Genomic DNA, 119,954 nt, shown 5'->3' on the forward strand with positions numbered 1-119,954 from the left:
TTTATTTGACAAAAATTACCTTGCAAAATTTCAACTTTAGCAGATACCCTCTCCATGTTTTTAGCATGAGTGCTGATATCATCTTTAAGTGATCGAAGCATGGCTCAGTTTTCAGAAATTCTGACTGATCATGGAACTAACTTTCTGTCTAACACGTTACAGAAACTTTATAAAATACAAAAAATATGTCCCATCAGGACATCTGTTTATCATCCACAGACTGATGGTTTGGTGGAATGTTTCAATCAGACCCTGAAGCATATGCTGAGATGATTTGTGAACCAAGAGCAAAAACATTGGGCATCGCTTCTCCCCTACCTCCTTTTTGCAGTGAAAGAGGTGCCGCAGAGTTCGACAGGGGTCTTTCTCCCCCTTTGAGCTCTTGTACGGCCAACAGCCTCGCGGCATCCTCGATCTGTTGAGAGAGGGGTGGGAAGAGCACAAAAGCTTGTCCAAAAATGTAGTGCAGCATGTGCTCCTACTAAGAGACCGCCTGGATTTGGTCAGTCGTTTGGCCCAGGACAATCTCAAATCGGCTCAGCACTGGCAACAGCAGCATTACAACAAAAATGCAAGAATTTGAACCTTTCGACCAGGAGACAAAGTAATGCTGCTTCTTCCCTCTAAATTGGCAGGGGCCATGAGGTGATTTGGGCTATAGGAAATGTGAATTATGAAATTAGTCAGCCTGATCACCGCAATGAACGCGAAATGTATCATGTAAATTTATTAAAGCCCTGGCAGGCAAGGGAGGCCTTATTTATAGCCCCAGGCGAAGTAGAGAATGATTTAAGCCCCGGTCTAGAGACCTCTAGCACTAAAGACATTTCGATGGGGAAACAGTTACTTCCTGATCAGCAACGAGAGCTGCGTAAGTTAATTGAGGAGTTCAATGATGTTTTTTCTGACTTGCCCGGTAGAACTAACCTTGTTGAATATGCCTTATCTCTCCCTCAGGTGTCACAGTACAAGAGAGACCATACCAGATCCCAGAAAGTTGACGAAGTGGTGTTAGCAAAGAGGTATGGGCGATGCTCGAACTTGAAAAGAACGGCACCAACCACTTCTGCGTTTTTTTCCATAAGGTAAACGCTATTGCCAAGTTCGATATCTACCCCATGCCTCAAGTCGACAAGCTTCTTGATAGACTTGGAACGGCTAGATTTATCTCCACTCTGGACCTGACAAAGGGATACTGGATACTGGATTTTTTTATTCTTACATGCAGCTTTTTGTTTTGCAAATTGTGTAGTGTTTTAAGGTGATAGTGGGACTGTCAGAAGTACGGCCGCTGCTATACTAGTTACACAGACTTTGGTCAAAGTATCGAAGAGAAAAAATATTTAGTTAAGTCTAGAAAAGACCGCTGAACTAAAATATTTAGTTAAGTCTAGAATAGACCGCTGAACTAAAATATTTAGTTAAGTCTAACGTAGACCGCTGAACTAAATATTTAGTTAAGTCTAGAGAGGACAGTTTAACTCACGGGATAAGTTGTCCAGAAAAGACCACTGAACTCACAGAGTGAGTTAAGTCTATGAGATAGGAATAATTAACTAACAAGAGGACAGTACACCCTCTTGGAAGTGAAAGTGATTGTGTAGGATAATTTGATAGACCTGTTTTGCCTGTGTTTTTACTGCATGGTTTATAATTCACAATAAATGGGCATTAGGATAAGCCTCTAAGTTAACTGTCCACATTAAGTGGTACAAATAAGGAACAATCAGACAATAAGTTCCAGTTAAACCCAATAGCACATACAAAAGTGTAAATTAAATGTATAAAGAATAAACCAAAGTGTTCTTAGAATAACTCTGAATACAATACGTTGGTAACAAGGCAAAACTAAAAGGTTTGTTTATTTGTTTGTATTGTTTTGTTGGGAATCTGATCAATTCCAAATATGTTAGAAGATAATGTTGATGGTCATCGAATGGATGACTGGAGAATATGGAGTACCGCACAGACCTACCATCCAGCAGGAGGTCTATTCTATTTAGGAGGAAGTGTAACCAAAACACAGAATATATTTTATTTATTTATTTATTTCTTAGCAGACGCCCTTATCCAGGGCGACTTACAATCGTAAGCAAATACATTTCAAGTGTTACAATACAAGTAATACAATAAGAGCAAGAAATACAATAACTATTGCAGGTATAATGTTCGGTTTATAAAAGTGCAGAGTTAAAACAATGTTTTATTTTTAAGGGGTCTGTTTATTAATGATTGTTTAGTTCATGTTGAATTAAACAGGGAGATTGCATTCTCTTTGAATTGAAAACACGTAGTTTAATAAAGCACTGATGTTATCAGTATTAACTGGGTTTATTCTGATGTTGCTAAAGTACACTACCATACACGAGTAGAGGAAAAAAAAAGTTGATGTTAGAGAGCATAAAATACAATTCAAATGAGGAAAAAGAGGTCACAATCGATATCAGAGTGATCTACAGGGATTTCAACTTCTGCTAAGGCATCAGAATGCAGTGATGCAGGAGACAAAAGCAGTGTCACTCAGAGCTACGCGAGTGATGTGAAATGGGATGTTTGCACACATGTGTACGATGTGTTTTGTTTATGGTGGTTACAATTAGTTTTTTACAGAGCTTCTTGCAGGAGAGGTGATGATAATTAGATTAATGTGATAACTGATACTCTCGTGTGGAAGTTCAGCACAGGACGCTGAGCTAATAATGGCAATATTGTGATGCAAAATAAAGTCAACTTCTCACTGTCTAATACAGAACAGACAGTCGCAGTAGCAAAAGTAATTATGCACTCACAGTAATACAAATGCATTGAGTACGATTGACCATGGGGAAACGCCCATGTAAATTAATTAAATAAAGAATATATTCGCTGGCTTAAGCATGAAGCAACCTGTGCCCTGGTTGGCGAAGTACAGTGATTCCACGTCCTCTGCCACCCAAAGAGCTCTGGGTTGGTAGAGCTTGTGGACCACATTCTAAAAAGGAAGCATCATAAACAGGTGCTCATGAAGGTCAGGTTTATGTGCACACACATTTTCATTTACTCACTGGACTATTTTTATAATAGATCCTGATTTATTTTGATCTGCTAAAAAGGATGCTGTTATTACTTGCAGCAAGAATAGGCAGTACTTTTATTTCTGTATGCGTTATTGAGAAACATTAACGTTTGAATACATTTCTTTGTAAACTTTCTTTTCAACTGTTACTGTGATATGTGCTCTGGATGTCTTGCCAAGAAGGGAGAGATCAATGTATGACTAACATCTTACAGGACTGTTCTCAACCAGGTAATATCGTACAGTATGTGGACGACATACTGTTGCAATGGGAACTGCGGAGAAGCACTATCTGTTGCTGGAGGAGGTCTTGGATCTCATGGAGCACGCTGCCCTCAAATTAAATCTAAAGAAAGCTGCATTAATGAAATCATCTGTTTGTTTCTTAGGAGTACAGGTGGGAGCTGGAGGACACACACCTGACCCAGAAAATAAAAAGTTGATTAAAAATCTGCCCCTTACATCCTTTTTGGGCATATTTGGATTCTGTCAGGACTTCATGGAAGGATACAGCGAACTAGCTGTCACCCTCTATGAACACCTGCATGGTAACCCAGGCAAGCAAGACACATTGCAATAGGATCAAAGGTCACATGCCTTGTTTGAGGCATTAAAACAGGCACTGATTCCAACCCCACACAGGGTCTCCATACAAATTAAAAAAAAAAAAAAAAGTGGGGGGTTGTGAAATAAAAAAAATGTTCTAGAAAGTTATAGAAATGCGTTCGAGTCCATCTGTGCCCTTGCCCTGTAATAACCTGTACTGCTTGTATAATTTGTTTCTGTACTGTTTATCTAACTTGTTTTCGTACTGCTCAACTAACTTGTTTTTGTACCGCTTATCTATCTTGTTTGTCTCAGAATGTTATGGGAAAAGGGATAGCTTACAGAAATGATTCACAGGGCGAGCCTCGAGAAAGTGATCTGGCCAATTACTCTCTCGCACGCGGAAGCCTAACTTGGTAAGCTATAAAGGACGGGTTCCCCCCCTGCTCTGGTGAGAGTCAGCCGTGGGGATATGCGCAGTCCTGCTCGGTATTTTTGGAGACAGCTGCTTTCTCTTACTAGGGTCGAGGGGCTCTCCCGATCTGCTTGCAAGGGTAAGAATTAGTTCAGTTGCGTCTCATGGGTTGTATTGATCTGTGATTAATATAACCTTTGTTGAGGAGAGTCGGCCGTGAGGATTTGCGCAGTCCTGCTCGGTAGTTTTGGAGACAGCTGCTTTCTCTTACCAGGGTCGAGGGGCTCTCCCGATCTGCTTGGAAGGGTAAGGATTAGTTCAGTTGCGTCTCATGGGTTGTATTGATCTGTGATTAATATAATCTTTGTTGAGGAGAGTCGGCCGTGAGGATTTGCGCAGTCCTGCTCGGTAGTTTTGGAGACAGCTGCTTTCTCTTACTAGGGTCGAGGGGCTCTCCCGATCTGCTTGCAAGGGTAAGAATTAGTTCAGTTGCGTCTCATGGGTTGTATTGATCTGTGATTAATATAACCTTTGTTGAGGAGAGTCGGCCGTGAGGATTTGCGCAGTCCTGCTCGGTAGTTTTGGAGACAGCTGCTTTCTCTTACCAGGGTCGAGGGGCTCTCCCGATCTGCTTGGAAGGGTAAGGATTAGTTCAGTTGCGTCTCTATGAGTATATTATATCTCTGATTAATATATTCTTGTATGTGTGTTTGTCTATTATTGTATCAAGGGTGTGAAATAAAGCGGACCTTATTTGGAATTACTCTGTGTAGTAATTGTCTTATTTGCCTCCACATCAACTTCCTTTTAAATTTAAAGTAATTAAAATTTCACACAACAGGTTGGAAGTCCGATTGGGGAGGTCCATATGAGATAATGGACAAACTGGGAGAAACCAATTTGAAATTGGCAATACAAAAATGAGGGAGTGAAAACCGGCTTGAAAACTAGTTTCACTGATAAGCAAGCCTGCTGGAGAACGGAAATTCCTAAGTGCACTGATGCAGTTAGGTTAGAGTAGTAGTTGTGAGCAATGAAGTAGATAGAGATTTGTAGTTACTTTCAGAGTAGAGACACAGGTCTAAGGCTTTTCTCTTCTCCTACAGGTTCATGCTGGAACTGATATGTTATATTATGTTCACAATATGGGGTGGACATAGGCTCTGAGAAAAATACAAGATAGAATTAACAGACATTGGCGATTCTTAGAATTGCAATAACATTATCAATGCAGATGAAAAAGAGACTATTCAAGAATTAACCCTTTTGAATTTTGAAATTAAATCAGATATTAATCAAAAGAATAAATACTGCACTTGTTCTCCACAGGTCCCGAGATAATACTGATGGCGTTTATGTGGAATGGAAGCACAGTGCTGTTCATCGGAACTGAGAGGACCATTTCAGAAGAGTTTGTTCAGAAAGTTCCAGTACACTTGTGGGACAATTTGGATATGCAAACAGTAACTGTACATATTAACCTGCATAACTTTACAATGCTTGTCCATGATATGTAGTAATTAAGCTCTACCATATATCTGGAACAAGAGTGTAAGTTGCTGAGAGACGGTCATGAGGAAGTATCTGAAACCACAGAGACATTCTTACATATGGGGAACCATTCCGGTCTGCATATCAAAAGAAGAAATATTTATGATGACGTTAAAGTGACATTTTTGGGGATGTAATGGGGACTGTTAATTTCAGTTAACATACCTGATAATGAAACTACGTATTATAAACTTGGGGTATAGATGTATGATTGGTGAAAAGATTTGTCTTAGTTTAAAGATACTAAAGGTAATATGTCAGCAATCCTGGAGTGCAGAGATGGGAAGGTCTCATGTAATTTATTACTAATCACATTCAGTAAAATAACAAAAGCTGCAAAGGTTGTACCATTGCCCTCTAGAGGCACTGGGAGTATGGAGTTTGTGTTGTTCATGACACTTAAGAGTGACATTGTTAAGACATTGTATCTGCCATCCATGTTAGGGAGGTAAAATGGTTGGTGTCTTGCAATGGATTATTTGGAGTGTTGTTAGGAACATAATACTATATTAATATGTACTTGTAAGGTAATGGGACATCCTATGTTGAATGGAAATACCAATTGAAAATAGCTGTTCTACTGAAAAATATGGTTACCTATATTAGACATTAATTTTGGAAATCATGTGAACTTTGAATGATATGCTGTAGTGTTGAATATGTTTAAAATGAGGCACTATTTTAGTATTTGTTCAATGCATAGTGATCATTTTTGAAGTTATAGTTTTAGGTTTTAATCAGTCTTAAGTGCATCATAAGATTGAGATGGTCTAGAATATTGGATTCTAGAAAGATGTAATTTAACATACGGGTTAAAAATAATGATGCACCTAAATGTGTTAGAGCAACATGAATAATTGTTAATTATAAATTCATTACAACAAGGTATGAGTATAATTAAAGCATTTTTAGGTAATAAAAAATAATTGAGAAAGTGTGACCAACTGGCACAGACCATGATGGATGCACTGCAGAATATGTTCAGAGATGTATATAGGGGGAAAGTAACCGATGTGATGACAGTAGGAACTTGGATAGAAATCGTCAGCACAGATTGTGAGAAACAGTTACCATGGTGGAAAGATGGCTTAGGCTGTCAGAGATGCAATGATTAAAGTTAGTAGTGTGGTTCTGATCGAGAGGATGGGGATCCACAGCTGGAACATAGAGTTTATTCTGAGAGTACTGCAGTTTCGAATAGAAGATGTGATTATGAGCTTACAGAGTTAAACCAACACTGCACCGCGTAGCTAAAGAGCAGGACGGGTGGGTGAAATTGGGAGGCATAGATTGCTGTAAGGAATTGAGTACGTCAGTAATTTGCACTTGTTCCATGCAGGGTGATCCAATTTCTTAAAACAGGGCAGTAAACCGTACTATCGAGGTAAAATCACTACGAAAGTATGTCCCCCTTTGCACCCCCTACCTCGGGAAGGTATCATTCTCGGACCAGAACGAAAAACTGTTTTGGATAATGTGAATATAGTATTATCGTATGTAATGTATAATTTCATAAATCTAACTGTTATGTTTGAACAGCATTGCAAGCAACACACCAATATCCAGAATTGGCTTCAAAGGGAAATAGGTAGTACAATAAAAGATTACAAAGAACGAATAGCCAAACGAATGTATGAAGGTAATGAGAAACGTAGGAAGAGGAGGCTTTTTGATGAAATAACAGGCTGGTTTGGTGCAGGAAATTCTGTTGCAAACAGCTGGGATATTTATCAAATGTCAAAAGGGCAAACTTGGATAGCAAGTACTGTGGGAGAAGGAATAGAAAGATTGGGGAATGGACAGATGTATGTAAATCAAGGGATTAGACTCCAGGGTACAGCTATATATGAGCTAATGGATGGAACAGAGGGAGCCCTGCGCAATTTGACCAAAGCAATAGATTGTAGAATATTTGCGGGTGACCTTTTAAAAAAAATGAAGGAAGAAATAATGGACATTAGGCTAAGAGTGGTACCTAGACATGCAGAGGAGGAACTTAGGTTGAGGTTGGCAATGATCCACCCTGATCAGACTGACCTCCTGGGAGCTAGTTTAGTGTGGCCAAAGGAGAATGGCAAGGAGCCACCTGGTCACATAGGGTTCTATCTCTCAGTACCATACATGGATCCTAATAACCAGTATAAAGACAGTTTGAAGATTAGACCGATAGGAGTACTACACAATGAGACAGTGATAGTTTGGGAAAAGGCTACATGGAAAGTTCAACAAGGGAACTGGAGTGGTGTGGTGCATGAAGCATGCTGTTATGAAACAAATAGTCATGTAGTTTGCCGGTGTCCTGCAATCAGCGGAATTAATAGAAATATAAGCACTGAATTAGAGGTACATCCACTAGAGGGGTGGAAAAAAGCAGTGCAGGTTGGGAAATATCAAGGGTGTGTGTTGAGTAACCATACCAATTTTAAGTATGGAGATTTAACTTGTCAGACTTCTCCAGGATTTTGTTTTGCTCCAACACATGCAGTTCAGATTGGAGATACATATATACCTGAACCTGAAGTAGAGGAGTTCCAAATTACTGCTTGGTGGGATGACACATATCTAGATTCATATTCGGTCATTTTTTCTCAAGTGCACAAATTGGTTAAAATAGCCCTACAAAGAGCGGAACAGAAGCTGCTCAAAGCTAAGGTCGAAGTTGATTTGGCACAATTAAAAGCCACCATATTGAAACGATATGGATGGTCAGGGCAGGCCTTAGGGCACACTTTTGGGGATTATGTTGTTTTAATAATACTGTTAATAATAATAGTATTGATCTTGTGGAATAGCATTCAGTGTTTTTGGTGGAAAAAACAACACCGACAGTTAGAAAGGACCATTGGCAGATGGGAAACTGTAAACTTACTGGGAGCCACCATGAATAAGAAATAACACCAGTGTGCAATGATATTAACTGTATTTACTGTATTGTTGTGTTATTTCTATGTTTATTTTTCATTTTTTGTTTTGTTGTGTTTTTGCTTATAGCACCACACTTACATATAGAAACAGCGAAGGCAAGGTAGATACCTACACATAATGTAGAGATTTAGAATGAGAGGAACATACTTCACTATAATATATTATACGAACATGTTACTTGATGTGACTACTCAGAACCAGCAAAGAGGACATCTGAGGGCTCGGGATCACGTCAGCAACTTGGTTGTAGCGGGTCACCCCCCTCCATCTTATATTCTAAAAGTAGGGTATGTTGGAAAACATGGATCGAGAATTAATTAGCAGTTTGCTACGCATGTGGACTGGCAGAGCTATACTGGTGTTCTTTTCTGAAAAGGGACTAATATTGCAGATAGCAGACTGTTTGGTTCAAATTGCATGTACTGCTAACAATTGATAAGAGACCTTGCGTCTACAAGCTTCTTGTCCAACATTGACTGCAAGCTAACAAGATAACAATGCTGTGGACCAGAAGGGGCCAGGCTCTAAGACTTTTGGGAATACAAAGCATAAAGGAGCTAAAAGGCTCCCAGGGACTGCCGTTGGACCCAAAGGTTCACAGGGAGAATAAGAGATAATGCCACTGGACTCAAAGGGTCTCAGGCAAAACGGAGAGATAGGAACAAGGAAGATGACAAAAACCAGATGTATGGACCTTTTTGGGGCACCACCAGGGGTCTGAAGAATGCACTGAGTTCAGAGGTCGTCACACTAGATTACACACACAGACACACACACACACACACACACACACAAAATTAAATATATGGTAACAGAATAATGTGTTGTACCTTTTCTATTGGTTAAGTGTCAGAGAAAGAGGAGGAGAGAGACACCTATGCAGAAGGGTATTTAATGTCATGTAAAAGATGTAACAACTGGTAATCGGTTCTATACTTGGACTGGTTTCCCTGCATGTATGAAATAAACTGAACACTGATTAAGAAATGGCGTCTGTGCAGTTTCTTAAGAAACATCGATACTCACGTTTTAAGTTACATCAGTAACCAGTGGTGTACCACAGGGATCAGTATTAGGTCCTCTGATATTCCTAATCTACATTAATGATTTAGATTCTGGTATAGTAAGCAAACTCGTTAAATTTGGAGACAACACAAAAATAGGAAGAGTGGCAAACACTGTCGCAGCAGTAAAGGTCATTCAAAATGATCTAGACAGCATTCAGAACTGGGCAGACACATGGCAAATGAAATTTAATAGAGAAAAATGTAAAGTATTGCATGCAGGCAATAAAAATGTGCATTATAAATATCTGAAATTGAAAAAGGAATCTATGAAAAATAATTAGGAGTTTATGTTGGCTCAGAAATGTCTTCATCTAGACAGTGTGGGGAAGCTATAGAAAAGGCCAACAAGATGCTCGGATATATTGTGAGAAGTGTTGAATTTAAATCAAGGGAAGTAATGTTAAAACTTTACAATGCATTAGTAAGACCTCACCTAGAATACTGTGTTCAGTTCTGGTCACCTCGTTACAAAAAGGATACTGCTGCTCTAAAAAGAGTGCAAAGAAGAGCAACCAGAATTATCCTGGGTTTGAAAGGCACGTCGTATGCAGACAGGCTAAAAGAATTGAATCTATTCAGTCTTGAACAAAGAAGACTATGCGGCGATCTGATTCAAACATTCAAACTCCTAAAATGTATAGACAATGTCGACCCAGGGGACGACTTTGACCTGAAAAAAGAAACAAGGACCAGGGGTCACAAATGGAGATTAGATAAAGGGGCATTCAGAACAGAAAATAGGAGGCATTTTTATACACAGAGAATTGTGAGGGTCTGGAACCAACTCCCCAGTAATGTTGTTGAAGCTGACACCCTGGGATCATTCAAGAAGCTGCTTGATGAGAATCTGGGATCAATAAGCTACTAACAACCAAACGAGCAAGATGGGCTGAATGGCCTCCTCTCGTTTGTAAACTTTCTTATGTTCTTATGTTCTTTATAAATTGTTGACTGTGTCCAATAACAGTCATTAAATATCCATTTAAGGGGAAAACCTAAAGGGGTTGCTATGAATATATATTTAATGCAATTGATATTTGTTCTGTAAATATATTAACTGTAGATATATTAAGAATATAGCAAGAATATTTACCTTTTAAAATGTTGACTGTATCTAATTCCAGTCTATTCTTTAAATATCCATGAAGATCATTGTGACAGAAATATAATGAATCTTGGTGGTAAATCTCCCTCCCCACCTGTGAGGGTGCTAAGCAGCGAGGACAGACTTCTTTTGACAGGCTGGCCTGACAGTTCTTTTGCGGGTCGGGAAGTTGGCCAGTCTGGAAAAAGGCGAGACTCTGTTGCAAGAACGTATTGACCCGGAAGGTAAACAATGTAGCAGCCGCTGATTGTAAAGGCAGCTGCATACGTTTACCAACGGGTCATGTGTGACAGCATAAAAAGGGGACGGAGACTCATAATCATTTCCTTCATTTTTGGTTATTAAGAAGTGACCTGGAAGCCCGGGTGTTAAATCAGGACAAAGAAAACAATGCAGAATCAATATGGGTCAGAATAATGGACACAAATTCAAAGGGCATAATAATAGGAGCATGCTATAGACCGCCAAATTCAGACGCTGAGCAAAATAATCTGTTATACAATGACATTTGAAATGCGTGTAGAAAAGGAGAAGCCATACTAATGGGGGATTTCAACTTCCCCTGTATAAAATGGGAAAACCCTATGGGGGGCACGACGGACGAAATTGAAATGGTGGAAATGACAAATGACTGCTTCCTAACGCAATTTGTCAAGGCACCGACTAGAGGGGAGGCATGCCTTGACTTAGTCTTTTCAAATAATGAAGACAGAATAACTAAAACAGAGGTCAGAGAGCCATTGGCAAACTCAGACCACAACATGGTCTCATTTGAAATATTTTTTAAAACCCCAAAAGTAATGACTAAAGCTAAGGTTTACAATTTTAGAAAAGCAAACTACGAAGGTATGAAACAGAGACTAACAGAAGTAGATTGGAGTAAAATAGAGAAAACATCCACAGAAAAAGGGTGGCTGTTTTTTAAAAATGTAGTACTAGAGGCACAAAACAATTACATCCCAAAAGTAGACAAATCTAAATCTAAAACAAAATGGCCGAAATGGTTTAATAGATCAATTAAAAAAAATATTCCGCGAAAAAAGGCACTTTACAGAGCGTTTAATAGGGACCAAAAACAAAGCACACAGAAAGAGTACTTGGAACTGCAAACACAAGTCAAAAAGGAAGTTAGAAAGGCCAAGAGAGAGATAGAAATCAATATTGCTAAGGGGGCTAAAACCAATTCCAAAATGTTTTTCCAATATTATAACAGCAAGAGAACATTCAAAGAGGAGGTTAAATGTCTAAGAGACACAAATGGCAAAATCATAGATGAAGAAAAAAAAAATAGCAAATATATTAAATGATTACTTTTCACAGGTTTTTACAAAGGAGGACACGGACAACATGCCCCACATGTCGACCTGTTCCTATCCAGTTTTAAATAACTTTAGCATAACAGAGGCAGAAGTGTTAAAGGGACTAGGAGCTCTTAAAATTAACAAATCCCCTGGGCCGGATGAGATCCTCTCAATAGTACTCAAAGAAATGAAAGAAGTTATTTACAAACCGCTAACCAAGATCATGCAACAGTCTCTTGACACAGGGGTTGTACCAACAGACTGGAAAATAGCAAATGTAATACCAATCCACAAAAAGGGAGACAAAACCGAACCAGGTAACTACAGACCAATAAGCCTGACTTCTACTATATGTAAACTTATGGAAACTATAATAAGATCCAAAATGGAAAATTACCTATATGGTAACAATATCCTGGGAGACAGCCAGCATGGTTTTAGGAAAGGAAGATCGTGTCTAACTAACCTACTTGACTTTTTTGAGGATGCAACATTGAAAATGGATAACTGCAAAGCATACAACATGGTTTATTTAGATTTCCAGAAAGCTTTTGACAAAGTCCCGCATAAAAGATTAATTCTCAAACTGAACGCAGTAGGGATTCAAGGAAATGCATGCACATGGATTAGGGAGTGGTTAACAGGTAGAAAACAGAAAGTACTGATTAGAGGAGAAACCTCAAAATGGAGTGAGGTAACCAGTGGTGTACCACAGGGATCAGTATTAGGTCCTCTGCTATTCCTAATCTACATTAATGATTTAGACTCTGATATAGTAAGCAAACTCATTAAATTTGCAGACGACACAAAAATAGGAGGAGTGGCAGACACTGTTGAAGCAGCAAAGGTCATTCAAAATGATCTAGACAGCATTCAAATTTGGGCAGACACATGGCAAATGGATTTAATAGAGAAAAGTGTAAAGTATTGCATGCGGGCAATAAAAATGTGCATTATAAATATCATATGGGAGATAGTGAAATTGAAGAAGGGAACTATGAAAAAGACCTAGGAGTTTATGTTGACTCAGAAATGTCTTCATCTAGACAATGTGGGGAAGCTATAAAAAAGGCTAACAAGATGCTTGGATATATTGTGAGAAGTGTTGAATTTAAATCAAGGGAAGTAATGTTAAAACTCTACAATGCATTAGTAAGACCTCACCTAGAATATTGTGTTCAGTTCTGGTCACCTCGTTACAAAAAGATATTGCTGCTCTAGAAAGAGTGCAAAGAAGAGCAACCAGAATTATCCCAGGTTTAAAAGGCATGCCGTATGCAGACAGGCTAAAAGAATTGAATCTATTCAGTCTTGAACAAAGAAGACTACGCTGTGATCTGATTCAAACATTCAAAATCCTAAAAGGTATAGACAATGTCAACCCGGGGGACTTCTTTGACCTGAAAAAAGAAACAAGGACCAGGGGTCATAAATGGAGATTAGATAAAGGGGCATTCAGAACAGAAAATAGGAGGCACTTTTTTACACAGAGAATTGTGAGGGTCTGGAACCAACTCTCCAGTAATGTTGTTGAAGCTGACACCCTGGGATCCTTCAAGAAGCTGCTTGATGAGATTCTGGAATCAATAAGCTACTAACAACCAAACGAGCAAGATGGGCTGAATGGCCTCCTCTCGTTTGTAAACTTTCTTATGTTCTTATGTTCTTAACAGGTGTTTTTCTGGTGAAAATTGTGCGTTTTTGTCTTGTTCTATTTGTTTGTTTGCATTCACTAGACAGCTAACACGTTCCAGAAGCTGTCGCCAGAGGCCAGCACAAACCTGGAACAGCACTGCACTCGTATCACTATAGACTGTATTTTACACCACTAGCACTAATTCACGCACTAACGGACTGTGTATGTGTTCTGTGTTTTGTGTGGGTGTATAATAAAAACAGGACTATATTTGCGGGGCAAACCCGGGGATTATAAATTAAGTAATACATGCTGCTGTATTACTTACCTACATTATTGTTTACTGTTTGTTTCGCCATCAGGCACTGGAGAAAAATAAATAAAACAAACCTTTGCACATGGATTACAATTGTCTGTCTGTTCTTTTATCACCTGCACCTGCACACTATTAACCACTTTGCCACAATCATCCACAGAAAATTGTGAAAGAGACATTTTTCCAGTCAGACGTGAAAACAAATTAGGTCATCGTATATTTAACAGATTTCTACAATTAAAATACACACACTAATAAATAATGTAGTATATGTAAGGTATATATACCATGCCTGGTGTGGTGATAAAAATAAATTCCACATGTCTGGAAGTGGCATCTCACTAGAAACTACAGGACTGAACACATGCTGATGATGGGCAGTTTCAAATGACACAGAGGAAGTAAGGGGAAAAGCTGCCATGGATGCTGAAGCTGTACCTGCAGGTGAGTTTGTGCACTTGTTATATGTGAGGCACACATATTCAAGTCATTTTCATCCTTTCAGATCTCAAAAGATGTTTTTGTTAGTTGTTGGACACCCTTGCGTCCAAACTGTGCCAGATTAAGATGAAGATCAAACCAGACTTTACCCACCAATCCGACCGGTGTCAGGGGACAATGCCTCAGTTTCCCGCAGACGCTTCAAATCCAGGCCGGTAATTCGGGGGGTGGTGTCTGGCCTTCTCTTTACCTGCTTTTCTAAAAGTTTTCATGACTGACAGGAATACATTGTTGTTGGTTTTAAATTCGCTGTCAGTAAAACTTCTACCGTTAAAATATGTATTTAGTCCAGCTCAGCGTTATAAAACTGGAGACTGAATACTGGTCCCCTGTTGAACTTCTTGTACTGGCATAAAATTTCCTTAATGTTGTTGAGATTTTTTTTGACTTTCCTAAAAGTCTTTAACTACATTAACAGCCCATGTTGTAGTTTTTTTAAGTGTTTTTTCCTACCGTTTGTTTTCTTCTGTTTCATTTAGCTGTTGCTCATCTACTGTTATGTGTTACTCTTGACAGTTGCTGGGGCACTTATTTTATTTGTATTTTTTTTTTCAGGTGGACTGCTGTCTTCACTCAGAAAGTTGGTGTTGCACCAGTTATCTGGAGTTTCATCCCCAAATATATTAAAGGAAATAGGTGGAATGTCACTCTTAATTGTCTTAAGTGGTGTGGGCTAAAGTATATTTGTCCAATAACACATTGCACGACTGAAGTATCCCTTTGTGGCAAAGTGGTTAACAGTGTGCAGGTGCAGGTGATCAATAATCAGACAAACAACGATAATCCAGATGCAATGAAGGTTTAATTGTATAATCTAATGCCTGATGGCTAACAGCTGTAAACAATAACAATGTTAATTAAGCAATAGAGCGGCGTGTATTGCTTATTTATAATCCGTGAGTTTGCGTTTCAGTTCACCCACACACAACATATACACAAACACCAGTTCACAATGCATGCTTATGGTGAATACAGTTCTTTAGTAACAACAAAAGTGCAGTGTTGTTGATCCGGGTTTAATGCTGGCCTTTGCCGACAGCTCCAGATCGTGTTAGCCATCCAAATAATTACAAACAGTATGTAACAGGGGGAGATCACATCACTACGCCCCCTTTTTATAACGTCACCCATGACCCCTTTGTCAACAAGTGCATCCACTCCTCCAATCCACGGATGCCACGCCGTTTCCTGTTCAGGTCATTGAGTTTGTATACTGTAGCTTTGCCCCCTTTCTAGATGGCCGACTTCCACCTAACCCTGGGAATAAACTGTTGTACCATTTAGTGCAGGGTATTCTGTTCCATTTATGCAGCTGCCTCACAGGTCGGGAGGGAGATCAAACACCAAGAATCATTCGATCTCTGTCACATATCCCACCGCTCAGAGTGGAGCTGAAGGAACACGCAGCTAAATCTGCTTTTCCCATTATTCCCCCCTCCCGGGAAAAATAATCAGCATTTTGGTGGTCTTTCCCCGCACAGAGTACCATGTGGTACATGAAGAGCTGTAATGCCAGATACCACCGAGTTATCCAGGCATTGTTGTCCTTCATTGTGCTTAACCATTTGAGTGGGGCGTGGTTAGTGATGAGATCAAATGAATGTCTCAACTGGTAGTATCGTAAAGAGTGAGTAGCCCATTTAATGGCCAAACACTCCTTTTCGACCACGGAGTAGTTGCACTCCCAAGGGATCATCTTTTTACTGAGGTACAGCATGGGGTGTTCTACTCCGTCTACCGTTTGGGACAAGACTACACCAAACTGACATCCGATGCATCGGTGTGGAGGATGAATCTTAGTGAAGTCTGGAGTGATGAGAGCAGTTGCCTGGCAGAGTCTCTGTTTAACAGTATCAAATGCCCCCTGACATTCTACTGACCACTTGACACTAGAACCGCCACGGTAGTCATTTTGACGGTTTTCACTTTTAAAATTTAAATTACTCGTGTGTGTGTTAAAGATCTGTGGATGTCTGTTCTTGACTTTTCCTAAATATATGTATTAAATATACTGATGGCGTTTGAGAGTCAGAATTGCAAAAATAAAGAGTTATGAGCACTTCTACCTAGAACTGCCAAAAGTAGTCATTTTGACGGCTTGTTACAATACATGATTTATTGTTAGTATAACCTACAATACGCTATTTTTTATATGTATACAAGCCAGTTTGTTATCTGTACCTCCGCTGAGTTTACAGCAGTATGTATTTGAATAGAATATTGCTCTTGACGTCCAGATATGTGTTATCCAAATATCTATTGTACTCCTATCAATTCCTTGGAGAACTGCTGTCTGGCTGTCTACGTGAGCATATAGTCTGCTGTCTTATAATATTACTATTAAAATAATTTTTTGAGAAATCTTGATAGTTTTGCGTTTTGATTTGAGAGCAACTACAGATATATTTGCCTTGTCATCAGAAATTTGGAACGACTTCATTGAAAACAGCATTGCTTGTTTCAAGCTATAAAACATTACATGGTCAAGCAGCTGTTTCTGACAAAAGCACGGTGTCGCTGGACAAACCTGCCAAATTTGGGATCAAGTTTTGGCTGGCAGCGGACCGTACCCCTACTTGTGCAAAGATGAAACTCACCCAGCTGGTCAGAGACTGGGTGACAATGTGTTAGGCTGCTGTAACCGTGCTTAGGAAAAGAGATGAATGTTACCTATATATATATATATATATATATATATATATATTGTGACAAAGTATTGATGTGTAAAGTCTAACTTAAGCACACTTCGGTCAGAGAACAGAAGCAACACACAATGGTATCACAGTTAATCAGGACAGTGCCTGTTGGTTTATTATCTCCCTGGTCCCAGGCAGATGGGTTGTTGAGTTGGGTCGCAAAGTTCAGTACACAAAGCAGGTTACATACAAACAGAGTTCACCGCCGGCAGAGTAGTCCAAACAGTCCAAGTCATGCACAGGTATTCAATAGTTTCTTTGTTCAATAATCTCTCCTTCTCTTAACCTGATCCAGCAAAAGCTGTCTCACCTCCAAACACACACACCCTTAATGAGGTTTTAGTTGTCTTTTAAATACAGGTGCTGGGGGTTGATTTCCCTATCAATGACCCGTTAACAATCCATTAGCACCTCATCACATTCCTCCCAAGACACCTGTCTCCGGGTAGTTTTCCCCGTCAGCCATTTTATGTTCAGTGTTTGGCCATTTTGTGTGAGGACACAACTCCAACAAAATGTCTGCCCGCACATACCTCCCATTGATTACCTTACCCCTGGGATTGCCACAATATATATATATATATATATATATATATATATATATATATATATATATATATATATATATATATATATTGTAACAAATCAGGAGAGTACTCCCGTAAATGACTCTCCTTTTCTTCCACCGACTGGCACAGACACAACGAAGGTTCAGGTAAGTAAATCTTTATTTACAATATTTACACCAATTATCACTTTTTCTGGGTTGAGTAAAGCCCTGTACGGGTCAGTAACTAGCTCACTTCTTCGTCCCTCACTAACTGATTCAGAAGTACCGAGTCCAGCTGGCCGAGGCCTTTGCAAGTCCTTTCCCTGTGGAACGTTCCGGCTACACAGGTAAGTGTGGACCCGGTGCCTTCTGCTGGAGTCTCGGCCCCACAGTAACGATCACGCAGCCTCCCTCGGCTGGAGTCTGGCCGCAACACCGGTAAGAAGAAGGAACGCCCACTGCCGGAATGTCTCTGTAGCCCAGGTCAGGACAACGCAGACTCCCTCTGCTGGAACTGGCTAAAACACAGACAAGAACAGAGAGATCCTCCTCCCCCTGTTGGAGTATCCTTAAACACAGGTGACTGGAAAGAACAACGTGGACACCCACAGCTGGGTATCGCTGTAAGACTGGTAATAATCCACAAGAATGCAAATGGAAATTGTATCCTGGTTGTGGGGGTGAACCCCTGCAACCAATGTCTCAGTGCTTCACAGAAACACGGGGTGTCCCAGAGTTCAAACACAATATCCTGGTTTGTGTATCCCACCTGTGCAAACTGCAGTTCCTGTCTGTACCATACAAGCCACGTCCCAAAACTCCAGGCTGTTGCCTCCGTTGTTATTATTACAGTTCGCTAATTGTGCTGCGTCTTCTTGCGCGCTTCCCTCTGTGTCCCGAGACAAACAAACACCCATATACAAACGGCAGCTGTGACGGTTCCCAACCGTCACGGAAACTGCGGAATTGTTTTAAATTCGTCGCCGGTAAACAGCGTCTCTTGAGCGGTATTTCATAAGAATAAATTAGACTTTAACAAAACAAAAGACTACCTCACAAAGAGGATAAACGCCACAGTAAAACAAAATACCGCTTTACTCAAAACGAAACGTTCACTTTACCTTCCAGTAACTCGTAATACAGTTTCAATTCTCTGAGCCCTGTTCAGCAGTACGCACGGCGGTGCTTCCCCTGGTCACCCCCGTCTGTACCACTCCACTTCCCTTTATACCCAGAAACCCCGCCTTCCTTATTAAAGGTAAGGTTCCTGGGTTGTATAGTTTTTCAAATGGCGTCGCCATTTCTTAAAGGCGACGCCGCTCTTTCTACAATATATATATACAGACGTGCTCAAATTTGTTGGTACCCCTCTACAAAAAACAAAGAATGCACAATTTTCTCTGAAATAACTTGAAACTGACAAAAGTAATTGGCATCCTCCATTGTTTATGCCATATTTAATAGAAATCAGACTTTGCTTTTGATTTTTTATTCAACAAAATATTGTAAATAATAAAACAAATGAAAATGGCATGGACAAAAATGATGGGACCGCTAACCTAATATTTTGTTGCACAACCTTTAGAGGCAATCACTGCAATCAAACGTTTTCTGTAGCTCTCAATGAGACTTCTGCACCTGTTAACAGGTAGTTTGGCCCACTCTTCCTGAGCAAACTGCTCCAACTGTCTCTGGTTTGATGGGTGCCTTCTCCAGACTGCAAGTTTCAGCTCTTTCCATAGATGTTCGATAGGATTCAGATCAGGACTCATAGAAGGCCACTTCTGAATAGTCTAATGTTTTGTTCTTATCCATTCTTGGGTGCTTTTAGCTGTGTTTTTTGGGTCATTATCCTGTTGGAGGACCCATGACCTGCGACTGAGACAGAGCTTTCTGACACTGGGCAGTATGTTTCGCACCAGAATGCCTTGATAGTCTTGAGATTTCATTGTGCCCTGCACAGATTCAAGGCACCCTGTGCCAGGCGCAGCAAAGCAGCCCCAAAACACAACCGAGCCTCCTCCATGTTTCACTGTAGGTATGGTGTTCTTTTCTTTGAAAGCTTCATTTTTTCGTCTGTGAACATAGAGCTGATGTGACTTGCCAAAAAGCTCCAGTTTTGACTCATCTGTCCAAAGGACATTCTCCCAGAAGGATTGTGGCTTGTCAATATGCATTTTAGCAAATTCCAGTCTGGCTTTTTTATGTTTTTCTGTCAAAAGTGGAGTCCTCCTGGGTCTTCTTCCATGGAGGCCACTTTCGCTCAAAAAGTGACGGATGGTGCGATCAGAAACTGACGCACCTTCACCTTGGAGTTCAGCTTGTATCTCTTTGGCAGTTATCCTTGGTTCGTTTTCTACCATTCGCACTATCCTTCTGTTCAATCTGGGATCGATTTTCCTCTTGCGGCCGCGCCCAGGGAGGTTGGCTACAGTTCCATGGACCTTAAACTTCTTAATAATATTTGCAACTGTTGTCACAGGAACATCAAGCTGCTTGGAGATGGTCTTGTAGCCTTTACCTTTACCATGCTTGTCTATTATTTTCTTTCTGATCTCCTCAGACAACTCTCTCCTTTGCTTTCTCTGGTCCATGTTCAGTGTGGTGCACACAATGGTACCAAACAGCACAGTGACTACTTTTCTCCATTTAAATAGGTTGAATGACTGATTACAAGATTGGAGACATGTGTGATACTAATTAAAGAAACTAATTAGTTTGAAATATCACTATAATCCAATTATTTATTATCTTTTCTAAGGGGTACCAACAAATGTGTCCAGGCCATTTTAGAATATCTTTGTAGAATAAGCAATAATTCATCTCTTTTCACAGCTTCTTTGCTTTATTCTATGACATACCAAAGGCATGCAAGTATACATGATAAAATAGCTTTTAATTTCATCACTTTTCAGGAGGAATGAAGCATTATTTCAATGAGCTGTAAGGGTACCAACAAATCTGAGCACGTCTGTCTATATATATATATATATATATATATATATATATATATATATATATATATATATATATATATATATATATATATAAGTGAAGAACTTATCTGAAGCAGCAGAGAGGAGCAGCAACTGGCTGTGGTTGAGACGGAAAGATTCTGGCTGGGGATCTCAAGCACAATAGAAAGAAAGAAACGCTGATGTACAGGTAAGTAAGCTAGGCTGAGTTGAGTGGGGGACAGAGGGGGGTGATGCTGGGACGCCAGAATCACCGTTGAGCCCTCTTGAGGTGTCGTGGGCTAGTCGACGAAACACTGAGGATGGAAGGTGCCCACTTGAAGACCCCAGAGATGTACCCTACTTAGCTCAATCCAGACGGTTGTCATGCTGATGCGCTGGGGAGGCCGCACTGTGGTTGATCCCCGGAGCCAGCATCGCAGCCGTTGTGATGCGCTAGGGAGGCAAAATAAGCTGATCCCTGGAGCCAGCATTACACTTCAGCCATTAACACCAGACAGAAGAATATCTACATCATCATATGGAAGGAAACGTAAATGGATGGAGACACATATGGATCACATTAGTTTACTGTAAAGCTATGTCTTAGTTGGTGCTTATCTTGGCGAGAGCCGAGTTCAAATCAGCATGAAGTTTTAACATCTACTCTCGTGTAATGGAAATCATTATATATATATATATATACAGTGCCTTGCGAAAGTATTCGGCCCCCTTGAACTTTGCGACCTTTTGCCACATTTCAGGCTTCAAACATAAAGATATGAAACTGTAATTTTTTGTGAAGAATCAACAACAAGTGGGACACAATCATGAAGTGGAACGAAATTTATTGGATATTTCAAACTTTTTTAACAAATAAAAAACTGAAAAATTGGGCGTGCAAAATTATTCAGCCCCCTTAAGTTAATACTTTGTAGCGCCACCTTTTGCTGCGATTACAGCTGTAAGTCGCTTGGGGTATGTCTCTATCAGTTTTGCACATCGAGAGACTGAAATTTTTGCCCATTCCTCCTTGCAAAACAGCTCGAGCTCAGTGAGGTTGGATGGAGAGCATTTGTGAACAGCAGTTTTCAGTTCTTTCCACAGATTCTCGATTGGATTCAGGTCTGGACTTTGACTTGGCCATTCTAACACCTGGATATGTTTATTTGTGAACCATTCCATTGTAGATTTTGCTTTATGTTTTGGATCATTGTCTTGTTGGAAGACAAATCTCCGTCCCAGTCTCAGGTCTTTTGCAGACTCCATCAGGTTTTCTTCCAGAATGGTCCTGTATTTGGCTCCATCCATCTTCCCATCAATTTTAACCATCTTCCCTGTCCCTGCTGAAGAAAAGCAGGCCCAAACCATGATGCTGCCACCACCATGTTTGACAGTGGGGATGGTGTGTTCAGGGTGATGAGCTGTGTTGCTTTTACGCCAAACATAACGTTTTGCATTGTTGCCAAAAAGTTCGATTTTGGTTTCATCTGACCAGAGCACCTTCTTCCACATGTTTGGTGTGTCTCCCAGGTGGCTTGTGGCAAACTGTAAACGACACTTTTTATGGATATCTTTAAGAAATGGCTTTCTTCTTGCCACTCTTCCATAAAGGCCAGATTTGTGCAGTATACGACTGATTGTTGTCCTATGGACAGAGTCTCCCACCTCAGCTGTAGATCTCTGCAGTTCATCCAGAGTGATCATGGGCCTCTTGGCTGCATCTCTGATCAGTCTTCTCCTTGTATGAGCTGAAAGTTTAGAGGGACGGCCAGGTCTTGGTAGATTTGCAGTGGTCTGATACTCCTTCCATTTCAATATTATCGCTTGCACAGTGCTCCTTGGGATGTTTAAAGCTTGGGAAATCTTTTTGTATCCAAATCCGGCTTTAAACTTCTCCACAACAGTATCTCGGACCTGCCTGGTGTGTTCCTTGTTCTTCATGATGCTCTCTGCGCTTTAAACGGACCTCTGAGACTATCACAGTGCAGGTGCATTTATACGGAGACTTGATTACACACAGGTGGATTCTATTTATCATCATTAGTCATTTAGGTCAACATTGGATCATTCAGAGATCCTCACTGAACTTCTGGAGAGAGTTTGCTGCACTGAAAGTAAAGGGGCTGAATAATTTTGCACGCCCAATTTTTCAGTTTTTTATTTGTTAAAAAAGTTTGAAATATCCAATAAATTTCGTTCCACTTCATGATTGTGTCCCACTTGTTGTTGATTCTTCACAAAAAATTACAGTTTCATATCTTATGTTTGTAGCCTGAAATGTGGCAAAAGGTCGCAAAGTTCAAGGGGGCCGAATACTTTCGCAAGGCACTGTATATATATATATATATATATATATATATATATATATATATATATATATATTTTAGCTCAAAGAGCCAGCTGCCCAACGTTTCGATATGTTGTACATATCTTTCTCATGGGAGCCTGTGTTTGAATCCAAACATTGGAGGTATTTATAGGTTTTTGACGGCATGACAACTACTTGTTATTGTTTACATTCAAATTCATGATTTATTCTTACATGATGTAATGGTGTTCTATATATTGTGACATCATTTTTACTTCTATCTTTGAATCTGTATTAATTCCAATTAACACTTCTTTACATAAACTTATATTTTTATTATATCATGCAATGCTGGCTCTGAGGATCAGTCTAGATTTGGCCTCCCCAGCGCATCAGCATGCACAACTTTTGAATGAATTTTGTTTATTTATTTAAATGTTATATATTTATTGAAGTTAATTAGTTCATTCTTTTCTGTTGAGTCCCGCTGGCATAATCGTGTTCAGTCTATTTATCCATTTACTTTCTTTTATTCTTCTATATGTCGCATTGTCTAATTTGAGCTGTTCTAATACTACAAACTTTACATCATTTATGTCATGTCCCTGACTGGTGAAGTGCTGTACTATTGGTTCATTCATTTTTTTATTTCTAATTAACGAAAGGTGGTTCTGAATTCTTTTATATAAAGTAGTTCCAGTCTCTCCAACATATTTGATTTCATCACATTTTTCACAGGCTATTCCATAAACAACATTGCTATTTTTACAGTAGGTATTAGTTTTTAGTGGATATGTGGTGTTCTTATGTTTAATTATATTTTTACGTTTGTCTATGTGTTTACACACTTTACATCTACTAGTGCATATGTTAGTAGAACCTATTTTGTCAATTATTCTTTTATGTTTACTGTGAACTAAAATATCACCTAAATTAGCTTCTCTTTTGAATGCTACAACTGGGGCCTTAAGAAATACTTTTTTTAATTTTTCTGAATTATGTAGAATCCGCAAGTGTTTCCAAACTATCTTAGAAATATTGGGCAAAAGTTTAGAGTAAGTCATTATTAATGGGACTCTTTTGACCTTTTTATCTCTATTTTTATAATCTAGTAGATCATCTCTTTTTAGTTTATCCACTTTTCTTAACTCCGTCTCTATAATTCTTTCTTTGTATCCTCTTTTTTTAAGATTTGTTTTTAATACATTTCTTTGTTTTACATAGTCACTTTCTTTTGAGCATATTCTTTGTATTCTTATTCCTAGACCCTTTGGGATTGCCCTTTTAGTGTGTATCGGATGTGCAGAGGACATGTGTAAATACTGGTGCATGTCAGTAGGTTTACAGAAGAGGTCAGTCTCAATTGAACCTTCTTCAAGTTTTACTATGGTATCTAAAAATTCTATTTCTTTCCTTGTCCATCGAAGGTCCACCTTAATATTACTGTGTATTTCATTTGCCATTTTATGAAACTGGAAAAGAGATTCTTCTCCATGTGTCCAAACCCCAAAAATATCATCTACAAACCGAATGTATTCTAAAGGTTCTCTTTCTGATTTTCTAAGTAATTGTTCTTCCCATTTCCCCATGTATGTACTGGCAAAATGCATTCCTAATTTAGATCCTATTGCGGTACCATCGTTTTGTTTGTAATTCTTATCAACAAATGTAAAATAACTGTTTTCTAAAACTATGTATATATATATATATACACACACAGTAAATTTATTCTTTTTTATTTCACTGTAATTAGCAAAACAGTTGAAGAAAAAATAAACAGCCTGGTTGCAACAGTATCTGTGCAAAACATAGTACTCAGTGAAAGCAATCACCAGTGTTCAGTTGCTGTATTTTACAATGTACATGACATGGCAGGCATCAATTCCTTCGTTTTGTACAATGAATGCAAATCAGTAGGCCTAGGAGAGATCTCTTGATGCTAGCCACGGAGCTTTGGCAGAAACATTTCGATCAGAAAACTGCAAAGCGGCAGGGAAATGCAGCTCAACCTGGATACAGTGCGCATCAAGTGACACACCCAACAGAAAACAATGCCAGGTAACTAAATGCAATAAAAATAAAATGTGTGATATCTGTGCCCAGCGTGAAAGAGCAGTATGTGGTAAATGCACACGACAAGTTGATAAACGTTACATGTGTGTGGATTGGGCTAATATGGGGGATGCTTTGAAGTATGTTTCCCTGAATGCGCATTCCCGTTACACAATGGGAACTGAGTTATTTTCTTTTTTATGTTATTTTTTATAAATAATTATTTTGATTTTACAATTGTGTATGTAGGCCTACATATAACCAGTTTACAGCTGGTTACACAATATTTTCTTTTGAAATGTTTATTTTATTATAGTTTTTCATTCTTTGAAGTCATGCTATGTAGTAGGCTAATGTGAAGAAAAAGCCTTTTATGTTATTTTTGTAAATAATGACTTCGTTTTCACAATTTTGTATGTACATATAGCAGTTTACACCTGTTTACACAATATCTTCTTTTGAAATGTTTATTTTATTATAGTTTTTCATTTTTTGCAAATGTTAGATATGATGTTCGTAAATAAAACTTTTCAGTGGTATCTGATAGTTTGTGTTTCATTTTTTATTGTGTCCCTGCTATGGCAAATGCACATTTTCTCAAGTTAGCTGTCAGCCGGGCTACCTTTAGAGACTGAAGGACGGCTGTTATACTAGCCAAATGCTCTCGCCAGGTGGAGCTGTAAATACGCTGCTGCATATTCAAGATGTGGGCGTAAAACCTGGCCCATCAGTCTCTGGAAGGCAGCAGGGCGCACCATGAAGGCCAAACGGCATGGTTGTGAAATGGAACAGCCCTTCTGGTGCTGAAAATGCGGTTTTCTCTAGAACTGCGGTTTAAGGGGATCTACCATTCCCATTCTATCTAGAAGCTCGTCGACCCGAGGCATGGGGTACGCATCAAACTTGGCAATAGCGTTTGCCTTACGGAAATCAACACAGAAGTGGTTGGTGCTGCCCTTTTTTGGCCAGTATCAAAAATGGACTGCACAACTCGCTCCTGGAAGGCTCGAGCATCGCCCATACCTCTTTGCTAATGCCACTTCGTCAATAACCTACTAACAAACAAACGAGCAAGATGGGCTGAAAGGCCTCCTCTTGTTTGTAAACGTTCTTATTTTCTTACTGAAGCACAGCTTCTGGACATAGAAAAAGAAAAGGAGAGCAAAAATACACAGAAGTCCGCTGCCTGGGCATCAGGTGTCCTTTTTATGCCACTGTCCGAGTATTTCAAAATGCAAACAATATCTTTGTTACCACTGGAAACGGTACCGCATGGATAGCTCCTGTCACTACTCCCGGATCACAAAGGACGATAAAAATAAATAAAAATAAATCTTCCAACACTGTCACCTGACACTGCCGCAGGTCTTGTGAGAAAGATTTGTTTTGATGTGCAACTAAATATGACCAGACATGGCAAAGAAGGTTCCCATGATGTTGCTCAAAATCGCTTGCTGCAGCGCCACCTACTGTACCTAATAAAAGGTCCTATAAATCTTCCAAGCTGCAATTTCAATGGCAGTGTTCAATTTAACATCTATAAATAGTGCTTCTTGTTTTTAATTAGTTTGATGTTTATTAAAATAATAATAATAACAATAATAATAATAATAATAATAATAATAATAATAATAATAACAACTTTTCATTAATGCATTTTTGGTTTTATTTTTTTTTAAGTATTAAGGGACTATTTTTTAGGTCAGAGGTGGAAGGATATTTAATACAAATTATTTTTTGTTAATTAAAACATGTTTTTAAGTTTTTAGTTAGTTGACCCATTTTAAAAGTGCAATAAGGCACTTCAGGGTATGGAAAATTAGAGTATATCCCACACCCTGTTGTGCCTTATTACTTATAAAATGGGTATTTTAAATACCCTATCCTGATTGGTCAAAACAGGTCACATGGGGGTGTTAATATTACAACATATCACCATGGGTCGGCACTTTTTTTCAAAAATGGACAAATCATTGGAAGATATCCATACGCCGCTAGAATTTAAAAACAAAAACGGCAGACATATTGGAATTTATCGCAATAAACATGACCGACAAGATTTATGTAAACGTTGAACTTTTGGGAAACCGAAGTGTACATGAGATATTAAATGAGTCTGACTCGGACACCAATGATTAATTAAAGTAGTGAAAAAAAAGCAAAAGTAAGTATTCAAATAAATTCAAAACTCGCCATTGTGATCGCTCTGTTCCTTCTCCCTGAACTACGGAGTTTCCCTATCAGCTTTTCACAAAAGATTTGGGTCCCTCTTAAAAGAGACTTTGGGGTTAAAATATGTTTTGTTGCCGTTGCTCCTGGTCTGTCTGTTCTTCAGTCTGCCTGCCTGCTGCCACTGGATCCACCGCCTGCGCATCTGTGTGTTCTGATGCTGAACATTTATAAATTAACCTCGACAATTCCTGCCATACCTTTTAAATGTGTCCAGGTACGATGGTATCATGTCTTCTGCTGTGCCCTGCATTGTTTTAAATTGTTTCTTAACACTGGCCCGGTAGTTCTCCATGTTGCCAAGCTGTAAATTGCAAAGTCAGTTTGATAAGTAACCGGGTATTCCATGCAAATAACGTCTTTCTCGCCACTGTGGCGCTGTAGCACAAATCTGGTATGGATGCCTCCTGTTACTACCCCAGATAACAAAGGATGATTAAAAAAAAACGCACTCTCACCTGATACTATTGCAGGTCTTGTGAGGAAGGGTCTGTGTGATTTAAAGGTAGACTCATTTGTGCCCTGTCATGAAAATGGACAGTGATATTTTACTTTAAAATGTAATGAATAAACCAAGAATTACAAAAAGTGTAACGAATCAAAACTGCACTTTCAATGGCAATGTTCAATTCAACATCTGAAATTATTTTTTAATTAATGCTTTTTTTTTTTTTTTTTTTTTTTTAATAAATTTAGTCGTTGCCAATTATTTTTCTCCCAATTTAGAATGGCCAATTATTTTTTAAGCTCAGCTCACCGCTACCACCCCTGCGCTGACTCGGGAGGGCGAAGACGAACACACACTGTCCTCCGAAGCATGTGCCGTCAGCCGACCGCTTTTTTTCAAACTGCAGACTCACCATGCAGCCACCCAAGAGCTACAGCGTCAGAAGACAACGCAGCTCTCGGGCAGCTTACAGGCAAGCCCGCAGGCGCCCGGCCAGATTACAGGGGTCACTGGTGCTCGGTGAGCCGAGGACACCCTGGCCGAACTAGCCCTCCCTCCCCCCGGGTGACGCTCGGCCAATTGAGCGCCGCCCCCTGGGAGCTCCCGGCCTCGGTCGGCAAAGGAATAGCCTGGACTCGAACTCGCGATGTCCAGACTATAGGGCACATCCTGTACACAAGTGCTTTTACTGGATGCGCCACTCGGGAGCCCCTAATTAATGCATTTTTGGTTTGATTTTTCTATGTTTTAAGGGACTATTTTTTCTAAGGTCAGGCAGAGGTGAAAGGATATTTAATAAAAATATATATATATTTGTAATGTTGGTTGATTCATTTTATAAGAGCAAAAGGCACTTCAGGGTGTGGGATATCACCACGCCCCGGGCGGTTAAAGCCACTCGGCTTCGCCTTGTGACTTATAACACACCCAGGGCGTGTGGATATTAGAGTATATCCCACACCCTGTCGTGCCTTATTGCTTACTTATTACACGCTGTGTCATTATCTATAGATATACTTGTCCTTGATATTTATGTAGAGTAAATCTAACAACATTGTAACATTCTAAAAGTTACTCACAGAAGCAGTTGACTTGGAGAAGGGTGCTGCTCTTTTTCTTGGAAACATAAAGGAAAAACATCACTTGACATAAGTATGCAATTGCTCTAATATACTTAACGCTTAGTTTACAGAATATTTAGCATTATTGTTTATTTTCTTGCCTTTATTAAATACATTAATTGTTCCCTTTGCATATACTTTACAGTAGATTATTTGCTTTTACTAACATTAGTACAAATTGTGAAGCATATATTTATAATATCTGTAGTTATTATCAATTACTGATTACTGTGAAATAAAATATGGATTAGCTATTTATTATGAGTATTAACGCATTTAGTAATTTGTTAGTCATAGGCAAGTGTGGACTATGTCATAGATGGACCTCGTACCCGAATAAAAACATCTCTCAACCTCTAGAAGAAAAAACATTTTCCTGAAATACATGATGAAACTTGACCCTTTTGATAAATTGGATAGTGCTTTCTCAGGTTCAGTAAAAGTCCACTGGTCAGTTAATTCTTGAAAATACACTGTTTCTTCTTGGTCCCTTTTCAGTCCCAGCTACACATTATATAGCCAGAATGCTCAGCGAGGTTTGTTATCCGCTAGTTATACACTAGTCTACTGAGCGAATAGGAAAAAATAGATGGAAATGCATCAAACCTTTTCTTTTTTTTTTTTGTTCGGCCCATCTTGCTTGTTTGGTTGTTGGTAGCTTATTGATCCCAGAATCTCATCAAGCAGCTTCTTGAATGATCCCAGGGTGTCAGCTTCAACAACATTACTGGGGAGTTGGTTCCATACCCTCACAATTCTCTGTGTAAAAAAGTACCTCCTATTTTCTGTTCTGAATGCCCCTTTATCTAATCTGTATTTGTGACCCCTGGTACTTGTTTCTTTTTTCAAGTCGAAAAAGTACCCTGGGTCGACATTGTCAATACCTTTTAGAATTTTGAATGCTTGAATCAGATCTTCTTTGTTCAAGACTGAATAGATTCAATTCTTTTAGCCTGTCTGCATACGACATGCCTTTTAAACCCGGGATAATTCTGGTTGCTATTCTTTGCACTCTTTCTAGAGCAGCAATATCCTTTTTGTAACGAGGTGACCAGAACTGAACACAATATTCTAGATGAGGTCTTATTAATGCATTGCAAAGTTTTAACAGTACTTCCCTTGATTTAAATTCAGCACTTTTCACTATATATCCAAGCATTTTGTTGGCCTAAACTCCTAGATCTTTATACAGTACGTTTACATGACAAAGCGTTCATGTTGACTTTTTTTCTTTGCTGATCATAGCTGGGCATGGGACTTGTTAAACTGTGTACGCCTTTATTGCCTGTACCATACGACAGAAATCACATGCGAGTGATAATAATTAAATCCCACTGTTGTTAATGATCATTTTAATTAACATTCAAACATCCGTGGTAACATAGAACACAAAATGATGCATTATGGATCACAGACATAAAAAAGCTTCAGTCCCAGGCAGTAAAGTACAAAAGTATTATCAAGTGCATACTATAACTTCCACTGAGGTTAATGGGTCAGTGGTTTTGTTAGTTTACCAGGAAATCCAGTAGCTAATATATACAATAGCAGCAAAATGATATATATCTATATAGCAAAACAAAAACAATGTTGTTGTTTTTTTTTTTTTTCTCCTAACCTGTTCGTAGACTCCTTCTACTGACCAATAGTAGCATTGCATTCAATAGCACAAAACAACGTAGTTTAACAAAAAAGGGAATAACTTTTCTGTCCTTTACTTCTTTTTTTTTTGTAGCGAGAGAAACAAACACTATGGACTTCAACCGTTCATGCTGGCTGCAGACGTCCACATTTAAATTTCCTTCAGCCTCCCGCATTGTACACATTTACCTTTACACGCCTTTGTTTTCTAAAATTCCAACCCCCAAATAAAAAGAGACATACTGTGCATTTGCGACAGGACAGGTTTTTAAACTGGCCCTAAAACTGAAATAAATGAAAATGTAAATTGAGCCTGATTCACACATTTCATCCTGCAGACTGATGCCTCTGACATAGTAGGACTAGGGACGGATCTTTCCCAGGAGGTAGAGGGCGTGGAGCATTTGGTATTGAACATTAGCAGGAAGCTGCTTGCGTGAGACACTCAGAGAAAGAAATGCCTAGCCTTCTTAAAAGACCAAAATTAATAAACAAATACAAAATAATTTAAATTGAAACTACAACTGAAAATAATGTGCATGATGATTGTTATGATCCGAAAGTAAACTTCCCAGGACAGTCAGGATACTGCAACAACCACTCAGCACATCTCAGTGCTGCAAGCCTCCCAGTGCCAGCATACAAGCACAAGCCATTCGGCACAGGACTCTCAGTGCTGCAGCCATTAAGCATTGCTGGTGTCATGTCAAATTTCGTCATCCCTACAAAACAATGGCACTGCCTGTTTGTGTATGTAACAATCTGTTCAAATTTCAGGGTTTTCAATAACATTACAAAAAATAACAGAGCTAGGGGTAATGTGTATTGATTGATACATACACACACACATATACACAGTGGTGAAGTGCTATTTAGAAGTGAGGGGTCGCTGTTATCTACCCCCCCATCACCGCTCTGAACCCTACCACGCAGCCTGCAATCCCCGTTTTCACATACACTCAACAGAACCGCAGTTTATCACTAGTAGTTAGGGTATTTGAAAGGGCTAAGTGTACCAATTGATTATAAATTCAGACAATCGGTTATTGAGGTATTATTGTAAAGCAACTAGACATACAGCTATTTATATTAAAGATAAATAAATAAACAAAAAATGTACATATTTTCACAACCAGTTTCATACACTAATACACCCATGATTAAAACGCTGTCATTATTATTATTATTAATCCTATGCGTAACACTCCCCCACTCCTTCTCCTATATTGAGTGGTTTGGTCTCAGAATCAGCTCGTCTGACTGTCCTATTGCAATCGCTTAACAGCGAATGAGACTGGGGTTTTGAAACAGAAGTGCATCCGCTTGCAAAAAAAGATGTGTAAGGCCACAGGTACCCTTTATTTGTTTGTTGCGATTGAGTTGTACCTTTTAAATAAATGTTTAGCTTATATTATCTACGTAATGTCTTATATATGGGTCTAAAAATAAGAACTGTTCCAATTATTACATCTAATTGTAAAACGCTGACACTTAGCACAGCGTTAATACAGGTTCCCTTCACCTCTACGTTATTCACAAAACAGTTCAATATTCTACACATGAAGTACAGAAGCGGTGCTCTCCCTGCCCAAGAGAAGTGCGAGAGCGGTACTCCCCCGTGACCCACCAGCACTACACCCCTGCATATACATATTTACACTGAGTGTACAAAACATTAGGAACACCTGCTCTTTCCATGAAATAGACTAACAAGGTGAATCCAGGTGAAAGCTATGATCCCTTATTGATGTAACCTGTTAAATCCACTTCAATCAGTGTAGATGAAGGGGAAACAGGTTAAAGAAGGATTTTTAAGCCTTGACACAATTGAGACATGGATTGTGTATGTGTGCCATTCAGAGGGTAAATGGACAAGACAAAAGATTTACAATAAGTGCCTTTGAACGGGGTATGGTAGTAGGTGCCAGGCCACATGAGTACATGCATCCATCATTGCAGGCTGATGGTGGTGGTGGGATGGTGTGGGGTGTGTTTTCATGGCACACATTGGGCCCCTTGATAAAAGTGGAGCAACGTTTGAATGCCACAGGATATCTGAACATCACTGCCAATCAGGTGCATCCCTTCATGGTAGCAGTGTATCCATCTGCTAATGGATTTTTTCAGCATGATAATGCCCCATGCCACAAGGCTAGGATTGTCCAGGAATGGTTCCATGAACATGACAGTGAATTCAGCTTACTGCAGTGGCCTGCCCAGTCACCAGATCTCAATCCAATTGAGCATCTGTGGGATGAGATGGAAATGAGCTATTCGCAGTAGAGAATCACTTCCAGCCAACTTGACACAACTGTGGGAAGCACTGGAATCAACATGGGCCAGCATCCCTGTGGAACCTTGTAGAGTCCATGCCCCGACGAATTGAGGCTGTTCTGATGGCAAAAGGGGGTGCAACTCAATATTAGGAAGGTGTTCCTAATGTTTTGTACACTCAGTGTACATGTGGATTAATTATGACTTCCTGTAGCAGAGTGCTGGCACTCAGCACTTCCTGTAGCAGTGCTGGCACTCTCAGCACATCCTGTAACAGAGGGCTGGCACTCTCAGCACTTCCTGTAGCAGTGCTGGCACTCTCAGCACATCCTGTAACAGAGTGCTGGCACTCTCAGCACTTCCTGTAGCAGAGTGCTGGCACTCTCAGCACATCCTGTAACAGAGGGCTGGCACTCTCAGCACTTCCTGTAGCAGTGCTGGCACTCTCAGCATTTCCTGTAGCAGAGTGCTGGCACTCTCAGCACTTCCTATAGCAGAGTGCTGGAACTCTCAGCACTTCCTGTAACAAAGTGCTGGCACTCAGCACTCAAAATGTTGAAACTCCTTCTCAACCAGCCGGAAGAGGGTTGTATCGTTGGAAAGTTTAGAATCTCAGCTTTCGAACAATACCAAATACGTAGTTCAAAGAGAAAACTACAGCCTCCAGAATGCAATGTGTCAACAATGTCCTGTGAGACGCGTCAGATCGGTGGGTGTATTTCAGTGCTGTAACTCAAAAAACACAAAGCCCAGCCAATCGGATTAGATATCTTCTTAAAGGGCAGGCTTAGGCATTGGTTGCCTAGCTAGGTTGCTACAGACTAGAGAGAGAGAGAGAGACAGAGTGAGAGATAGAGTTGTGAGTTGTTTTTCAGTTTGCTTAATTTCATGTTCATTTCATATTGAAGTTTAATGGTGCAGTGTTTTTTTGAGCCATCTATGATTACAAAATATGATTTCAAAACATGATTTTTTTGGAATTTTTTTAAAAATATATTCTCATCTCTACCACACATAGTATGACTGATCCTGTTGCAACTTATATACTATGAAAGGAAATTGTGTGGCCTTTTATTTGATATAGGTGACATCATGCAACACAAACTATCCAGTAGTTAAACATACGTAAATGAAAACAGTGAAAAACAGGTGGAAATAGGGCTGAGTTTAAAGTTAACTGAAAGCAAGCTTCTGTGCGCCTCTCTTCCTGTGTGTGTGGGCCCGTCCGTCCGCATGCAGTTTTTGTAAAATGTCCCAAACAAACGACGACCTCGCGGGGGCCCCAGTTCTGCTGGGAGCCCTGCACTATAGCCCTGCACTATTTGTGTATAGGTTAATCCGGCCCTGCTTCCTTCGGTAATGTGTTCCGAACCTTTGAAAGTCAAAATTTACCATTACAACCCTATCATTCATACTAATGTATTATAAAATTAGACATAATTTAGAAAGAATACAATTGTATTAACAGACAGTAAACTTTTTTTCTGTTTAACTGGTACCACCCCAAAAACAAACTAATTCGTGTTTAATATTATGGTTTATTATAGCCTTTTACTATAGTACGTATAACTCTACGGAAAAGCCCTTTACACTTAAATTCAATCAATGTATCAATAGAATGCAGCAATAAAGTAATCAGACAAATTAAACAAGTTTCAATACATGGAGAGTAAATTAAAATACAGTAATCCGTCGCATATCCAACTGCAGTGGGACCAAAGTAAGGGCGGATATGTAAAAAGTCAGATGAATGAATCTTGTTTTAAATACCATTAGACACAGCTGTAACAATTACTAAATTCACACAATTATTGTTTTGATATTCAGCTTTTATTAGGGAGCTCCCCTAAATCCCTTGTTTAGAAAGATATAGGGTATTAATGTTTGTAGCTGTCAGCTGTGTGGGTGCGTGTATTCACTGTTGAGTGACAGGCAGGAGATCGAGAAGGAGGTTGAAGTTTATACGCAGGCGTACATGATTTATTACATATCAAGTCAACACAATGAACAGCTCACGTGACACTACCAGCAATGGCAGTGCACAGAGCATATACATCACAGTGTATGAAAACTTTGGTAGGATCTACAATATCTGAACTAATCTTCTCTGGCTGTGTGGTCCAGTGGTTAAAGAAAAGTTCTTGTAACCTGGAGGTCCCCCGGTTCAAATTCCAGCTTACTCACTCACTGTGGTGACTCTGAGCAAGTCACTTCACCTCCTTGTGCTCCATCTTTCGGGTCAGACGTTGTTGTAAGTGACTCTGCAGCTGATGCATAGCTCACACACCCTAGTCTCTGTAAGTCGACTGGATAAAGGCGTCTGCTAAATAAACAAATAATAATAATAAAACAACAAATTATAATAAACTAATGTTGATGAAGAGGTTGATCGTGGCAGATAAACGGTTAGGGTGAATATGTGACAGGCAGATACACGACGGATTACTGTACTTTATAAAAAATATATAGACCTCCTCACAGAAACATGTAATTTAAAGCAGCATCCAGATATTTGCACTAAGACTCCAGGCAGCTACAGCACCCTTTCAATTCAGACAATTTTGTAATGACAGTCTTCCTCAAATTACAACCAAGTTGGTTTCGGATGAAGATGCCCATGTCCGCAGCATCCCTTTTGCTCGTTGGCAGCTTCGCCCAGGACCTCAACTAACATTTTATTTTTATTGAATGCTTTTTTCATTTGTAAAATTTCTGTTGTAAATTAGGTCTACAAACGGAAACTAACAGGCATGAGAGAGTCAACAACTTCCCGCTTCAGCTTTTATTTCATATGATGCATTTTTAACAAAGGTTAGTACTAACACTCATCAACTAACCACTTTAGCGACCCTGAAAGAAAGCAGCCCTGGACATCTGAACACCCAGACTATGTATGAAGCCACGATTATCCCTACTGTGGGCTGTCAGAATCAAATCAGGTAAGTCTAGTCATAACTTTTGATTTAAGTTACCATATTAAAAGTATTAAGGGATGTTGATATAAACCTTCTACATGCAGCAAATTGCACAATGAGTTCCCAAAAATGGCGCCAACTGTATGCTACGAATGGCAGCACTTTTTCATTGTATGAATGTCGGTATCAGGTTCAGTGGGTTTTCTCTTTTATCTGTATCGTTCATTTTGAAAGTTTATGAAAATGTCGGTTTCATTTCGGATTGTGAAAATCCTAACTGTTGCAACCGTAGCTGTTACAGAACTAGTTTAATTTTGTTTTATAAGGGTATTGATTTGTTTATGTTGCTCTTCCTCAAGGATATTGCTATCATCTTCTCTTTTACCAGACAGAACTGCATTTTGAGATTTTAAGTTGATGGCCTGGTTAGTTTTGGTGTATGTTTCTCTCACTAGGGTGAACGCCTGCTTTTGTTGTTCAATATTGGAGTGCAGCAGACATAACAGTGTCAAGATAAGTCTCCTGAAGAGTGGTACCTGCTCCTCTGATCCACAGCAGTCCTTTAAAACACCACTCCAATATCGCAATACAGATGCACCAGTTTTATCAGACTGCTGTATTGAACATGCATCAGAAAGTTGGTACAAGGAGAATTCATCCTTCAGCTGGTAACCATCACTGGCATTGCAAACTCCAAGTTGGGAGGCTATATCCATCACCGTTCCCTTGGACACCTTTAGCTTGTAGGCAGGATTCAGCAAGGTGGCTATGTCTTTGAGGAATTTATCATTTAGCTCTAGTTTCTTAAGCATCTTTTCTAGCACAGCAGCATAGAATAAACTGACTTTTTCAAAGAATCTGCTTTTGTATGCAGAAACACTAACGTCATCTCCCTGATCTTTCAGATAGCGTTCCACTTCTGGCCCAACACGCACCTCATTTGGTGGTAAGAAATTTCCTGTGTTATTCAGAAGTTGGACATCACCACTCTTTAATATGTTAATGGCAGCACCAGGAAGTAGCAGTCTGCCAGCATAGATCCTGACGATTCCACTCAGGTCCCTCTGTAGGGTCATAAGCTGACTCTCCCCATTACCTAACCTCTGCCTAAACTGATTCAGCGGCTCCACAGCTTGTTTGAGAAACATAAATAGCAACCTGAGCTCCACGCACTGCAGCCGTTCACAGATTAGTTGGACCTTGGAAGTCTGGGGTGAGTATGAAAGAAAGAATGAAAGTAGATCAGGCCAAAGCTCCAACATTTTCTTGATTGCTTTACAGAAACCCAGCAAATCATCAGTGACGATGCAAGGCTCTTCATCAAACAGAGCAAAACCCAATGGCTCCTGCTGTGAAATATGGAAAAAATGATAGTAAATATCAGAAATCAGTTCCTCGATTGGTGCTGATAATGCTTGAATCCCAGATTTACAGGCAAGGTCTGGAAGATTGAACAGGTAGCCAATATTTATGATGTTTGGGTTTATTTGCTTTAACCTGGAAATTACTGAATCGTTCACGTCTATCATTGGTGGCACGTTATCTGAAGAGAAAGCCACTATGTTGTCTGACGGTATATCAAACTTCTTGAATGTCTCCATCAGAAAGTCAAACATCGCCTGCCCAGTAACAGACACATGGTCAGACACATTTAGATACTGAACAACATTTCTCCCCAAGTTTTCATCAAAAAATCCCACTAATATAAATAGTTTATCCTCTCCTAGTCCCTTGGTACTCCGGCTTAAAGAAACATAAAAGGGAACCCGACGACAGACAGCAGCTACGTCATTTTGAGGTTCTGGTTCCACCACAACATCTCTAACACCTGTAGTTACTTTGTCATCTCCAGTGTAGGACTGCATTAAAGAACAGTTCAGATCCTTAATAACTTTCAGGTCTGTGCAGTACTGTTTGATGAATTTCAGGATGTTGTTGCCAGCTGAAAATGATATGTTATGTTCTGCCAGCATATTGACGAAAGCAGCCTCTGCTTGGAGGACGGCAGAGGCAGTCTGGGTAAGTTGGTCTGCCGCCCGCTTCTTCCTGGTAAATCGCTGATGCTTCATTGTAATGCTGTGGCGGTGGATATCGCTCTGACCACCGTGCTTGATCAACAAGTCACAACTGCAGATGTTACAAAAAATTCTGGACTTTCCTTTTTCGCTTTCTCTAACCCAGTCATAATTAGCTTTCCACTGCCTTCGATAAGATACTCCTCTTTTCTTTTGAGAATTTTTTTTTGGGCTCTCTGGAGAATAACTTGAATATTCTGTCCTGTTCTTTGCATCTGTAAGAAAAAACAAATTGAGTTAGAAAAAAGTAATTGGGAGAGGAAACTATGAACTTATATTGTATTAAAAAAGTATGTTTATCTCTTAGGTGTGTATAAGTCTGTTTTAAATTGTAGATGCAGATAGCCAAAATACAATACAATTTGTAATTTGTAATACTAAAAGAAAACTGCAAAATTCAATGACAGACATGTCTACTGTTTCTACAGTCTTTCTTAATACTGGTTAAATCTTTTTTTTTTTTTTTTAAATGCCAGTGTGGCAGGGTGAAGGCCCTACCGGTGCACAGGTGTGTGTGTGTGTGTGTGTGGGGAATATTAGGTTGGCAGGGAGGGGGTTAAATTTCCCCCTGTCAAAATACATGGGAATGTGGCTAGAGCCGACAAGAGAAAAAATGATTAAATGATTAATTAGCCATAGGTGTATAAACTAGGTGTTCACAGTGTTAGAGAGCATTAGTAGGATTAATGTTGGTGAAAGAGGTGGAGGTGCGTGTTTGTGTTCTGTGACGTGCCCTCCCATCTTGTTTACTTTCGTGACTTTTTGTAAACCCTTTTGTTTTGGCCCTTGTGCCGTTTATTTTGTTAAGTGTGTTTTGTCTGTGTTATTTTTCTTTATTTGTGAATTAAAGAGTGCATTAGCGCAATTCACTTGCAGCTTGCTGTGTCGGACTCTCTCTCTCCATGCAAATAACATCTGGGCTGTGCTGCTACTGTGCCACACATTCTAACAATACATTGTACATTAATATTTAGATTTCTCTATTAATTACCAATTTCTTATGTTACTGGAAACCAGACCTGGGACAAATACATTCATATTTGAGATTACATTTATAAATATCAAATATGTATTTGAAAATATATATTTTGTCTGCAAACAAACAATGATTTGAAATTATTTAAATATTGAACAAACTTTTCAAATAATTTTCCAATTTTATACAAAAGTTAAGTAATTCTCTTTGGAAACATATACTCAAACAAGTAGTGTATCTTTGATCTATAACCTGGTTTAACAGAGTAATGGTTTAACCTCACTTTATAGCTCTTGTCTTCACCTGAGTAACTGGTTTACTTTGAAGTTGTATAAACTAATAGTCTCCTCATTTGAAAACCTTCTCAAACATCTCTATTATGAGTCAATCAAGGGGACTTGGTATATATAAGCTGCCTGTCTTCAGTTCAAGTTCAAGTCACTCACACAGTACTTGCTTTTGTTATCAACATGCTATTTCCTAGATCTAATGCTGCTTTGCATTTCATTATACCAGACAATGCCTCGGATACACTTGAAACCACTTGTAAATATCGTAAACAACAAACTGGCACCTCAGTGAACTCTACCTCAAACCTCCTTGTGCATCTCAGGTAAGTGCTTGTTACACAATTACATAAACATTCTTGAGGGTCTTTAAAACACGCAGTGGAAAACAATAGGCCATACTGAACATAGCAGTTTACATTTTAATGAGTGTAGTTAAATCGTGTTTTTAAACTGTAAATATGCATGCTACAAATGGATACTATTTAATGTAAATATGAATTTGATAGCACTAAATAAATGTTCATATAAAACTTAATTTGTTATGTTTCACTTTATTGTAAAATATGTATAAATATACTTGAAACAAAAATTGAAATATTTAAATATTTCCAACAACATTATTTGAAATATTTATATTTAGAATCGTATCAAACAAATAATATGAAATATTTAAATATTCAAAATCAATATTTATCCCAGGTCGGCTGGAGACATTTCATTTGCACAATGGTAGGAGGCTCTTATTTACAAGAAAGTCACTGGTTGAAAAAGTTGACAGTTTTATTACAGCTCACTGATGCCACCTGGTGGTAAGACCTTCTAGTTCCTTTTAACCCTTTGCGGTCCATTTATTCAGCACGTTAGGTCCAATTTATTTTCACACACACAGTTTATTTTAGACGCACTGTTTAAAAGTATTTTTTTTCACAGTAAAACTGGTTTAAAAGGCACTGCATATCAACAGTACTGCATCTCCAGCCCCGCCCCACCCCTTGTTCACTGTATTAATCTCATACCTCTTCATAGCATACCGATAAATCATCTCCTGATCACTTGTTTTATCACCAAACTCAATAATGCGATCCAAGTCATTATTTTATTACTATAACATCTAAAAAAAGCTCTACAAATGTCTGTGATGTTCTTTGAGCGCTGGATGCAGAAGCAGCTATCTTGTTTGTTTATGTCCGTATTATCTCTGTGGTGCCGGGGCTATGTGTATTCCTCAGATACGCCCCCCTTTTTTCCGTCTTTTCTCGGCTCCTATCGGTCTCACTCGGCCATTGAATGGTTTTCTCTGCTTTTTCAAGAGAAAAAACAACTAAAGACCTGTTTTCTACATCTTTTTGATGATGTTGGATAGGGTCCGACATTGGACTGGAAAGGGAAAATTGCAATGTCGGACCAGGTCCGACATAGGACTGCAAAGGGTTAAACTGCTAATTCCATTAAAATAAAATTGAGCGGGTCGACCTGCTTCCGACCCGGACCCGCTACTGCAGGACTGTGAACAGGATGCCTCACTGATGACGTCAGACCAGAAACACAGACTCAGGAAGTACGGGTGAGAGCTGAAACGCTATGGCGTTCAGCTGCTTTTATTAAATAATAAAACAAAAACAAAAGATTTAAACAAACAACAAAACACTACAAAAGGGCACGTTGGCCAAACAAATATAAATAAACAAATAAGCGTGCTGGTTTTACCCTAGCACGATACTTAGCAGTTGTTTTCGCTTGCTCGCTCAAAAGCCGTCTCGCCTCTGACACACTCCTCCGAGCACGGACAGCTGCAGGTTCTTACATTCTGGCCGAGGGGTTAACTAACTGTTAATTATCTTATTACCCCTTGGCCACAGTCTGCACGAGTTTAATAAGGATGTGTGACTGTCAGCTAGCTAAATAAATCACTAGCTGATCAGTCACACATCCTCACGGGGTTTTTTAAAAATACAAAAACAATAACAAATACGTGGCACTTTCATCCGCGCCGCAAACACTAATACAAAAACAATGCACAAATAAATAGGGGCGGGACACTACGCCCCACATGCCCCCCCTTGTGTGCAGCACACATGGCCTTTTCGGCCACCTCCCCCCTTAGTCCCCAAAGTCCCGGTTCACAGTCCTGGCCCAGGAACAGGGGCAGCAAAGGTGGAGGCCACAGCGGGATGTCCTCCTCCCACCCAAACAGCTGTAGCGTCCAGGTGGACCGCGCACAGGCTGGCTCCTCCGGCCAAGGAAATTTTGGGGGTGGTCTCCAGACCTCCTACCCCTTCTTCATGGCTGGTAGCTCCCCTCTGTGGAGCTCCAGCCACCCATTTTCCTGCAGAGAAACTGTTGCGGGTGGAGCTGGTCTCCTGACCTCCCCCCCCCCCCCCCCTTCTTCATGGCCGGCAGCTCCCCTCCGTGGGGCTCCGACCACAGTTTCTCCTGCAACGAAAGTGCGGCTTTGGGAGCTGGTCTCCTGACCTCCCCCCCTTCTTCGTGGCCGGCAGCTCCCCTTCATGGGGCTCCAGCCACATTATTTCCTGCCGCATGGCAGGACTGGTAGTGACCCCAGGTGAAGCAGGACCCTCGGGAGGCGACGGCAGCAGCAGTGGACCCTCGGGAGGCGACGGCAGCAGCAGCAGTGGACCCTCGGGAGGCGACGGCAGCAGCAGCAGCGGACCCTCGGGAGGCGACGACAGCAGCAGCAGCGGACCCTCCGGAGGCGAACTCGGGAGAGGAGCCCCTGGTCATGGAGGCAGCAGCGGGAGCTCCACTTCTCCCTCATACCCTGTAACTGGTGGCTCTCCAGGCGATGCGGAGCCACAGGCAGCCCCAGGCGATGCGGAGCCACAGGCAGCCCCAGGCGATACATGGCAGGCATCCTTGGGCGGTGCAAGGCAGGCATTCTTGGGCGGTGCGAGGCAGGCATCCTTGGGCGGTGCGAGGTAGGCATCCTTGGGCGGTGCGAGGCAGGCCAGGAGCAGTCCTTCCCATGACGGTGGAGGTGGAACCAGCAGGTAGTCACCCTCTGCTGGTGGAGGTGGGAGGCAGGGCAGTCCTCCCACAGAGGTGGAGATGGAACCAGCAGGTATTCACCCTCTGCTGGTGGAGCTGGGAGTGGTAAGCAGTCCTCCCACGGCGGTTGAGGCAGAACCAGCAGGTATTCACCCTCTGCTCCTGGCGGTGGTGGAGACAGAGGCAGCTCCTGCTGCTCTGCTCCTGGCGGTGGAGACAGTGTTCCTCACCCTCTGGCGTTGGAGATGGAAGCGATGGCTCCTCTCCCTCTGGCGCTGGAGATGGCAGCGATGGCTCCTCTCCCTCTGGCGCTGGAGACGGCAGCGATGGCTCCTCTCCCTCTGGCGCTGGAGACGGCAGCGATGGCTCCTCTCCCTCTGGCGCTGGAGACGGCAGCGATGGCTCCTCTCCCTCTGGCGCTGGAGACGGCAGCGATGGCTCCTCTCCCTCTGGCACTGGAAACAGTGCCGAGGGCTCCTCTCCCTCTGGCGCTGGAGACGGCAGCGGGGCCCCTCCCATATCTGCAGCCAGGTAGTTGAACACCATGGCTGCGATGTCTGGGAGGGATGCTGGGTGGTGTTGCTGTTCCCAGGCCTCCCAGCGCTCCCCATCTCTCGCCCACAGGAGGTTGATCACAGCAGGGAGGGCCTCCACGATATCCCTCTCAGGCTCCGCCAGCCAGTCCCAGATCCCCTCTGAGGAGAATGGACCAGTCCGCCTCGGAGGATGCAGAGGCAGCTTCTGCTCCTTTCCCTCTGATGGTGGTGGTGGAGGTGAAACCAGCAGGTATTCTTCCCCTGCTAGTGGAGACTTGGGCTGTGGACGCTTGGCCTTCCCCCTCTTGGGCTGTGGACGGACCAACCCCTCATCCTCCGGTTCCTGCTCTGGGCAATCCGCCTCCCACATGGGCGCAGGATGTTCAGGCTCCTCCCTCACCTGCCTTGGAGGGGGTTGGTCGGGTGCTACATGCCCAACCTCACCAACGGTGAAGCACCATTCCTCACCTTTCAGGCAGGTGAGGCAGACATCCAGCCTGGCAGAGACACGGCAGGACTTGCGACCAGCCCTGCTCTGCTGTGGTGGGGCCTGCTGCTGCTGCTTCCTCTGGCCGGTTCGTCCCATTTTTTATTTTTATTTTTATTTATTTTTTATCTCAAACCAAAAAAACCCTCCTTTTTACAAAAAAACCCTGCAGTATTTCTGGTCTGACGCTTGGCGGTGCTGTCCTCCCGCTTCTGGACACCAACTGTGAACAGGATGCCTTCACTGATGACGTCAGACCAGAAAAAGACTCAGGAAGTACGGGTGAGAGCTGAAACGCTACGGCGTTCAGCTGCTTTTATTAAATAATAAAACAAAAACAAAAGATTTAAACAAACAACAAAACACTACAAAACAATTATATTTGTACATGGTGTTCATCGCAGCCATGTTTAGCAGACGCCTTTATCCAAGGCGACTTACAGAGACTAGGGTTTGTGAACTATGCATCAGCTGCAGAGTCACTTACAATTACGTCTCACCCGAAAGACGGAGCACAAGGAGGTTAAGTGACTTGCTCAGGGTCACACAGTGAGTCAGTGGCTTAGGTTGGATTTGAACCGGGGACCTCTTGGTTACAAACCCTGTTCTTTAACCACTGGATCGTTGGCCAAACAACTATAAATAAACAAATAAGTGCGCTGGTTTTACCCCAGCATGATACTTAGCAGTTGTTTTCGCTCGCTCGCTCAAAAGCCATCTCGCCTCTGACACTCTCCTCCCAGCACGGACAGCTGCAGGTTCTTATATTCTGGCCGAGGGGTTAACTAGCTGTTAATTATCTTAATATATAGGGGCGGGACACTCCGCCACAAGGACCAAACCCGAATCCACAACCGCTGCAACACCGTCTTCTTACCCATGACCCGACCAGACCCACTAACACTAGAACGACTAAGGCAGTCATTTTGACTGTTTTTGGTATTTAAATTTAAATTGTGGTGCGTGTGTTTAAGGGCTGTGCTTTCCTGACTTTTCATAAATATATGTACTAACTACCCTGACAAAGAAAGAACCACGTTAGGTGCAATAATTAGGGAGATAAAATACTGTCATACCTATTCTAACCAGGAACGGTCAAATTGACTGTTCCATATAAAACATATTATAACAATTAAATGTTGTGGTGTTATTTGTATTTATCACTCTGGACTTGCCGCCATGTACTGAAGTTTGATTATATCAGTCTGCATTCCTCAAGTGAGCGGTCTTCTGACATTTTTATTGTTTCAATGTGCTTCCTGATAGCCTGTCAATCAGCCTTGACAGCTCACGGCACCAGGCTGTCTGTCTGCACGCTGATTACTATACAAGTCTCTTGTTTTTCTAAGAAATTGATTGCTATCCCAATACACATTGAAAATGGATCAAGGAAGATGCAAGACAACAAAGCAGTGTTTGGAATTACTGCTAAGTTTACCAAACAACGATTCTAATGCAGCGGAGACGGACAATGATGAATCTGGCTCTGAAGCAGACTGGGTTTGCAAAGATTAATCTTCCAGCAACAGTGAGGAGGATGCCAGCAAAGTGCCAGGACCGAGTGTGCGAAGAGTGCGCAGGTGGTCCCGTGGGAGAAGAAGCAATCCTGTGAGCCACTTCACCTGCATTAGCCCCTACACCTGATCTAGCCGCTACTTCACCTGAGGCAGCTGCTTTTCCAGCGGTAGCGCCCGCACCACGTGACACTCAAGAGGCTGGTAATGATGGCTGTTTGGAACACTATAAATCCTGGTGTTGAAGCTGCAGGTAGAAGGGCTGAACATAATATTTTGAGGGAAGTTCCAGGGTCCATAACATATGCCAAACGCAACACTGATGAGAGCGCATCGAGTGCTTTTCGCCTATTGAGTGATATCCATACGCTTCACCACATACAACGTTGCACTGAAGCAGAAGCCCACCTGGTCAATGCCCTTGGAGGAATTAGAAGCTTTCATTGCACTAGTAGAGTGGTTTTCAAACTTCTTTCCAAATAATCTAGTCTACCATGTACCCTCATCTGATTTAGGGTTAATTAGGGGTCTACCTAATTGCGGATTTCGCAGAAATCGGGAAATTGAGGGGTCACCGCGAAATTCACATCTTTTAGGGGCCAATGCATACTGGACTAGTATGGAGAGAAAAAGAAAAGAAACCTAATTTAAATGAAATACTGCACACCGCAAGCGACGCAAACTACGTTTCTTAATTCTGTAGATAGGGTTTTATATTTTTCGCCGTCCTGTGTGCACTAAACTTTTGGGGAGGGGGGGGGACGACCCAAAAAACTGTCCTTACACAAATAACATTTAAAAAAAATAGCGGTTAACTTTCTTGTTTACTGACGACAACGTTTTAATCAGCCTATCTATCAGCCCATCTGTACTGGCTTTTCTGTGATCTGTACTGTACAGTAGGAGGTGGACAAAGTCAGTGTTGCACTGTTATTTTGATTTAGGTTGTTAAAATCTAGTTTTCAGCATTGGAGGTAAAATACCAAAAATGGCTGACAAAGCAAAAAAAAAAGGAAAGTATATTTCTGCTAAGGCTCATGTCAAGACATTTCCCAAAGACACTTTACATGCAGATGTTGGTAAATTGTTTTGCATCTCGTAATGTAACACATCAAGCAAAAGGCTACTACAGAGGCTGCAAAACAGAACGTAACACAAACAACAGCTTTCAGAAAACAAACTTGAAAGTCAGAGCAGACAAAAAGTACTCCTTTTGGTTGTAGCCAAGTTAAATCAGTTCTGCAGGCACGATCCAGCAGAGCCTCCTCGCTTACTTTTTCAATGCAGTTAGAATTGCAGACCCGAATACGCACGTTTTCTTTCTTTTGACCCGGTTAAATGTATGGGCAAGTCTTCACACCACAGAGACAGAGAATGTTGGCAGCAACAGCTGGGGGATGTTGCATGCTTGTCTTTAACTCTTTGCGGTCCATTGTCGGACCTTGTCCGACATTGCAATTATTCCTATCCGGTCCAGGGTCCGACATCATCAAAAAAACGCAAAAAACGGGTTTCTAGTCGTTTTTTCTCCGGAAAAAGCTGAGAAAACCATTCAATGGCCGAGTGGGAGCGACAGGAGCCGAGACAAGCCGATAAAAAAAAAAAAAAAGGCGTATCTCATGAATAGTCATACTTGCCATTGGCATCCCATATGGGCGGTCATAAGGAAACAAGCTGGATGTTACTGTATCAGCGCACAGAGACTATCACGGACATTTGCAGAGCTTTTTTGAGATGTTATAGTAATAAAATAATGACTTGGATTGCATTATTGAGGAGTTTGGTGATAAAACGAGTGATCAGGAGATGATTGATCAGTATGTATGACTATTATTATTATTTATTTCTTAGCATATGTGAAAGCAATAGCGAACGGAAGGGTGGGGCGGGGCTGGAGATGCCTAGTGCTTTGTTGATATGCAGGGCCTTTTAAACCCGTTTGACTGTGAAAAAAAATACTTTTAAACAGTGCGTCTAAAATTAACTGCGCGTGTGAAAATAAATTGGACCTGACGCGCACTTAATAAATGGACTGCAAAGGGTTAACAAATGACAGCACTCCATTTTAGTAAGGAAGCAAGTATCACTATTTTTTGGCTTTTGTAGTGCTCTGAAATATTAATTTTATTCCATAACCTACCTGGGAAAAAAATGTAAATTCTCAGCGATTTAAATAGACCTGTAGTCATAATATACCTAAAAATAATGGTATTTTCTCATTTCTGGATTAAGTACTGTAAATGGAAAACTGCTGTTACAAACTAACGAAATAAAATGCTATTAGTTAACAAATCCAAAAACAGGTTATGCTTCTGAAAAATAAAACTAAGGTTCCAAACAAAATAAAAAAGCAATTGTCGACAAAAGTCATGCATTTCTCAAAGAAATGCAGACGTGTAGAGAGTAAACAGATACTGTATATATATATTTTTTTTTATTGAACTCAAATTTTATCTTTGAACACGAGTGGGGACAATCTAAAATGCTATGTGTGTCTTGTGCGGTATCGAATCTAGACAGAATAACCACATTGTTTTGAAGTGAGTATTTCCAAAAGCTAATTTGTTGAAAGTAGAAAGGGGATATTCATATCAGGCAGTCGAAAATGACTTTTAGCAATAAAAAAGTGCAGTAGTCTGTTCGTTAATCAGCTGTAAGACCATTAAAGCTTGTTGATGGGCACTCGCTGTATGATATGAACACACTCAATAGGTCTGAGGTAGGGAATCCAATTCCAGACACTTCCCAATCCCAGGAGTTAGGGATTGATTTTTTTGTTTTGTTTTTTAATCCCGGCATTCCATTTTTGTAATAATAATAATAATAATAATAATAATAATAATAATAATATCGGGCTTTTGCTTTTAGTAATAATTACTAGTGTGGAGGCGTGGGGTAATGCACTCACACGACAAAGGAGTTCTTCAACAAATTCATTAATAATGAAAAAACACATAAAAGCATTGCAAGTAAAGTTAACAGTCGTGTCGCTCCAGCTCCAGCGCGGAACAAGTGAGTGATTTCACTGTCTGAGTAGGGAGGCCCAGCTAGCTGCCTGCTCAACTCAAATATGGTTATTTATATTTATAGAGAAAACACTGAACTGATTAAACTACTAATACTGGACATTTAAACTTGACAGAGTAAACATACCTAGTAAATACTACACATTTTTAAAAGAAGCAACATCATACAATGACAATCTTTGAGTTTTTTTTTTTTTTTAGCCCACAGACTGCAGTCACCACCACCATGCTCTTTAAATATGTAAGTTAGCCATGTGTGCGCTCAACGCTCACTCACTGTATTCATAGAGTTAACCCCCGCCAACGGAAAGGAAACATACACCAGTATGGCTATGGTTTTATTTTAAAGGAGATTCAACATTGTTGATTTGATTTCTAACTCACAAAGTACTACAATGTGGTAAAAATGCATTGTCCGCCATTACACAAATTTCCTTGCGTACCCCTTGACGAGAGCTTGTGTACCCCAGTTTGAAAACCTCTGCACTAGTATATAGGTCATTCTAGTATTAGTAAGACCTGCAACCTGACACGAACCCGCAAGTGTTTGTTCTTTATCTACTGCCTGTGTCGACTGACTCTCTCACGCTCTCACATTCACACACAGATATCTCTACCATTCTCCACAGAGTTTATACAATAGGCAATACAGCGTGGTAGCTTTCTCTAGTGGTCTGGATATATTTTAACATTGTAACATTAACTATCTCTACTTACTTTGCTATAACATACCTGTCCATTCCTTTCGTGCCACCAGTTGAAAGGGAGCTACACCTGTGCTTTCACAGAGATATATGTGTTTTGTGGCTGTCGTTGACAATCCAGTCACATGTTCATTATTTTTTATTCACTATAATTCCAAAAGAATTCCACACTTCTGATTTACCCCTCAAACTATTATCCACCACATGATATAAACCCTGCGCTATCTTTTGTTTCACCTCGTCCACAGACATTTTTAATATCACCAAGCACACGTGATAAAAGGATCACTACTTAGTCAGCTGACTCCTCCCTAATCGCCTCCTGTTTTAGTGCAGGAAATACCAGTACATATACCTTCTAATATGTTATTTGGGAAAGGGTTACAGATGAGTACACTAAAAGGACAGAAAAAGTTTTTGGTGATTTCAAATTCAAACCTGAAAATTACATTTTTTTGACCCGCACCCGAACCGCAAAAAAGTTCACATTTTGACCTGAACCCGACCCGGTCACCCAACCTGACGCAGGACTCTAACGGCTGGGCCTTGTTGTTTTCATTTAGACCAGCGGTGGCCAATACGTGGATTTTCGGTGGATCTCGGGACAAATCAGAACAAGCACTAGCATATAAGCATGCAACAGTTTTTGTTTCGGCTGATGGGCAGAGCAGTAGCACAGATGAAAATATCCCAACAGTTTCTGCATATGAGACTAACAAAATGTTTGTGTGAACGTACATTTTAATTTAGATGCAAGCATGCAAATAGAAATTCCTGAAGGTTGACTATAAACAATAAACGTGATTTATTTTTTAAGCTGAAAAGTATAAAACAAAAGAAAAAAAAAATCTCACAGTCGGATCTAAACTCATAGCTCAATCGTAATGTACTCTGGGAATGTAGTTTATTGTGTCCAGTGCCCATTGTTAATCACACAATAAAAACTACAAATCCCATACCCCGCCAATTTCACTGATTTATCAGTGCGATGGCTACAAGTTTGCAGACAGAAAGCGAACAGGGAACTTCCGAGTTAGTTACAGCGTGTTCACAGTTGTAAAATACAAGTTCAACCAGCTGTGGCTAAAAGATTTCCCCTGGCTTAAGTTTGACCGTGTTAAAAAAATCCATGAGAAGCAGACTATCCCGCTACCATAAACAGGCAAGCAGTACATTCTGAGGAACATGCTACCAGGCAGTTTAAATAAAAAAAAAAAAAAAGTTGTCCATTTTAATTTTGTTGATGCAAAAGTATTGAACTGCACAAGTGTTATGTAAGAAAGGAAGGAGAAAAAAAGATCTGTAGATATTCAACAATTATTATTTATTATTATTATTATTATTAGTGTGTATGTGTGGGCCCCTAAATATATATATATATATATATATATATTTTTTTTTTAAACTTAGGCGCGCATGTGCCTAAAAAAGTTAGCGTAGAGCATTTGTTACGTTTTTGTTGTTGTGGTTGTTTTGTTTTATTATTGCTATTACGTATTGGACACTGTTATATTAAATCTTGCTAATAATTGTTGGTCACAGCTTACTGGTGGATCGCGGAGGCCGTTGAGATCGCAGTGTTTGGTGTATTGGCCACCACTGATTTAGACCAATGTTGAAGGAAGATAGCATGCCCCCCTGACACAGAGAGCCCTCAAACAATCCTGGATCAATTTAGTATAAATCAAACTGAAGTACAAAAAGAGGGGGATTTCATAGTCATGTTGTTGATGCAGAATCACTTGGATCCTTAAAGACCCAACTTGACAAAGTTTTGAGGTCAATCAGCTACTAGGAACCAAATTAATTTAGATGGGTTGAATGGCCACCTCTCGTTTTGTAATTAGTTTTTATGTGGTTTATATGTGCAAGTATCTACAGTAACATATCCCCTGCCAAGGCTATAACATTATGTCAGTACTATGAACATGTAGATCAGCATGATCTAATTCTACAGCACATAAAATAGAATATTCAGGGTACATTTTGGACAATTATTTATTTGACCAAAATTATTTAAATTTAATTTTGAATCAATAAAAAAAAAACAATAACATTGGTTAACTTAAAATTATATAATTTAATTAATTTAATTAATAACCCATCAATGAATGGAGTGTAGAAACAATCAAATGTTGATAATGACCCAAACAGTGATCTTACCTATAGAGCAAGTTTTATTTTCCGAGCTGAACAATGACAGTCGTGGGTCTGCAGATTTTAATGTCAATTTGTGGGTCTGACCTGCGAAATGCTGGTCTGATCTACAGCATGTAGAATAACATCTCCTAACAAATTGATGTCAACATTGGCTAAATGGTTCCCAAGATACTAAATTGTAGTTCTCAACATGTAGTTAAAAATGTAACTATGTTACTGACTTTCTTTTGTAGACTGTGTATCTTCATTTGAAGACTGTACACCATCTGGAGGCTGGGCATTTGGTGTCTGGGTGTCCTCAGCTGAAGGTGAGATTTCCTCAGGTGGCTGAATATCTTCATTTGGAAGCTGTGGATCCTGGACTGTAGCTTGACTGTCCTCAGTTAGAAGTGGGTTATCCTCTGGAGACTGCATATGTTGATTGGGCAGCTGTGTGTCGATGTTTGCAGTCTCTTCTTCCTTGACTAAATGCTGTTTCCTCTGAAGGACCTCAGCTGAGTTGTCCATTTCATTTAAACCAGTTTGATGGATCTGATAAAAAAAAAAATAATAATAATAATTAAAAATAATAATCTCAAACAGAAAAATATAAGTAAATAAACAATGCACACATAAATTTGAAAAATAACCCAGAAGGCAGTTTTATCCAAAAAGCATTTTAAATATACCGGTATTGGTAAGACCAGGAGAGATATACACTGCGTTTCACAGACCCTGAATATGTATTATTAACTTCAAAACACTGTAGGTGTTGTCAGATCAGAGGTTTTCATTTCAGATCTAGAGGTTTTAGGTTTCTGCTCAAAGCAATCTGAAGAAATGGGCTGAGGTTTTTTTTTTTTTTTAAGGTACATTTTTTTCCAGTCTGAAATCAGTTTTTTCCAAAATATTTATTTTTAATGTACAAGTCCTTCCTTTTCGAAGATGGCAGGTGCGCTGTGATGATACCATGCCTGTTGGCAGCCGCAAACACCGACTGGACTGCTAGACTTTGGACATTAATGCTCAATTATTGGACATTACTCACGTCTGCAATGTATGAGCTGCAAACAGTAAACGTGAATGTGAATGTGGCGCACACCGAATAGAAACATGGTTACATGATCAGAAGTAATTTCTTCAGCTTCAGTATTCAGGAATCAGAAGAATGCAGACACGACATTGCGTTTTAAGATGTTTCATCATAGACTCGAAATGTTCATAATATTGCATACATATATTATTTAGTCGCGTATTTTTACCCTCTGTGATACTGTTGTTGTAAATAATCGACAGTGAGGATGTTCAGTTGTACCATACCATCACTTCAGTCAACCAGGAGAATATCTACAGCATGTGTAAATCAAGTGTACAATGCAAACTCAACGTTATTACAACAAAATACAACTGCATTTAACGTTACCGTCACAAGTTCATATTAGCTGTATAGGTTATTTATTTAAAACGTTGTATTTACCCGCTTTGATAACCCAGCGTTAAAACCTGCCTATGCAGGACGATAGAAGCTGCTGTCTCCGGTTTTTTGTTTTGTTTTGTTTTTGTTTCTTTTACTTGGTACACCACCGTGTGGAGGGAGGCATGCACTGCAATGGACAATTGCAAAGCATACGACATGGTTTATTTAGATTTCCAGAAAGCTTTTGACAAAGTCCCACATAAAAGATTAATTCTCAAACTGAACGCAGTAGGGTTTCAAGGAAATGCATTCACATGGATTAGGGAGTGGTTAACATGTAGAAAACAGAAAGTACTGATTAGAGGAGAAACCTCAAAATGGAGCGAGGTAACCAGTGGTGTACCACAGGGATCAGTATTAGGTCCTCTGCTATTCCTAATCTACATTAATGATTTAGATTCTGGTATAGTAAGCAAACTCATTAAATATGGAGATGACACAAAAATAGGAGGAGTGGCAAACATTGTTGCAGCAGCAAAGGTCATTCAAAATGTGGCATGTTTGCCCTCTGTTCTGCCCCAGTAAACCACGTTGGGCTGGGCTAAATACAGGTGTAGCTTGCAGAGGGGGTGCCCCTCGCCAGGTACCTGCAGAGAAATCTGCGGCCCAATGTGATTTAACCCATTAAATGCAAGGCTACTTATTCAAGGTAGATACATAAAGAGCGAATAAGATGCTGAGCGATTGGCATATGTGGCATATTTAGGCGCTGTTCTTCCCCAGTAAATCATGTTGGGACGGGCTAAATACAAGTGGGGTTTGCAGAGGGGTTGCTCCTTGTCAGGTACCGGCAGAGAAATCGGTGGCCCAAAGTGATTTAACCTTTTAAATGCAAGGTTATTTCTTCAACGTAGACAAATACATTTATGCACTAAAAGCCAGCGAATAAGAAGTTGGCGAATATGAAGCTAGCAAATAAGAAGCCAACTTCAGCCTCGTCTGTAAAACCACAGACGTGTGAAATGTGTGTATGTAAATGGCATGTGTGTATAGTTAAAAACAAAGTGCTCTATTCCTAAACAGCAGTGTTTATACCTCAATATACCTGGATTCTTGACCGGAGGGTTGTGGGTTCAATCCCGGGTGAGGGACACTGCTGTTGTACCTTTGAGCAAGCTATTTTACCTAGATTCTGTATAAGCAACTGGATAAATTGGTAATTGTATGTAAACATAATGTGATATAATTGTGACAATTGTAAGTTGCCCTGGATAAGGGTGTCTGCTAAAAAAATAAATAATAATAATTTAAATGCAATCTGCTGAACTATTTGCATTTGACTTGGTATTTGTATATTCTGAAATATAAGAATTTGCATTTGAATTTCAAATCATGGGAAAGCTTCAAAATTATTTCAATTTTTTTCAATAACAATGCTCATAATAAATTGAAGAGACTTTTCAGTATTGCTGGTAAAGATGATTAACCTGAAAGATGCAAACTAAAGGGCACTTTTGAGAACCATGTTTATTAAACATAACAAACAAAACAAGTAAAAATAATAATTGTGCAATGCACACATATATAAATATATACATATATCTCATCATTGATGTCAGTTTTTCACAAACCTGGTCCTGCAGGCCCACTGTGTCTGCTGTTTGTGTTCCAATGAATAAATTGATCCCCCAATTGAACTAACAATTAGTGACTTAATGCAATGTTAGAAATAACTTGAAATATCCAACTCTTTTGGCTGCTTTCACAAACCCTGATCAGCACTAATCTTGGACTACCTTACCTGAGTTAACATTACGTAGTCCTAGATTAGTGTTAATTGAGGCCTGTGCAGCCAGCCATTTCTACAAATAATTCAAATGCTCTGATTTTATTCATTCAGTTGAGGGTTCAATTCGTAATTTAGAGCTCAGTTGGAACACAAATCAGCAAACACTGGGTCCTCAGGACCAAGATTGGGAAACACTGTTTTATGTAACTTGCTTCCTATATTGGTACATACCTGTTAATTATTATGAACTACGTGTCACCTTGGATAAAGGCCTCTGTCAAATTCATGTTAATAAATTAACATGTGTTGTATGGGAAAGTATTTGAAGTCCATTTAGCATTTGTCACATATTTGCATTTGTATTTAGTTTGGTAGTAAATGTATCACATTTGCATTTGTATTAAGCAAATTTGCAAGAACATTGACATTGCCACTGGTCTCATCAATTTCCTACTATCTGGAAAACACAAGTATGCTCAAAACCATAACCATCACATTTAACAATGGAGTCACCCATCATGGATAGAGTCTACATAGTTCGAGAGCAGTTCCCAGTCATTGGTGCTCATGCAATCACCATTCACAAATGTCAGGGGATGACTCTAAAAGCAGTTATGATGGATCGTGGTAACTCCATTTTCTCCTATGGACAAAGTTTCGTTGTACTTTCCAGAGTTACTTCCTTAAGCGGTATCCAACTTATCAACTTTGACCCCACCTGCAATTACGCATGTCAAACTGCAGTTGAAGAGTACCATCAGCTCAGAGGGCTTTATTGTCCGAAGTTGAAAAGCTTGAAGGAGACTAACACGCACAAGTGACACAAGGCAAAAGATCATGCGCATTTCATTCACCGAGCCATCATTAATGTTCAGGAACAGCAAAAGCCTCAGTCTTCTAAGAGAACATTGCACTTACACATCCATTCAGAGTATTGAGCAACCCCAATTTCACCTCATGCTATGCAAATGCAACATTGCAGTGCCTTCTTCACTTACAACCTCTGAAGGATTCATTAAAACACAGTCAACAAGAGGCGTTCAGGAGCTTTGTTCACAAATAGGATCACTTGCCAATCCACTGCGTCTCTAACTACTGTGGATATTTGTCACTTCTTAGGAGAACCTTTCAATAGAGGTGAGCAGCAACATGTTGCAGAGTTTCTCACCAAATTGTCTGAAATTTGTCCTGAAGTATCTCGCATGGTTTCAGTCACAATAAGTCATGACATTCTATGTACTACATGTAACTACTGCTCATCAAACCGAGAGGTGTTGCATATTTATCCTCTACATGTACCTGCTGGTACAGATTCCATGTGTTTGGAAGAACTCATTTATAGAAATGACAAATGGGCAATGATTCCTGGTAGCATATGTAGGCAATGCAAAACTTCTCCAATCGTGAAATGTGGACTTATTCAATGAGCAGGGAGACTGATTGCAGTCCAACTTATGCTTTGGGAAACCAAACCAGACGGGACCCGTTACAAAGTGACACAATGCTAAGTTTACTGCTGTGCAGAAGAGCACAATTACTGTGGACAACAGGAATTACCAATTAGATTCCATTATCATACACCAAGGACAGGATGTTACTTCAAGACACTATGTGTCTGTTCTTGCTGTGGGTGCTACTGGAAAATGGGTGAATGCAAATGATGCACTTATTGAAGTCAAACCATGGTCAAGAAATGCAAACGAAATGTATATGGCCTTTTATGAAGAGATCTAATGCTTTATAAATGCCTTAGCCTAAGTTCATAACACCACTATATCAAGGAGAATAATGTTTTTTTTCCAGCATTAAAATGTGTTAGTATACTACCCTTTAGCACGGACATGCATATTTTTAACCATTTATAACATTGTAGTTTTGTACCGACATAAATATCAATATATCAATACCTACCAAAATAGACATATTGTTTTCGCCACTCATGCAATGTTTACACTTTCAATACTGTCCAAAAGTCCCTTCTACCATTATTTTACTTTCAAATCTTTTCTCATTTCTCTTATATTACTCTACTTAATACTCTCTTGTAATTTCTGTCTGTCTATTTACCATACACATTCTCGAATATCTTTCCCTCGCTTTATTCAGTATTTGATGAAGTAAAAAAAGAAGTGATATCTATAACAAAAAATAATAATAAAAAACAAGTTAGAAAAACGCATCAGCCGTTTAAAGGGGTGATATCAAACACAAAAGTCCAAGTTAGGAGAAGCAATTAGGCCAATTTTGTCAAGCATCAAGCAAATAGGCGCAATTGTAAAGGTGCTGGGGCCCAAGATTCACACAATTCTTGCTTCTAACTTGGCGCCTTTTTTTGATCGCTTCGCTCCACTTTATCACTCCACTTGAAATGCTCAGTGGCGCAGCGGGCTAAGGTCGTGTGCTCTTCAAGAACATCATGTTTCAAGTTCAAACCACTTGAAATGCTCTTTGTATGACTTGAAGTGACTGAGACACACACTCACACACTGAGACACACTCACACACACTGGGACTGTGTGTGTTGTAGTGTGTGAGTTTCTCAGTGTATGTGTGTCTCGGTGTGTGTGTGTTTGTGTATGTCTCAGTGTGTGTGTTTCAATGTGTCTGTGTGTGTCTCAGAGTGTTTGTGTCTCAATCTGTGTGTGTTTCTCAGTGTGTGTGTGTATGTGTCATTGTGTGTGTGTGTCTCAGTGTATGTGTGTGTGTCTCAGTGTGTGTGTATGTCAGTTTATGTGTGTGTGCCTCAGTGTGTGTGTGTGTGTGTCTCAGTCACTTCAAGTCATACAAAGAACATTTCAAGTGGAGCAATAAAGTGGAGCGATAAAGTGGAGTGAAGCCATCAAAAAAAGGCGCCAAGTTAGAAGCAAGAATTGTGTGAATCTTGGGCCCCAGCACCTTTCCAATTGTGCCTATTTGCTTGATGTTTGACAAAATTGGCCTAATTGCTTCTCCTAACTTGGACTTTTGTGTTTGACATCATCCCTTTAAACGGCTGTTGCGTTTTTCTAACTTGTTTTTTTTTACATTGACAATGATTTTGTTATAGATATTGTATATTATAAAATATGGTGGGCTTTGGTCACATGGTATGTCAGCCATACTGGATTTTGCATGGTTTTATTGGAAGATTTTCAAAAATCTTCTTCTCATGAATGGTAAATAGCACAGCTGTGAAAAATGTTGTAGTTTGTACTGTCCTGTCAATGTTATTAAAGAAAATGTCCTACATGAACAAACATAGACGCCATGAGCCAATCAAATTGCAGCTTTTTTTTGCTCTATTTTTCTGTGTTAGAGTGTTATAGTCACATATTTCAGGATGTTAGAAACTTTTAGAATATTGTGTCTGTGAAAATGAGGGTGATAGGTTACATGATTTGGTGGCTATAGTGTGTTTTTTTTTTTTTTAAAGTACCAATGTCTCGTTCTCAGACACAGTTTGACCGCTTGTTGTGAAACTTTGGAATCATAAAATTAGTAACAGCCTTTATCATTGTTGCTTTTGACATATTGTTGCATAAAACAACATGGCAGCCACAAGCCAATCAAATTTCAGCTGTATTCAATAGGCATGTTTTCAACTATATAATGATGCGAAACTTTTGCCATGACTATAGAATATTTATGTTTGTAATTTATGTTAAATTTTTGTAAATCCAAGATGGCTGACATGGATCAACCAAAATCAAGTGTTGAAAATGTTGCGTCCAATTAACAAAATGTTCGTATGATTTCAATTTTCACAAGTCTGAAACCATACCTTGTTGCGCTGTAAATGCCTGGAAGCCTTAAAGTTGCCTACAACTTCTAGGCCAGGAAGCCTATTGTTGTTGTAAGGATTATTATTATTATTATTATTATTATTATTATTATTATTATTATTATTAGGCTTCCAGTCCAGAATGGCCGGGAAGCCTATTGTTGTAAGGATTTATATTGATATTATTATTATTATTATTATTTTTTCTTCCACCAAAATTACAAATGCCTATAACTTTTAAACGGCTGCACCAAAACGAACGAAATTTGGCACACATGTAGAGGACTATGGGATGTTGTGCCGTGGCCTTTGGTCACATGGTGTGGCAGCCATCTTGGATTTAATGAAAAATTTGGACAATATTCAAAAGTCTTCTTCTCATGAACAGTAAATAGTACAGCTGTGAAAAATGTTGTGCATAGTGCGCTCATGTCCACGATTGTTTCTACTTAAGGAAAAATGGATCGGTCACATGGTGTGGCAGCGATGTTGGATGTTGTGTAAAACGCATAAAATCCTCATGAACCCTTTGGCCGATTGACGTGAATCTAGGTATACGTTATCTTTGGACTGTCCTCTAAAAAAGTTATTCAAGAAAAGTTCCTACATGAACAAACATGGCCGCCATGAGCCAATCAATATGGGTGACATGCCAGTTTTGCCCATTCTCTAAAAGTACAGACACAACTCTTCAGAATCGCTTGCTCTATGAAATACAATTGTAACAGTGAAGATTGCACGGTTATTCACAGAGAATCTCCCAAAAAAGCGGATATTTCAGTATAATTGGAGCTGAGCAGCTTTTCTGCCGTAATGTTTGTTTACTTAAAATAACCTTGTGTACATGCAGGCATAAACAAAACTGTACACATACTGACACACACACTGTGAGTAGGGTTGCCACCTTTTCCACAGACCAAACCCGGACATGCTTTGGAAACAAATTCTGCAAGTGATTGCGTGATACCTACAGAGCTAAGTAAGACCGTCTCTCAAATCTCACATTTTCTCTCTCCCTCCTCTGTTTTTTTATGCCTGGTGACTGACTTGTGAATACTTTCTAGTTAAAGCATTTAACTGTAGTAATTTCTTAAAACCCACGACTAATTTGTTATTATATACTGTCCCTGGTAAACGTTACATAAAAGCAGTTCAGTAATACTACTTTTATATTGGAATATTAGCTTCAGTTCTTTCTTAAACCTGCTTTAACCCTGTATTAAATACTGTCCCTGGTAAACGTTATACTGAAGTAGCTCAGTGTGCTTTGCATGTATGATTTTTACACATAGTAGTTTTGAAATACTCACTATTTATATAAAGTGTTTATGTTTTATTATTTAATGTAGGATGTGTGTTGATATGAATTGGTTTTGATTTGTTGTGGATTGAATATAATTGCAAATTGTGTATGTTTGTAGTTTATTAGATGTGACTTTTGTTGTTTTACAAAAACTGGTGTGTTTATATGAGTTCTATAGGTAATGCAAATAGTGTAATGTGTAATTGTGATGGAAATATAATGTGCTGCAGGCAATAGAGTCAGCTGCAATCGTTTACCAAGGGGTCATGCATAATCACATTAAAGGGGCCGGAGAATTGTAAATCTTTTCCTTCGCTTGGGTTTCAGAGATACGAGGAGGCTGGAAGGACCGGGAGATATCCCCAAAATAAAATAGTTTGTGAGTGTTTTGTTGGTATTTTCTGTTTAGTAACTGTCTGTGTTTTTTTTTGTTAAATAGCACTAGACGGCTAAACAAATCCGGAGCTGTCGCCTGGGGGCCAGCATAAAGCCGGATCACCACAGCACTTTTTTTCACCAATAGCACGTAATATATTGTACTTCACCACAAGCACTGAGAGCACTCACTTTGGACCTGTGATCGTGTGTGTTTAATTGTGTGTGTTTTGTACCATGTTTATTGTTTGCGGGACTGCAACCTTTTTCATTACTGTGCAGTACACATTGCTGTGTATTGCCAGCTCATTATTGTTTTCTGGCTGGTCATCAGACAATTGGATTTCTAATCATTAAAACCCTCATTTCACCCGTACTTTGTTGTCTGTTTGTTATTGGAATTACTGCATCCGCACTGCACCTGATATACACCTGCTACCAATCTACCACTTTGCCACAGTAATGCATAAATAGGTTTATATAGTATGGTTAGGGTCTAAGTAATTCAAGAATACAGAGACTGATAGTTAAGTGCTTTATTTATAGTAGTTAAATGTCTCTTTTATTGTAGATGTGATTTTTAATAACGTAAATGAAAACTTTGAACTTTTTAATGTCTTGTCCCTCCCTTTTTCTTTGAAGTGTTGAGTAGCTCACTGTTTCAGCCATAATCTTATAGCATTGCACCCTATCTTTTTACCTGTAGTATCCCGGGGTTCTGGGTGGTGGCAGCGGTACACTACTGGTTAGTGATCCAGTACATGTCCTCGCAGTAGTCTGGTAGGATAAAGACATATCCCTCCTTGACAGGTATAGAGAGGTTAACCAGGGGAGGGAGTGTTACAGCTGTATGAGCAGCTTTTCTGCCATAATGTTTGTCTACTTAAAATAACCTGCAGGCATATACAGAACTGTACACATACTGACACACACTGTACGTATTGGAACAAGAAATGAAATATCACTGTACTTTGCAATAATCAGCAGGAAGAAAATATGTTTGGTCTTTAACTAGGGGGTGATGCAAGTTTGCCCTCTTGTGGTGAAATTTAGAATGTAGACTGGTGAAATAAGACTCTCACCACCATAAAAATCTCACCACGAGGCCACTTATGACCATGAAAACTCGTAATTCCATATAAAAATGATATTGCATTACCCTGCAACATATATTGCCTTACCCTGCAACATATACTGCTTACTACTATCATCACATCTAACAGTAAATCATATAATGGTAAAAAATAAAATAAATACTGTGCCCACTTAATTTTTTTAAGAGTGTAAAATTGACATTTTTTAAATATTATTTGCCATTTTTTCATTACATTACTGTTGATCTCGGGCTGTAGTTATCACAATTAATACTAAATCAACATTTATAAAATACTAACCGTTATCTTACAAAAAACACACACGATAAAATGATGCTTTGCAATTAAAAAAATGTTTGTATGATTTCCATTTTCTCAAGTCTCAAACCGTATCTTGTTCTGCTGTAAACGCCTGGAAGCCTTAAAGTTGCCTGCAACTTCTAGTCATTATTATTATTATTATTATTATTATTATTATTATTATTATTATTATTATTATTATTATTCCTTCCACCGAGAAAACTTAAAAGTTGCATAAAATCAATACCGTTGTACGAAAAGTCACGCAACTTGGTACGGTGGTAGAGGCCTATGGAAAAGTCATAGGTCATATTTTTTGGTAGCCATATTGGATTTTTTCAAGAATTTTGTCCAATTAAAAAAAAATTATTCTTCTCTGAAACAGTTTACAGCAGAGATCTGACACTTGGTGCACATACTCCCCTCATGGCCTAGATTTCCGGATGTTCAATAGAAGTCAATCGGTCACATCATTTGGCAGCCATATTGGATTTGTCAAAAATATTCAAACAACTTCTTCTCTGAAAGCGTTATGCCAATTGAATCAAAACTTTGCATACATAGCCTTGGCAAGGTTGTCTATTAAGTTTGTTCAAAACAAGTCGCTACATAAAAAAAAAAAACATGGCCACCGCGAGCCACTCAGTGGTCAGTCTACAGGAACCAGGGACTGAGGCAGATAGGCAAGCTCCTGCTTCAAGTAATCTTTAATTAACTACATTTGGTAACTCTGTAAGGTGGTGTTTGAATTAGCTGAGTTGGTGTGTGATTAGTACCAGGTGAGTGGTTTAATTGAATAGTTGTTTTGCTATCTGATTGGTTTCCACGCAGTTGTTTTTTATATATTAAGCAGCCTATTTTAGCGCCAGCCAGAAGCGCCAGCCAACAGAAGAGCCTCAACAAAAGAGCCGGGAGTCTAGCTGTGGGAGTCCAGCGAGGGGAGGCCTGCACTGAGACGCTGTTCCAATAGATCCAAACCTACCGGGGCTCTAGAAGAAGCTATCTACTAGTCAGGTCTGTACCCTCCACCCTACTGCTCCGACTGTGCCTTTTGTCCTGCTATGACTGTCTCTCACATCCCTGTTCTGTCCTCCTGTCCTCGTCCTCTGCCCTCCCTCCGCTGCTGCTCCTCCAACCCCTCTAACCTCATTTCTCTGCCTCTCCCCCCCTCCCGCACACTCTCTGGTGCACTCTGGAACTGTCACTCTTCTGCTAACAAAGCTGATTTCATCTCTGCCTTTGCCTCCCACCTCTCGCTGGATTTCCTTGCTCTCACTGAAACCTGGCTGTCCCCTGATAACACTGTTACTCCTGCTGCCCTGTCCTCTCTCTACGTCCTGTCCCATACCCCGCGCCTCACTGGACGGGGAGGTGGGACGGGTCTTCTCCTCTCTCCCTCCTTACTCTTTTTTGTCCCCTCCGATCTCATCTCACTCTCTGTCAGTACCTTTGATTTTCATGCAGTCCAACTATCCTTTCCCTGTCAACTCCTGCTCATTGTTCTTTACCGCCCCCCTGGGCCTCTCACTCACTTTCTGGATGAACTCGACTATCTACTCTCCTCCCTCCCCTCCCTGTCTACCCCGACTGTCCTGTTGGGTGACTTCAACATCCATCTCTCCAACCCCAGCCACTCTGCTGGATTCCTCCCTCTCCTGCACTCCTTCGACTTCTGTCTCTCTCCGTCCCCTCCTACCCACAAAGCTGGCCGTCAACTGGACCTCACCTTCTCCAGGGCCTGCTGCCCCTCCACCCTCTCTGTCACCCCCCTGGACCTCTCTGATCACTATTTCATCTCTTTTTCTCTGTCTCTCCCCCCTCTCCCTGCTCCTCCTACCCCCACTGTCACCTCTCGCCGTAACCTCCGCTCTCTCTCCCCCTCTGTCCTTGCCTCCACTGCTCTCTCTCACCTCCCTCCTATCGACTCCTTCTCACAACTCTCCGTAGACTCTGCTACCTCCACCCTCTTCTCCTCACTCACCTCCTCCCTCGACTCCCTCTGTCCCCTCACCTCCCGTCCTGCTCGCCCCTCCCCTCCCCATCCCTGGCTCTCCTCTGCGCTCCGCTCGGCAAGAATCACACTGCGATCTGCTGAAAAGAAATGGAAGAGAACCAAACTCCCTGCTGCCCTAGACCTTTACCGCACTCTCCTCTCCTCCTTCTCCTCTACTCTCTCCTCTGCTAAATGTGCTTATTTCCAATCTGTAATCCAAGCCTCCACTAACAACCCACGTAAACTATTCTCTACCTTCTCCTCCCTCCTAAACCCTCCCCCCCTCCTCCTCCCTCCTCTATCTCCCCTGATGACTTTGCCTCCTTCTTCTCTTCTAAAATTTCAGATATCCGCAAACTCTTTAACACCTCTCCCTCCCCCGCACCCCCTCCCGCTCCAACTCCTACACCCACTGCAACCCCTACTAACTCACCCTCCTTTTCCACCTTCTTGCCCCTCTCAGACTCTGACCTCTCCTCCCTGCTCCAGGGTCACAAACCCACCACGTGTGCCTTGGACCCCCTCCCCACTCACCTCTTTCAAGCTGCTGCTCCTGCTCTACTCCCCTTCATCTCCTCCCTCCTCAACACCTCTCTACTTTCTGGTATCTTCCCCTCTGCCTTCAAAAAAGCCTCGATCACTCCCCTCCTCAAAAAACCTACCCTCGACCCCACCTCCCTCCAGAGCTACCGTCCTGTCTCCCTCCTACCCTTCCTCTCCAAAACCCTCGAGCGGACTGTACACCGCCAGCTCTCTTCTTTCCTGTCCAAACACTCTCTGCTTGACCCTCTCCAATCCGGCTTCCGCTCTGCTCACTCCACTGAAACCGCCCTCCTGTCTGTCACCAACTAACTTAAATGTGCCCGAGCTGCCTCTCTCTCCTCTGTCCTAATTCTCCTCGACCTCTCTGCTGCCTTTGACACTGTTGATCACTCTATCATCTCTTACTATCATCTCTTGCTGACCTGGGGATCTCTGGCACTGCTCTGGCCTGGTTCTCCTCCTACCTCTCCAACCGCACTTACCAGGTAACCTGGCGTGGAGCAACCTCCACACCTCACCCTCTCTTAACTGGAGTCCCCCAAGGGTCAGTCTTGGGTCCTCTCCTGTTCTCTCTCTACACCCGCTCCCTGGGCCCCCTCATCGCATCCTATGGTTTCTCATACCATTTCTATGCTGATGATGCTCAGATTTTCCTCTCCTTCCCCACCTCTGACTCCACCATCTCCTCCCGTATCTCTACCTGTCTGTCTGCTATTTCCTCCTGGATGCACTCGCATCACCTCAAACTCAACCTCTCTAAATATGACCTCCTTTTCTTTCCCTCCTCCTCCCCCTCCTCTGATCTCTCTATCTCTGTTCCTCTGGAATCTACCACACTCTCTCCCTCTTCCTCCGCTAAGAACCTTGGAGTCACCCTGGACCCCTGCCTCTCTTATTCCCAGCACATCTCCACTCTGGCACGCACTTGCCGATTCTTCCTGAGCAACATCCGAAGAATCCGACCCTTCCTCACCAACTATGCTACCCAGCTCCTGGTCCAGGCCCTGGTACTCTCCCGCCTAGACTACTGCAACTCCCTCCTGGCTGGCCTCCCTGCGTCCGCCACCCGTCCGCTCCAGCTCATCCAGAACTCTGCTGCCCGCCTGGTGTTCTCTCTGCCTCGCTTCGCCCACGCTACTCCACTACTCCGCTCGCTCCACTGGCTCCCGATCACCGCTCGCATCCAGTTCAAGACTCTTGTACTAGCCTACAGATGCCTTGACCAGTCTGCACCCAGCTACCTCCAGACCCTCATCTCTCCCTACACCCCCACTCGACCTCTCCGCTCCGCCTGCACTAGAAGACTAGCTCTACCACCGCTACGCTCCCCTGCCTCCAAAGCCCGCTCCTTCTCCACCCTTGCTCCGCAGTGGTGGAATGACCTTCCTACAGATGTCAGGACTGCCCAGTCCCTGACCACATTCCGGCGCCTCCTTAAGACCCACCTCTTCAAAGAGCACCTGTAGAACTCCTCTGTTTGTATCCTGGGACACTATCACTATCACAATGTGCTTTATTTTGCTCTTATCAGCCCCCTATTTTACTGCATTTAATCCTGTACTTCAGAATACTGTAATCTGCCAAGTGTTTAACCTGTAGTACTTTGTATTTAATCACATCCTGATGTAACTATCACTATTTAATCATATCCTGATGTAACTATCACTATTACCTGCTGTATTATTGAATTGTGGTTTGTCAAACTTGTACTTTGCTTGAACAAAAGTTATTGTATTTCTTGCTCTTATTGTATTACTTGTATTGTAACACTTGAAATGTTTTTGCTTACGATTGTAAGTCGCCCTGGATAAGGGCGTCTGCTAAGAAATAAATAATAATAATAATAATAATAATAATTTCAGCTATGGTCAATTTGCATATATTGCAGTGTTACTCTATGGTACAATGTGGTAGAGTGATGAAACTTCATACAGTAGTAGAGGTCTATGGGAAATTAATGTCAACGAAAGAAGTCAGTTGATTGGTCACATGATTTGGCAGCCATATTGGATTTGTCAAACCAAATTTTTGTATGTCCGTAAAATCAACACCATTGCACGAAAACTCCCGAAACTTGGTAGGGTGGCAGAGACCTTTGGAAAGTTGTGTCAGAGTGAAAATGAAGGTCATAGGTTACATGGTTTGGTGGCCATATTAGATTTTTCGAGAATTTTGGACAATTTTAAAAAATCTTCTCTGAAACCGCTTATCGCAGAGATGTGAAACTTAATGCAATAGACTACCCTCATGACCTACATTTACAGTTGTTCAAGAGAAGTTGATTGGTCACATGGTTGGGTGGCAATATTGGATTTGTCAAAAATATTCAAACGTCTTTTCCTCTGAAACCGTTATGCCGATTGAAGTGAAACTTTGTATACATAGCCTTGGCAAGGTTGTTTATGAAGTTTGTTCAAAGCAAGTCGCTACATAAAAAACATGTGAGCCAATCAAATTTCAGCTATGGTCAAATTGCACATAATTGCACATATTACCTTGCTAAAGCTCAAATGCAAAACTTGTTTAGAACTCCTTTGAGAGTTTAGACAGCGTCTAATGCCCTATTCACACTAGCATTTTTATACTGGTAACGTTGCGGAACTGTACCAAAACAGTACGACTCGGAATGGCTTAAGTGTGGACAGGTAACCAACAGAGTATCAATACAGTTAAGTCAATATTCTGAAGCACACACACGTCTTGCTTTACAGTTTAAATACTTTAAACAGCTTTACATTTTACGGTATTATTATTATTATTAGGCTTCCAAGCCATTCTGGCTGAAAGCCTATTGTTCGTGTAAAGATTATTATTATTATCTTTGTTGTAAAACACAGACATTGTTTTCTCTCGGTTTCTTTATTACCGAGAGAAAAATATTATTTTTAAAATATTATTATTATTATTATTCCCAAAAATTTAAACTGCTCCTGTTCGCAAGCTGTGTAACCAATCAAAATGAAACTTGACAGGTATCATCCCATGTAGATTACAGTTCAAATGCAAAAAAAAAAAAAAATTGCTATTCGTCCTTATGGGGAACCTTTGAAAGACACATATCCATGTAATAGACCACGATGTAATACCTGTAAATACATTCATTCTGAAACAGAGATTAGAGGCATTAAATCTTCATTCAACATTCATGAACATTTTACATGTATTATTATTATTTGTTTATTTAGCAGACGCCTTTATCCAAGGTGACTTACAGAGACTAGGGTGTGTGAACTATGCATCAGCTGCAGAGTCACTTACAATTACGTCTCACCCAAAAGACAGAGCACAAGGAGGTTAAGTGACTTGCTCAGGGTCACACAGTGAGTCAGTGGCTAAGGTTGGATTTGAACCGGGGACCTCCTGGTTACAAGCCCTTTTCTTTAACCACACAACCACACAGCCTCCTAAAGGAATAGTATACACCACTGCATTTCCAGTAGCCCATCACTTCAACAGTGATGATCACACTGCTGAAGACATCACAGTCTGTGTGATCAATCAGTGCTATGGGACAAATGTTGCTCGGAAAACAAAAGGAACGAGAGTTTATCTTCAAACTGGGAACTTTGGAATGAACATTCTTTTCTAATCATCATGACACCATCCACAGAATTTTTGTATAATTACAATTCTTGAATAACAACAAGTTTACTGCACTGTGGTTACTTTTCTTTTTAAACAGCTGAAGAAGGGCTTTTGCACGAAATGTCCTGAATATATATATATATATATATATATATATATATATATATATATATATATATATATATTAATCTTTTAAACCTTTTGTGTACATTTTTTAAAACCTTTTTTATTTCACACACACACACACACACACACACACACACACACACACACACACACACAAAGCTTGTCGCAACTCCATTCCATACTCCCAATTACTAAGACTGAGACGCATTTGCAGTGATGATAGTGATTTTTTGAATAAAACAAATGACATGTGTGCATTTTTCAGAAACTGTGGTTTTCCAGACACTATACTTAGAGAAGCTCAGTTAAGTGTATCGACAATAAACAGAAAGGATGCTTTGTACAAAACCAAAACACAGAATACCAACAATCGTATTCCCCTTGTTCTTACATATCATCCTATGACCAAAAAAGTACAACACATCATAAAAAGAAATTTTAACATTCTTCAAGATGATCCTTCTACAGCTCCTATTTTCAATAACCCTCCTCTAATGTCATACAGAAGAGACAAAAATCTAAGAGAGCATCTGGTCCACAGTAACATTCGACCCAATCTGGACAGTCTTAAGGGTATGTTTCCATGCAATAGGTCACGCTGTGCAACTTGTAAATACATTCACAGCAACACAGTAGTTAAAAATCCTCATTTACTATCCATGATACTTTTACTTGCATTAGTAAAGGAATAGTATATTGCATTGGCTGCATCAAATGTAACAAGCTATATATTGGTGAAACAAAACGACGCTTGGCTGATCGCTTCGTGTAACATCTGAGAAGTATACGAATGAACACCTCTGCCTTTCCTGTCGCCAGACATTTTAACAGAAATAACCACACTATAGAAGACATCACAATTTGTGGGATGGTTCAATGCTATGGAACTAATGCTGTCAGGAAACTAAAGGAAAGTGAACTTATTTTCAAACTAGGCACTTTGGAGCCATTTGGAAAGAACATTCTATTCTGAGGTCATCATCATCATCATCAACATTCTGGAATTTTGTTTAAAAGACTACTTGTTTGTTTTTTATGAACTTCTTAAAGCACTGTTTTTTTGTATTCAGCCGATGAAGGACTTGTAGTCCGAAACGTCCTGATAATTGATTTATAATCAATTATTCTACCTTTTTAAGTGACAGAAATATCCTTTTTTCTTTTTTTCTTTTTGATCATTTTGGTAAACAGCAGTTTTCCTTTTTCTCAAACTATATATATATATATATATATATATATATATAAATATATATATATATATATATATATATATATATATATATATATATATATATATATAAACGTGTAGTTCTACAATAACATCTATGTAATATTGGTAAAAATGAGTTAAAATGCAAAATTGTACTAAGTACATGTATAAAGTATGATAACAATCTTGCAATAACCTATTGTTTTGTGTGTAGGACATGGGACTCGTATTTTGATACATTGCTCAAGTCTGCGTTTTGGCTTATTATTGCTTATTGGTGCTAGCTTCACTGAACTGTATGCTTATGTGCACTATGCCGCACTCTTCTGGGATCGTTTTGAAATGAAGTCGGCACTGGCTCTTTAAATACAAAAGATGACGCCATGCTGTACGCACAGACGTCACTTGCGATCACGCCTCTATGTAGGCATGATAGGAGGAAAGGGAGTGTCTGGAACTGCTGCGTAAATGACAGACAGACATTTGCCTACTGAAGCTGTAGAGGAGACTACATTGGTAAAATCTGTACCTTGGGTATGTAAAATGAATACCTTTTTTTGTTTTTTGTTTTTCAGAGTAGTGATGTAAGAGGCGAACCACCGAAAACTGACAAGACAGGCATACTTGTTGTGCTGTTATTGCCTAGTCACCTCCGGCAGTGTACGTTGGTATGTTTGGTGTGTGTGACTGCACAGGCTAAGTATATACAATTGGCTTCCTTTGGTTCCTGAAACAGGCCCCAGTCGGTCACACTTCTTCACCATGACCTCCAGAGCTATTTCAGCCGCCACTTTGGACGGTATTAAAAATTATTTATCCGAGTTAACCAGGCGTGAGCAACTAGTAGTAACTGAAAAGCAGTATATCCCCGGCCTATCTTCTATTATCTGAGACAGAAAATCGATGTTGAAATAAAAGCATTGACGTGTTTTTACTGCGCTTAAGCATAATATTTAGTCAAAGTGGTAAGGATAATCTGGTAATTATATATAAATGGTTTAAAAAGTAACCTGAACTGGTGGTTGTTAAAACCCATACGCGTGGCACCTTGACGGTCTTGGAATTAAACAAAAATACTTGTGCGTAAAACAAAGTTGTACCTGCAAAATAATTTTGTAGACTCGTATTTCCTAAAATGATGTGTAGCTGAAAAAACATTCCGTGTAGTCTTAAAATAAATGTGTATCCAAATGTATAAGTACAACTCATTTTGACAGTTATTTCACCCTCACACACACACACACACAAACTTGTAGGCGAAGCTCATGCAGGCGATGCGATCGAGGAGTATTTAAGCGCATGCGCAGGCACATAATTCAAACTGACCTCACGATACATACTTAAATCTCATACACTACATAGTGAAACCTAATACAGTATATATTGAAACACCTACATAGTGAAATTGCATACACGACATAATAAAAAAAGATTATTTAGGCATAAAAAAATTAAACCGCAAGCGCGGAGGCGTTGTAGCTAGGTGCTTTCCTCAGTGTGTATTCCATACAAAATGTATTACATTTGTATCTAGTTAATTGGTGGTTATTACAATTAGTTCATTCTTAAAGGGACATATTAAATATTACAATAAATAGTATGCAACAGTTGTTTCTCTGTGACTTCTGTTACAATTCATCATTTTGCAACAATACGATTTCAGAAATGGAACTAATGAAAGTTCCTCATTTAACCCTCCTGGAGATTAAGTTCAAATCACATGTATCCATTTTGCAACTGTATTTTATCACAACCACCACCCCTCCTTGGGTTCTTAATCCATTCAATACCCAATAATTTAAAGGAGCAGATGTCATGATTTTAGGCTCTCAATGCCTTATAGTACGTTATATACATTGGAATCTTAAATCAGGAATTTAAATTTTAGTCACAACTTTTATCTATAAATAAAACACAATTCATGAAACAATTCTAGGATCAAATGTTAAAAATGTGAAGTCCTGTTTTGAAACTGCTTGTAGATTCCCTTTACACTTCTAAACTATTAAATGCATCCTTCCGCAGCTAAACAAGCGGGACCACAATAAACACAGATGAGTCAAATTACGCAAAAGCAGTATCTTCTTCTTCGTTGTTGTGTTTGTTGATTAGTTATTTTAAAAATCAAAACAGACTCTGGTTGGGCATCAACATACTATGTCAGTGATGGTGAACCTTTTTTAGCTGGAGTGCCCAAAGTCTAATTTATATATAATATATATATCTTGTTTACGACTGTAAGTCGCCCTGGGTAAGGGCGTCTGCTAAAAAATAAATAAATAAAATAAATATATATATAAATTTATTTATTTATTTCTTAGCAGACGCCCTTACCCAGGGCGACTTACAGTCGTAAACAAATACATTTCAAGAATCACAGTGCAAGTATTAATACAATTAAGAGCAAGATAAAATACAATAACTTCAGTTCTAGTTAGTACAAGTATATGACAAAATATGATTCAATATCAGAGCAGATAACAGTGATAGTTACATCAGGATACGATTAAATGCAAAATACTACAGATTGAATAACACTTGTGGCAGTACAGTACTCTGTAAAGTAAAGGATTAAATGCAGTAAAATAGGGAGCAGATAAGTGCAAGTTAAAGTGCATTAAAGGCAGAGTGATAGTGTCCAGAGGGGAAAGAGGAGTTCTACAGGTGCTGTCTGAAGAGGTGAGTCTTGAGGAAGCACCGGAAGGTGGTCAGGGACTGGGCAGTCCTGATATCTGTAGGAAGGTCATTCCACCACTGCGGGGTGAGGGTGGAGAAAGAGCGGGCTCTGGAGGCAGGAGAGCGTAGAGGAGGTACAGCCAGTCTTCTAGTGCAGGAGGAGATACACACACACACACACACACACACACACACACACACACACACACACACACACAGCCTATATAATATATATATTACATATCAGTGTTCGCGCTAGGCCGCCCCCTGAAATAAAAAAATGTCCCGCTGAAATTCTCTTAACGCGCCCGTGTGTCCCCCTTCCCAGGCCAGACGCAATACCAATACGCAGTAAATGAATGCATTTTGTATCACCATGACATGTCTGACGACAGGCTGATCTTTTTTTACTTGCTTGTTTACACGTTTTAAATAAGCCCTGTTGTTTAAAAGTCATATAAACAGTTGGTCTGTCTGGGATAAAAAAAAAAATACATATTTTAAAAAACTAATAGCCTAGTTTTTAACTCATTTTATTTTCTGTGTACGTTCGTGCCTGCAAATCGATATTTATTTTTTTCAATGACCCGATTAAAGTTTATTGTAACTTAAGTACTACATTTCAAAATACAGAATGTATGGCCAATCAGAAACCAAAGTATTGCCATGTGGTCTAGTATTGCCACGCATTACGTCTGGTGTGAGAGATAAGAGTTTTTAGCTTTCAATCCAGTGAAAAAATATGGATTGTTGGCTCAATACTAGAACATTACTAGCAAAGGGCGATCAAGACGAAATACCGTTAGAGATTAAAAACTCCAAAAATGTCTTGAGACTGAAGCTCTCTCCAATTTCCCTGCCATCATCAGTGAGTTGTGTGATAACAAGCAGGGACATCCATCACATACTAGGTAAGCGTTTTATTATTGTTTTTTAATTAGCATCAGTACTGTACGGTTTAGTCACCAAGAATTAAAAAATGCCAATAATATGTTTTCGTAATGAGGTCAGCTGTAGAGATGTGTGAACAGTGAACTTTTCTGTAATTTTATTATCAATAAAAATACATGATTGTCATTTGCTATCATGGAATAGTCCTATGTTATTTCTGAGTGATTTGAGGCTAGCACGGAGGCTTTGTTGATTTTAATTAATTAATATTTACAATAAAATGATGATTTTTCGAACTAGAAACCTGTCTGAGGGACTATTTTTAGCCAAAAGTAAATATAATATATATTTTTTTCTTTTATAATACTGTAACTTTTATAATTGTATCCATCACACACACCAAGGCTTGTGTGTTTTGTTGTATCATGCTACTATCTCAGTGGACAACATTTTTTGGAAAGGGGTATGCATCTTAAAAAGATTGAAAACCCCTGTTCTAATGTGAATTGGTACAATTAATATCCTCTACTCGGTGATACACCAGCATCACTGTGACACATTACCCAATATTTTCCCCAAAAGTGACAGTGAGTATTGTAATTTTTATTCAGAAACAAAAGGTCAGTAAACTCTGATGGATGGCATATTTAAAAACAAACAAAAATAAAAAATGGTGGTTGGTTCTGAATCAAACATATTGACCCCCTCACTGAAGAAAGTGTCCCCCTAAAATTGAGGGGGCCACATTGACCCTCAGTCTGTAAGCCCTGGAACAAACACTGCATATACACAGTGCCTATAGAAAGTCTACACCCCTGTGAACTTTTTTCACATTTTGTTGTCAGTGCCTCAGAGTTTCATGCATTTAAATGAGGATTTTTTTCCACTTATCTAAACACCATACTCCACACTGTTAAGGGGAAAAAAGTTTTTATTGAGAAAAAATATATATATTACAAATACAAAACTGAAAGATTATAATTGGATAAGTCTCCACCCCCCTGAGTTAATACTTGGTGGAAGCACCTTTTGCAGCAGTTACAGCTGTGAGTCTGCTGGGATAGATCTCTACCAACTTTGCACACCTAGAGTTGGCAATATTTGACCATTCTTCTTCACAAAATTGTTCAAGCTCTGTCAAGTTCCTTGGGGAGCATTGATGGACAGCAATCTTAGTCATGCCACAAATTTTCATTTGGATTTAGGTCGGGGCTCTGACTGGGCCACTAAAGGACATTTACCTTTTTGTTCCTTAGCCACTCCAGTGTAGCTTTGGTTGTGTGCTTTGGGTCATTGTCATGCTGAAAGGTGAACTTCTGTCCCAGTTTCAGCTTTCTTGCAGAGGGCAGCAGGTTTTCCTCAAGGACTTCTCTGTACTTTGCTCCATTTATTTTCCCTTCTATCCTGACAAGTGCCCCAGTCCCTGCCAATGAGAAACGTCCCCATAACATGATGCTGCCACCAGCATGCTTCACAGTAGGGATGGTGTTCTTTGGGTGATGCGCTGTGTTGGGTTTGCGCCAAACATAACACTTTGCATTTAGGCCAAAAAGTTCAATTGTAGTTTCGTCAGACCACAAAACTTTTTGCCACATGGCTACAGAATCTCCTCAGTGTTTTTTTGCATACTTCAAACGGGATTCAAGGTTGGCTTTCTTGAGAAATGGCTTCCTTCTTGCCACCCTACCATACAGGCCAGATTTGTGGAGTGCTTGGGATATTGTTGTCACATGCACACTTTGACCAGACTTGGCCATAAAAGCCTGTAGCTCTTGCAAAGTTGCCATTGGCCTCTTGGTAGCCTCTCTGATCAGTCTTCTTGCTCATTCATCCAGTTTGGACAGCCATCATGGGTAAGGATTGGTATGTCCCTCTGCCCTCATTAAGTATTCAAAGGTGCCAGTGATTAAGGGGATGTAAAACATTATACGTTAACTTTAACAACTTTTTGTAATTAAGTTTTTATTGAGCACATACCAACAAAACTTTTAATATTGCAGTATTGCTACACTACTGTGAAATGCATGACTCACATTTCATCATGTTTGAGAATTTTAATGCTAAACTACATTAACAAAAACAATCACAATGCAGTACATATAATAAGTTTGCTCATCTGGCACGCTGCATCGGTAACCCTGGCCATATTATTAGTTTTTTTGTTTGCAGTTGCACACAACCATTACCGGTGTACCTTAATTTTTTTTCAACTGATATATTTACTTCCTTAAATATATCTACTGCTTTTACATTTTTTAAAATAACTAGTAGTAGATATAATTTGTGGCATTGTGTTTTTTTTGGAAAAAGATAGCTGTGGTTGTCTTCATACAGTGGGGGAAAAGCAGGTTGTCTCAGAATAAATTTGTGGGTAGGCTATTCGTTTTTTTCAACATACTTTGACACCTGCATTTCCCCCATAGTGTCAAGATTACATTAAACAAAAACAAAGCATCAAACATCGTCTGTGATACAAGTTCTGTATGTGACAGCGAATATATTTTCGCTAGGATTATGTCATTCAGGGTTTTTTAGGTTCCCCGACTCCGACAATTTTAAATTGTGTCAGAGTGTGAAGTACGAGTACAGGAGATAACGGTAAGCAAAATTCTTCGGACCCCACGAGTCCCACTGACACATCCATAGCTGACCACGATTACATATGGACAGACGTTTTTGTCTGCTTTCTCCTAGCTCCAGAGTGCAGCACAACAGCATAAAACAGCCATAAACAGTCGAACAGAAACATTCAGATAACAGCCACAGTTAGCACTGCTCAATTACTCGGGGGCGGGCAGTCCTTGCAAATCAAACTGACTGGCTTTCTAAAGTGCCACTCAGCTCTGATTGCGGGCGGGGGAAAAAAAAAATCCCAACAACCAGCAAACAGCTGCTGACTGGGCGTGCCAACAAATACGACTGCATGCCACGTGTGCGCCATCCCAGTACTATGTCATCAAAGCGAGCAGACACTTTGCTTATGCAGCTCTGCTTTACCCAGTCAGAATCCTGGCCAGCGCAAGAGTCAGTGTGCTGAAAGAACGAGTAACGAGATGCTTCTCGGAAATGTAGTGGAGTAAAAAGTACAATATTTTCTAAACAAACGTACTTGAGTAAAAGTATCCCAAAAATAAAGTATTGAAGTAAAGTACAGATCCCGAAAACAAATACTTAAGTAGTGTAACGAAGTGTTTCCACCCTTGCCAGGGAGTATCTTGAAAGACATTGCACAGTCTTAAATCGCTGAACAAAATGTGCCAATAAGAATTAATAATCTATTTCATCCTCTTGCTGGCAAACAATGGAAAGTTATAGGCAGAATAACATGTCAGACGAGTGTTGCTGTTTCTTGGACATCTCACAGTATATAGTATATAGGGGCAGCAGTGTGGAGTAGTGGTTAGGGCTCTGGACTCTTGACCAGAGAGTCAAGGTACTTTACCTAGATTGCTCCAGTAAAAACCGACCTGTATAATGGGTAATTGTATGTGAAAATAATGTGATATCTTGTAACAATTGTAAGTTGCCCTGGATAAGGGCGTCAGCTAAGAAATGAATAATAATGTAGTGGAAATAATAATTAGCGTTTTACAAAAAACATGTCAGCCTTCTCAATGCACCAATTATATTTGTTTTCCTTCATAACACATATTCAAGTAAAACGTGTTGCATGCACAGAGGCAATTGAAAACAATGTTTAATGTACATTATAATAATAAAACGGTGCAACAGTACATGTCCAGATAAGAATGCACAGTGCAACTGAAATACAGCTCTCCAGTCCCTACACTTACACTGGACTGCAAGCGGCAACCTGCGCATGCATTTAAATACTCCTTGATCACATTGGTATTCGGCTGTGGCTGCCTGAGAGCTTTGCTTCCAAGTTTTTTTTGTTTTTGTTTTTTTTTGTGAGCATGAATACTGTCAGATGAGGTGTACACGGAATGCTTTTTACAGGTACAAATATTTTTTACGAGTATACAAATGTATTTTACAGGTACACATTTTTTTATGCACACAAGTATTTTTGCAAGTTATTTCACTCCATAGTCCTTGTCATAAGCGCCTAACCCATGGGGCAGAAGGGGCCCACCCCCTTTTTCTATATATTTTGCCCCTCCACATTTTTTTGTTCATTATGTTTAGAGGATGGGCCTAATTTATAAACACCTACAATCAATGCCACTGTGACAGGGATGACGAGTGGTGATGTCAGACCAGAAGGCGGCACAACAAAAACAAAAGGTACGGTGCAGTGGCGCGGGCGCCGTTTTATTTAAAGAGAACCAAAAATAAATAAATATTTTAAACACAAACACTGTGCTCACAGAGCAAAATAAAAAGGTTAAACAAAAACAAATCTCGAACACAAAATAAACAATAAATAATACGATCCCAGGTCAGGCTGGGCAGTTGCTGTCACTGTTCCTGGAATCTTTCTTTACGTTTTCTTTTTACGTTTCGTTTCTCTCCTCGCTCTCTCCACTCTCCTAACACCCACACCGAGCTGGAGAGCTGCAGGCTTTTTATATTCAGGTGAACAAAACAAAACAAAATTAATCACTTAATTAATTCGGGAGATGGCCACCTTCTGCACAAGTTTTTTTCATTACTCCTGGCAGAGGACGAGCACCGATCTCGCCTCTGCAAGGACATGTTTTAAAAATAATCGTCATCTTTACATAAATAATAAATCCTGCGGCGCTCGCCGTCATACATTTAAATATAATAAAACAAATCATAAAACAAAACAAATACAAAATACACTGCACATGGGCGGAGGGGACTCCGTTCTAAACTAAAATAAACAAAACAATGTACAGGGCTGCTCGCCCTGTTACAGCCCCCTACACATAACATATTGGTTTGACCCAAGATCTGTGCACCGTCAGCTAACAATTACAAATTTAAAAACCAACAAAACCAAAAAAAGCGTTGTTTATTAAGGGAATGGCGGGAACGGCGGTCAAGAGAGATGAAGGTTTTTTTATTACTACCAAAAATGATTTGAAAAAAGTTAAGTAAGAGAGAGTATCAGACTTATTAAAAATGAAATAATAAGTGAGCAGGTTAATCTTTCCGCGGGGCCATGAACAAGTTCAGTTCCCACCAAAATCTTTTATTAATTTTTTTAACTTAGATTAAGTAGTAGTAAATATAGCAAGTGGCATTTCAAAATCACATAAGCCTGATTTTAATTCAGTGAAAAAGTTCAGCTTTCATATCGAAACTTGTGTACTTGCTAATAATTTAAACTCCAATTCATTTAATAATAAACATTTATGGTACATTATGTCCATAAATTATTCTAAAAATGTTGAAATAAAAAACAAGCTAATTGTTTACAATTATTTATCCACTGGTTGTCCATTTTAGTATCATAAACTAGTTATTGTGCAAAAGATTGAATGAATATTGTTTGCATTTTTATAATGTGTCGTTTTAAATGTGTTTTTAGATTTATGTAGCCTCGTTTAAAACGCTGCTCGGCGTTTGTACAGTACACGTCCCTGTCAGCCTTCTGAATTATGGTGTCATTATTTCGTTTGGGAAAACACTTGTTTGTTTGTTTGTTTGTTAATATTAATCATGTACTTAGTGTGCAAAATGCACAGAATTGCTTCATAAATATATCAAATGTATATTTTTGTTCAGGTGTATCTATTGTTGACAGTCGCTGTCATAAAAGTACTGTACTGCTGCAGCAACATGGAGTGAGCTATCGTGAATCATGCTACTTTCACGTTGTGTACTGTATATGTTTAATAAGCTATTTGCTTGCTGCTATTTACGTAGGCTGAAAAACAAAAGGCTTAGCATCAGTGGAGGTCTGCCGCTTAAAGACAACAATAACACATTTCGGATAGTTCTAATGCTTGCAGACCATCTTACTACTAGGTAATCCAATGTTATTCATTTCTGTCTAAATGAGTCTGCTGAAGTACTTAAGCAGCCCAAGTCAGTAGCAGGGAGAGAAGAGCAGGTGCCTCAGCATGAGGCAGAAGAATCTATAGTAGGGATGGTGGTTTAGGTAGTTAAGTAAAAGTAGGTATTGTCAAATGGTTTTGGACACAAAATGATCAGATCTTACAATCTCTCTTTAAAATCAGACCAGGGATTCAATTAACCCGACTTGGTTATATTAAAAAGGGATTAATTTTCAGGTTTTATATAATAATTTAAGCTCACAGTTGTTTAATAATAATAATAAACATTTAGGTATATTATGTACCTGAATGACTGTAAAAAAAAATTGAAATAAATGCTGTTTGATAAGTACGACTCGCTTACGTCTGGGACAGGTACATTTTACATACTTTTTATGCTGAAACGTGTTCAATTTTGTGGGTTTACTATTACAAAAAAAAGTAACTTGAAAAAGATTTAACAGTAAAAATGTGTTTTTACCAGAGCTTCTTGGCAAAAAATAAAATTTCGTCTCACGTCGCTCGGCTGTTATTCTTTACCTTTGCCCCCCACCACTTTTAAACAAAGTTAGGCGCCCCTGGTCCCTGTTTCTAATCAACGTTCTGTGTTTGGCTACAAATTAGGTGACATTGCCTATATAATAATTTAGGTTTTTCAGTGTGTCTGAAGTGAAAACCACACCTGGAAACACAAGTTTAATGATCTTTGTGCTTTAGTTTCTATGTGGCATAAAGTAAACAAAGGATACCTCCCAGACACAAAATCCCAGGGCGCGAAATAACGGACGGCACTAGCGGAAAATGCCGAAGTGCCCAAGCTGCTTGCCTCAGTGCCTCCCAAATTTTAAAAAACTTTTGACTACCAGTCAAAAGTTTTAGAACACCCCCATTTTTCCAGTTTTTATCGAAATTTAAGCAATTCAAGTCCAGTGAATAACCTGAAATGGTACAAAGGTAAGCGGTAAACTGCCAGAGGTTAAAAAAAAGTTTAGGTTACCAAAAACTGAAAAATAATGTACATTTCAGAGTTATACAAAAAGGCCTTTTTCAGGGAACAAGTAATGGGTTAACAACTTACAGCTGTTCTGTAGCAGTGGAAGTAAATTAAGCCTTGAAAGTTGATGCTAACAATTCCTACAGGTGTCCCAACTTTTGTTGATTACTTACAAACCCTCTGTCTGTATAAAAGCAGTCCATTTACTAATCGCGCGTCAGGCACACCAGGTCTAATTAATTTTCACACGCGCAGTTAATTTTAGACGCGCTGTTTAAAAGTATTTTTTTTCACAGTCAAACGGGTTTAAATTTACACATCATATATATATGATGTGTAAATAATGTCTATTAGGAAATATCTGTTTTGCACTGTATTTGTGTTTTTGTTTCTTAATGTTAAATAATTGGAAGAAGATGCACTGTGATTTATTAAAGTGTCTGTTTGAATTCTTTTCATCAACGTAATACGCTTTCGGTATTTATTTTTTGTTGTTTTATGAATGGATATGAAATCACCTTGGTGCCTTTGGGTTGGATTTATGTTTTGCCTTTTTGCCCCCTAGAACTGCCTTGTTGCTCCTGAATTTTCATGCCCAACGAGGCAACATTGCCTTGCCCTTCATGACCTTAACTTCATGCCCTGAAATCCAACTAAATTAGAAATTCAATAATTGCAGTATTTTGTCCAAAAAAAAACAACTAACTTGATCATTTTCATTTAATATTGATCGACACTGAATGGTTAATATACCTAAATGGAAATAGTGTGCATTTGTCTTGTTGCTGTTTTAAAGACATACTTCATATACTCCAGAGCTTTTTGCTGTTGTGCACCTCGGTTGTGGAACTCTATTCTGATTACCATTAGGCAGGTTGAAACATTGGATTCTTTTAAATCAAAATTTGCAGACATTTTTTTTTTGTGCTTTTAAATATTTGGTTGTAACTGGAGTGTACTGTACATATGAGATGTTTTGTTTTTAACTTTGTACAGCGCTCTGAGATGCCATGGCATATGAAAATAAATGTGTATTGTATTGTAAAAGGGCTAGATATAAACGACACTGAAGTATTCGGCCAGCTTTTTATTCACATTCCAGCATCTTATTCGCATCCCTCAAATGTAACACAAATTTAATAAATAACTGGGGTATTTTAAGGGTAAAATCACTTTGAGCCACTTATTTCAAAGTTGATTATCACAGAGGGGGAACCCCTCTATGTCATCAATATGTATTCATCCTGGCCCAAAGTGTATTTTAATACAAAAACAGTGGGCAAACATGGCACAGATTGCAAGTTGGCTAATGATGCAAATTGAATAAGTAATGATTATTTAAGGGGTTAAATAGCTTTGGGCCACTTATTTCAAAGTTGATTCTCACAGAGTGGTAACCACTCTACATCACCCATATGTATTTATCCCGGCCCAAAAGAGAGTTTCCGCTCTCATTCAGTCTTCAGTAACGAGGTGTGAAGATACATATAGTAAAATATATATATATATATATATATCAAATAACCTTAAGAACGTTTATTAAATATATAAGTAGGCTTGCTACTTTTCGATTTTAATCGGTAAAGCTTGTTAAACGTTGAATTCCCAAAAAATGAGTTAGACTGTGTGACCGGCTAGCTGCAGGGATGACGTCAGGCCAGAAAGAATCACACACAGACAGGCAGTACTTGCAGTGAATCTGAGACGCGGCAGCGCTCAGTGTTTTAATAAACAAATAAGTAAAAGGTTGAACAAAACAGAAGACGGCACTTTAAGCCAAAATAAATAGACAAACAAAACAGACTAACACTTAATCAAACGGTGGACTAATAGACAAACAAACATGGTGAGTACAAATAACTTATTTACTTTATTTTACTTTTATTTACTCCTTCTCCACACCCGTTCTCCACTCACCGAACACACAACCCCGAATAAGTGCTTTGTGCATCTAAATATACTGTTGTGCCGGGATTCAATTTCTAATTAGTTATTCACTTGAATCCCAGCATGTGAACTAATTCTGTGCAACCCCGTGCTCACATATTAAATACTTTAAATGCACGTGAAGTGAAGTGCAATCCCCGTGCCTAAATACAATTATACATTTTAAACACTCGTGCTCATTACCCACATTATATCCCGTGTACCAACTACAATACACCAACATTAACACACGCAACATACAACATAAAACACAAATGCACACGGGCGGGGCACATTGCCACAGACTGAAATTAATTTATATAGGATAAACATTGTTAAAACCACTCGCTATTTTTTTTCTTAACAAAAATAATAATTTAAGAAATCCTCTTTAGTCTGTGTAGTTTTAATACTTGTCTGCCCTGTCTTCGTTCCGCTCTGAATGGCTAGGGGTTGCTGTCAGTCAATTCTGGTTCCTTAATAGGCTAGTGTAGTTTCACCGTCAGTCATTTCCTCTTGTCCTGGCAGATCTCGTTGGCTGAAGCAGCAATAGAAGCTCTCATTCGTTTAAGTGACTGTTAATCATCAAGACCGACTGTGCACTTTCATTTGCCAGCTGTAGTCTGTCATTCAAAGTGCCTACTTTGAAATGAGCGGGTTAAGGTGTAGGTAAGCGTTTGCTATTATAGGTATATACGGTGACAGTTACTAGGTTGATTTGAAAATGGGGCGCAAGAGGAAAACACTTAATGAGTATTATGCACAATACCCTGATCGACGGCAGAAGTCTCCGCGGCAGTACGAAGCGGGCCCGTCTGCTTTGCCTCCAGTGAATACTAAGTGCAAGTTAGTTCTGTTCAACTATCTAATGTTTTGTTTTGTGCATATTATTTTTAGTTGTAAATGTATGCTATACAAGTCTGTGTAATACACTATGTGCTGCGTTTTCTACGGTTTATTTGAGACCATTTTTTAATTTGTGTAGGAATTTTAGCTTTACAAGGTACATGCATGTCTAATATGATAAAGGGGTTTCTCTAAATTAGACATTCATTTCATGGCATAAAAAGTATGGGTTTTTTTAAGCATAAAGGTTGATTTCACCCATGCTGTGCTTGAATTGAAAAATAAAGATAAAAAAACAGAAAATCCTTTCAAAAATAAACATCTATTAATCGTTGATTTGGCAAAACAAATAAAAATAGAATAGTAGCAAGCCCAGAGGTCGCGCTAGTTTTTCTGTTCATGCGTTCCTGAAATGCACAAGCCCAAAATTTTGCTTCCCATCCATCACATATACATTTTAACACAAAGGCTAAGAAACTCTAGGAATGTACATTTTGGTACATTTTTATGAATGTTTAAACTCTGTGGAATGTAGTAGTTTCAGTAGTAGTAGTAACAGTAGACCTTTCGCATAACAGCGAGACAGGATTCTAAGCACTGTTTGTTGCCTTCATCTAGATGTTTTAATATTTTTTCTGCATTCAGCAACAGCATCGGCATGTCTAAGCGAAGATTCTTGAAAAACTGTACATCCGTGTGTTTTTTTTGTTTTGTTTTTTTGGCCAGCAGCTCTTTCACACACAGTACATCTTGCCGTCTCGATTAAACAAGCCACGGATACTTCATCTCCCATTCATAATTATAAGAACGTATTTTTTGTTTGTGTTTTTGTGCATTACTACTGCTTGCAATTGCTTCAGTCACTGTAGTACTTTTAGTCAGAAGTAAATGCAGGTGAGCTATCTTCATGAGACTCTCCTGAAGATGCTGACTGCTTAGCAAAAAAACTTCAGATTGACAAATGACTTGCTGTTAGTGTACACTCTGCACTAGGTTGATTTTTGTGCTTAAAGAAATCTGTAAGGGCATCCCTGTTAATCTAGTGCAGAAACTAACAAAAGCACAACTTTAAATTAGACAACTGCTAAAATGAAATGCGAGTTAAAAGTAGGATCGGGGATGAACAATTCACGTAATTTGTCAGCTCTGTTTGAAATAAAATTAAAAGGACCACAATTAGACTCAGGCAAGATATGAAAGTAAAAGCAAAGATTGTTTTGCAATTAACAGCTTTTTCTGAGTTTTAATTCTGAAACAATCAGCTGAATTTGTCACCTGTTTAAAAATAAAACCTGAAAACTTCAAGCCCTTCTTGTGTATGTGTGTGTGTGTGTGTGTGTGTGTGTTCGCATTTACTTTTTCCAAAATACTTGTTTTATTTCTTAGCAATATGGACCTCTGTTAATATGGGGCACAGCACATTATTTTAAAATAAAATACAGTGCATGGTGGGATACTTTCGTATTCATTTCCAATGTTCATTGTGCTGCTAGGAACTTTAACCAAACTGTTCTAATAGCAGTGTGTGTACGCTACACCCGACTAAACATTAAACGGTACTTCAGTGTGGACGCTAAAGTCTGAGCTGGATTAATTAAAATGTTTTTCAGTACGGTTCTGAAGATCAGTTATATAGGGTAGACGGGGCCTAAAAGTAAATACCATTAATATTGCTGGCAAAGCTAAATATGAAGCTTATTGCTGCCACCTACAGGACTGGAGTGTACCTTAATAAATGCTGTTATATCGCAGAACAGTTTTTTTTTTTTAAACAAGCAAGTATTTTACAGTCATTGCTGCAGTGTAATAGATTACCACGAATATGCATGTCTGCATCTCTTTCTATTCTGTGCGTCCCGTGAATGCAAGACAAAATATTTTTCCCGTCCAATGGATTTATGTTGTGTCTAGGACGCAAAATTTTGCATAACGCGACCTCTGCAAGCCTATATATAAGGCATTCTAAAAACAATGACGTTTCAACCACAAATTCATCAGATTAAGCTGAGTAAGAGTTTTGAGTTTTCTTTCAATAAAAACTTTTTTCTTCACCTTGGTTTAAAAATATTTTATGCATGGAGTGTGTCTACAAGAGCCACTGCGAGCTGACTGCCAGGACACAGATTTTGTTTTTAAAGCTGCAGTAAGTGCAGTCAAGCTGCTCTGTGTGCTGAAGTCAGATAATATTTAGTCATTCTAGTTGTTCTGCATTTTATTCTATATATTTGAGCTCCCATATAAAATGCCTAATGTAAATAAAACAAATTCAGTGTGCATTTTACTATTGTATTGTCATGCTGCCTTGCGGTAATTAATTACATACCAATTTAGCAAAGGTTTAACACTTAATTTACAGATTGATTTTTCAGTTGAGTCAATTTTACAAACTTGTCCTGTATCCAAGTGTCTCGGGGATTAATGGTCCAGTTGGCTTTAGGTTTCCCTCCGTCCATCAGGGCATTGGTGCCCGCAGCCATAGGCACGTTACGCACTGTGCCTACCTTTTGGTTTGCAAAATATTGTCTTCATAAGTATGGCCTCTCATGTATCTTGTGCAATCGGTTGAAGTGAAACAGACATTTTAGTGGTAGTTAATGAGCAAACGGAAGCAGATACATTTCAGAGCAGAAATCTGTCTTCTGATGATCCAGAATGTCAGAGGGGGAAAAATAATCCGTAAAAGCTCTGAAACGTCTGTTTCTGGCAAATACGTTGTCGGCATTGAATGTTAGTACAGTACCACTGTATGATCTGAGTTATGCTGCTCTTCCAGGATTGGGCATGGTAAGTGCATGTTTAAAGTTTCATTGGTATTTCAATTTTATCAGCGTTATATTAAAATTAATAATACATTTTCCTAATCATTAACACACAATTGCCAGGTTGTATTATATCATCAAAGGTCGCACTAGCTTTTCTGAACGTTTAAACTCTATGCTACATCATAGTTTAAGCAATCTCTGTATGTGTATAGATATACATGTGAATACAGACACACTTTTCTTTATGCTCGTATATACTAACAGTAGACCGTTCCCATGACAACGAGACCAGATTCTAAGCAGTGTTTGTTGCCTTCATCTACATGTCTCTTTCTGTATTCCAGTAACATCAACAGCATCGCTGTGTCTGTGTCTTAAGCGAAGATTCTTTAAATTTTGTACATCAAAGTGGTTGATTGTGAACAGGTGCAGAGGTGATGCAGTGCAGGAATAACACAGACAGAGATTGTAATCCGGTATGGAAAAGGGTATTTTTATTTTTGTAATCCAGGTCTGGTGACCAAAACAATGATCCCCAGCAATACATAGCAATGTGTAATGCACATGGTTAAATAACGGGTTGCAGTCCCAAACAATACACAGGGATCTCGCAATATACATACACGGTCACCAGTCCTGGGTGCGTGCTGTAGTGCTCGTGGTGGGTGATACAGTTTAATGAGTGACAATAGTGCATTGTTCCTAGTTTTATGCTGGTCCTTAGCAACAGCTCCGGAACGTGTTAGCCGTCTATAAAACACAAGTAACAATTACAGACAAGACAAACACTCACGATATTTTACAAATGCTGCATGGGTCCTTCCGAGTTATGTTTCATAACCAAAGCGAAGGAACCGATTTATGATTCTCCATCCCCCTTATATGCTGTCACACAAGAACCCTTGGTAAACAAATGCAGCTGCCTTACAATCTGCGGCTGCTACATTGTTTCCCTTCCGGGTCAATACGTTCTTGCAACAGAGTCTCTCCTTCTTCCAGACTGACCGACTTCCCGACCCGGGGAAAGAACTGTCAGGCCAGCCCGTCCAAAGAACTCAGACCTCGCTGCTTTGCGCCCTGACAGGTCGGGAGGGAGATTTACAACCAAGATTCATTACATTTCTGTCACAAGACGCGATGCTTAGTTTTTTCATAACGCAAAAGAATCGTGTAAATAATAAGTACGTATATTTTCATCAGATCTAATCACGAAAAGTAAACGTTTCTCCAGTTGAAATTAAAACTACACATTTCTAATTATTTGCTTAGTCACACTGTCTGCGAGGTTCCCCACAAAAAGTTAATAAAACATTAAAAATATTACTTTCTTACCTTAAGATGTCTTGACAGCAACCGGATTAGAGGGGGAAAAAAATCTGACTGGAAACACAAGAATTTAACTATTTACAAATCCAACGTAACAAAGTCTGTGCTCTCTCCAGCTTATTTTCTGTTTTTATTCAGAAATATTATGGCATCCACATTCTTCGGTTTCAAAGAAGAACAGAGTTTGTTTACAAGCATCCCTGCTTTGCTGAACACACGCTCGCTCTGGACTGATGTTGCAGGGATACTTAACATGCTCTTTGCCAAGGCTGCTAGGTTGGGAAAGCGTGTCTGGTTGTTTTTCCACCAAATCAGGGGATCTTTGCTGATGTTTAACCCTTTGCGGTCCTATGTCGGACCTGGTCCGACATTGCAATTATTCCTATCCAGTCCAATGTTGGACCCTGTCCGACATCATCAAAAAGACGCAAAAAACGGGTTTCTAGGTGTTTTTTCTTCGGAAAAAGCCGAGAAAACCATTCAATGGCCGAGTGGGAGCGACAGGAGCCGAGACAAGCCGAAAAAAAAGGGCGTATCTCATGAATAGTCATACTTCCCCCTGGCATCAGATAACGGCGGCCATAACTGGCTTTTACTGCATCAGCGCTCAGAGAATATCACGGACATTTGCAGAGCTTTTTAGAGATGTTATAGTAATAAAATAACAACTTGGATCGCATTATTGAGTTTGGTGATAAAGCGAGTGATAAGGAGATGATTGATCGGTATGTACGACTATTATTATTATTTATTTCTTAGCATATGTGAAAGCTATAGTGAACGAAAGGGTGGGGCGGGGCTGGAGATGCCTAGTAAGTGCTTTGTTGATATGCAGGGCCTTTTAATCCTGTTTGACTGTGGGGAAAAAAATACTTTTAAACAGCGCGTCTAAAATTAACTCTGCGTGTGAAAATAAATTGGACCTGACGCGCCTGCCACGCACTTAATAAATGGACTGCAAAGGGTTAATGGATTAAGGTTTCCTTGGAAGTAGTGTGTGCTTGTTGCCTTCCACGAAGTAACAATTCCATTGCTTGTTCATTCTTCGTTTTCTTTTTAACAGGGAAGTCCTCTGTGCTGCACTCACTTGTACAGGCACAATTTCCGACATTTTCAAGGTTGTCCTCCACCAGCCTCACAAGTTTGGAAGACAGTGCTTCTGACACACGGGCTTTGGCCTGTTCGGATAACTCACAGGTGCTCAAAAGAATAAACAAAAGGCGAGAGTGGGAGGTGCCTGCCGCCGTACCCACAGTTGTGGTCCTGGAGCCAAGCACTCCAGAAACCGCTCGATCACAATAATCTCCACCAGCCTGGCTTTGGTGATCGCGTCCGGATTCAGCCACCCCAGGGCGTACTCGTTCAGATGGTGGGCGATGGTTCTGGGGTGCTCCTCTGGTGAGAAGCGCTCATCCCGAAACTTCCGGCGGTATCCCTCTGGTGTGGCCCCTATGCTATTCAGGATGGTTGCTTTTAGCGTGGGGCAGTTCATCATCCAGTCGGGAGACAGCATCCTCGCCACGGCTTGCGCCTCCCCCGTTAGCTGCGGTAAGAGATAACTAGCCCATTGGGCCGGAGCCCAACCGGCAGAGGTCACCAGGGACTCGGACACCTCCAGGTAGGCTTTGGGTCGATCCTCTGCCGTCATTTTGGTGGGTCTTAACAACCGGGGATCTGGTCCCACCGGTCTGGCAGCCTCTTGCACCGCAGCAGTCAGGGTCTGGCGCAGGAGATCCATCATCTCCGCAAACTGGATGGCATCCATTTTTTTGTGCACTGCTTAAAGTGGGCAGAGCCAGTGAATCCCACTACTGACATCGCATGTGGAAGGGTGGTGGTTAATTCACTGACACAGGGGGAACAGAAAGGTGAACTTGAAACACTGCACAGGTTTATTTATGGTGGGTGCTTCCACGTTTTAGCCCGCAGAGTGCGCTGTTGACCGTGGTCTGCCTACCAACAATGGTAGATAGGACCACAGCAATACCAGAGGCGGTACAAAGTTCAAGTGCAGGCGCACTCACAGGTGCTCGAAAGAATAAACAAAAGGCGAAAGGAAAAAGGAAAATAAAACACAGTAATCAAACTACAAATAAAAGGTGCTGCACTCGGCAGCGTCACCCTGACCGTCGCTACCCGCACGGCCCGGGTCTCCGTACTATACTCGCTGCTCCCTCAGCCTGCTGTAAAAATACTTATGGGGTCTGCCCAAGGTTTTCCCCACTACCACTTCTTTTGTTTTCTTTTGGATTTCTTTCCAGACCGTTCTCGGTCCAGAACCGTTCTTGGACCAGAGCTTCCGCACGCTCAGCACGTCTTAGAAGGGCAGACCTGAGGGAACAGCAGAATTGTTATTTTATAGGGCCAGCAATCACCCCAAGACCCGCCTCTCAGCCATGACCGACAGGCTGATATTGAACAGCTGCTGCCCTCTTCCTGCAGCACTATGAATACACCAGAAGAGTCAGCACAGATCTCCCCCTGTTACACCTTGTTATAGTATTAACACAGCTGTTTGAGAATACCCTTGCACGATAATTTGATTTGAAATACAGTATTGATAGCTACCAGTATTGAGTACTGTAGTAGTAAAAACGAGACAAAAGCTAAAATCACACAAAACAGGAAGCAAAACACTGATGATGCCAGGAAAAAATATGTTTAAACCAAAATTAGCGCACAGGATCATGCTCAACAATTTCCAGGCGATTTCTATGAAGATTGGGTTTGCTTTTTTGTACTTTTCTGTTAGCACTCGATCGATTACATTCAGAAGCAGACGTTGAACACGTGAAATCTCAGAGGCACATCAACAGAAAAGCAAAAAAAATCAAGCAGGAATATAATATTATTATTATTACTAATATAATATCACTTATTATTATTATTATTATTATTACATTTGTTCCCGTTTTGCACTGTAGACATGGATAGCAAATCTTGTCTTCAAGGTTTGTGAACTACCCAACAGCATATTAGTATTAACCCGTTGCGGTCCATTTATTCAGAGCGTCTCATGCGCATCAGGTCCAATTTACTTTCACACACGCAGTTTATTTTAGACGCGCTGTTTTAAAACATTTTTTCACAGTAAAACAGGTTTAAAAGGCACTGCATATCAACAGGACACTCAGTACTGCATCTCCAGCCCCGCCCTAAACCTCGTTCGCAGTTTTTTTCACATAGCTCTTGATAGTAGTGCATACCGATAAATCATCTCCTTATCACTCGTTTTATCACCAAACTCCTCAATAATGCGATCCAAGTCATTATTTTATTACTCTAACATCTAAAAAAGCTCTGCAAATGTCTGTGATATTCTTTGAATTTCTCCCTACACCCCCTCTCATCCCCTCTGCTTCTCTGCCACCGGCAGATTAGCTTTACCTCCCCTCCACTTCCCTGCCTCCAGAGCTCGCTCCTTCTCCACCCTTGCCCCTCAGTTGTGGAACGACCTACTCACGGATATCGGGACTGCTCAGTCCATGACCACCTTTCGGCACCTCAAGACATACCTGTTAAGACAGCATCTATAAACCTCACAACTTGACTATGGTGGACTATGTGGCACCCAACTGTATCCGTACTTGCATCATCTTGTACTTAACTGCTCCACACTTTGCTGTATTCTACTACTGCTCTCAATCATTATATTTTCTGTATCTTGTACTTGATTTTACTCTTAAAGGTAACCGTATTCACATTTTTTGTAATTGCTCTTATTTGAAAAATGTTCGTAATCCATTTATTGTACTTACTACTTGCTCTTAATGGAATTTACTCTTATAACCAAATATTTTAGTTTAATTGCTTTAGTTGTGATCGCTCTCAAATGTATTTATTTTCTCATTTGAATTTGCTTTTACTACTGATTTTATTGTATTTTATAACTACTATTATGTGTAATGTGATATTTTGTATTGTGATACTTTTTAACAACTGTAAGTCGTCCTGGATAAGGGTGTCAGCTAAGAAATAATAATAATAATATTTATTAATTTAGCTGACACTTTATCCAAGACGACTTACAAGTATTACAATCAAATACAATATTAAATATTCAAAAGTTGCTGATTATTATTAAGAATAACAACATAATAATAATAATAATAATAATAATAATAATAATAATAATAATATTTAGTAGTGGTAGTATTAGTAGTAATAGTACTGGTAAGTAGCTACCAACAGCCCCAGGACAGCCTTCTTTTTAGGCAGCAAATTTAGTAAAATCTTTTTTTTGTCCTGCTTTTGGCTAGTTGTCCCTTTTTTCATGAACGTCCGTGTTTGGCCATATGCTCAACTGTGATTAAGCAGTGCCCTGATGGACGGAGGTAAATCTAAAGCCAACTGGCCCCATAATCCCTGAGACACTTGGATACAGGACAAATTTGTAAAATTGACCCTAAACTGAAATAAATTAATCTGTAAATTAAGTGTTAAATCTTTGCTAAATTGATACTTTTGCTTAATTACCATGAGGCAGTGTGACAATACAATAGTAAAATGCACATTGAATATTTATTTACATTTTGGTATTTTATATGGGAGCTCAGATATATAGAATAAAATGCAGAACAACTAAATTACTAATATTAGTTGACTTCAGTACACAAGGCAGATCGCCTGCACTTATTGCAACTTAAAAATAAATCTATTTTCTGGCAGTCAGCTCGCAGTGGCTTTTGTAGACACTGTCCACACATAAAATATTTTTAAACCGAGGTGAGGAAAAGTTTTCATTGAAAGAACTCAAAACTCTTACTTCAATTTAATCTCATGAAGAACTTGTGGTTGAAACGTCACTGTTTTTTGAATGCCTCCTGTATTTAATAAAAGTACACTTTAGGTTATTTTTTTCTTACTATACGACATGTTCTGAGTTCACACCTTGTTACTGAAGACTGTATGAGCGAGGAAACTCTTACTGAGTTACAATCTTTGCAAATGATGACGTCCCGGATTTAGGCTTCAGAAAGTTGTGAACTTTAAGTAGTGGTAGTGCAGCAGAATCAGTTTTGGGCCAGGATAAATTACATATGGGTGACGTAGAGGGGTCCCCCTTTGTGAGAATCAAATTTGAAATAGGTGGCCAAAACCGATTTTTACCCTTGAAATACCAGAGTTACTTGTTCAATTTCTGCTACATTTGCGGGATATGAATAAGAAGCTGGAAAGGGAATAAGAAACCAACTTCAGGATCATTTGATACAAGGAGGTCCCCGCTTCAAATCCCAGCTCAGCCACTGGCTCGCTGTGTGTGATTCTCAGCAAGTCACTTAACCTCCTTGTGCTCCGTCCTTCAGAGGTCCTATTCTAAGTGACTCTTCAGCAACAGTTGTTGGTGCACAGTTCACCCCTAGTCTCTTAAATAGCTTTAGATAAAAGTCTACTAAATGACTAAATAATAATGAGCTTTAACTTATCTGCTAATTTTGATTTGGCACCTGCTGCTGAGGCTATAGTCGGGTTCAGCAGATGAAGACATGGAAAGCATCATGGGATCTCCAAACTTAAGAACATAAGAAAGTTTACAAACGAGAGGAGGCCATTCAGCCCATCTTGCTCATTTGGTTGTTAGTAGCTTATTGATCCCAGAATCTCATCAAGCAGCTTCTTGAAGGATCCCAGGGTGTCGGCTTCAACAACATTACTGGGGAGTTGGTTCCAGACCCTCACAATTCTCTGTGTAAAAAAGTGCCTCCTATTTTCTGTTCTGAATGCCCCTTTATCTAATCTCCATTTGTGACCCCTGGTCCTTGTTTCTTTTTTCAGGTCAAAAAAGTCGCCTGGGTCGACATTGTTTATACCTTTTAGGATTTTGAATGTTTGAATCAGATCGCCACGTAGTCTTCTTTGTTCAAGACTGAATAGATTCAATTATTTTAGCCTGTCTGCATACGACATGCCTTTTAAACCCGGGATCATTCTGGTTGCTCTTCTTTGCACTCTTTCTAGAGCAGCAATATCATTTTTGTAACGAGGTGACCAGAACTGAACACAATATTCTAGGTGAGGTCTTACTAATGCATTGTAAAGTTTTAACATTACTTCCCTTGATTTAAATTCAACACTTCTCACAATATATCTGAGCATCTTGTTGGCCTTTTTTATAGCTTCCCCACATTGTCTAGATGAAGACATTTCTGAGTCAACATAAACTCCTAGGTCTTTTTTCATAGTTCCCTTCTTCAATTTCAGTATCTCCCTTATGATATTTATAATGCACATTTTTTATTGCCTGCATGCAATACTTTACACTTTTCTCTATTAAATTTCATTTGCCATGTGTCTGCCCAGTTCTGAATGCTGTCTAGATCATTTTGAATGACCTTTGCTGATGCAACAGTGTTTGCCACTCCTACTAATTTTGTGTCGTCTCCAAATTTAACGAGTTTGCTTACTATACCAGAATCTAAATCATTAATGTAGATTAGGAATAGCAGAGGACCTAATACTGATCCCTGTGGTACACCACTGGTTACCTCGCTCCATGTTGAGGTTTCTCCTCTAATCAGTACTTTCTGTTTTCTACATGTTAACCACTCCCTAATCCATGTGCATGCATTTCCTTGAATCCCTACTGCGTTCAGTTTGAGAATTAATCTTTTATGCTGGACTTTGTCAAAAGCTTTCTGGAAATCTAAATAAACCATGTTGTATGCTTTGCAATTATCCATTTTCAGTGTTGCATCCTCAAAAAAGTCAAGTAGGTTAGTTACACGATCTTCCTTTCCTAAAACCATGCTGGCTGTCTCCCAGGATATTGTTACCATATAGGTAATTTTCCATTTTGGATCTTATTATAGTTTCCTTAAGTTTACAAATAATAGAAGTCAGGCTTATTAGTCTGTAGTTACCTGGTTCGGTTTTGTTTCCCTTTTTGTGGATCGGTATTACGTTTGCTATTTTCCAGTCTGTCGGTACAACCCCTGTGTCAAGAGACTGTTGCATGATCTTGGTTAGCGGTTTGTAAATAACTTCTTTCATTTCTTTGAGTACTATTGGGAGGATCTCATCCGGCCCAGGGGATTTGCTTATTTTAAGAGCTCCTAGTCCCTTTAACACTTCTGCCTCTGTTATGCTAAAGTTATTTAAAATTGGATAGGAACAGGTCGACATGTCCGTGTCCTCCTTTGTAAAAACCTGTGAAAAGTAATCATTTAATATATTTGCTATTTTTTTTTTCTTCATCTATGATTTTGCCATTTGTGTCTCTTAGACATTTAACCTCCTCTTTGAATGTTCTCTTGCTGTTATAATATTGGAAAAACATTTTGAAATTGGTTTTGGCCCCCTTAGCAATATTGATTTCTATCTTTCTCTTGGCTTTTCTAACTTCCTTTTTGACTTGTGTTAACAGTTTCAAGTACTCTTTCTGTGTACTTTTGTTTTTGGTCCCTTTTAAACGCTTGTAAAGTGTCTTTTTTCGCTGAATATTTTTTTAATTGATCTATTAAACCATTTTGGCCATTTTGTTTTAGATTTAGATTTGTCTACTTTTGGGATGTAATTGTTTTGCGCATCTAGTACTACATTTTTAAAAAACAGCCATCCTTTTTCTGTGGATGTTTTCTCTATTTTACTCCAATCTACTTCTGTTAGTCTCTGTTTCATACCTTCATAGTTTGCTTTACTAAAATTGTTAACCTTAGCTTTAGTCATTACTTTTTGGTTTTTAAAAATCACTTCAAATGAGACCATGTTGTGGTCTGAGTTTGCCAATGGCTCTCTGACCTCTGTTTTAGTTATTCTGTCTTCGTTATTTGAAAAGACTAAATCAAGGCATGCCTCCCCTCTAGTCGGTGCCATTACATTGGTCTGCATGTGCGAGTGAAATTTGCTATGACACAATGGCTGTAAAAAAATTCTGACTGTTACAAAATAGCTTTTCAGGCCCAGAAATTCAGTGACTATATGGACAAGTTATTTGTTTAAAAAAAAACAAACAGTTGGACAGGATTGTCGCTTCAGAAATTGCATTGATTTGCCACGGCGTACCATGATATAGCTACTGGTTTTCTGCCTTGCAAGTTTGAATGCTAGAAATGTGAAGAGCACAATAGTGTGTATACTGCTTGATTATTATTTGTACTGCGATCTGGTGATATTGTGTTACACTATTACAGTATACAGCAGTTTTGATAGACCTAGGCTGACTGGGTTTGGTCTGTGGAAAAGGTGGCAACCCTACACCTAGCTAACAATTTCATCCCGAAGGCTATAGTGAAAGTCTTTAAATTGGTACTTTAGTGAAGACCACATGTGTACGTAAGTACATTAATTATTGTAGATAGTAATTCAAACATTTTATTTGTGTCATCAGTGACCGTTTCAGGCGGTGCTTCATGATTGGCTAGTTGACACAGCTGAGAGACTTTTCCTCTGTCATCCCGTCTGGTGCTGTCCATGTCAGTTTCTCACCACACAGTACAGTAATCGCTCAGTAACGAGGTGCAAACAGGTGATTGACCAATCTGTATGAGCGTTTACGAAGGTGCTTTTGTTTAAAAAAACAAACAAAAAAAAAAAAAACATAAATCTAAATTTATACGTTGTTTGTTTTTAGCAAAATAAAATCTAAGCCTATTTTTAGGGATTCCAACTATTGTTGTTGATTCCAGCTTGGGCACTTCACATCAGGACTAGTTAGCACGATATTGTTAGTTTCTAACCCTATAAAGCATTTTCTATATAAACTAAATAAATACTAAATAAAAGTAAATAATTAAAGGTAAGTGGTGACCTGTGCATAGTAACACAGATTTTAATAAGAAGAAGAATGAAGATGGTGATTATGTAGTGCTTAACAACAGCAACGACGTAACAATAATAATAATAATAATAATAATAATAATAATGTTGCTCTTTAAAATACTTAGTTAATAAACAAAAAGGATTAAAGGAATTTGTAAAACAATTGAGATTGCAGTAAGTTGTATATATAAATGTATAACAATAAAATAATTTTGTTGAAAATATCAGTTCAAGCTGGAGATGTACCGGGCATCAAATCAGATTACTACTACAACAGATTACTACTACAACTGGTACCACACAAAAAAAAAAAATACTACTACTACATCTGTACAATTACTGTTAATAATAATAATAACAATAACACGGTTTGATATATAGGGATGTTCAATAACTCTGATCTGTAGATTTCAAAAGTCCAACTTCTGTTTTACAACAGAGTTGCCAGAGATCAGGGTGGTAACCAAACAAGACCTGTTTTGTAATGAGAGCCAATCTCTAGTATGTCCGATAGGAATGCATGAACGGGGTCATGTATTTATTTTCAGTCTTTTTGATCATTTCCAAGTCATGTCTGGTGTAGATTGACATTCGGCGACTTTGCTCACGTCCAGTGTGGATGCAGCTTAAATCAATAACTTTAGAAGCAATGCACTGTTTCATCTCCCTCAGCTCTCCACAATTTATTCTGCCAGTAAGCAGGAGCTGTGAATGTGTGTGGCAAAGTGGTAGATTGGTAGCAGGTGTATATCAGGTGCAGTGCGGATGCAGTAATTCCAATAACAAACAGACAACAAAGTACGGGTGAAATGAGGGTTTTAATGATTATAAATCCAATTGTCTGATGACCAGCCATAAAACAATAATGAGCTGGCAATACACGGCAATGTGTATTGCACAGTAATGAAAAAGGGTTGCAGTCCTGCAAACAATAAACACGGTACAAAACACACACAATTAAACACACACGATCACAGGTCCAAAGTGAGTGCTCTCAGTGCTTGTGGTTAAGTACAATATATATTACGTGCTGTTGGTGAAAAACAAGTGCTGTGGTGATCCGGCTTTGTGCTGGCCGTCTACTGCTATTTACCAAAAAAAAACACAGACAGTTACTAAACAGAAAATGCCAACAAAACACTCAAACTCTTTATTTTATTTTGGGGATATCTCCCGGTCCTTCCAGTCTCCTCGTATCTCTGAAACCCGAGCGAAGGAAAAGATTTACAATTCTCTGGCCCCTTTTATGCGATTATGCATGACCCCTTGGTAAAGGATTGCAGCTGACTCTATTGCCTGCAGCTGCTACCTCGTTTACCTTCCAGGTCAATATGTTCCTGCACCGGAGTCTCGCCTTTTTCCAGGCTGACTGACTTCCTGACCCAGGGAATGAACTGTCAGGCCAGCCTATCCAAAGCCTTTCCCTTTCGCTACATAGTGCCCTCACAGGTCGAGTGGGAGATTTACAACCAGAACTCATTATATTGCCATCACAATGTGGTATATGAAAAATGTATTTATTTTTTACTCTCAGAAGGCAGAAATGCACCCTAAAAATTACTAGTTACATTACTAGTTAAATTACATTACTAGTTTCTGTATTTTATTCATGCATGTTCTGATCCTTCAACAGTGGGGTTTTTATCCAGAAAATGTGACAGCAACTTTAATGGTTCACAGGTGGAGGCCAATGGTCGGGCAATTTCTTTCATCGGTGTAAACTGGGAGCTTCCACAGCACAGGGATTGAATACTTATGCAAGCAAGATATTTCAGTTTTTTATTTTTCTTAAATATTTCCCAACATAAAACCAATGTCACCTTACAATAATTGATTTTGAGCTTGTGTTTTAAAATAAAATATCAAACAGAACGAAATTTCAGTGTACCATTTGTAATTCAGTAATATGAGAGAATTGGTCAGGGGTCTGAATACTTTTACAAGGCACTGTGTGTGTGTGTGTATATATATATATATATATATATATATATATATATATATATATATATATATATATATGTGGATATTTGAATCCTGAGCCATTTGGAAAAACAGGCATAATATCATAGTAGTGACGTCAAAATGTGATAATTCCTCTAGAGGAAAATATACTTGAACTTTGACCCATTTGACTCCTCAAGACCATCACTCAAACACAAAATGTCTAATTTTCAATCACTCTACAACACCCACAGTACAGAAATGTTCATTAATGATCAACAAAATGAGAATACGTTAAAAACAATCATATAAAGCTGGTACATTCTTATCTCCGAGAAACTGGAGAGGAACAGAAAATTAAAATAAGGTAACGGCAATCATCCAAATAAAGCTGAAGCACTATGTACTGCTGAACCTTGTCTTTAATATTAGCATCACAAGGGTATCCATGTATTACAAAAAATAAGATTGGCCTTTTCAGTGAGGAAAACAATTCCATCTCGGGTTTCTGTGAGAGTTTCTAATTTACTCGACCTTCGGTCTCAATTTATGACGTCACAGAAACCCTAGATGGAATATATATATATATATATATATAGATATATATATATATATATATATATACACACACTACCGGTCAAAAGTTTTAGAACACCTCCATTTTTCCAGTTTTTATTGAAATTTACGCAGTTTAATGTCTCAATGTACTCTGAAATTGAAGCATAGAACAAATAAACAATTGGAGATAAAGAAATCATGGAATCGTTTTGTTTAACAAAATTTAATCTAAATTTTTGACTCATCAAAGTAGCCACCTTTTGCAGATATAACAGCCGAACACACTCGTGGCATTCTTTCTACAATGGAAATCAAATATTGTTCGGAAAGTTCTTCCCAACACTGTTGCAGAAGTTCCCACAAATGTGTTGCACTTGTAGGTTGCTTTGCTTTCACCCTTCTGTCCAGTTCATCCCAAACCAGCTCGATGGGGTTTAAGTCTGGAGACTGTGCTGGCCATTCCATGATTTGAAGCCTACCGTCTTGTTCTTTTCTTCTAAGGTAGTTCTGACATAGCCTGGAGGTATGTTTTGGGTCATTATCTTGCTGTAGGATGAACCCCTGACCAACTAGGCGTATACCAGAGGGTATTGCATGGCGCTGCAAAATGCTGTGGTAGCAGTTTTGGTTCAGGGTGCCACTCACTCTGTGCAAGTCGCCGACTCTGGATCCAGCAAAAGAGCCCCAGACCATCACGCTTCCTCCTCCATGTTTGACAGTTGGTGTCACACACCGAGGAACCATCCTTTCGCCTACTCGACGGCGTACAAAAACCCTGCGTGATGAACCGAAGATTTCAAATTTTGATTCATCGGTCCATAAGACCTTCTTCCAGTCTTCAGTAGTCCACTGGCGGTGCTTCATGGCCCAGGCAAGCCTCTTTTTCTTATTTTGCCATCTTAGCAATGGCTTTCTTACTGCCACTCGACCTGTCAAACCTGCAGCTCGAAGTCTTCTCTTCACAGTTGAAACTGAGACTTGCTTACTTCGACCAGTGTTAAGCTGTGCTTGAAGCTGTTGTCCTGTGAGCCGCCTATCACGCAAGCTGTTGACTCTCGGAAACTTGTCTTCTGATTCTGTTGTGGCTTTGGGTCTGCCAGACCTCTTCCTGTCAGAGTTTCCTCCAGTTTCCAAGTGCCTTTTGATGGTGTAGGAAACTGTACTCACTGACACCTTGGCTTTCTTTGCAATTTCTCTAAAGGAAAGACCTACACTTTTAAGGGTTATAATGGTCTGTCTGTCTTCCTTTGTTAATTGCCTTTTTCTCGCTATTATGAGAGCAATATACTACTTCCTGCAGTACAGTACTGTCCAAATAATGCTTAAGAGGGTGTAGTAACACAGTCTGTTCCAACACTGCTTTTATACAGACAGAGGGTTTGTAAGTAATCAACAAAAGTTGGGACACCTGTAGGAATTGTTAGCATCAACTTTCAAGGCTTAATTTACTTCCATGCTGCAGAACAGCTGTAAGTTGTTAACTCATTACTTGTTCCCTGAAAAAGGTCTTTTTGTATAACTCTGAAATGTACATTATTTTTCAGTTTTTGGTAACCTGAACTTTTTTTTTTAACCTCTGGCAGTTTACCGCTTACCTTTGTACCATTTCAGGTTATTCACTGGACTTGAACTGCTTAAATTTCAATAAAAACTGGAAAAATGGGGGTGTTCTAAAACTTTTGACCGGTAGTGTATATATACACACACACATTTAATTTTTTTAATCAGTGTATTGACTGAAAGCAGTGTCACATAATTTGCTATTTACAAACTGGAGAACCAACAAAAATTAGGCCTATCTGTATGCATTATGCATGAAGCACTGTTAATAGGAAGGATTATATATAATTTTAGTCAAGGTGTAGATATCGATACAAGATATGTATTACAAATTTTCTAAAGGCTTACCTGTGCCTTCTCTAATGGCACATTCTAAGCAACTACTGCGATTGACTAAGTCTATGTGACGAAGTGCCCGCCCCTGTGTGTATTTTGTGTGTTATGTGTTGTATGTTGCGTGTGTTAATGTTGGTGTATAGTCATTGGTACACGGGATATAAACGGGTCTGTGTTTCACGTGTATTTAAAAATGTAGATTTATATTTAGGCACGAGGAGGGCACAAATTACTTCACGTGCTGGTTAAATGTAATATGTGAGCACGGGGTTGCACAGAATTAATTCACGTGCTGGGATTCAAGTGAATAATTAATTAGTAATTGAATCCCAGCACAGTAGTGTATATATAGACGCACATTTCTTTCACTCTGGGTTGGGTGTTCGGTGAGTGGAGAACGGGATTGGAGACAGAGGTATTTGTGGAAAGTAATAATAGTAAAAATAGTGTTTTCACTCACCGTGTTTGTTCGTTTGTCTGTGCATCCACCGTTTGTGTGTTAGTACGTTTTGTTTGTCCTTTTATTTGGCCTCAAGTGCCGTGCCCTGTGTTTTGTCTGTTAAAACCCTTTATTTTCTGTTCTGTTTATTAAATGCTGAGCGAAAGCATTCGCTCAGCTTCACCAAACCACACCTCTCTGTCTGTTTATTTCCTGCTTGTGGTCTGACGCCATCTTTGTGACAGTCTGCCACTCCCTTATATTTAGAATCAGCCCATGCTGCGTGCTCACTGTCATGCTCGAGCTTCTAATGGTTAACATAGGGGTGTGTATCATTTCACCTAAATACAGTATGTTTTTGATGGGTGAATAAAAGGAAAATAAAATACTTAGATTTTTATGGCAATCAGAAGATCAAGTTGAAGCAAGATGATTGTCTTTGTTGCCTGGGAATCTTGTGTCGCAAATGGAATGGAAAATTACAACCGATTTATAAAAGCATACATGTACAATTAATAGAAAATGTGAGGTGACATTAGAATTGTGTTTGGTGTCCTTTCTGTTTGTTTCCTTTAAAAAAAAAAAAAAAGTAAACTAGAACCAGTAACTTGAAAATAAGTGTAACTTTTTTTTTTTTTTAAATCGCTTTTCAGATCAGAAAAGAATTGAGAGCCAGCAGTGTGCTTGTCTGTCAGTTTCTCCTGGTTGTCAGTAAAACATGTTGGGTACTACGCCATAGAACAGCCCCCAGCATTATGGAGAATTTATAGTGTAAACAGTGACAGTTCAAGTGTACTGTCTTAAAACAGAAAATTAAAGTGCTTCCATTTTTGGAGCGTTGATCATGCTGTACAAGCAGAAAAGGCTGCTGAAGTGTCTCCGAGCACAGCAATATTGAGTTCTAGTCTAGTCTGCTGTAGTGTAATGTGTAGTAATAGTTGTCTGACCATTTTCAATGCAATTATGACATCAGAGAGCTGTAGCGATTAAGAATCTACTTGCTGAGCCCCCTTTCTTGCATTTTGAGGTTTCATGTCCTAATTACAACTCCCTTTTCTTTCTTTCTGTTCCTAGGTGTGATGAGAAGATGACCAGCTAACGCCACTCTACACCCTTATCCGTGATGGATTCCGAAGCACAACAGAAGCGACCAAAGGAGCTGGTCCTGCCAGGCTCCCCCGGGCAAAGACTAGCTGGCATGGCCAGCGCCAAGCACTACATGTGTGGATTTTGTGCTGCCTTCACCAACATTGCTGTCACTTTCCCCATCCAGAAGGCCTTGTTCCGCCAGCAGCTCTATGGAGTGCGGACCCGGGATGCTGTGCGCCAGCTGCAGCGTGATGGTCTGCGTAACCTCTATCGGGGCATCCTACCGCCGCTCATGCAGAAAACCACCACCCTGGCTCTGATGTTTGGCCTCTACGAGGACTTTTCCAGTCTTCTGCTCCGGCACACTAGCGCACCAGAGCTGCTGACCCGCAGCATGGCAGCTGTGCTGGCGGGGACCACCGAAGCCATCCTGACTCCTTTCGAAAGGATCCAGACCCTGCTGCAGGACTACAAGCATCACAACCGCTTCAACAATACCTTTCATGCCTTCCGTGAGCTCCAGCACTACGGCTTCAGGGAGTACTATCGAGGGCTGGTGCCCATCCTGCTGAGGAACGGCCCCAGCAACGTGCTCTTCTTTGGCTTGCGAGGTCCAATCAAAGAGTGCTTGCCACATGCCAACACAAACAGTGCCCACCTGATCAACGACTTCATCTGCGGGGGCCTGCTGGGGGCTATGCTTGGCTTCCTCTTTTACCCCGTCAATGTGGTGAAGGCGCGTATGCAGTCAAAGGTAGGCGGAGACTTCCAGTCCTTCCGCGTTGTTTTCCTTACTATCTGGAGGGAGCGGGAGGGCAAGGTGACGCACCTCTTCAGGGGCGCTCACCTCAATTACCACCGCTCCATCTTGTCATGGGGCATCATTAATGCCACCTACGAACTCTTGCTGAAGCTGCTCTGAATAAAAAATGGGGACTGTCATTAAACCAGGATGGAAAAAAGTTTGTGTCTGGGAGCAATTCATTTGTGGAGGAAGAAAACTGTTAGTGCTCAGGGTCCAGGGGATTCAAACCCCACCTGCACACCCAGATGGATCTGCTTTCAAGGTTTAGCTGTCCAGTTAGTTGGTTGGCTTCTTGTTTTTAGGACTGGCCAAGTTCAGTGGAAGGAGGTGTTTAACATGTGTACTGCAATTTCTGGACATTTCCTTGACGGGAATTATGGGATTTGTAACATTTAACAAAGCAGACAGGACATTTTTTTATGTCTACATCACACACCACTGTGAATAGTTACAGTAGGCTGGGTTTTAACCTGGATCTTAATCCACCATCATCCTAAAGTCATGAGTGGCAAAGGAATAAAAACAGAAAAGTCTACACATGACCACTTTAAATTCTTTCAGTAGCAAGAAAGGACACAAAGGGAAACTACATTTGCAAATTGCTTTTGAAGGTTGCCAAATCAAATTTAAGGTATGGCCATATGTTACTAAAAATGGACAGTATAAATATTGCGCTCCTCTATATTAAGCATTTTTATGTCAAGCACACATTGTTGGGCAGATTTTCTGCCAGTCAGATTTAACATTTTCGAAGACATTAGAAAATGTGACCACACTTTTAAAGTAAATGGCACTTTTTGCGTGTTTAAAGATTGGGGAATTTTGTGAACTTCTGAAGGACTGCTTAGAATGCTAGTCAAGTCGAAGCTGCCAGCAGTGTCATGCAGATCTCTGTTTTCTGTATTAACAGAATAGGGGCTCATACCAAGAGTTTAACAGTGTTTGCAAGGCTAACTGAGCCCTAAGATTAAGGACTAAATTTCTAATCCCAGTAGCGGTAATCTGTGGTTCTTTGGTCAGTGAGTTCTGTTTTGGACTCTTTGTAAACAGCGTCTCAATCCAAAAGAGAATACCAACCTGAAAGCCATGGCTACGAGGTTTAGAGCCTTAAAGCCAGAACACAAAAAGCAGACCATTCCTGGCTTGAAAATCTTGTTTTGAAAACCTGTATTGTGGTGTGTTTTTTTTCTTTGTTTGTTTTAAGAATAAAAATTAAATCGATATAAATACCACCACTGGTTAAACGGATACATTATAAAGGACCAAGGTTATGAAAATCTAAAATATCCAACAGTGCTTCTGTCGTAATTTAAAGATTTTAAACTGTTCAGAGCAATTGACTAGATCATGTTGTATTGACTTCTCCACCCCTATAATGGTACATTCAAAACCAACATGCAACATTTGCTTTACCTTGAGAGTTTACAGTAGTACTAAAGTGTGTGTGTGTGTGTATGTGTATATATATGTGTATATATATATATATATATATATATATATATATATATATATATATATATATATATATATATATATATAAAATATGTTTTCTGAAATGTGTGTCTGTTTTTTTAGTACCATTTGTAAATTAAATATTACAATTGAGTAAAGAATGCATTTTAAAGAACATGTTTAAAAATGATTGGAAGAATCTGTAAAAATGGCGCAAAGTTGTTACCTGGACTTTCTTGATCTTTTAAATAATTTCAGCTGTATTTAAGCATAATACTCTTCAGAAGACAAGATGATAATGTGTAATCTATCTGCAAGGTGTGCTTGTTTTTGTGCTGTTTTTTGGTGCAGGTCCCTTTTTATTGTCTACTACATAAATTCGATGTTAATCAACAGGTGTTAATATTGAAAGAGCTTTATTATTGAACAAAGTTTAAAACTGAGACAATTTCACATTCACATACAGTTGTAGGCAAAAGTTGACATACCCCCAATGGAAATGTATAAATTCTAGAAACAAAGAATTTTAGGAAAAATCTTTTGCTTTTGTGGATGAGGAAAAAGTTACAAGAAATAGATGTCTACAGTTATTAATTTAAGCTATTTTTTTTTTTTTGCAAAACTCCAAAAATGCTAATTCAAAAGTATTCATACCCTTTGATGCTATGATAGTATTGTCAACAGGATGTTAGAAATTTCAATATGATAATGCAGAACCTAATTCTAGAGAAGTCTAGAAAATGGATTGTAAGTGAACATTCGTAGAGTATAAGGGTGATTCTCACCAACTGGCTGTAAAACCATGTCCGTGGTGGATATCTTTTTAAGAATGCATAATTGTAACAAAAAAAATATAATCATTGCAAAGGAGAAGGACAATTCTTTGCTATTAGTAAACAAAAATGTATTGTTTTTCCTCATTTTTCACATTTTTAACACTTTTTCCACTTTAAATCTCATTACCGTAATGCGTCCGAAGTTTTTTTTTTTTATCTTTCTTAAGCATTTGTTCATGAAAAAAATAAGAAATGTCACTGACATAAATATGTATCTTGTTCAGAATTGTTCATAATTTACTATAATCTTTGGGTTAAAAAAGTACACCTTAAAATTATTGATTTTTTTGGAGAAAAACTACGTGTCCGAAGCAATTTGTCTCATTACCGTAACAATTGTTCAAGTTTCTCCAGAGAATCCAGGAAGTATTTAAATCAAGTTTTATTTACCCATGATGCACCAGCAAGGAGGCAAGCTTCAAGATGGACACAAGGTGAGAACATGTGCTCTGTCTTTTTCTTTTAAATTCAGTTTACCTTGGTATATCCTATGTTTTACAGTTTTGAATCTTATTACCGTAATTTGTAAAATCTAAGAAATGAATTAGATTTAAGAAAAAATTAACTGGCCTTAAAAGAGCCTTAAAAATGCCTGAGATTTCAAAGTAAAAATTTCTCAAAGTCAAAGTGGCTGACACATTTTATTTACAGAATTAAGGTAGGCCTTCTCATTACCATGTCAGTTATGAGACCTGTTACAGTAATGAGAGGTAGAATTACGGTAATGGTAACTATAAGGCATATTATACAAAACAGTTGTATTTATAGTATTATATATACATTGCATCATAGATTATTGGTGAATTTATTTATTTTTTTTAGCTTTTTTAAATTTAGGCATTAAAAACATTGTTTTGTTTAGATTGACAGACAGTGTAAGAAAGAGAGCAGCTGCACGAGCAAGGGTACAGAAGCACAGAGGAAAGATCTACAGTAGTGCTGAGCTTTTAGAGGAATACAGAATAAAGGAAAGAGAAAGGTAGTTTCAGAAAGGAAGACATTTTCTATTTAAAGATAAAGGTTTTCATATCAGTCTCTATATATACAGTGCCATGAAAAAGTATTTGCCCCCTGTCTGATTTTCTGCATTTTTGCACATTTTTCACATTGTATTTGGTCAGATTACTTTTGTGGATTGTAGTAGTATATAGAGGGAGTCTGAGAGAAAAAAATGACACCAAAGTTTGGTGCTTCTTTCATTTGTTTGGTGTGCAAGGTAATCAAACATGCAATCTTCAGGGGTGAAAAAGTTATTGTCTCCCCCTAGTTAACTCAACCCAATTAAAGGGATAATTAGGGTCAGCTGTTTGAGTACTTTGGTTAACAACCAGGCCTGATTTGGGCCAGCCCTGCCCAATATAAATCTGACTAACTTTGGCCCTTACCATCAGAGTGAAGTTGTCAGCACACAGGTTCTAGAGGCACATCATGCCACGAACAAAAACAATTCCTGAAGACCTCCAGGAAAAAAGTTGTTGATGCCTATCAGTCTGGAAAGGGTTACAACGCCATTTCTAAGGCTCTGGGGCTCCACCGAACCACAGTCAGAGCCATATTGTCCAAATGGAGAAAGTTTGGGACAGTAGTGAATCTTCCCAGGAGTGGCGTCCTGCCAAAATCTCTCGAAGAGCAAGGCGTAAAATCGTCCAGGAAGTCACAAAGAACCCTAGAACAACATCCAGGGATCGGCAGGCCTCTCTCGCCTCGGCTAAGGTCAGTGTTCATGACTCCACCATCAGAAACACACTGGGCAAAAATGGGATTCATGGCAGAGTAGCAAGGCGGAAACCATTGCTCACCAAGAAGAACATGAATGCTCGTCTCAAGTTTGCCAAAAAGCACCTGGATGATCCTCAAGAGTTCTGGAACAATGTTCTATGGACAGATGAGTCAAAAGTGGAACTTTTTGGCTGACATGGGCCCCGTTATGTCTGGCGAAAACCAAACACTGCATTCCACAGTAAGAACCTCATACCAACGGTCAAGCATGGTGGTGGTAGTGTCATGGTTTGGGGATGCTTTGCTGCATCAGGACCTGGACGCCTTGCCATCATTGAAGGAACCAATGAATTCTGCTCTGTATCAGAGAATTCTACAGGAGAATGTCAGGCCATCTGTCTGTGAGCTGAAGCGCAGCTGGGTCATGCAGCAAGACAATGATCCGAAACACACAAGCAAGTCTACATCAGAATGGTTGAAATTTAAAGTTTTGGAATGGCCTAGTCAAAGTCCAGACCTAAGCCCCATTGAGATGTGGCAGGACCTGAAACGAGCAATTCATGCTCGAAACCCACAAATGTCACTGAGTTGAAGCAGTTCTGCATGGAGGAGTGGGCCAAAATTCCTCCACGGCGCTGTGAGAGACTAATCAATAACTACAGGAAGCGTTTGGTTGCAGTTATTGCTGCTAAAGGCATAACCAGTTATTGAGTCTAAGTGGGCGATTACTTTTTTACACGGGGGCATTGGGTGTTGCATAACTTCCTTTAATAAATAAATGAAATATGTATCATTTTTTTGTGTTATTTGTTCACTCAGGATCCCTTTTATCTAATATTAGGTTTTGGTTGAAGATCTGATAACATTCAGTGTCAAAAAAATGCAGAAAATCAGACAGGGGCAAATACTTTTTCATGGCACTGTATATGGATCATTCTCCAGTTCTTTGTACCAAAAGTAGGAACACATGGTCAAAATTTACAGTTTATGATTTTTATGTGTATGCAATGTCCAAAACACCTACAATATTTTAGAACAATATTTGTTTAATAATATATATACTCTTGATCAAATGTTACAGTGCCTATTGGTACACAGAACTGGAGAATGACCCGTATATATATTTTTTATTATTATTATTATTATTATTTATTTCTTAGCAGACGCCCTTATCCAGGGCGACTTACAATTGTTACGTTATTTTGACATACAATTACCCATTTATACAGTTAGGTTTTTACTGGAGCAATCTAGGTAAAGTACCTTGCTCAAGGGTACAACAGCAGTGTCCCCCACTGGGGATTGAACCCACAACCCTCCGGTCAAGAGTCCAGAGCCCTAACCACTACTCCACACTGCTGCCCCTATGATATATGATTTACTTCCATCAGAGGCCATTAGGGTTTTGTTAATAACATGTCATAAATCTACAGTAAAGGTCAGTCAATACCAGGTTTATGGCATGTTACTAATACTTTATAATATTCCATGTATAAAGCATTTATAAATGTTATTTGCACTCCCTAATCTAAAATGTTAACAAAAAAAACAATGCAGTCTAATATTTTTATTTATTTTTTAAAAACTATTTTTAGATACCAAAGAAGAAAGCGCAATTGACTTTTAAAATCAGCCAAAGAAATGCAAAAAAAGATCATCAAAAGCAGAAGTAGAAATGGAGGGAAAATTCAGCACGCTATTATGAGAAGAAAAAAAAATCTAAATGCCATTCTAAATATTACGCCACCATCACCTGAAGTTGATGCAATGAGCCGGGCTGGAGATAACATATTCTTCAATCCCAGTTTAAAATTTCCTGATAAAATCTGGTACTATAGAGAAGACAACAGACATAATTCCTGAACCTTTACCTGCTACATCTTCAGCCAGGCACTTCTGTGTTGTACCTGAAATTTGGGCTAAACATCAATACGAGGCGAAGTGATCTGGAATTATATTGAACATGGGGATAGGAGATCTCACTGTTAGATTTGGTGCTCTCTGTACTGCATTACTTCTGTCTTTTAAACAGTTTTGTTTACAGTTAATGTTTGTTGCTTTGAGGAATAGGGGTTGTTTTCACATAGGTTATAGTGAAATTAATTAGTACTAGATGTTCAAATACTGTATGACAATGAAGAGAAAAAAACAAGCTATAATAACAGCATAAAAAATAAACATTAAAAGACAAATGTACTCAGGCTTTGGTAAATACATTTGCGAATACTGTTCAAATACTTTAAGATTGTATTTACCCCTATTTATCGAGGAAAGCTCTTCAATTACACTTCTACCTATTACCATCTATTTGAACTCACCTGTTCATGATCTTGTCAGCCTCTTCAGAACTCCTCTACATCAATATATGTGTGTTTTAATATCCATAATTAAACAAGTAAGTAAAACAAAAGAAGACTTTATAAGTAATTTTATCACAAAATTGCCAAAGAAATATATAATTCTTTGTTTTCAATGTAAAAATGAATTGGTTACGGTAATGAGATTTTGTTTTGCTTAATCACATAAAATGTTAAAAAAATACAAAATTAAAGTATTTGAATTATAAAATGTACTTACATAATATACTTGAGACTTTGTTCAAAGCATTTAACATAAATTGTTGGTGGAAAATGTCTTTTTCATTTTTGCAAATGAAAAACACAAACAGACAAGATTTGGTGAGAATCACCCGTAAAAGTGTTAGGCATAGGATGATTGTTGTCATTACCAATAAGTCAATATTGGGAGAAGTAAAGAGCTATCCAAAGACCTTAGGCAGAAAATGTGTTTATTGTCATAAAGCTGGAGAAGGATACAAGAAGATTTGCAAACATTTGAGTATCCCAATTTCAACTATTGTTTCTATTATCAAGAAGTACAAAACTCATGGTACTGTCACAACGCTCCCTTGGGCTGGAAGAAAGAAGGTTCTTTCACCAAGAAGTAGAATAATTGTGAGGAAGGTTAATAACAATCTGAGATTGACTGCCAAAGATATTCAAAGTGAATTGCAAGTGGGGCTGGGGTTTCCATTTCAATCATAGGTCAAGTATTGCATAGTGAAGGTCTCAATGGTCGCAGGCCAAGGAAAAAGCCACTCTTAGGAATCGTCACAAGGACAATCTCTTAAAGTTTGCAAAACGGCATTTGAATGATGGATATGAGTTCTGGTCAAAGAGTTTGTGGAGTGATGAAACAAAAAATGTAGCTATTTGGTCACGCTGATAGTCGTTACGTTTGGAGAAAGAAAAGAACACCATACCTACTGTCAAGCATGGTGGTGGTAAATTCCTTCTATGGGGCTGTTTTTCGTCGGAGTTTGAATGAACTGGAACTTTTGCGTTGAAGAATGGTCAAAAATCATTAAAATCATGCCAAAAGCTCATTGACAAATATCCTAATCATTTAAAAGAGATTATTATTGCTAAAGGTGCCTCAACTAGCTATTAATTTAATTTCTTGTCAGGATATGAATACTTTTGAATTGGCATTTTTGGAGTTTGCTGAAATAAATAATTGTAAATAATCTATTCTTTTTTCCCTCATCCACAAAAGCAAAACTTTTGCTACAAAAGATTTTTCCTATAATTATTTGTTTGAATAGTTTCTATAAATTATAAATTTCCATTGAGGTATGTAAACTTTTGACTACAACTATGTAAAATGTACTAGAACTATGCAGTGATTTTAGGGTAAGGCAGAGCTGTAAAGCCGGGTCCACACCTGAGCAACCCAATTGCTCCTGAAATCGCGCAACTCAGTTGCGAGCAATTGCTGTGTCCACATCTGAGCAATTACTTGTGCAACGAGGTTCCTGCATCTACAAGTTTCATTTTTTTATGATAACTGAGGTGACAGGTTTTTTTAACATTTTTATTGCATCTATAAGGTGAAGGAGTTTTTTTTGGTTTTGACAACTGAGTTGACACGTTTTTGTTTTGTTTTTTTGTCCGGTGTTTACAAGTTTAGAATTGTATTTATTTTATTTATTTTTTGACAACTGAGGTGACACTTTTTTGATCAGGTCGTAATGTGTCCAGTAATTAATGAGGAAGAGTTGGCTTTTATTATTTTTTCAACTGTTATTTTAAATGCCATATTCCATAAAAAAAAAAAAAAAACAAAGCCACGTAAAAGCTGGATGAAACCGTTTAATTGTATCGCTGACATTTTTTTAAAATTAGAGCTTCGTTATGACAGGATATGCAAGCCATGCAGTCAGCATTATAAGAACCAATCAGAGTTCGCGAATTGCCACGTGCTCGCCTATGTCTACAGAAGTCTCTCAGGAGGTTGCTTGGAAAGTAGAGCACGGTTCTACTTCAAGCAACTGATTGCGCAACTGCTCGCAGGGACGTCCACATATAAGTGACTTGGTTGCATGCCACTGATCGCTCAGGTGTGGACCTAGCGTAAGGTACTTACGAAAAGTCTCAACAATGGAAAACATTGCATTCAGAACTGAACCTATTTACTGTTGATACTTTAGTTGAGGTTTTAATATTAACCTCTCTTAAAATAACCTTTATCATTGAAATAATTATTTAAAAAAATAAAAATGTACAAAAAATCATTCCAGTGTTAATAGCTATTGCATAATTCTTATTTCAATTTAAAATATGAACATTGTGTACTGCCAGGATCAGGCTTTTGATTGCTCTAGGATCATCAGTTCAGTACAAAAGGATCTTACTCTAAGAAATATTGTTGCTTTCTCCTTTTATTAAAAACTGAATCATTTAAAAAAAAAAATGTTCTGTTGTCTGCAAATTATTTTGTATCTTTAAAAAAAAATAGCTATCTCTATCTTTATCTATCGCTGTACATTGTACATATCCGATAAAATACAGTTTCTTACCTCGTATGATAAACTCCACACACAAGTTGAACTCCCAGTTTCCATATTGCTTGGTCAGGAGAAAACAAACCTTATCTCTTTCCCAGAGATCCTCTTTGTAATCTTTTCCAACACCAAATCCCATGTCACTTCCACCATAAAAGCCCCCCGTCACAACCAGTTCAGCGTCCGAATTTCTCCTGTATTACGCTTGGATACAGATATACTGATGCAGGTTAGGAGGGATTTAATTCCCTCAACTTTAATAGCAAAACGTATATTTGCCCTGTAACAGCCATTAGTCGCCTTGTTAAGGTGTTGGCCAAATGGAATATTAAATGTTGGTAAATTAGTGCATACAGATATGCTGAGTCTGTGTAGAAGGGATTTCATTTTCTCAACTTTAATAGCCAAACAGGTATTTGGCCTGCAACGACTATAGTCGCCTTGTTAAGGTGTCAGTCAAATTAAATAATAAGAAATGTTGATAATTATTGCATCCTCAACTTAATAGCCATGAGGACATTCCTTAACTTCTTAAGGATTAGGTTCTACTGGTTAACAGCCAAAACTAAAGTTCTGTATGGCTGCACCACCTGAGCGTGGATTGACATATCTGGAGGGGGATTGCACCATCTCCACTTCAACAGGTATGTTAATAAATAAGATACAGTGGTTCTCAAAAGTATTCACCCCCCTTGGACTTTTCCACATTTTCTTGTGTTACAACATGGAATCAAAATGGATTTAATTAGGAGTTTTTGCCACTGATCAACACAAAAAAGTCCATAATGTCAAAGTGAAAAATAAAATCTACAAATTGTTCTAAATTAATTACAAATATAAAACAGAAAATAATTGATTGCATAAGTATTCACCCCCTTTGCTATGACACACCTAAATAAGCTCTGGTGCAACCAATTGTCGTTAGAAGTCACATAATTAGTTGAATAGAGTCCACCTGTGTGCAATTAAGGTGTTTCCCATGATTTCAGGTTAAATACGCCTGTCTCTGGGAGGTCCCACAGTTGGTTAGTACATTTCCTAACAAAAACTACATAATGAAGACGAAGGAACATTCAAAGCAAATCCGGAATAAGGTTCTTCAAAAGCACCAATCGGGTAGGATATAAGAACATTTCCAAGGCATTGAATATCCCCCGGAGCACAGTAAAGTCCATTATTAAGAAATGGAGAGAATATGGCACAACTGTGAATCTGTCTAGAACAGGCTGTCCTCAAAATCTGAGTATCTGGGCGAGAAGGGCATTAGTCAGGGAGGCCACCAAGAAGCCTATGGCAACTATAAAGGAGTTACAGTCTTCCCCGGCTGAGCTGGGAGACACTGTGCATACGGCAACAATAGCCTGGGTGCTTCACAAAACTGGCCTTTATGGGAGAGTGACAAAAAGAAAGACATTGTTGAAAAAAACTCACATCAAATCCCGGCTAGAGTTTGCCAGAAGGCATGTTGGAGACTCTGAGACCAAGTGGAAGATTCTATGGTCTGATGAGACCAAAATAGAGCTTTTTGACCTCAACGCTAAGCGCTATGTTTGGCGCAAGCCTAATACAGCACATCATCCTGAGAACACCATCCCTACCATGAAGCATGGTGGTGGCAGCATCATGCTATGGGGATGCTTCTCTGCGTCAGGGCCTGGAAAGCTTGTGAAGATAGAGGGCAAAATGGATGCAGCAAAGTACAGAGAAATCCTGGAGGAAAACCTGCTGAAGTCTGCAAGAGACCTGGGACTTGGGAGAAGATTCATCTTCCAGCAGGACAATGACCCCAAACATACAGCCAAAGCCACACTGGAGTGGCTTAAAAACAAAAAAGTCAATGTCCTGGAGTGGCCCAGTCAAAGCCCGGTCCTCAATCCAATTGAGAATATGTGGAAAGAGTTGAATATTGCTGTTCACCAAAGGTCCCCATCCAACTTGACGGAGCTTGAGCAATTTTGCAAAGAAGAATGTGCAAGAATTGCAGTGTCCAGATGTGCAAAGCTGGTAGAGACTTATCCAAATAGACTCATGGCTGTAATTGCTGCCAAAGGTGCCTCTACCAAATATTGACTCAAGGGGGTGAATACTTATGCAATCAATTATTTTCTGTTTTGTATTTGTAATTAATTTAGAACAATCTGTAGATTTTATTTTTCACTCTAACATTATGGACTTTTTTGTGCTGATCAGTAGCAAAAATTAAATCCAGGAATGATCAGACAGCTTTCTGATTTGGTAGGCTGGGGACAATCAAACTAGGGTTTTACAACTCAGTTTCTGAGTACGTACCCCACGTATCTGACTTCCGGCTGTGCTTGGGCACATTTTGCTCCATTGATGGTAAGGCAGAGGACTGGATCTTTCGCAGCACAATCTTGATATGATTCAGGTGATCATGCCAGCTGGTAAGTCAGGTGAATAGAATGCTGTACTGTCTCTGTGTCCGGGCTTCTCAGTAAATGGTCTGGGTACCGACTCTAGCAACTGGGTAAGTGATCGTTGCTGTATAGGCTGTAAGTGGATAAGGCTTGGTAGGCTGTCTGCATCTCCACATGGAAAGCCTCTTCCCTCTCATCTTGATCCTTGGCTTTCCTCTTGACCGGAGGGTTGTGGGTTCAATCCCAGGTGGGGGACAATGCTGCTGTACCCTTGAGCAAGGTACTTTACCTAGATTGCTCCAGTAAAAAACCCAACTGTATAAATGGGTAATTGTATGTAAAAAATAATGTGATATATGTATAATGTGAAATAATGTATAATGTGTATAATGTGATATCTTGTAACAATTGTAAGTCGCCCTGGATAAGGGTGTCTGCTAAGAAATAAATAATAATAATATTGATTAGAGGAGAAACCTCAAAATGGAGCGAGGTAACCAGTGGTGTACCACAGGGATCAGTATTAGGTCCTCTGCTATTCCTAATCTACATTAATGATTTAGATTCCGGTATAGTAAGCAAACTTGTTAAATTTGCAGACCACACAAAAATAGGAGAAGTGGCAAACACTGGCGGTGTTTTCATACAAGTTTTAATCGCGCTACTATAGTGCATTCATGACATGTCACACGCAAATGACGCATGATTGTGCTCGTTCCAAAAGTGCACGGCAAAAAATGTGTGTCATTACACTTTGGTAAAGCACGGTAAAGTGCGTGCTAATTGTCCTAATTAGTCCAATAGCAACAAACTCCACAGTCCTGCAAAATACTTAACGATAGACTTTCATGAAATAACACGATACCTCCTCCACCCCTATGTAAAAGAATGCTCTTCTCTGGGATACGGTCTTTCTGTCCTCCTCTGTAGCGAAAGTAAGATTTTCGTTATCCCAGTCTTACTAATACAAATCAGTTTAATATCCATCCATCCATTATTATCAATCCGCTTCTCCTGATGAGGGTCTCAGCTAAATTATATATAAATTGCATACAGAGATGTTGATTTATACCATTATTTATTCATTTCAGTGTATTATGAATGATGCATGAGAACTACTAGATCGTTGTGACCAGCATTATTACCATCATAATAATACTACGAATAATGTAGCTTTTTTTCCCGCAGGATGTTTCAAGCTTCCACCCCTTCTGACAGCACGCAACACCAGGTCCGCTGGACGGATGAGGACATTCGTTCCCTCCTCCAGATTATTGCGGACCTGGGGGTTATGGATGAACTGGATCGACCTCGCCAAAGAAATGCCACCATTTTCACCAGTATTTCCGGTGCTCTGGCTGAACTTGTTATAAATAGAACACTCCTGCCTACCTGACACCTACAGCCTACCTGACACGCGTAAAATGGCTTTATTTCCTCAACCACAAAAGCTACAGCGCTCATACCAACTTTAATTTAAAGGATGCCAAATGTGAATTGTTTCACAGTCTGTATTTTACCTGTGACGCCTAAGAATAATTTGTGAAATACAATAGCATTGCATATACACACCATCGTCCCAGCGTCAATTAAAAGTGCTTGAAATCCCCAACCACAGCAGCTAGCGTTTTCAAAATAACTTTAATTTAAAGAAGACCAGTTGTGAATTGTTTCACAGCTTCTGTTTTACATGTGAATCCTAATATTAATTTGTGAAAAAACAAATGGTTGGGGATATCAAGCCATTTTACGCATGTCAGGCTAAGTGTGTGCGCATATGCGATTTGTTTTGTTTTTCACATATTATTCTTAGGATTCACATGTAAAACAAAAGCTGTGAAGCAATTCACAACTGTTCTTCTTTAAATTAAAGTTGGTTTGAACGCTGTATCTGCTGTAGCTGCTGATCCAGGCGCATCGTCTGATGCGCCTGGAGTACAGAAGGGTGTACCGTCTGATTGCACGCACTGCTGCCAGGCAGGATCGGCAATACAACCACCTCTTGGAAAGGCTGGACCACGCTGATCAACAGCACCAAGAAGTGGTTGCGTTGGACGCCGAATTTCTGCGCACAATAACAAGCGAACTGCAGGTGCCTACCCCAGCTCCCGCTGAGGTGGGCACCCGTTCTGCTGTGCGCAGTCCTGCCGAATCAGCGGTCCGAGAAGTTTGTACAGAGCAATACCCACTCGCTTCTGCAGCGGCACAGGTGTACGGACATGTATTGGTGACGGCTCCATGTCCACCCTTACAAGTTCCACCAGTTGGTCAAACGTAGCTCGTATGACCTGAAATGTTTCAATCCATTGTTCGTCAGAGAAAGACTCGTGAAGCACAACCTCCTCCCACCAAACAGAGGGTTGATGATGCGCCTGCATTTGTCTTTCCTGCCGATACACAAATAGAGGTCTGTACATAGGGACGAAGTGGATGAGGGTGTCTGCTGGAAAGAAAGCTCTAGATAAAAAAGAAATAGATGCACGATTCCTTTCCTGCAAACCCATTGCATGGGCCTGAAGGAGTTCTTCCCATACAAGACTTAATCTAGCCAGTGTTTGTCGGCGTCTTCTCCATCCATCCATTTTTGTTGCAACTACGTTGTAAGTAGGCCTATGATTTTATATACCCTTATAACTAATTAGCAAATACACACAAATTATGTATTTATTATATTAACAGCGTTTGTGTGTTTCCACATTTTCTGCATAATTAATTTTAATATTTCAACAAAGTACCTGTGTTTGAAACCAACACATCATGAGTTGTTTTTAATATATTTGTTCCACATTAACGCATATTTGTGATTATTGAACACATAATACTTTTGTTTAGCACATTAACAGTTACACAGTTGGCTAAGACTAATATATATGGGTGTGTGAAAGGACATCAGTAGCCTAAGAAGCATAAGAAAAGCAGTAATAGGAATTGGTGAGTGCTGTCGGTTTTTGTACACATGATACTTCTACCATTTCTAGAACTAATTCTAAACAATAATAGTAATAACTATTATTATTTTCTTCTTCTTGGCATCATGAACCGTTTTAACTGCAAGCCTTTTGCATTCTAGACAGATGGGGGGTAACCTTCTCTTCATCTCTACCTAGCGCGTAAAGCCTCATGTAAACCCCTGTGCATTACTTGAACGATATCCTTTATCGCGCAGCATCTCTTTTCAGCGCGTTTGGTGATATTTAAATAAATCCTCCCATTACACTATGTAACACAATTTTTGTTCCTGGGTAGTAAGTGTTATTTCCTAATTGCTTATGCCTCAAAAGTATAGAAAATGGCTATTAGTCCCCACAAACTTTGCTTTTGTGACCAGGACAGTGATATTTTGAAATTTACCTATTTCCAATGAGAAAACAGACGAATTTGTGTCTTTTCGTTCACATAAAATCAGAAAAAAACAACATATGAATCCAAATTAACATGTATTTATACTAAAGTAATACAAAAATGACTACAAAAGATTTAGAAGTGAGTAGTTTTTCGAGATTTAAGATTATACTGTAAATCACTTTCACGAATCAGCCCCCAAATGTAGTCTACCATCATGTTCTCGTTATACTGTCCTTGGTAGCGGCGTTCAAAGTCCAGTATATCCTGGTGGAAGCGCTCGCCTTGCTCCTCCGAGTACGCTCCCATGTTCTCCTTGAATTTATCAAGATGAACATCAAGGATACGGACTTTGAGGGACATCCTACAGCCCATTGTGCCGTAATTCTTCACCAGAGTCTCAACCAGCTCCACATAGTTTTCGGCCTTGTGATTGCCCAGGAAGCCCCGAACCACTGCGACAAAGCTGTTCCAAGCCGCTTTCTCCTTACTAGTGAGCTTCTTGGGGAATTCATTGCACTCCAGGATCTTCTTTATCTGTGGTCCGACGAAGACACTGGCTTTGACCTTTGCCTCAGACAGCTTAGGGAAGAAGTCTTGAAGGTACTTGAAGGCTGCCGACTCCTTATCTAGAGCTCTGACAAATTGTTCATAAGGCCCAATTTGATGTGCAGTGGTGGCATCAGCACCTTCCGGGGGTCCACCAGTGGCTCCCACTTGACGTTGTTCCTCCCCACAGAGAACTCGGTCCGCTGTGGCCAGTCCCGCCTGTGGTAGTGCGCCTTGGTGTCCCTGCTGTCCCAAAGGCAAAGATAGCAGGGAAACTTGGTAAAACCACCTTGAAGACCCTTCAGGAATGCCACCATTTTGAAGTCTCCTATGACCTTGATGCCATCTCAGAAAAATGCAGATATGTATCCACTTAGGCAGCTGGAACTAAACTGAACTGGTGGGCTTAAGGCCCCTGTATTTATACTACTATTTATATTACTGGAAAGTTCTAGAAGTTACTCTAAGTTTACTCAGCACTGAATCTATCTGGAATGTTCTGGAAAATAGGTAATTTCAAAATATCACTGTCCTGGTCACAAAAGCAAAGTTTGTGGGGAATAATAATGAATAATGAGGAGGCTGTGTGGTCCAGAGGTTAAAGAAACAGGCTTGTAACCAGGAGGTTCCCGGTTCAAATCCCACTTCAGCCACTGACTCATTGTGTGACCCTGAGCAAGTCACTTAACTTCCTTGTGCTCCGTCTTTCTGGTGAGACGTAATTGTAAGTGACTCTGCAGCTGATGTATAGTTTACACACCCTAGTCTCTGTAAGTCGCCTTGGATAAAGGCGTCTGCTAAATAAACATTTTTTTTTTTTTTTTTTTTAATAGCCATTTTCTATACTTTTGAGGCATACGCAATTAGGAAATAACACTTACTACCCAGGAACCAAAAAAAATAAATAATTTGTTACACAGTGTTATTTTATTATTAATGAGGTCGTTTGCATTTGGACAACTAAATTATCCCTCTAAAATAAACTCTCATGTAAACGTGGAAGCAGAACTGTCATGACCATAAAAGCGCGAGAGATATGTTGTCACGCTTTTCAGTTTTTGCTTGTAAACTGCCCCACTTTTGCAGCAGCAAAGGTCATTCAAAATGATCTAGACAGCATTCAGAACTGGGCAGACACATGGCAAATTACATTTAATAGAGAAAAGTGTAATGTATTGCACGCAGGCAATAAAAATGTGCATTATAAATATCATATGGGAGATACTGAAATTGAAGAAGGAATCTATGAAAAAGACCTAGGAGTTTATGTTGACTCAGAAATGTCTTCATCTAGACAATGTGGGGAAGGTATAAAAAAAAGGCCAACAAGTTGCTCGGATATATTGTGAGAAGTGTTGAATTTAAATCAAGGGAAGTAATGTTAAAACTTTACAAAGCATTAGTTAGACCTCACCTAGAATATTGTGTTCAGTTCTGGTCACCTCGTTACAAAAAGGATATTGCTGCTCTAGAAAGAGTGCAAAGAGCAACCAGAATTATCCGGGGTTTAAAAGGCATGTCGTATGCAGACAGGCTAAAAGAATTTAATCTATTCAGTCTTGAACAAAGAAGACAACGCAGTGATCTGATTCAAGCATTCAAAATTCTAAAAGGTATTGACAATGTCGACCCAGGGGACTTTTTCGACCTGAAAAAAAGAAGCAAGGACCAGGGGTCATAAATGAAGATTAGATAAAGGGGCATTTAGAACAGAAAATAGGAGGCACTTTTTTACACAGAGAATTGTGAGGGTATGGAACCAACTCCCCAGTAATGTTGTTGAAGCTGACACCCTGGGATCCTTCAAGAAGCTGCTTGATGAGATTCTGGGATCAATAAGCTACTAACAACCAAACGAACAAGATGGGCCAAACGGCCTCCTCTCGTTTGTAAACTTTCTTATGTTCTTATAATGTTAAAGTGTGAGAAAACTCGCAAGTATCAAGTTAGAGAAATAGGACAGCAAACGAATGACAAAACACAATTAGGGTACTATATGTTTTAATTTTTATACAAAACAAGAATGGGGATAAGAACAAAAACAGAAAGAAAAGCATTAACAACAACAACAACAACAACAACAACAATACTACTACTACTACTACCACTAATAATAATAATAATTAGAGTTGCTAGCAACTATGAAGGCTTCCAAGCAGTTATCGTGAAATTTAAACGCATTGGTTAGCGTACTATGTACAAAATTTTTCACAGCTGTGCTATTTACCGTTCATGAGAAGACTTTTGAAAATTGCTCAATTTTCATTTAATCCAAGATGGCTGCCACACCATGTGACCAAAGGCCGCCATATTGACCATGACACAACATCCCATAGTCCTCAACATCCGTGTCAAATTTTGTGCGTTTTGGTGCAGCCGATAAGAAGTCATACACAGTTTTATAGCCAGTTGCGTATGTTGATGATGTCATGCAGCGTGGACGCCATGATTTTCACAGTAGCAACTTCCCTTGAACAAGCGTAACAGATGACCATACTGAGATGTTTTTTTCCAATTTTTGTTTCAATCGGATAAGCGGTTTCAGAGAAGAAGATGTTTGAATTTTGATGATTTTATATTTTTATGGCAATTTATGACATTAATCAATGTGGTTGCCAAACCACAGAACCAATCAGCTTCATATTAACAAGTTAATCATGGAATATCCCTCAACATGTATAGCAATTTTCAGAACTCTGCAGTAAGTGGTTTCCGATACATAGGCGTTTTAACAAATTCCGCAAAATCCAATATGGCTGCCGAACCATGTGACTTGTGCAAATTTGCTGAATATCACCAACTATCATCCATAGGCATCTACCAGTGTACCAAATTTCGTGAGTTTTTGAGCATGTTTTGGTAGAATAATAATAATAATAATAATAATAATAATAATAATAATAATAATAATAATAACTAGTGTTGCTAGCAACTATAAAAGCTTCCAAGCAGTTATCGTGAAATTTAAGCGCATTGGTTATTATAGATGAAACGTTATCATCACAACTGTGCTAACTGTGTCAATTTTGGCACAAATATGAGAAGACTTTTGAAAATTCCCCGAAATTGTCATTAAATCTAAGATGACTGCCACACCATGTGACCACAGGCCGCCATATTGACCATGGCACAACATCCCATAGTACTCTACATCCGTGTCAAATTTCGTGCATTTTGGTGCAGCCGATAGGAACTTATACACAGTTTTATAGCCAGTTGCGTATGTTGATGATGTCATACATCACCGTTTGACCTTAAGGAGAGGTCAGAGGTCATAGGCGATGACATTTTTTCATAGAGCACATATGACTTCCTATACGTGTTCCATTATAAGTATGACCCTGTCGGCACGCCCTATGAGTTAAAATTTCAACGTAAATTCCAATATGGCCGCCACGCCGTGTGAGCAATCGGTTTCAATCTTCAGCAGTTATTACTTTCCAATGGTCTGTACAATTGTATTGACATTGAAGAGCATAAGTGCAATGGTGTTCTTGTTATGGGTTGCAAAAGTTTTTTTTACAATTATCACTATGGCCGCCAAACCATGTGACCAAAATGTGTCATTTTCATATCACCAGTACTTCACGTGATTCTCTATGGTCATATATAGTTTCATGACTGTAGTGTATTGCACCTTGGATTTATGCACTAATGTATGAAAATAGAGCTGTCGTGAAACGGTTATTTGCGTGCCGCGGCCATGTTTTTTTTAGCGAAAAAGCATGGATTTTCAAACGGTAGAAAGGACCTGGTCATGAACATGCGTGCCAATTTAAGTGTCGATTGACGTTGCGGTTTAAGACAAGAAGACAAGAATGTTTTTTATAGGCCATTGCTGCACTATCTGCTGCCATTGTCATAGATCCACCTTAAGTTATTTTTAAAGGCAAGAGTTTTGAAAAATTCACAAAATTTCCACGAGATCCAAGATGGCGGTCGAACCATGTGACTTTTTCATTTGGGGACGCCAGTCTGGTTGTCCAGCCATAGGCATCTACTTACATATGCATTTTCATAACTCTGCGATGTTGTTTGTGCGGAAAAATAATAATAATAATAATAATAATAATAATAATAATAATAATAATAATAATAATAATAATAATAATAATAACAATAGGCTTCCCCAGCCTTTGGCT

The 119,954-nt window shown here is 39.4% G+C and overlaps 3 protein-coding genes across 9 annotated transcripts; 2 read left to right on the plus strand and 1 right to left on the minus strand.

Annotated features, from left to right (window-relative positions):
- The first annotated feature begins 1,769 nt into the window (after positions 1-1,769).
- On the plus strand, positions 1,770-9,460 carry LOC131737397 (uncharacterized). 2 transcript variants are annotated; one of them, XM_059025952.1, is made up of 2 exons: positions 1,770-4,489; positions 5,346-9,460. In XM_059025952.1, exon 2 carries the CDS (start codon positions 7,068-7,070, stop codon positions 8,460-8,462), a length of 1,395 nt encoding a protein of 464 aa, XP_058881935.1. In that variant the 5' UTR covers positions 1,770-4,489; positions 5,346-7,067; the 3' UTR covers positions 8,463-9,460. The 2 variants fall into 2 exon arrangements, with proteins under 2 accessions (XP_058881935.1, XP_058881930.1); XM_059025947.1 differs by having other exon boundaries at positions 1,773-4,656.
- Positions 9,461-30,134: 20,674 nt separating this feature from the next.
- Positions 30,135-51,979, minus strand: LOC117420980 (uncharacterized). Its single transcript, XM_034034802.3, has 3 exons — positions 51,840-51,979; positions 50,605-50,914; positions 30,135-37,899 (listed from the first exon to the last, which is right to left on the minus strand). The coding sequence occupies exons 2-3, from the start codon at positions 50,888-50,890 to the stop codon at positions 35,918-35,920; spliced, it is 2,268 nt and encodes a 755-aa protein (XP_033890693.3). The 5' UTR covers positions 50,891-50,914; positions 51,840-51,979; the 3' UTR covers positions 30,135-35,917.
- A 16,283-nt stretch (positions 51,980-68,262) lies between these two features.
- Positions 68,263-108,825, plus strand: LOC117420944 (mitochondrial nicotinamide adenine dinucleotide transporter SLC25A51-like). Of its 6 annotated transcripts, none has more exons than XR_009329010.1 (3): positions 68,263-68,391; positions 99,874-103,960; positions 106,296-108,825. XR_009329010.1 is itself a non-coding variant. In XM_034034735.3 (2 exons), exon 2 carries the CDS (start codon positions 99,923-99,925, stop codon positions 100,808-100,810), a length of 888 nt encoding a protein of 295 aa, XP_033890626.1. In that variant the 5' UTR covers positions 68,263-68,391; positions 99,874-99,922; the 3' UTR covers positions 100,811-108,825. The 6 variants fall into 6 exon arrangements, 4 of the variants coding, with proteins under 4 accessions (XP_033890626.1, XP_033890627.1, XP_058881951.1 ...); XR_009329011.1 differs by having other exon boundaries at positions 99,874-103,415; XM_034034735.3 differs by having other exon boundaries at positions 99,874-108,825.
- The last annotated feature ends 11,129 nt before the right edge of the window (positions 108,826-119,954 follow it).

Source organism: Acipenser ruthenus, chromosome 1 (assembly GCF_902713425.1).
Source record: "Acipenser ruthenus chromosome 1, fAciRut3.2 maternal haplotype, whole genome shotgun sequence".
NCBI lineage: Eukaryota > Metazoa > Chordata > Actinopteri > Acipenseriformes > Acipenseridae > Acipenser > Acipenser ruthenus.

Bases quoted from the DNA above. Each gene is read 5' to 3' on its own strand.
- LOC117420944 (XM_034034735.3), top strand. From the start codon at position 99,923: ATGGATTCCGAAGCACAACAGAAGCGACCAAAGGAGCTGGTCCTGCCA.
- LOC131737397 (XM_059025952.1), top strand. From the start codon at position 7,068: ATGTATAATTTCATAAATCTAACTGTTATGTTTGAACAGCATTGCAAG.
- LOC117420980 (XM_034034802.3), bottom strand. From the start codon at position 50,890: ATGGACAACTCAGCTGAGGTCCTTCAGAGGAAACAGCATTTAGTCAAG. The intron at 37,900-50,604 runs GTCAGTAACATA...TTTTTCTTACAG, and splicing joins TACACAGTCTACAAAAGAAA to ATGCAAAGAACAGGACAGAA.